General features: G+C 39.5%; 3 protein-coding genes across 10 annotated transcripts; 1 reads left to right on the top strand and 2 right to left on the bottom strand.

Moving 5' to 3' along the window:
* Positions 1 to 43,426: 43,426 nt before the first annotated feature.
* ALG5 (ALG5 dolichyl-phosphate beta-glucosyltransferase) lies at positions 43,427 to 71,607 on the bottom strand. Its single transcript, XM_052650213.1, has 11 exons — positions 71,488 to 71,607; positions 67,362 to 67,533; positions 66,949 to 66,995; positions 66,545 to 66,613; positions 65,911 to 66,003; positions 64,090 to 64,203; positions 58,811 to 58,870; positions 53,535 to 53,686; positions 46,470 to 46,555; positions 44,295 to 44,410; positions 43,427 to 43,468 (listed from the first exon to the last, which is right to left on the bottom strand). The coding sequence occupies exons 1-10, from the start codon at positions 71,551 to 71,553 to the stop codon at positions 44,295 to 44,297; spliced, it is 975 nt and encodes a 324-aa protein (XP_052506173.1). The 5' UTR covers positions 71,554 to 71,607; the 3' UTR covers positions 43,427 to 43,468.
* Positions 71,608 to 72,950: 1,343 nt separating this feature from the next.
* EXOSC8 (exosome component 8) lies at positions 72,951 to 80,753 on the top strand. The gene is made up of 11 exons (XM_052649904.1): positions 72,951 to 72,968; positions 74,262 to 74,298; positions 74,531 to 74,594; positions 75,587 to 75,660; positions 77,437 to 77,482; positions 78,190 to 78,295; positions 78,378 to 78,423; positions 79,187 to 79,283; positions 79,862 to 79,982; positions 80,190 to 80,296; positions 80,568 to 80,753. The coding sequence occupies exons 1-11, from the start codon at positions 72,952 to 72,954 to the stop codon at positions 80,681 to 80,683; spliced, it is 831 nt and encodes a 276-aa protein (XP_052505864.1). The 5' UTR covers position 72,951; the 3' UTR covers positions 80,684 to 80,753.
* On the bottom strand, positions 80,703 to 116,705 carry SUPT20H (SPT20 homolog, SAGA complex component). Of its 8 annotated transcripts, none has more exons than XM_052649895.1 (26): positions 116,613 to 116,705; positions 113,698 to 113,794; positions 110,454 to 110,489; positions 109,741 to 109,799; positions 109,224 to 109,290; positions 106,658 to 106,787; positions 105,546 to 105,649; positions 104,100 to 104,216; positions 103,930 to 103,983; positions 102,358 to 102,497; positions 100,743 to 100,899; positions 100,593 to 100,649; positions 98,737 to 98,808; positions 98,285 to 98,442; positions 96,445 to 96,471; positions 95,898 to 95,930; positions 95,219 to 95,336; positions 94,491 to 94,593; positions 94,161 to 94,319; positions 92,167 to 92,473; positions 91,547 to 91,701; positions 89,378 to 89,433; positions 87,340 to 87,468; positions 83,394 to 83,499; positions 81,948 to 82,051; positions 80,703 to 81,197 (listed from the first exon to the last, which is right to left on the bottom strand). In XM_052649895.1, exons 2-26 carry the CDS (start codon positions 113,698 to 113,700, stop codon positions 81,060 to 81,062), a joined length of 2,589 nt encoding a protein of 862 aa, XP_052505855.1. In that variant the 5' UTR covers positions 113,701 to 113,794; positions 116,613 to 116,705; the 3' UTR covers positions 80,703 to 81,059. The 8 variants fall into 8 exon arrangements, with proteins under 8 accessions (XP_052505855.1, XP_052505860.1, XP_052505857.1 ...); XM_052649900.1 differs by having other exon boundaries at positions 92,167 to 92,236; XM_052649897.1 differs by having other exon boundaries at positions 94,491 to 94,590.
* Positions 116,706 to 125,797: the final 9,092 nt, after the last annotated feature.

Here is a 125,797-nt window from a genome sequence, read left to right as displayed (position 1 = left end):
TTCAACCCAAACAACAGATCACAAAGGATTGTTTGCAGGAGCAGTTATGAGAATGCAAGTGTCATAGTCAACCAGGCATTAAGGAGACTTGCAAAAATACAAAATAATGACAACTTTTCACTATTGGGGGGTAAAAACTGATTTTTAAAAAATAAAAATGTTTATGTTATTAATAATATATAATGAGTTTGTCATTGTCTTTAATAAGTCAGTAAATGTTCTAAGCTTTTCAGTCTTAATTCCTAAAATGGTACCAAAAAAAAAAAAAAAAAAAAGAGCCACATCAACAAAGGTTCTTTGGAGTTCTCAATAATTCTTAAAAGTAGAAAGGGGTCATAAGACCAGAACGTTCTAGAAGTTACAGTCACACACACAACACGCACACTGTCACTTTTGTTATTCTCCCTCAAAATCAGCTGAACTTTTCTTTGCCTTCTCATCCCAAGGAGACATTCCTCTCCAGTTATTCAACAGTCCCATTTAAATTTCCTGAGGTAGCTCTGCATTTCCTCTTCTGTGAAAAAATAGCTGGCTTAAACAAAACCCTCTGCTTCTTCCAGAAACCAGCTCCCTTGTTTCCCTTGTAAAGTGGTTGCTGGTAGGATTTTGGAGAAAGCTGACTCATTTTAGCATCTTGGAATCAATCTAGTTCATCATCTCCAACAACTGCGTGTTTAATACTCATGAGACGTAATTTTCCCCTCTGTCTCCCTGGAGTGGCACCTTTCTGGGTTCAATTACAGACACGTCTTTGGACAGAGGGGCTGTCACAACGCCTGCTCTTACGACGATCAGCAGGCAGCTCTGTGAAGAGGGGTTATTGGTGGCTCAGACGGTAAAGAACCTGCCTGCCAGTGCAGGAGACCCGGGCTCAATCCCTGGGTCAGGAAGATCCCCGGAGAAGAAAGCGGCAACCCGCTCCAGTGTTCTTGCCTGGGAAATCCCATGGACAGAGGAACCTGGTGGGCTACAGTCCACGGGGTCTCAAAAGAGTAGGGCATGACTTAGCAACTAAACAACAATAACAAAACTCTGTGAGGAGGATGGCATTCTGATTACACAAAAATGGGTGACATTCAGTAAACGTGAAGCAGCACGTGCATTGCTTTATTCCTTATGTAGACTTCAGTTAGCCCTGGATACAGAGAGGGGATAAACTAGGGTGAAAGGAGAGTTAAAGACTCCGTAGCTGTTCTTTCTCTCCTGGCAGTTTGACTTACACTCAGTTTTATTTGGAAAGGTTGATTTTGTGGCTTAACAATCATGAATTTATAAAGTATAGTTAAGTCACTGTGTTCGAGCTCTGTTTACTTAATTGAGACAGGCTGCCTTAAAGCAATCGTTGAAGAGGATGAAGGGCTCTGAGGAGGAAAAGCAACATGACACAAAATAACCTGACCCTCAAAAGAGCTCTGAATTCTGCTTAGTTTTACATCGAATTTTTTATTAGTAAATCGTGGCATAACTCTTGAAGCTTAGGCCATCAGTAGAAAACAGCTGCTAATAAAGATGTTCAGTAGAGTTAAACTAAAACACCCTTTAGAAAAACTTTTGCTCCAGGAAACAAATCACAGTTCTGCAAACCCAGGTTTGCTGCTATTGTTTTAACTGCTCCGATCTACTAATGGCCTGGGAAATCAACTTATTGGAACAAATTGCTTTTGTAAAAAAAAAAAAAAAAGACCCTATTGCAGTGCAGCTAAGAAAAAAAAGAATAGGTATTATTTCATGTAAAAGCTTCATCCAGAGGTATGTGTTCTGTGTGCGTGTGTGTGTGCATGTACGCACAAGTATCGAGGGTCACTCTGCAAAATTTGTTTGGTATTGTGAGTTACAGTATAAAAATGTTTGAAAAGCATTACTCCTAAATGATACATTTCCCCAAGCCACGTCTGTTTGAGCTTTACCCTGATGAGTGACTTTCGGGGTCCACTGTCCCTCCTCGTCCCCTGGGGAAATTCCAACTAGTCAAGAATCTAGGGTCTGGGAACCCTGGCTCTGCAGTCTGATTTCACTGCCACATTTCAAATCTTTATGAGTCTCACCATGGCTCCAAAACTATGGTTTTATTGCCACAAGACACAGCTCCTGTTCCATCACACAGAGCCCTTGCCTTAGGGGGTAGGCTCCAAAGAGTCAACTTTAGAATCTCTGAGTAACAAATGCCAAATTCATAATAGTGACCTCTGGATAGGGAAGGAAAAGAATACAAAAACCAAAAGGTTATAGTTAAGGAATTAAACTTAATATCTTGCAAAAAACTGTAACGGAAAAGAATCTGGAAAAGAATATATAAAAATAGTTGTTGGTTAGTCACTAAGCTGGGTCTGACTTTGTGACCTCATGGATCGTAGCCTGCTAGGCTCTTCCAGCCATGGGATTTCCCAGGCAAGAATACAGGAGTGGGCTGCTATTTCCTTCTCCAGGAGATCTTCCAGACATAGGGATCGAACCTTCGTCTCCTAAACTGGCAGGCAGATTCTTTACTGCTGAGCCATTGGGGAAGCCCATATGTGTACACACACACACACACACACACACACACATGCTGCTGCTGCTGCTGCTAAGTCGCTTCAGTCATGTCCGACTCTGTGTGACCCCACAGACGGCAGCCCACCAGGCTCCCCTGTCCCTGGGATTCTCCAGGCAAGAACACTGGAGTGGGTTGCCATTTCCTTCTCCGATACATATACACATATATGTGTATAACCGAATCCCTCTGCTATATACCTGAAACTAACACAACATTGTGAATCAAACTTTAACAAAAATTTTTAACAAAAACACAAAGTAAACTGAAAATACATAAATTTAGGTTCTGTTTAAGAAAAGTTAAGGTCTAATAAAGCTGACTGGTGGGTCCACAGATGTTCAAAATATGATGCTCTACACTTGTTTGATGTATATATTTTTAATAGGAAAACTAAGTGCAAAAAAACATATCGAACTTGGGCTCTCAGTAACACTAAGGCTTCAGGTTCCTGTCAATGTTAATAGTTCTGATTTGTCCAGGGGTGCAGTTTAGGGTTCCTGAAGGTTATCCCATTCTCATTCCTGTAATACTGTCGCCACTAGCAGAACAAAGGGGCCTCACTTATCTTCAGCTGGTCATCACTGACATCCACCGTGCAGGCCACCCCCACCCTGCCCAAGTCTGTCCAGGAGTGTCAATCTGACTCAAAACGGCTTTCTACTGTCAGATAATTTAGGTTTGCAAAGACTATATGCTCTAACCTAGAGCAAGCTCTAACCTCCTGAAAATACCACTGGTGAGACTCATAATAATTTTAGTAATTAACACACAGCATCCCGGGGAGCCAATAAAAAACTATCACGCAAATAGGAGGTGGGAGGGGCGTTACTAAAGCTTGTCCATACTCCATTCCTATAAAGTACAAAGAAGAATGAAAAGGAATAAACGGTGAAGATGAATGTATGTGCAGCACTGATATACAAAAATAACCAGATGACTTCTACAAAATATAACAAGAGCTACAGAGAGAGGCAATAAGTGACGTAGGAGGAGGAACCCTTGGCCCAACTCAGGGGGTTCTGGAAGGTTCCAAAGATGGTCTCTGAGCTGCACCAGGAAGGCTTTAAGTCACAGTTAAAAGATAACCTAGCTAGGCAGGTGAGGACAACTTCCTAATAAGCTTTTCGTGGTTTAACTCTCACTTCTGTAAGGAAGCTGTAACGCTGCCATAGCCTGACTGTGTGATCTTGAACGAGTCTTGCGTTCTCTCCGGGGCCCCTCATTTCCTCATCTGTGGATCAAGCAGGGCTCAGCCTCATGGGGAGGGTCTGTCTGGGCACTGGGTCCACGATCCCATGTGGTGTCACAAGGGATTACACAACAACCGCATGTAATCCCCCACATGGACTGGTTTTCTCCCACTTTAAAGTGAAACCAAACGATTTGTTTCTGCTAAAGGAATGGAAACACCACATTTCCACAACACATTTCCAACAGCATGAAGAATATACTTCTTTGTCCACTGCACTTGCTTTACTGAGTGAAACAAGCCTTCCTCGATGCTAATGGGCCACTTGCCTCTACCCCTCTCTTCTGCCAAGCAATGAAGTATTTTGTAGCCATTATGCCAAGATATTACTACCATGTTCATTTCAAACAGTATTTTGCACCTTTAAATATTTGTTCAAATTCTGTTTCAGGGGAGCGTAAGGATGAGTGAAAAGGGGAAACAGTTACTGTTCTCTCAGCTGTTGGTGCTACGCTGCTACCACTGGGGAGTCTGAAAGTAAAGCTTCTCACCCATGAAGACATATCACATTGGACCGGGGCAAAACAGCTTCTCTCCATGGCTGTCAAACCGATCCTTTTTATGACAAGTGTCATCTACCAATTATAGCACAGTGCCCACTTTTCTCTCCAGCTTTCTGTTTCTTCCCAGCATTATTTTTATCAGCCCCAGGGAATAAGAGTGAAAACACAGGCATGGTGTGATTGGGTCTACCACCATTTTTGGCGCCTGCATCCAGGCGTTCATGAGGCCAGACATCCACAAACGCCATCTGTTGACCATCAGAGCTTTCCTTCTGTGGGTGGAAGGGAAAAAGCAGCAGGGCCATGCCTTCTCCGGTTCACTCATGGTCCACTTCATGCACTTACAGCACAAACCAGTACTGGATGCTCTTTTTCTGGCAACTGAGTTTTACAATAAACCCGAACTGAGTGAGCCAAACAACTTCTCATTTCCAAGTTTTTTAAATAAACAGAACCACTTAAAAGGAAACAGCACTATGGATAGCCAATAAACACAGGAAAAGATGCTCAACATCACTAATTATTAGAGGAATGCAAATCAAAACTACAATGAGGTATCACCTCACACCAGTCAGAATGGACATCATCATAAAATCTAAAAAGGCTGGAGAGGATGTGGAGGAAAGGGAACTAAATCTCCTACGCTGTTGGTGGGAATGTAAACAGATACAGCCATTATGGAGAACAGAATGTAGATTTCTTCAAAAAAACTAGGAATATATCTACCATATGACCCAGAAACTCCACTACTGGGAACACACTCTGAGAAAGCCACAATTCTAAGAGACACATGTACCCGCAATGTTCACTGCAGCACTCTTTACAGTAGCCAGGACATGGAAGCAACCTAGATGTATATCTACAGATAAACAGATAAAAAAGATGTGGTGTGTGGAATAATGAGTAATGGAATATTACTCAGCCATAAAAAAGAATCAGTCTGAGTCAGCTCTAGTGAGGTGGGTGAACCTAGAGCCTGTCATACAGAGTGAAGTAAGTCAGAAAGTGAAAAACAAATTTCACATATTAATTAACGCATACATACGAAATCTAGAAAAACGGTATTGATGAACCTATTTGTAGGGAAGGAATGGAGACACAGATGTAGAAAACAGACCTGTGGACACAGTGGGGGAAGGAGAGAATGGGATGAATGGAGAAAGTAGCATCAGTATAGAAACACTACCCATGTGTGAGACAGACAGCTGGTGAGAAGCCGCTGTGTAACACAGGCAGCCCAGTCTGGTGCTCTGAGATGACACAGAGGGGTGGAGTCAGGGAAGGAGAGGAAGGCTTAAGAGGGAGCAAACAGGTTTCCCTGGTGGCTAAGACGGTAAAGAATTAGCCTGCAATGCAGGGTTTCAATTCCTGGGTCGGGAAGACCCCCTGGAGAAGGGAATGGCAACCCACTCCAGTATTCTTGCCTGGAGAATCCCAATGGACAGAGGAGCCTGGCGTGAAGTCCAAAGGGTCACAAAGAGCCGGGCATGAATGAGCAACTAACATTTTCACATGGCTGACTCTGTTTTTGTACAGTAGAAATCAACACAACATTGTAAAGCAATTTTCCTCCAATTAAAAAATAAATTTTAAAAAAGGCAGGATTGGGGGAAAGAAAGCAGAACTAACCATGTGCACTCACCATGATTTAACTGTACATTATTCTACACTCAGATCTAATTTGGGTGGATAAAAGTGTGAGAGAAATGAGACTTTAAGTTGTTGGTTTAAACTGAACTTCTGTTACCAGTTACTCAATCTTATTTCTACTTACTTGGTCTCACTGGAAGATCCAACTGGTGAATTCAATCCTGAAGAAAATAAAAATCAAAAATTACCACTTAAGATGAATTCCTTGGTTGTCTGCTCTGGAGCACATGAAACCACTGAACAGTCCCTCAAGGGCATTGCCTCTTGGTCAACCTAGACAAGAAAAGTCTACATCACCAACCAGGCTGTACACTCCTGTGTCCACGCTGCATGGGCCACTCCAGAAACATCCAGGACAGAACACTGTAACTTCATTATTTGTTTTGTTTTTTAATTTCTCAACCTCATCAATTTTTAGGGGTTTTGAAGAAGCCTCTTTTTATCTTCTAAAAATTGAGGTATAATTGCTTTACAATTCTTGTGTTCATTTCTGCTGTACAATGAAGCGAGTCAGCTAAATGTATGCATATATCCCCTCTCTCTTGGACCTCCCTCCCATCCCCACCATCCTACCCATCCAGGTCATCACAGAATGAGCAACCTTGTCAATTCTGACCCTCTAATCCATAGCCAGCATGAAGTACACCTTGGTATCCCCTCCAAAAAACAGTTTACTATAGAAATTTAGAATCTGAACACACTTTCCAAAAGAACATTTAACCCCCTTGAAGGAATAGACTGTTTTCTTGACTACTTCTATATCACGTTTTCGTATATCAGTAATTAATATGGCTTTGAAAGGGTAAAAAGAGACCCCAAAGAACATCTATCTAGAAAATAGTTGGCTGTTATTATTACTATTGGAACATATATATCATGTCGTATTATTGAAGAGAAACCAGACTTAAAACACACACATACACAAATACACAGATGTATTCAGATCGGTCCTCACTTAAACTAGCCTGTCATCCCTACATGTTCCAAATGAATGGCAGTCACAAGTTTGTCTCGTAAGGTATAAGTAACTACCTCATACACATACCAGTTTAATGTCATTGGATAAACATGCCAATTGGTGGATAAACATGGAAACGGTGTCATGATTTCACACTCTGGGAAAGAGGTTTTTCTAACCATTTTCAGAGACTTCCTACAAATCTGTGAGAGGGAAGTTTCCATTCACCAGTCCCTTAGTGAGCATCCTGAGCCACGGGGAGAATCCCTCCTGCCTAGAGTGTCAAGTTGACAGACATGCATCGTTATAACAAGGGCTCCCATGGTGGGATTTCAGGGCACCTCTGAAGGCCTTTCCTGGTGGCTCAGCAGTAAAGAATCTGCCTGCCAATGCAGGAGATAAGGATTTGATCTCTAGGTTGAGAAGATCCCCTGGAAAAGGCAATGGCAACCCACTCCAGTATTGTTGCCAGGGAAATCCCATGGACAGGGGAGCCTGATGGGCTACAGTCCACGGGGTTGGAAAGAGTCAGACATGACTTAGCGACTAAACAATAACAATAATGGACCTCTGAGGAGCCTCCAGTTGGCGCAGTGGTAAACAATCCACCTACCAATGCAGGAGATACAGGTTCGACCCCTGGGTCAGGAAGATCCCCTGGAGAAGACAATAGCAACCCATTCCAGTATTTTTGCCTAAGTTTGATGAATGGAAAAGCCTGGCAGGCTACAGTCCATGGGGTCTCGATAGAATCAGACATGATTGAGCGACTAAACAATAACAACAATGGGTCTCAACTATCGGCTCTTACTGGGAGATATATGGATTTTTCTAGGCAGACAATCCACAGGTAGTTTTCTTCAAATTCTTAAAAGAACTTGTGACCACCAAAAGATTTTCTTAAAAAAAAAAAAAAAGACCCACTGAATTAGAAGAAAGAGAAGGACAAAGTATGAGAGAGAAGGGGAAAAAACTGAAGAAACTAAAGAGAACAGCTGACTGTTCAAACTGAATTAGGTGCTGGTGGCGGAGGCCTGGGGGACAGTCTTTAAAAAGACTAGAGGAAGAGGATTCTAAGAAGATGGCAGAGTATGAAGCACCAGGAAACTGTCTCCTCACCCAGACAACTATTACACTAGCAGAATCTGTCTCGTAATTATTTCGGAACTCTGGTCAACTGAAGGCTTGCAACTTCAGGTGAAGTCAGTTGAAAGCTATGGTTTTTCCAGTAGTCCCGTATGGATGCAAGAGTTGGACTATAAAGAAGGCTGAGCCCTGAAGAACTGATGCTTTCAAACTGTAGTGCTGGAGAAGACTCTCGAGTCCCTTGGACAGAAAGGAGACCAAACCAGTTAATACTAAAGAAAATCAACACTGAATAGTTACTGGAAAGGACTAATGCTGAAAATGAAGCTCCAATACTTTGGCCACAAGATGCAAAGAACCAGCTCATTGGGAAAGACCCTGAAGCTGGGAAACATTGAGGGCAAGAGGAGAAGGGGACGACAGAGGATGAGATGGTTGGATGACATCATCAACTTAAGGGACATGAGTTTGAGCAAACTCCAGGAGATAGTTAAGGACAGGGAAGCCTGGCGTGCTGCAGTCCATGGGGAACCAAGAGTTGGACAGACTGAGTGACTGAACAACAACAACAACTCACAGGACCAAACAGGGTTGCAACAAAGTAGACTTTGTGTTACTCAGAGACTAGTCTTAATTTAGACCCAATTCTAACATGCTTTACTGTATGTATTAGAATGCTTTGACTAAAATTTCATATAGGCACAAATGTATATTGCATATTACTGAGAGTGCAATTCTTTATTTCCTCTCTTCTATATTTGTAACTCTTGGTGTGTTTATAAAACATTCCACATTCTTAAGTAAAACAGAATCCAGGTCAACTATTTCAACGTGGATGATTTATTACTTACAAATTGAAGACCCTTAGAAATCTATTTTTACTTAACTGTTTATAAACTGGTGAATAACTATTGCCCTTAAAAAAAAGTCAAACTTTCTGTACCTTAGCAACCTCAAAAAGAATAAACAAGACCTTACACAACACAAGGCATCTTAAAGGAGCCCTTACTCCAAGCAATCCTGATCTATGAAAATTTGGGTTTGATGCAAATATAAATTTGGGAGATTCCTTTTCTTACAAAATGAATCATACTACATGTAAAATTATGATGCAATGGACAAAAATCTGATTCATATACAGCTTTTTCAGGAAAAATATCCTTTCAGTCAATAAATACTTATCAAGTTGTCTATGTTGCAGTTCCTTGAATCAACTGTTAAACTTTACTTTTGTAAGGGTATCTGATAGCAACAATCTAGACACCTTAGTAAAATTAAGAGATCTCACATTACATTGCTACTTTTAAAATACAAGTCTAACTTTAAAAATGTACTCTGGCCATCTCATCATCGAAACACTTTGGTTAGGCACTAAAGAACACCATTGTTAGCAAACTGCAGAACAAATCAAATTAGCTTTGGGGACGCTCTGTCTTCTAAACACTTCGCCCATCAAAACACCAAACATCTTTAAAACTTTAAGAATTTTACAACTGTGCCAGCTTTTGGGGTAAGAAATATGGTATTATTTTACTGATGCAGTTAATAAACTACTTTTTAAAAATGTTCCCAGTGTGTCCTTCAGAAAACTCTGTTATTCTAACTATCAGATGATATCCATGTAGAATAGCTTAGTTCAAATTCAGAAAACAGATACTTCCCTTTCTCTAAATAGATGTTTTGAAATTGTTTTTGTAGGTAAGGTAAATATTTCTACCTTCTCATTGTTATAAAGTCAATCCAGGACACCCCGGATAGCGTTCATTTTTTAACCCTGATGAGTGTTTAGGAATAGAAATCCAACACATGCATCCTCTTTTTCTCCCTCCCTCCCTCTCTCTTTCTTTTATCGTTTCTCAATAAAAGCAGTTTGGTCCAAATATAGGGAATGTGGTGTGGTGAAACAGCAGGAACAATGCATGACAGCCACACTGCGCACAGCACAGAAACATGGTTTTCCAAAACTTTCCCTATTTTTCATTCAGAAGGTTGCATATGTCAACACAGAAGTAATGCGGCGCAAGGAGCTTAATCGAAAAAAGATTTTTAAGTTCATTTCCAAAACTCCAGCCTGTAATTACGGTAAACACACAAGTCACCTTCCCCTTTTCCTCTTCCCACTCTGTTCCTCTGAGAAACGCAAATCGCAAATCACCGAATAAATGGCCCTTTGCCCTGTACGACCAAAAGCAACTTACTACCCTCCCTTGTGCTTAGGTGCATTGCTAGAAGTGGGGATTATTTCCAAAAAGCCCTCTAAAATATATGCTGTGAAGCCATCCTGAAATAATTCTCAACATTTTCTTTCTCTCTTCCTTCCTTCCTTCCTATGAGGTACAGCTGACTTACGATACTATATTAGTTTCAGGTGTGCAATAATGATCCAATATTTTTATAGATTATACACTATACAAAATTGTTATAATTACCAGTGACCACATTCCCTGTGCTGTATATTATATCCATGTGATTTATTTATTTTATGAATGGTAGGTAGTTTGTACACATTTTCATTCATTCTTTGAATCAGTCAATGCATCTTTATTGAGTCTCTACTGTGTGATGGGTGCTGTGCTGTGCTAAAACCATATAACACCTTCCCAGATTTAAAGTCTTCATTACCTAAGGAATTAAAAGAATCTACGTCAGGAAACCATCCCATTAAACTATTTCAAAATATTTAGAGTCTTAAAAATACAAGGAGGAGAAGGGGATATTTTTGGCTTTGCCAAATGGTTTATGGGAAGGTTTTGCTTTATTTTTATTTTAAACATAGGTGGCAAAAGAGTGATTTTATCATAGAGAGTCTAAAACTCTGGGTCAGCCCAGAAGCAATCAATTTGCTTCAGTTAACCAGGGCCAGGGAGACCCACCATCTGTAACTGGCACCCCCGGGGCAGTTTCCCTATCCCAAGACCTGTGGATGGACTGTGAGGCGTGAACTTGAACTGCTCCAACGTGTTACATTTTCCTCCAGGTGGAATCTCTGAAAAGGTAGATATGATGTAACCGAGGAAACACCACCACTTGGAGTCCTAACATTTCTGCGCTGTCAATTTCTCTACTCCTTCCACTCCATCGGGTGTCTGTAAACTGCTACTGCCCCACCTTGCAAGCAAGGGCTTCTTTAAATTTACAGCTTGGATCCTCGCCATTGAGGAAGAATTCCAGAAACTAAAAACAAAACAAAAAATGGAATCTGTGCTGGAGTCAAAGTGAGCTCATCCATTGTAACGAGCTCTGTTCATTTTCAAGCTAGAAAAACTCACACCCAGAAGAATGAGAAGGTGCAAGGCAGTGTTGGGAGAGATTCTGTCAACGATAATGACAGTATCACTGAAATATATACAACATGGCATTATTGGGTGATTAGGCTTAACTGTACCACTGACTTGAAAGATTAAACTGGAGGGAAGTTTACCTCCTGTTGGGGTCACCTAGGCCAGACAGACATAAGGAAGGTGCCTTACAAGATGACAGGCGATGGGCCATTAACCAAGAGGATAGCTGTAAATAATGAAGTCAATCACTGTGCAGAGCAAAAATTCTCCATCTGTAGATTCAGTCACTGAATCTAGACTAACAAGTAGATTTTCATGTGCCAAGGAGTCATGAAACGCAGCAGGAGCCGAGGGGAACCGCCCCAGCGAAAAGAGGCAATCCCCTGGCAAGTGTAAGAACAGCAGGAAAGACATTCTCAACCTGACAAGTGATGACAAGACCCACAAACTAGCTAAGCTAGGTTCCTAATAGAAGCCTTAGATGTCAGGTTGGTTCTGCAAAAGGACACATTTTGACATAATCAACCAAAACTTCTCATCAAACAGCCTGCTTTTATTTAACTGAGCCTCTGAGCTTTAAACGGATATCAAAACTACTGATAAAAATTCGTCTTTTTCAAATAAAGCGTGTCATACTATATCGAGGACAACGTATCTGTTTTCTCAGTCAGTTAAACTGTTACTTTGCAGATAATATCTCAAGGATGCTTAACCTTAAAATAATCAAGCACTGAGGCCACAACTGAGAGAGATTACTATTTGCATACTTGAGCAGCAAAGCAAACAGAGTAACAAGCAAGATGTACTTTCAAGCAAAGAATATGTGAAGCATTTGCCAAGCAAGATCTCAAAAAGAATACAGAACAACTCAGTGTAGTCCAGTCTTCTAGAAATTCTGGCACTTTATTTGGCTAGAAATTTGTAGTCATAAGATTAGAACATAAGTCAAAATTATTAACATGTTCTCACTTGTTCATTAAGTTAACAGACTTCTTGTTGAAAACCTAATTTTATTTGAAATACCAAGTGTTGATAAGAATGTGATTAACACGTTAACTGGCTGTACCCTAATACAAAATAAAAAGTTAAAAAAGAAACGTGATTAACAAAAGTTGATAGGAATAGGTTGATCAGCACTTTGGGAACAATTTGCTATCATCTTTGAAACTGAAAGTTGCATATCTTTAGACCTAGCAACTCTAAATCCTGGTATATGTCCTAGACTAGTTTTCAAACCTCAGATAGAAATGGTTAATAAAATCAGTTCACTGGATTTCTATCAGGATTCTAAAAAATATACTGGATTTTTTATCAGAACCATTGCTCAGAGTAGGGAAAAATATTATATCTAGAAGTTTGAAGTGATAGTTAGGTACACAGATACACAGAGAGAAAGAAGAGAGAGACAGAGCTATCTGTGTGTATTTCCTATTGAGTTATAGTGAAAACCATTTGGAAGGCACCACACCAAGTAACGGGCTTTCCAGGTGCTGCTAGTGGTAAAGAATCTGCCTGCAATGCAGGAGACATGAGATGCAAGTTCGATCCCTGGGTCAGGAAGATCCCCTGGCGGAGGGCATGGCAACCCACTCCAGTATTCTTGCCTGGAGAATCCCATGGACACGGGAGGCTGGCGAGCTACAATCCGTGGGGTTGCAAAGAACTGGAAACGACTGACGCGATTTAGCACGCACGCAGCACGCACGTCCTAAGTGACACTATTGCATACACTATAATATTTATAGTAGCACTATTCAAAATAGCACAAATCTGTAAACAATGCATCCATCAGCTAGGGAACGAACAGATAAACAATGGAATAATCTCACAGTGAAATATCATATAGTCATAAAAATATACTAACTATATTGACAAAGATTACTCTTCCATGTTAAATGGAAAAACAAATTAGATCCTAAAAGACTACACAGAGGATTAAATCACTTTTATAAAGCTGAAAAACAAATGAACAAAATTAAATATCATGGAGATACACACATGTTGTCAAATTGTATTTTAAACATCAAAGCAGTGAAAACACAAGATTCATGACACTCATACTTGAGGCAGCGGACCAGCAAAAGAATTTCCCATCTGCTCTGCCTTGCCCTGCCCTGTGTCTCCTCCTTTCTTCTTTCTTCCTTCCTTTTGATTTTAATTAAGATAGAGAGGGCATTTTGATTTTAAAAACATTTTATGTTCATGAAAAAGAAAAAGAAAAACAAACAACAACCTAAAAAAAACACAAAAAAAATTTCCTAAAAAGAAAACCCCCAAAATCCTTGCTCATTCACAGAGAAATGCTGATCACTTGCAAACATTTTTAAGAATTTAAAAATCTTTGTTCTAAATAAACATATTTTAAAATAGGATTAGTTCACAGATATGTCTTATATTTTGCCTATTTCAATGAATGAAATATTGTAAGCATTTTCATGTTGGTAAATATTTTGTTTTTAAAGTTTTGTGGTAGTCAGAGTAATACTAAGCTTTCAATTTTAATTCTAAGTTGCATGTTTATTTCACTTACAATACTTTCCTGTTCCATAGTTTGAAATAAAAGAGGAAAAAAACCAGATTTTGAGCACTCCCTGTACAGATTTTTACAGCTGGTTGTCAACAGTTTTAGAGTAATTGCTAAAACGAAAGCAAAATAAACCCAGAGGCATTTTATTTCTAGTCATACATAAACAAGTCAAGGCACTTTACAACTCTAATTATATAAGTTCCTCATTAAGGTATTATTCTTACAAAAGGTAAAACACGGACAAGGTTAAATTTCATTTGGTCATCAACTACAATTTCCAAATCCTCATGCCCTTCCTGGTATAACTACTATTACCCCTTTGGGCTTATTTTTTAATATTTTCCTCTGCATGTGCATATATAGACAGATCCTCACCAAAAAATACAGTATTCATTTTAAGTTTTAAAAACATTTAATCATTCTGCAACTTGCAGGTATTTTCTATGTTGTTGTTCTTGTTTAGTCACTAAGGCATGTTTGACTCTGCGACCCCATGGACTGCAGCCTGCTGGTCTCCTCTGTCCGTGGAATTTCCCAGACAAGAATACTGGAGTGGGTTGCCACCACCCTCTCCAGGGGATATTCCCAACCCAGGGATCGAAGCCACGTCTCCTGCACTGGCGGGTGGATTCTTTACCTTTGACCCACCAGGGAAGCCCATTTTCTATGTGAGCATTATGTAAATCTACTTCATTCTTTTAAAGTGCTGCATACAGTATTCCATATTACAACAAAGCCTTTTCCTGCTTAGGTTCAACCTCCCATTCAAAAGAATCTACCACAGTGTGGGAAATCTAAAATATATCCATGTTTATCCGCTCGAAAACTGGCATCAACTTAAAGAATGAGAGGATGTGAAGTGTTGTCTCACTGTGGTTTGACTGGCATTTCCCTAGCAACTAATGATGCTGAGCATCTTTTCACATGCTTGATGGCCATCTATATATCTTCTTTGAGGAAAAGCTTTCTCAAGGCCTTCTCCCATTTTAAAACTGCACTGTGAGTCTTTTTGTGTAGCACTGTAAGAATTCTCTATATAACCTGGATATACAGATACTGAGATACATGATTTGCAAATATCTCTCCCTTTCTGTATATTGTCTTCTTACTTTCATGATAATGCTCTTTGCCGCACAGAAGTTTGTTTTATTTTGATGACATCCGCTTCATTTACTTTTTCTTTTGTTACTTGTGCTTCTGGTGTCCTATCTAAGAACTTGTTGCCAAATTCAAGGTCATAATTATTTACCCCTACATTTTTTTCCTAAGAGTTTTGTGGTGTTAGCTTTTTAATTTAGGTTTTTGATCACTTTCAGTTAATTCTGTGTAATTTGGATCACTGATCGTTTTCAGTTAATTCTGTGTAGTGTGGGACAGGAGTCTAACTTCATTCTTATGCATGCATATACCCAGTTATCTCGGCACCATTTATTGAAGAGATTATTCTTTCCCCATGGAGTGGTCTGTTAACACCGTTGTCAAAAACTCAGCCAGCCACATGTCCACAGATGGTTGGTTTTATTTCAGGGCTTTCAATTTCTATTCCATTGTACTTTGGCCACCTCATGTGAAGAGTTGACTCACTGGAAAAGACTCTGATGCTGGGAGGGATTGGGAACAGGAGAAGAAGGGGACTACAGAGGATGAGATGGCTGGATGGCATCACGGACTCAATGGACACGAGTCTGAGTGAACTCTGGGAGTTGGTGATGGACAGGGAGGCCTGGTGTGCTGCGATTCATGGGGTCGCAAAGAGTCGGACACGACTGAGCAACTGAACTGAACTGAACTATCCTTATGCTAATGCCACACTATTTTGATTTCTGCAGCTTTGTAATAAGTTCGAAACTGAAGTGTGAGTCCTCCAACTTTGTTGTCCTCTTTCGAGATTGTTTTGTGTATCATTGATTTTTGTTGTTTATTGTCTCTTTTCTCCCACCATGACACAGGCTATATTAGGATGTGGATTTTTGTCCATTTTGTTCACAACTGTACCCCTGCTCCTAGAATAGGGCTTAGCATGTAGCAGGCGCTAGATGCTGCTGCTAAGTCTCTTCAGTTGTATCTGACTCCTTGCTACCCTATGGACTGTAGCCCACCAGGGCTCCTTTGCCCAGGGATTCTCCAGGCAAGGATACTGGAATGGGTTGCCATGCCCCTCTCCAGGGGATCTTCCCCACCCAGGAATCAAACCCAGGTTTTCCTCATTGCAGGCAGATTCTTTGCCCCTGAGCCACCAGGGAAGCCCATAGCAGGCGCTTAATATGTGCTAAATGGATGACTGGGGTCTTGAGAAGACAGAGTGATCCACAGCTCAGAGAAAATGGTGCGGGTGCAAGGAGAAGAGGAGGAGAGAGGAAGAAAATATGGTTGAACAAGTCCTGTCAGACTTGAAACGGCAGGAAGGTGGGTGGTTGAAGCTTGGGATCCAGTGACAAGGAACCCTTTCAAAACCATATTGCCGGGGTCGCAAGGAGCTGCAGCCATTGTGGTGTGTGTGTCAGTCTTTAGTAACTCAAATGTCCTAAAGCTAAAAATCATTTTGTTACTATCACATTAACATTTTATATTTTTCAAAAACAAAACATCAGATAAGATGAAGTAGAATAACCATGAATTGCTCTCTCTGAACTGAGAGGAAAAAGAGCTTTTGCATCTTATCTCAGCTGTCTCCATAGCTTTTAGTGTACATAAATAATTATTTTTGATAAGTTAATGTAATTTTACAATCATATCAGAAAACATACACCGCAATGCAAAAGGACCATACTGACCTTTAAAAAAAATTCCGAACAAAATCTTTCGTAAACACATTTATCACATTTAGTTAAATTAAATAAGTGGGCAGTGACATCAGCAAGTCTGAACACTATTGTGACTAATGGGACAGAAGCCAGTGAAGAAAAAGCAGAGCTGGAATACGCAGTGCAGTTTAAGATAAATGCTTTGGCAATCTTCTTTGATGCTCATTGCTCCCTTTCTCTGTGTAAAATTTTTTAAATGTAAATAATTAAGGAAGTATGAAGAGCCACCACGACTGTTGAATATATATTATGTAAATTGCCACTGAATAATTGCATCTTTCCTACCTAACAGCAAATACTGCTGCTATGAGATGAAGCAACATACTGCCATTCTAAAAAATTAAGCCATACAGCCCCATCTGTTTCCAGGTTCCAAGACAGCATACCTACCAGTTAATAAAGAACCTATTAACCAGAGGATGCGAACATGCCTCTTATTTAACTTTTTCAAAATCAACAAGGTGTTGTTGATATAATTTGACAGTGTGTCTGATTTATGAAGGGAGTGAGATACACACCTCTTTATCTGATAATGATTTAAAACAATATGTGAAGTATATAAACTGTCACTAAAATGGCACAGCTCTGGGATTTGCCAGGTGCTAATTGCTCTATTCAAAGCCTCAGAGAAAGTGTACAATTGCCCTGGGCAGTCATCCCAGGTTTAATTATGTTCCGGGAGCTTTATTCTCTGGACAGAGGTAACAGTCTGGAGAGAGCTTTGCATCCACTTGGTCTTCAACTTAGCGACTAAAAGACCACAGGCAATTCACTGCCTCATTTGCAAAACCCACTCTAGGAGGCAATACTGCTGTTCATCCCTCAAATTCAGCCCACGTGACTTCCCTGAAAGAATTCTCTTCTCAGTTGCTTGTACACATTAGTATTTTCACTTGGGATTGTAATGTATTTGTTCATCTGTCTCTATTAAAGAAGTCTTTAAAGGACAGCAACTATCTTCTTGCTCTTTGTAGTTCCAATCCCTTGCATAAAATCTGCATTGAATACACACTTTATTATTATTTGTGTTAAACGACTGTGTCACCTAGTGCTGGTGCCTGGGAAATAGTAGCTGCTTAATAAATATTAATTACCGGAAATTTTGTTTACTAAAAATTCCATTTGTTTTCTTCTTTTTATCACATCCTGCTGTTAGAACTTAACTCAGGCTCTTACTATCCTAGACTAGTAGTTCTCAAGGAGGGGGTGGGGGAATTTTGCCACCACAGGACCTCTGGAAATATCTGGAGGCATTTTTGGTTGTCATGACCAGACAGGAGGTAGGTAGGGGCCAAGGGTGATCTAAACATCCTATAAGCAGAGGACAGGACCCCATAAACAAAGAATTATCCAAGCTCAAAAGGCAGTAGAGAGAAGGTCGAGAAATGCTGACCTAGACTTTCATTTCTTGACATTGACTCCTGATCATTCTACTTATTCCTACCCCTTTCTCTCCTCTATTCCTCCAAAAATATTCTTTTTTTTCCTAATTGAAGCATAACTGACATATAACATTATATTAGTTTTGGGGGTGCAATATAATGATTTTGTATTTGTCCATACTGCAAAATAATCAACACAGTAAGTCCAGTTACCATATAGTCACATAATTTTTTTCATGCGATGAAAACTTCAACTCTCTTAGCAACTTGCAAATATGTAGTAAAATACAGTATGATCATGTGTCACCATGCGATACATCACATCCCATGACATTTATTTTGTAACTTATACCTTTTGATCTCCTTCACCTATTTTGCCCCTCGCCCCACTTCTGGCAACCATCAGTCTGTTCTCTGTATCTATGAGCTTGCCTTTTTGTTTTGGGGTTGTTTTTTTTTCCTTTTATTCTCCATATAAGTGAGACTAAAACGATCGTCCCTATCCTGTTCAAAAGGTCTTACATATTTTAAAAATCTTTATTGTTCAATTAAGAGTTGTTGCTGGATTTTCAATAACTTGGTTTAAAATAATTGTCAACATATAATTACATCAAAAGCAGAACTAGAACCAAGTTTTTGAAATTCTTATTTCTAATGCACCTGCTTGACAGCTCTCTCGCCTCAGCTGAAAGCTTTTGAGAACACTGAGGGGGAAAAAAACAGACTCCAGAGGGTGGCAGCTAGTTTTTCTTCAGTGATCCAAATTTCTAGAGCTACAAAGACCAAATGGCCCTTCAAATTTCATTTGCAGGACAAACGCTGTGTCACTGAATGTCAGTCACACCTCAAACCGTTATCCCGCACACTTGCTAGATACTAATTACAGTTCATTTAAAATTAAGATCTAAGACTAGTGGGTTTTAGAAACAAAGAATTTTAAAAATATCTGATTTCTGTTACTTCTATGACTGTATGTTATGAAACTCCACAGAATTTTAAATATGAAAAGTATATACACAAATAAGTTACATATATGTAGTTCTTTAGACTCTTTCCATTAAAAATCACATTCCATGAAAATCATATATCTGATTAGGAATTCATATCCAGAATATATAAAGAACGCAACAATAAAAAACCAAACAACTCAATTCAAAGTGGGAAATGCACTCAAAAAGACCTTTCTCCAAAGAAAATATAGAAGTGGCCAATAAGGCGCTATTAATGAGCACCATGATAAGATGTTCAACATCATTTGTCATTAAGGAAATTCAAATCTAAAAAGCAATGAGATAGCGCTTCATACCCTTTAGGATTGACATTACCACCAAAACAGAAACTAACAGGCATTGGCAAGACTGTGGAAAAAATAGAAACTTTGTGCACTGTTGACGGGAATGGAAAATGGCTCAGCTGCTACAGAAAACAGTTTGGCAGCTCCTCAAAAATTAAATGTAGAATTACCATATGACCCAGTAATTGCAATCCAGGTACATACACCAAGGAACTGAAAACAGGTACTCAGACACTTACTGGTACTCAAACTATTGCTCACAGCAGCATTATTAACAGTATTCAAAAGGTGGAAAGAACCTAAGTGTCCATCAACAGACGAATGGATAAACTGTAGTGTGTGTGTGTGTGTGTGTGTGTGTGTGTGTGTGTGTGATGGAACATTATTTGACCTTTAAAAAGAAGGGAATTGTGACATGCACAACCACATGAATGAAACTTACAGACGTTATGCTAATAAAATGAGCCAGGCACAAACAGTAAATTCTGTGATTCCACTTACACCAGGCAGATAAAATAGGCAAGCTCACAGAAGTTACAAGGACTGAGAGGAAGGGGAAAGGGGAGTTTCTGTTTAATGGGAAGAGTGCTAAACAAATTCCAATTTGGAAGGATGGCAAAGTCCTGGAGATGGAGGGTGGTGGCGACGGCACAATGTGGAAGTACTTAACGCCACTGAACTGCATAGTTAGAAATGGTTAGAATGGTAAATTTTATGTATATTTTATCACAAGAAAAATCTTATTCAAAATGTTATGATAATTTGCTTCATCGCTACCTTCAAGGGATTTTACAAACAAAGTCCAAAATTAGACGGTTTCTTAAAACTCTAATTTTGAGATGAAAAATAACATGCCATTGGTATGTAGAAGCCTTAAAAGAAACTAGAGTTCCTGGTAACATAAAATGCTGGAAAATATTCATACACAGCCCAGGCCCAACTATGGAGGTTCCTCACCTTTCAACAGCCACACTCACTGCAGGACAGCTGTAGTTTTGTGCAGTCCTGGCATTCTGCCTGCCTTTCAAATCCTTTCTTCCACTTAATGCTGAATCATATAAACATATCAATTTTCTCTGACAGTGGCAGTTGGGCCGGGGGAGAGGGAAGTACTGTTTTAAAAATAACATTTCCTTCTATGCTACGAACAAGAGGAAAATATGGAACTATCTCTTGAGAGATTATTTTTTAAAACAAGATCTACCTTCTCAAAACCAACCAAGGGCAAGTTTACATACCATTAATTGATATTGTGTGTGTGTGTGCTAAGTCACTTCCATCGTGTCTGACTCTGCGACCCTATGGATTGCAGTCCGTCAGACTCCTCTGTCCATGAGATTCTCCAAGCAAGAAAGCTGGAGTGGGTTCCTATGCCCTCTTCCAAGGGATCTTCCTGACCCAGGGATTGAACCCATGTCTCTTATGTCTCCTGCATTGGTAGGTCGGTTCTTTACAGCTAGAGACACCTGGGAATCCCCTAATTGGTATTACTGAGCTTTATTTTCTTGGAATCAGTTATTCTCGTAGTGAAAACTATAAAACTTCTTCACTCATAATAATACAAGCATTCACATATTCAACAACTGTGAGCATTTTGAAAGAAAGCAGAAATATGAATTCCTTTTCATGCACTATCATATCTGATATTTAAAGTTGTATTAAAACCTACTAATATTCCAGAATCTCTATGACTTCAAATCTATGGGGAGGTTCACACGATTTGAAATTCATTCTTCCATAAATTGACTTTATAATCCTTCCTGAAATAGAACTATACTAGAATCTACTGCATGGGAAGATTATTGGGTTAAACAAATTTATCTCATACTACACACCTAAGTGGGCTTCCCTGGTGGCTCAATGGTAAAGAATCTACCTGTCATGTGGGTTTGATCCCTGTGTTGGGAAGGTCCGCTGGAAAAGGAAATGGCTACCCATTCCAGCATTCTTGCCTGGAGAATACCGTGGACAGAGGACCCTGGTGGACTACAGTCCTTGGGGTCACAAAAGAGCCTGACGTGACTTGGTGACTAAATCACAACAAACAACACACCTAAGAACAAGAATATTTGAAGTTAACTTAAATATATGTATTTTTAATCATCACCAGGTATAGTGTGGCTCAGAGGAAGTGACATAATGATTGCTTGAGTGTCATGTGATAAAAGCCCACAAATACATCGAAACCTCATAATGCATAAAGCATACATACAATCTCACTTTAAAATAGAACTTCAACAGCAGCTTGGTTTCTTTTGATATTAATACTGAATTTCACACAAAACAAAGGTCCTAACAAAAAGTGATATATCTCGCTTAAACCAAGATGTGGTTATACCTACCAGGCAGCCTTGCAGTCATGATATGAAGTACTAAGGTAAGGTGATGTCATTTGAATCTAAGCTTAATAAGCCTTTGAGAAGTCTTGATCTATGTTCACTTAAATCCCTGAGACACAGCTCTCTTGGTATTCAAAGTCTGATTTTTCAGCTAGAATGTCAATGTTGGTTAGACATCATTTCCTAAATTTCAGACTCAGAATTATTTTGGAATTAGAATTGTGGGAGATTTAAAATTATATATTTTTTAAAGGGACAAGATACATTTGTATTGATGCTCATTGTCATTTCCTTTGGAGATTGAATTATTATTCCATGACCTATTTGGTATTTTATTGATGCCAAATAAAATAAAAGGGAAGTGGAATAGGCATTAGAGCATCAAAGAGGCATGAAAGTGAGTAAAAGAAAACCTCATTCACAATGGAGTCAGGAAGTCTGAGCAGCTTACTTTATACATATTAGCAAGAAGCTTAGTTTATATATGCCAGCAGGAAGAAAGAAGATTTTCTCTTGGCCCAGCAACAAACCAATGAGAAACTGCTGTAACTCAGCCAATGAGAAGTTGCCACAACCCCAAACTCTTGCTCTCCTCCAATGGGCTGTTTCATTCAAAACAGCCCCTCCCAACTTCCTCATTTCTTCTATAAAAGAATGCTCCCTCTCTTTAGGTCTCCAGACTTGCCTACAGTTTTCTATAGTTAGTTTGTCCTTAATTGCAATTCTTCTGCTATTCCTGAACAAACTTGATTTTCCTGGCTAAGTTACTTACCTTTTTGTTTTAAAGGTTAACAGAAGGAATCTAAAGAACATACCTAAAGGCTAGGTCACTTTTAAGGTAGAGTTAGAATGCTATCTGTTTTTCTAGGTAGTATTCTGAACATTAAGAGCAAGATCAAACACTTTTAAGAGCAAGCAATTCTCAACATTTATAAGAGAATGTCAACACTACTTTGGGAAGATGATGGCATAAGTTTCTAGCATTCCAACCTATATCCTTTACACTGTCCACATATGGTTGGAAATAAAGTACACCATCCCACAAGTGTAATACCTTATTATTCAAGTTTGAAAGGGCCCACAATTTAACCAGTGGTTCCATGAACAAGAGGCTACATGATGTAAGCAACTGAAAACACAGGAATTAGTGGGAGAACCCTTGAATCTGAATGCTAGCTCCACCGCTAGCTAACTGAGACCTTTAAATAATTAACCACTTTGATCTCATTTTTCTCCTCTGTAAAACTGAAATAAGCCTTACCTTTCATACCAAGAGGATGTGTGAACAAAAGCAATTTGAAAACTGCAAACTATATAAGGACACTCTTTTTATTATTATATTAACAGTTATACCTCTGCTCATTTTTTCTGCATACCTCATTGTAGAAATAAAAGGTGTCCAAAAGATGGGGGGAAAGGAAAGAAAAACAATCTAAAAAATGGATCTGAGACAAGGAAATGGAAAAAAGTTGAAAGGAAGATAAATGTTCACATAAAAAAAATACTATCTCTACTATCTCATATCAGGATTTCATTACGAATTAAATTTACGGCATTTGGACTTCTTCGGTAATCCAGTGGTTAAGACTTCGTGCTCCCAATGAAGAGGGCCCAGGTTTGATCCCCTAATCAGGGAACTAGATCCTACATGCTGCAACTAAAGATCCCACATGCAGTGACTAAGACCCAACACAGCCCCCACCCAAAAAATTATGACATCATTTCCTTCCTAAACAGCTTCAACTGCTACTATTCACCCAGCGAAGTTGGTGTCTAGAAATTCTTGAGCCCATAATATATACTTTTTATATAATTCCAGGATCAGATGGAGGGGGAAGGCGAGAAGACAGACGAACCCTTACAAAGACAGTGAAATCTGCACAAAATCTGACTATCCAGTAATTGCTTTTTTACAAAACATAACTGAGAAGCAGCAACAAGCAAAAAAGAGGCCTGCCTGCCAAAACAAATGTGTCATCAAGCCTGCACAAAAAAAGATCATGCAGGATCTATTCGCCACTATTCTCGACCCGGTTTAAATGAGCATGTTTCTAGGACTCGCAAGCTTACAGTGAATCAGAACTGCAAATGGACAAGAGGAGGTGCCACCAGCAGGGAGGACAGCAAAGTGACATCAAAGCTGGCAGTGTGACCCCGAGGAAAGGGACCAAAGCAAACAATCGGAAACTAAACAAAAAACAAAGCAAAAAAATCTATCAAGAAACAGACACCAGATCTCTAAAAGCCCAAGCGTTTGGGGTCAGTGCATCTGGGAATGACCAGCCCCTCCTCTGAGCTGCAGAGCTGCTTATGTGCAGTTTCCAAGAGGGGTTCCTCAGGATTCTGGAGACTGGAAGGAGCCTCAGGCACAGCAACAAGGGGGTTGGGGGAGTGGAAGGAGCTGGACACCGGGGGAAGGAGGGAGGCATGCAGGATTCTCTGTCCCCCCCGGTCCCCGCCCCCGGTGGATGCCACCTTCCACCAGAGCAGGGCTGCTTCACTCGCCTTTACTTCCTGAGGCTTCCATGATGAAAGGGCCTGCTGACTCAAAAACGAGTTAAAAAAAATTAATACATGACTACCACTAACTCTCTGGTGGCTCAGAAGGTAAAGAATCTGCCTGCAATGCAAGAGACCTAGGTTTGATCTCTGGGTTGGGAAGATCCCCTGGAGAAGGGAATGGCAACCGGCTCCGGTATTCGGTATTCTTGCCTGGAGAATCCCACGGACAGAGGAGCCTGGCAGGTACAGTCCGCAGGGGCGCAAAGAGTCGGACACGACTGAACCGCTTTCACACACACACACCGCTAATTCCAGAATCCCCTGAGCAGTATATCCGAATGCAGAAATGGGACCTATTCCAGGTGCTGGAGAGAGGAAGTGACAAGCAGAACACAGAGGATTTTTAGGGCAGTGAGACTGTTCAGTAGGGTAGGACAGTGGTGGAGGCAGGTCATTACACTTTTGTCTAAACACACAGAATACACAACACTAAGCGTGAAGCCGGATGTAAACTATGGTCTTGGTGTGATAATGTACCCGCTCCAGTGCAGGATATCAGCAGCGTGGAGGCTGTGCAAGCAGATATAGATGGTAAATCTCTGCAATTTTCACTCAGTTTTGCTGTGAACCTAAAACTGCTCCTGGGCTACCTTGATAGCTCAGTTAGTAAAGAATTCACCTGCAATGCAGGTGACCCTGGTTCAATTCCTGGGTTGGGAAGATCCCTGGAGAAGGAAATAGCAACTCACTCCAGTATTCTTGCCTGGGAAATCCCATGGACAGAGGAGCTTGGTGGGCTACAGTCCATGGCATCGAAAGAATCAGACACGAGTTAGCAACTAAATATAAAACTGCTCTAAAAATAATGTTAAAAAAAAGAGAGAGAGAGAATTAGACCCTCTTAGGTCACTTAACGGAGAAGGCAATGGCAGTCCACTCCAGTACTCTTGCCTGAAAAATCCCATGGACGGAGGAGCCTGGTGGGCTGCAGTCCATGGGGAGGCTAGGAGTTGGACACGACTGAGCGACTTCACTTTCACTTTGATGCATTGGAGAAGGAAATGGCAACCCACTCCAGTGTTCTTGCCTGGAGAATCCCAGGGACAGGGGAGCCTGGTGGGCTGCCGTCTATGGGGTCGCACAGAGTCGGACACGACTGAAGTGACGCAGCAGCAGCAGCAGCAGGTCTCTTAAAGCACTGTTTTTCTTCCTGCTGGGAGCACCACTTTGTAACCACTAGTCCAGACTAGGAACCAGGAGCCACCCTTGACCCTGAATGGTCCTACAGAAATTCTATCCCTTCCTCTTGCTGGATCCACAGGTCACCAGATCCTGCGCTGGGCCCTGCCACGCCTTACTGAGTATGTCCCATCCTAGACGTCCTCAGTGAGTCCGAATCACTCCAGGCAGCTGTCATGGACTGTGCCTCTTCACCCCAGCAACCCACCCCCCTGACAGCCTCCTCCCCATGGGGCTCTCATGGGATGTCCTTCCCAGTCCTGAGTGACACCCTGCTGTGAGTCTGCAGCCAAAAGGCCAGGAACTGTTTACAGCAGTGGGGATTAAAACTGCTTTGTTTGTGCTTTAAAATTTCTTGTTCAGTCGCTCAGTCGTGCCTGACTCTGCAACCCCATGGACTGCAGCATGGCTGAAGGACAGGCTATCTCCTCCTGAAGTGTGCTGAAACTCATGTCCATTGAGTTGGTGATGCCATCCAATCATCTCATCCTCTGTTGACCTCTTCTCCTCCTGCCCTTAATCTTTCCCAGCATCAGTCCTTTTCAATGAGTTGGCTCTTAAAAAGAGTTTTTATCCAAATTTCTCCTCTCAGTACGTATTTACTTACTTTATATAAAAACATAAATAAACACAGTAAACACTACTGTGGGGTGGGGTATGATTTGATGCTTTTGGCATTCTGTTTCAAATCAGGCTCGTCACAATCTGGCCTCCCCAACTACGTTCCAGCCTCAACAATCCTCGTGCCCTTTGCCCTTGACTCCCTCCCCTCTCCCCAGGAGGCCTGTATGCAGCCACCTTCTGCTCCTCACTAAAGATGGAGCTGGAAGATTTCCTGGAAACGATCTCTGAGGCCGGGGCACTAGCATGGATCAGCCTCCACAGCACCCCTGGGCTTCCCCCTCACCTGGCACTGACCTTCACTCCTGACACCTTATTTGCTACTTGTTTTCCCCAGAGATGCCAAGCTCCTTCTAAAGGGCACAGGCTGTGGTCTGGACAGCTTCACACCAGGTCTGTACTACAATAAATGTTGCACGAGTGAAGGTAAATTCCAGTCTTTTCACTAATAGTAACTATTTTATTATTAGGCCATATGCTATTAGTCTAACTGCTGAAAGTGAAAGTGAAGTCGCTCAGTGTCTGACTCTTTGTGACCCCATAGACTGTAGCCTACCAGGCTCCTCCATCCATGGGATTTTTCAGGCAAGAGTACTGGAGTGGGTTGCTATTTCCTTCTCCAACTGCTGACCTGATGCCTATTGCTTTGTTGATGTGATACAATAAATTCTTCCAAAAGGCAGAGTTATAGAATGCATTCCCTCCTTCCTGTTCTAGTTAATCATCTGTCTACTTAAGGTGACATTACAGAGAACATCAACCTGTACTTGAATACTCACAAAGTGTTCAGTGTCTGTGAAGATCATTTCAAGTGTTTTTAATAATGATGCGTGGGAAATTTAAAACATTTTATTGATGTGTGTGTATTATGGGAGGTTGAGTTTCCTGGCCACAGGCTGCCTGAAAGATGAGATTAAAAACCAATAGAGGAGAATCGCTAATGAGGTGTGTTCTGCATTGAAGTTTGGGGAAAGGCAGATTTTTAATGGCCCAAGGCATTCATGGTGTATCAACCAACTCAGCAGCTTCACCGGGTCCTAATGTGGACGAATTCACATGCACCATGCCTCTACAACTGGTCTTCACCTTCCTTCAAACCCCTTTGAGTATGTGATTCTCCTGTTCAAACATTAAAGTACCTCTCTTTTGACCAAAGTTTAAAATGGCATTGTTTTCTTGTACCTAGAGATTAAAATCCAAATGCTTTCTTCCCTTACTCTACAAAACACCGACATATCTTAGGGGAAAAGAAAAGAACGAGGTCAAAGGAAGAACTAAATTCATCAAATAGTGATGAGGAACCAGACATGGTGCCAGGCGCTGAGTATCTCAAGATAAAAACGTGGTACCTTTCCTCTACAATTACAGTCTTCAGAGGGAGAGACAGAAATCTAAACAGGCTGTTATCAGACAGGTGACAGGTGCATTTTTATAACTGTTATTAAAAGGGCTGAGGAAGGTTTCCTATAGAAGGGGCCATGCAAACTCCCTCTTGAGACAGCAGAGGATAACGGGGGAAATCAGAGCGGTAAAGTGTCCTTTTCCTGAAAGACACGGGGTGCAATTCCAGGCCCAGGGATGCCCTCAGCATCCTTAGATTTTCACAGGGACTTGCTGACAGCATCACTTCCCCATGATGCCTTCTATTTCATCTCTGCTTACAGTCCATTGTTGCTGTTCAGTTGCTCAGTCATGTCCGACTCTTTGTGACCCCGTGGACTGCAGCACGCCAGGTTTCCCTGTTCTTCACCATCTCCTGGAGCTTGCTGAAACTCATGTCCATGGAGTCGGTGATGCCATCCAACCATCTCGTCCTCTGTCATCCCCTTCTCCTCCTGCCTTCAATCTTTCCCAGCATCAGAGTCTTTTCCAACAAGTCAGTTCATCGCATCAGGTGGCCAAACGATTGGAGTTTCAGCTTCAGCATCAGTCCTTCCAATGAATCTTCAGGATTGATTTCCTTTAGGATGGACTGGTTTGATCTCCTTGCAGTCCAAGGGACTCCCAAGAGTCTTCTCCAACACCACAGTTCAAAACCATCAATTCTTTGGCACTCAGCCTTCTTTATTTATATGGGGCTTTGGACTGTAAGGACCACAGTATGGTCCTAATTATCCTTGTCAAGAATGACTCAAAATTCACACACAGTTAAAATGGAATTTTAGCCAGAAAAAAAAGGAGAGAAATCAGAATACAAAAATTAGATGACAATTTCTGGTATAAAAAATCTTAGGTAAACATTTTGATATTTGCTTTCCTGACCTCTCTCTGTCTTAATTAGGCTAAGAAATCCTGGAGACCAGAGTTTTACTTTATTATGCTCCTTTATGTGGTTACCTTTTTATATGGTCCCGAGGGCATGGTTCGGGGCCTCACAGGCAGCATAGGTACAACAGGCATAGAGTAAATAACATTGAACAAATGACCAAATGTGTCAGTCCCCCTTTCCAGAGCAACTTTTACAGCCACAAAATCACATTTTAAGAAGACCCCGAAACATAATCAATACAGTATTAAAAAAAATTTTTTTTAATGACTGTTTGCAGTCAATTTAGTTCAATTATTACACAAAGAAGGTAACACTCCTTTGAAATAACACCCAGGCACCAATCTGTCACTGTTTGCAAGCATCCAACACCTAACAACTGCCTTGGGAAACACATAATAAATAATAAATCCTAAGGAAAGCATATATGTACACAAGGGTTTGTCTTTGACAAACATCACATCCAACTTTTGCTCCTAAAAATGAAATCCAACTACCCCTAGGAAATAGAAATGGATTCTTCCCTGGTAGCTTAGCTGGTAAAGAATCCGCTTGCAATGCAGAAGACCCCAGTTTGAATCCTGGGTGGGGAAGATCCCCTGGAGAAGGGAAAAGGTATCCACTCCAGTATTCTGGCCTGGAGAATTCCATGGACTGTGTAGTCCATGGGGGTCACAAAGAGTTGGACACAACTAAACGACTTTCACTTCACTTCACTAGGAGATAGGGCAAGAATGATATAAAGGTATCAACAAGGGAAAGAAAAGCACTTGGGGCCGCATATCTTTTTAACTTAACATATTTTCTCATTTTTCACATTCACTGGCTTCTAATAATCACTCATACCATTAATAATAATCACTCACATCTTTAACCCCTGGTGGTCCCACTTTACGAACAAGTCATATTCATTTCTGTGTGGTCATCGGAAAACTAGAATTCCTTTTCCCAGAGAAACGATGTCCTGAGAGATGATAAATTCACTGGCCGGCCCACCAAGAGGCTCTCCACTCCTGGTACAATTCAGTTAAGTCACTCAGTTGTGTCTGACTCTTTGCGACCCCAGGGACTGCAGCACACCAGGCTTCCCTGTCTATCACCCAATTCCGCAGCTTGCTCAAACTCATGTCCATCAAGTCGGTGATGCCATCCAACTATCTCATCCCCTGTTGTCCCCTTCTCCTCCTGTCTTCAATCCTGCCCAGCATCAGGGTCTTTTCCAATGAGTCAGTTCTTTGCATCAGGTGGCCAAAGTACTGGAGTTTCAGCTTCAGCATCAGTCCTTCCAATGAATATTCACCTGTACTCCTGGTACAGGTGGCCTCTAATATTGCTAAAACTAACCCCAATAGGTGATGCCCACCTTTGGCATCTGCCGACCTGCTTTCTGCCGCACCCTTTCAAGCTCAGGTGCCTCCAACCCTTGCAACTGTCCTAATGCACCAACTTTTAAATGACCTACTCTTTCTCCTTCCTCTTCCTACAGAACTCCAATTCTGTCAAGTGTGAGTCTTAGTAAATAAAAAGGCAAGATGAATGAATGGATTTATAATGAAGTGTGATTAATAGGAGATATTAAATATTCTACCAAGAGATGGAGAATTCTGATGGAATTTGTCATCTTTTTCTGAGTTGTTTTCTGAAATGTGGTACTACCAAGTCAATTAAATTAGATACAAGTACTCAGAAAGCAGGGCTTCCCTGGTGGCTCAGCAGTGAAGAATCTGCCAGCCAGCCAGCCAATACAGGAGACAGGGGTTGGATCCCTGGGTCAGGAAGATCCCCTGAAGAAGGAAATGGCAACCCACTCCAGTATTCTTGCCTGGGAAAACCTATGGACAGAGGAGTCTGGCAGGCTATAGTCCATGGGGTCACAAAGAGTGGGACATGACTTAGCAACTAAACAACTCAGAAAGCAACCGGTACCACTTTAGATGAACTCTGCTATCCATCACCTTCTCCTTAAGAAAAAAAATCTGCAAATCTGCTCTAAACCTTCCAAAGCCCGTAAGTGCTTGGGACAAAATCCTTCCAGGCTTTTGATAAACTGCTTCAAATACCTATTTCACAATGGACTGCAGTTTCTAAAAACAAACACACACACACATTAACTAGAGCAAATCTACAATCGATCAGCTTCCAAGCAGTTTAACAGATTAAAAAATGAAAAATATTCGGCTACATGGAAGAAGATGTCTCATGGGTTAAGAAGGGTTTGTGGAGGTAGGAGCCCCGCACTGCCCACCCGGCTGGGGAGGTGCTCTCAGAATCGATCAGGTGAAGCCATTGTTCCTTCAGAGTGTCGACACCTCCACCACTTCCAAACCCTCTCATTTGCTTCAGGACGAATCCCCAAGGCCATCAACACATCTGGGTGGCCCCTAGAGCACATGTGAACTCTTATGCGTCTAGTGCGAAGGAAACTAGATGGCCATCCCCGATAACCCCAGTGTTTGTAAACAGAGACAGCTTTGCATAACTGCAGCCCTAAACCCACTGCGTGATTGAGGAACACGTTTCCTATGTACAGTTCCTCAAAGGTAAATGTGACAAAGGGGGAAAAAGGAAGTCATCGGATATGAAATATTAAATTTCCCTAAGAGAAATTTCATATATAGAAATAATCCCCACCAGTGTTATCAGATAATCAGAAGGGAGAGAGAGAATGATTTTGATAGCTAGTATTTAGCCCCCACCAAAAAAGAAAATAAAAGCTGTATTTTTGGAAAACTCAGGACTTTGGAGAACTCCTTTACACTGATTTCATAGATTAAAGTTTTGTCTTTGAGTTAAAACTGGTTTAGGGAATGAAGCGTGAGAACCAACAGCTCTTCGGTGGTTAGGCCTTCTGACATGATACAGCTCTGCACATATACATTTATCATCTGTATCTTAATATTCATGCATTTTCACTTTAAATTTTGCATTTAAACTTTATTTCAGAGTCTCTTGAGTTTAGAAAACTGGTTTTGAGTTCATTAGACTTCCCAATTAAAAGTGTATAATCAACTATATTATATAGACATGATATTTATATACAAATTATATTTTTTACATTATGTTAACTCTATTAATTCTGAACCACTAAACAGAACATGATGCATGCTAAGACAGGGTATACTATCTTTTGGTAACGTAATAAGTAATACACAGAAGGGGGACTAAGGTCTTCTGACAAGACAGACGAGACCACTTCTACATCCAACCTGACCAAAACAGAAGCTCATCTCAGCAGCAGTCAGCTCCTTTTGTGAGCAGAGTTTGAAACACATACACTAAAAACAGTTTTTCTGTGGCTACTGCTGGCGGGGGAAGGGGGTCGACATATTGTGTTAGCAATTTTCTATGGAATTGAATTAGGGTTTCATTGTGGTAGCCGTATCACATTAAAAATCTGGGTTTTTCTTTGCTAAATGGTTTCCATTATGTATGTAGTGAATCTGATATGGAAAATTGCTAATGCAATAAGAGTATCATAGAAGCTTTCCTGACTCTAACGCTCAACTACAATATTCAGGAGAAAGAGGCTCCACTGGGCAGGGGTGGGGGGTGGGGTCACTTTCCACAGCCTCTCCACGGGTCCTCAGTCCTCAGCTCCAGCTCAACACTGGCTTTGTGAAAGATGGACCATTAACACCTATCATTTAGAGGAAACTCCTTTACAGATTTTATTTCAGACCGTGAATTCAGTGAAAGACGTGCCATTGAATTAATATTTATTGACAAAGCACTAGACAGGGCACTGTAGTTGGCATGAAACAAATGGAAAAGATAGATAAAACAAGGTCTCTTCCTTCATAGAGTTTTGACAGGACTGAAGAGAAGAAGGAAATTAGCAAATGAGGAATTCACCAAGAGGCAAGATACAAAGGTGCAAAATGCCAAGGGCCATTAGGTGTCAAAGGAGGACACACCTGGACAGGACTGTAAAAGATGAGGAAGGTGCTGGCAGGTCTGTGGGTCTGGTGAGAAGTGGGGAGGCAGGGGCATTCTAGGCCTTGGCGTGAGGACACGTGCAGAGGAGAGGCAATCCAGGGCAATGAGCAGGGGAAATCACAATTTTTTAGTTTAACTGCAGCATAAAATATGGAAGGAGTAAGAAGATAAGCCTGGAAATTGGTCTGGGGTCAGCTCAAGGCCAACAGAGGGAGTAGTGGGTGCTGTTCAGATGGTTTGGGGTGGCAAGTGTCAGGCTGTGGGCCATTGGCAAGAACACTCAGCTTCTATGGGTCTGATGGTTTCTAATGCTAACAAACATCTTGAAATCTTAACTCTAGTTAGCCCATGTTTCTTGAGAGACATAATTTTATAGGAATATTTATTTTTAAAGGTTAGTTTATATCCAAAAGATATTTATTTTTTCCTTGTTGTTATGCCCCTACTCTTGTCATGAACAGTTCACCAGGTCAATGTTCTAACGTGCTCATACTATTAAATTCACTCACAAATTTACTGTTTGCTTTTTTCCCCCTTTTAGAATAACTTTTCAACTCACTGGCAACAGTAACCAAGGAAATATAAATCCAACCGCCTAGAATTACAACTATTTGAAGAGACTCATGCTTTCGATGTACTGTTAAACATTTATAGTTTCATTCCAGACTATTCCCCGCTTCTGAATTTCTCACTAAATGTTAGACGTGATGGGCAGAAAATCTGCACTATGCCTCGTTAGAGCTTTAAAATTCAAGGTAGTATGTTTTCCAAATTTAAGAAAAACCACTTCTTCATTTTCGTAACTTTTAGCTTTCCTTGTATCGGAGTACATTTTGTGTATAAATATTATTTCCAACATACTTAAGCCAAACATGATGAAATTGCTGTTTTATTTATTGCAGAGGGGATGTCAGATATAAACTAGTTAGTTGCCTAAGTGCTATGGTGATCACCAACTCTTCAAATACGGCAAAGGATATTGTGCTCTCATTGAAAAGAATGAAACTGTTTGTAAAACTGAAATTGACTATTTTAATCTTTATGAAATAGTTTCTGGACAGATTTTTTCCCTCCAACTGACCACATGATTAGAAAGGATAAACAGATTTACCAGTTGTTTATTACTTCTAGAATCCTTAGCAATGTTTCATTAACAACAAAAACCTTTCTGTCTCATCCCATGGTCTTGGGCAATCAGAGAGTAGTAGCTGACATTTGTGAATATTTTCTGATTACTCATTAAGTGGAAATATATTAAAAAAGAAGAAAATTTTAAAAGAAGCAAAGTCAAATAGCTCATGCTGACTTTAATAAATAACAAAGATGTGAGAATTGCAAAATATTTAGAAGTTTAGCCTAAAATTTGTTTGTATCTTTGATTTTTAGCAAACACTGTACTGATAAAAATGAGTTTGCTCAGATCAAGGGTATGTTGGCATTCTCTTAAAACATAGCTTGAAACCACAGAGCCCAAGCAAAAAAACAGCTCTGACAAAGATGGCCAGTCAAGCATAAAAATGGGAGTTGGTTGTGTCAGAACAGATTAACAGGCTGAAGGCTGTCCGCTAAAGACAGTTGTCTTGCCATCAATGAAGGCAATCATTGCCACTAAAAGTTACTATTCTGATATGTTATTTGCAACTTCTATCATAATATATTTTAAACGCTCCTTATTTATAAATGATTACATCATTTTCTTATCTGCAGCGTCCTTCTTGGATAACCACAACTTGAAAGCAGTCCAAAACCTTGCTCATGGTTTCCTACAAACATAAGGGCACTTACTAATTGAACTGTCTATCTGGAGTTAGGGGAATGTGTTTGGGTTTTACTTTTACTTCCTTTTTAAATATAGATCACTATTTCTACAATGTAAACATCCAATGGCATTCCCTCACAGCGACAGGAATCCCAAGGCAGAAGATACGCTGTAGGATTAATTTATCAGTCACCCAGAAGGGTGCCTCAAATGCCTGGCTCAGTTATGGCCAAGGAGCTAGCATTATTAAGTGCCTTATGACTTTACAGCTATCCTCTATCATTCCTGTTCAGCAACGCTTCCAAAAGATCATCCGAGAAATCTGGCAAGCCACGGAAAATGGTACTCGTAAACTGGATCCGTTCAAAGCCATCCACAGTGACCTGTGGGTGTGTATCCGACTGTGACTGGGTAAAGAATTTACGTGCAATTTCATTCCCAAACTCGATTTTACCTCATTTGTAGGTTATTTCTCACGAGTACCCAGTTCCCGCCCAGAAACAAGTCAACAGAGTATTTCTAAACCATCATTTCAAATTTCCAGCGTCAAGGGTGGGAGGAGGAAGGAATAGTAACGGGAAGACTTGTCAGCGATTAGCCATCCATAAAAACGCACCTCCCCCCCCCCTTTCCCAGCACAATGCTGGCGTCACTTCGTCTCCTGTATCTGTTCCCCACCTCGCCCCCCTCCCCTCTGCGGAGACTTGGCACCGAATGGCAGGCGAAGGAAAAAGACAAACACCCCGGCTCCCAACACAATCCAAGCGTTAGCCTAGAGACACTTGAACAACATTCCTAACTTTTTTTTTTCCTGCTCATTTCGCCTGCCTCAAAGGTAAGCAGAGTAAAAACGGTATGAGGCAGGGGGCCAGGGAAGGCCAGCTGAGTCACATTCGCTGCCCTGCATGCACCCCGATTTCTCCAGTGTCCTCCCCAAGCCCTCCGGCCACAGCAAACGGTTACTTAGCTGCGAGTCTGGGTCTCCACGGAGCCTGTCCTCGGTGCGGACCCAGCCCCGGGCCGGGGGCGGGAAGGGGTGTGGGGGACGGACGGCTAGCGCGCACCCCTGCCCCCTCCCCGGGCCACAGCCCCGCACGCCGGCGGGCCGAGCCTTCGCTGACAGGTCCCAGGCTGCCGGCGGCCCGCGCGGCCGTCTCCCCGGAGCCGTCCCCTCCCGCTCCACCTCAGACAGGCCCCACCAAGGAGGTACAGGGACGGGGAGCACAAAGAGCCCCCGCCACACGCCAGACCCTTCCCTGTGGAAGAAAAACTTCGCTGCACACGCGTCCAGACACGCACACGCCCGGCGCGCGCCGGGGAGGGCATCTCTTACCTGTCCCCGCGCTGCTACTCATCGCCCCCCCCTAATCCACCCACCCACGGAGGTCTGGCCGCCCCCCGCCCCGAGGTGGGTCCCCCGGCCGCCCGCTCGGAGCGGCTGCACTCACTGCCTGACTGCGCGCGCCCAGCGCCTGCAGGGCCCGGCGGCGGCGGCGGCGGCGGGGACCGAGACAGCGGCTGCGGCGGCGGCGGCGGCGGCGGCGGCCCCAGCCGGCGTCAGTCAGACTGGAGCCGCGAAGCCTCATCGCCCGTATTAGTGCGCCGACCTGGAAAGCCGCCAGGAGTCCTGCTCGCGGGTCCGCCCCCGCCCGCCGCCGCCGCGCGCCCGGAGCCGCTCGGGGAGCCCGCCAGGAGGGGGGAGCGCGGCCGGCCCCGCGGCCACGTGCGCGGAAGCCCGCGGCGGGGGCGCCTCGGGGACGCCCCGGCGCGGGGTCTCCCGGGCCCCCGGGCGGCGTCCGCGTCCTCCCGTGAGACCCGACTCCCCTCGTCCGCGGCTCGGCCCCCTCGGCTGGGCGGCGGGGGCACCTCGCGTCTCTCTCCCCGAACGTCCTGCCTCTCCACCTAGAGCCCGAGGCCGGAGGACCGTTTCCAGAACTCGAGGTGTGGGACCGACAAATCGGTTTGGAAACCGCCACCCCCAACAAGTGGCTCTTCCCGACGTGTTTCTGAGTCCCGAGGGTGGCTGTTCCTTGCTGTTTGTCTCTTACTTGCTTTGCAAGAGTAAAGGGGGTCATTACCCCCAACCGACAGCGCCAGAGTAACTGGTTTGCCCCTGCATAAGCGGATGAAAATCGACTCACTCAGAGTGGTGAGTGGTGGTTAAAACTAGGCATGTAATTTTGTGGGTTGTCGTTTCCTTACCCGTATTTATTTGCTTAACAGCCTAGCCTATAATATATACTGTTATCTAATCTAATAAAGGTACAACCTTATGGGCACTGAGCAACGTTAATGGGTTAATGGACAACCTTCCTTGCTCACGGCCCGGCTATCCCTCCCGGATAGCCTGTCTTTGGAGGTCGCTGTCGGCCCCTCGAACCCGCTCAGAACATGTGTAAGAAATGCCACCAGCTTACTGATGGCCTTTGACCCCCATCAGCCAGCGGTTCTTCATAGAAAAGGCATTTACTGCAGGGATGAAAGAATACTAGAAAAGAAAAGAGAATAAAGCCACAAGGGACAGCATTCAGTTTGCTCCTGTATGTAGGAAAATCAGTCCTCCAGAAGGTCCTGATAACCTGTGAAGCGCAAGGCCGTGGATTGAACTGCCTTTTCTTGTCCTCAGAGCACTGCCCTTTCTTCCTGTGGCAGATGCCACGCTTGCATTATCACACTGTTGTCCACTGAGCAACGACCCTGTGTAAAACAGCATTTGCGTTAACACTTGAATCATCTTTATACACCTGTGCTCCAGGCTAGGTGTTAAGTTTGAGATTGCTCTGGGTGTGAAAGTCCAGGAAACCTTTGGACTGCTACCATTCGCACTTCCTGGGCATTTTATTGCAGGTAAAATAATTAGATCCTCAGAATTGATACCCTGTAGCTTGTTTTTTTTTTTTTAATGTTGTTAAGAAATGACCCAGCCACTGTTTCCTTCCCTTAGGTGCATTAGACAATGCAGAGGACTCAACGCAGAGCAAGAAATGATAACCTCTGCAGTGCTGGCTCCGGCTTCCAGCAGTCTTTATAGGTTCTCCGAGTTCTCTGTGCTCTTGGCAGGCCTTGCTTCTGCAGATTCTTTGAGTGTGTGTAGTCTGTGTTTTCTGTATATTCTCTTTTACATGCCAAGAAATTTTGGCATCCAGAAGTTAGCCTATCACTTATTCCATGCCTATCATGCCTAAGAGAGCAGGTTAATAATCCTTTAGACCCCCTGAACAATCAGATCTGATTTCCAAGGAGAAAATCTGACTCTGGCAAGGAAGGGTCAGAGTTGACATCCCATTTTTCAGAAGCTGAATATTCTTGCAACAGGAAATCTAAACCCTATTTTTCCCCTCTTGATTTTTTGATTGGCTGCAATCGTCTTGCTGGTTAGAGCAGGTGACACAGGAGGCGCAGATTCGATCCCTGGTTTGGGAAGATCCCCTGGAGGAGAGCATGGCAGCCCACTCCAGTATTCTTGCCTGGAAAATTCCACAGACAGGAGCTGGATGGGCTACAGTCCATGGGATCAGAAGGAGTCGGATGTGACTGGGTGAGCACGCACACACGTTACAACTTCCACCAAAAAACTACACTACAGGATTCGTGGGTTATTCAGTCATGGGTTGTGATTTGGTAGAAATGCCAGTAAGATTTTGGTTCGAAACCTGAAAACCATGGCAAAATGAAGCCCCCCTCCCTTTTCTGAATTACAAGAACTTGGCAGAATGTGAGCTTCTGCAGCCCATAAACCGGTGGTAGGAAGGGCAGCCCCCTCACCCATGAGGTTCATTCTTTTCACTTGTCTTATGCCCAGCACAGTGCAAGGTTGTAACAAAGTCTGCAGTAAACCATAGATGCAAAGATCCTGCTTTGTACATCTGTTGTACCAATGCCTGCCTCTGGTCTTCTTTGTGAAAATCTAATAATAATTGCGTGTTTGTGTGTGTTGAGGGGTGAAGTTAGGGGTGATTCATGGTCATTTTGGGGAAGCAGAGGGCACGTTGAAGGACTTGGAGAGAGAGTCATACAGTTCACAAAACTTACCTTTACAGTGAGGATAAGGCTTATTCTTATGTAGAAGTTAATTATTTAATGGTATATTTTGCATACACTCCAAACCAGTTACAATGACTTTCATTTAAATATCATCTATTTATTTCAGTATCATTTTTGTGGGTTGTGGGAGGTGGGGCTTGATTTTGTGGCATCTGATCCCTCCAGAACTCTACGGGGTCCCATTCTTTCTGAATAGCAGGAGTTTAAGATGAAGATAAATTTAGTTTTGATTTGGGAACTTTGTGACTATGTTCTGAAATAGAAGGCAATATCCTAAGGCATCACAGAATTATGGTTGAGTTTTGCTACTAAGCACGGGTGTCTTAACCAACTGAAATTTCTCACAGCACAGGCCTAGAAGTCCAAGATCAAGGTGTCGGCAGATTCGGTGGTGAGAACCCTTTTTCCTTGTTTGCACATGGTTGTCTTTGCGTTATAGCCTCAAGCGCCCAAGAGAGCAAGCTCTCCTCTCTTTCTCTTTTGTAAGGACACTGTCATGGGGGCTTTCCATGTGACCTGAGGTTCCCTCGTGACCTTATCTAAACCTAATCATCCCCAAAGGCCCCACCTCCTAATACCATCCCTTTAACCAAACCCTTCAAGTCAAGTTTTTGCCTTTAACTCAAATTGATGAGGAAAAGCCTCTCTCTTTCTATTTTAAAGGACAGGCTGAGCCCACTAGACCAGCAAGTTGCCTGGTTGGAAGATGCAAGATTCTCTTTGGTGTTTATTAACAGGTTGACTTTTTGCCATGCTCTGTGACATTTTCTTTTTTATAAGAGCTTGATAAAGTTTATACTGTTTGACCCACACACTGCTCTTTATTTTTAATTTATAGATGACTTCTGACGGAATGAATCCTAGGAGAGATAGAAGAGATATTCAAAACTCTTTAAGTGAGAATAAAAGAACATCTCTGAAAGCATTTTCTGTACAAATATGTTTCATGTTCATATAGAATTTAAGATTAATAAAGGATCTTAATCGTGTCTGTGCTTCTATCATACTGCATATTGTTTGGTGAGCCTTAGTCTACTTTTAAGACCTCTATTGAAAATAGTTAAGCATAGAAGAAAACAGATTCATTACTTCTGGCTTTCCTCTTTAAGAGAGAAGTTTGGGTGGAGGGAAAAAAAAAGTCATATTACCTTAGAACAAAGGTCATAAACAATAAAATATGAGATATTATTCTGCATCTGTTATTGTTTAGTCACTAAGTCGTGTCTGAATCTTTGCGACCCCATGAACTGTAGTGCACCAGGCTCCTCTGTCCATAGGTTTTTTCAGGCAAGAATACTGGAGTGGGTTGCCATTTCTTTTGAGGGGATCTTCTCCACCCAGGGATAGAACCTGCATCTCCTGCATTGGTAGGCGGATTCTTCACCACTGAGCCATTCTGCATTTTCCAAGTACAAAAATATTCTTTCTGATGTGTGCATATGTATTATCTTACATTTCCATAAAACTTTTCTTTTTAAAGCTTAGGCTTGCATTATTTCATTTAATTCAGAAGTAACCCTATAGGGAGGCAGCTCATGTACTGTCTCTGTCTTATCACTTCATAGATGAGAAAATTGTGATGCACACAGCTTTCATCACTGGAAAAATGTCTCGTGATTAACCTAAACAGTATCCATCCAAATCTGTTGTCTATCCAGAGGGAAGAACGATGTGCAAGAAACCACTTTTTGAATGAAATTTCAATTTCTGACATATATTTCCTGTAAGAAATGTAAATAAGGTTCAGTTTTTTGGAAGTATGTTTTCTGAAATGGTCATTTTAAAAAAGTGAATGTGATGTAATTGCAGCTAAAACTCAGCTGTTGTGCACTGATTTAATCATCTGCAATGGTGAACGCACAGGTATTTGAGAAATTTAAAAAACTCTATGGGACTTGACTAAACAGGATTTTAAATTTTACAATCATCTCGAGTCATTTCTTTATATAATCTTGATTCTCTCCTCTCTTTAATGGAAAGAGAATAGTAATCACAGTGGAAAATATTAATGGGTCAAATGCTTACCCTACCTTCTTCAGTATGAGAACCTGTCACCTTCTGCTAATACTTTTTATCTTAAAAAAGACAGATTGGGCTGTAATTGCACACTTAGCTTACTGATTCTCCAGCAGTGGGTCATAGCTCCCCAGCTGTGATGTCAGAAGATTGCCTAGGGGATTGCAACGCCTGTAACCTCTGTTTTTGCCCCTCATCTATACTAAACTGTCTTATAAATTCTGCTATATATATTTAGAACCACATCAGACTTTTATAGTGTTTGCTTCCACCATCAAACGTAATATAAAACTCTTGAAGAGAAGGAAAGTCTTTTGTATTCATCAGTATTCTTCTTACCATGTATTTTCTTCCTTCCTAGGGTTCCAAGTTTCCTTCCTTTGCTATTTTCTTTCTGTTTAGCCATTGTTTTAGGGTAGGTCTGTGGGTGTCCAATTCTCTTAAGCATCTGAGATTGTCTTGAAGGTTATTTTTTTTTTTTCTGAGTATGAGATTCTGCATTGACAGTTTCTTATTTTTAGTACTTTAAAAATAGCGTGCCACATCCTTCTGACCAGCATAGTTTCTGATGGTAAATCCAGTCATTCTGGTTGTTTCCCTATTATAGGGATGCTGTCTTCTTCTTTTTTTTTTTTGGTGGCTTTCGAGATTTGTTCTGTCTTTAGTTTTACAAAGTTTAATTATGATGTGTCTTGGTATATATTTCTTTGGGTTTATCCTGTAAGGAATCTGATTCTATGATTCTATGCCTTTTGCCAAGTTTGAGGAGTTTTCAGTTAGTATTTTGTTTTTGATAATACTAATGTTAGATCTTATTAGTTTCACTGAGCTGTTTTTTATTATTATTTTCTCTCTCTTGATCAGACTGAATAATTTCTATTGTGCTATCTTGAGTTTACTGATTCTTTTCTTTGCCACTCCCATTCTACTGTTGAGCTTATCCACCAAGCTTTTTATTCAGTTCTAAAATTTCTGTTTGGTTCTTCTCAATCTCTTCTTTTTCTTTGCTGAGTTTGTTTCTCTGCTGAAGCTTTCTAATTGTTTCATTAATTTCAAGCATGTTTGTAATTACGTGGAAGCATTTTTATCATGGCTGCTGTAGAATCCTCAGAGAATCCTAACATCTCTGTGTCAGCATCTCGTCTTTTTTCATTCAAGTTGAGGTTTTTCTGGTTCCTGCTTTGACGAGTGATTTTCTTTTGAAACATGGACATTTTTTATGAAGTTGTGAGACTCCAGATCTAATTCAGACCGTTTGTTTTAGCTGACGCTACTCTGGTTGAGAAGGAGAAGCACCATCTTGTTATACTGCTGGGGGAGGTGTACATATGGGCTCCCCACTTGGCCCCCACTGACACTCAAAGGAAGGGGGACGGTTTATTACACTTGGGTAGGGGTAGGAGTTCTGGCTCACTACGTGGTCTTCATTGTCACCGAGGTGGGGTGGCTTTATTGCTGCTCGGCCACGGGAGGAAGCGCCTCCTCTGACCCCATCCCAGGAGGGAGGGAGCGCAAGTCCAGGCACCCCCGGTGAAGACCCAGGGTTGGCTGTTGGGGGCGAAAGTCCTGCTCGCTGCTGGGCCTTCTGTGACATTACCCAGGTCAGGGTGTCCAGGTGCCTGATTCCAGCCTTATGAGGGTGTGCATCTAGGCTCCTCACTCAGCCTTTGCTGTCGTCAGCAGGTGTGAGGCTACCATTCTTTTCTGTAGTGTTTGGTTGTAGAACAGCAGTTATTGTCTAAAGGATCAAATCTGTAAGGTATTGCTTTTTGAAATCATCAAAATACTAATGAGTTTTAATTCAAAATCAGAGAATTGTAAATGAGTCCTATATAGGATGGACATGTTAAAATCATTAGTTTGTAGATTTGGTGCTTTTGAGTTTGCACAAAAACAAAGTAACCCATTAGACTACTTCAGGGGATTTAGCTGTTGATAAAATGGATAACTTCATTCATGTAATTCTTTTCTTCAGCAAATGAATTGTAATGGTGGCATTATCTAACCATTTGGGAAACCTTTACTGAACAATCACAATTTAGGATGCTGTGGAGACACACAAATAAAATAAAAGGCAAGGCTATTGTAACTGAATGAAAAAAAATGGAAAACAGAACTGAGGAATCAACTATGAATAGTGGAAATACACATGACACAGATACAGCATTATAGATGGCAAGAAACATGTTATCATTCAGACAGAATCTTGAGTCAAACTCCATGTACACATACATATTCTGTAAGAACAAATCAGAAGGTTGAAAGTAAATGATAATGTTGTTTGATTATAATGAGACTCTACTTCAGTTTTAATCACACCCATATATGTTTCCGGACTGACTGACTGACTGACTGACTGACTGAAGTCGCTCAGTCGTGTCCGACTCTTTGCAACCCCATAGACTGTAGCCTACCAGGCTCCTGTTTTATTTTAGTAGAAGCAGGACACTAGCTATGTGTGATCACAGGCCAATCACTGGTCTAAGCCTGCTTCATTTCTGAAATGTGGGTAACCATACCTATATATGATATATGTTTTCTCTTACAGAGTGCCTCCGAGTCTGTACCACACTGTTAGCTTAGGTGAACCTGTGCTTCATATCAAGCATATCAGAAGCCTGCAACAGTGCTCAAGGGTGAGCTGCATAAAAAAGTACTGACACTTTTCCTGAAATTTCCACTATGCTTCAAACACATTTTTATCACTAGCTTGCAAACAGCAATAAATTATTTTATTGTTTTATTATAGTTTCATTAAGGATCTTATTTTTGGCTCAAGGCTTGTAACTTTAAATTCTTATAAATGCTCAAGGTCATTCTGTTTGTTTTCTCTCATTTCTACTTGCATAAGCCTTGTTCTGTTCAAGTGACTTGTTCTGTTCTTGTTCAAGTGACTCATTCAAGTGACTTGTTCTGTTCTTGTTCTGTTTAAGTGACTTAAAGGTTCTCGAAACCTGGTAGTGAATAATTTGTTTATTCATTTGAGCAATAATTAAGTGTTTATGCTAAGCACTGTACTGGGAATACTGGTTTTTTTAAAAAATTTATTTTATCTATTTTTTGGCTATGCTGAGTGACATGCGGGATCTAAGTTCCTCGACCAGGCCACTGCAATGAAAGTATGGATTCTTAACCCCTGGACCGGCTGGGAAGTCCATGAGAATACGAATTTGAATAAGAAATGGTTTCTGTTTTAAGAGAGCTTATAGTCTAATGCAGATGTGACAGTATCACTGTTGTTGAAACTACTGGAGTCATTTTTAGCTTATTTACTTTTCCACATAACTTATAATGTTGTATTTAATGTGCTTCTGAAGCTTTCTACACGTCCCCAGATATCATACCTTCAGAAACTGAAGTAGCACGGTCATGAAAGAGCGTAGGCCCCGGATCCGGGCTTTGTGGGCTGGAATCATGCTCCTCTGTCTCCTAGCCCTGTGAGCTGGGCAGGTGACTGCTCTGTGCCTCAGTTTCGTCTCCTGTTGTAAAAGTTAGGTGAGTGATTATGTACTAAGTGCTTACAACAGTGGTCGGCAGAGAGTCAACACTCAATAAATGGTAGGTACTATCATTACTTTCTCTAAAACATCAGAAACAATCAAATTCTGAGTTTCAGGGGATCATTATAATGGCTGTTTTTTAGTCGTTAGCTTCTCAAAAACACATTAGGCTTCTGATGTTAAGTAAATATTTACTAATATCATAACACTTTCTTTTTAATAGAGAATTTCTAATTTTTATTACAAAAACTCAAGAGGGAAAGGCTGACAGGAGGTAAGAAAGTATGATATATTTAAGAGAAATTAGGAAGGAGATAAATAAGACTAATGTATAAGAATGTGGATACCTTTGTGAACAAGCCTATATCCTTTCTTTAAAATAAATTTCCTATACTTTTTAATAGGATGAACTATGAGTTTAATATAAATTTATATACATTTAAATATTTATTTTTAAATCCCTGAACACTGTTACATGATTACTGTTTATATTTAAATTCATGAGAATTGTATAGGCATTTTAGAATAACAGTGCTTATGTCTTCTGTTTATACTTCTCAGAATCATGATAATTGACCTACTAATAAATAAAATTGCTAAAGCAAAAGGAAATCTGACTTTTGCTATAAATACCTTAAAAATTTTTGTCAAAAAGAGGTATAAAGATTTTTACTTCTGACAGTAAATTCTTCAAAATTATTAAAAGGCAGACAATACACAGGTTTATTCCACCTTTAAAATTTTAATTTCAAATGAAATAATGTGACACTGATACATAAGAACACAATCAAAGATGGCAGATAACCTAATTCACTTTTCTGGTTTGTTCAAGCCTCCAGGCACCAGTCAAATACCGAAGTCGTATAAAAAGTAGATCCTTTCCCATCTGTAGCCAGCTCCAAAAGGGAACTAATTTAGAACCTGTAATTTAAAAATAATTAAAAATAAAAATATTTTCAGAGGAAAATATAACAGTTAAAACTGTATTTTAGAAGTCAATCTACACCATCTTTGTGAGCTTCTAGTCACCATAATTTGTATTATCTGTATGTAAACCACAATTTGTACATGTAAAAATGATTTTTTGGGGTAAGTCTTCATGTTGTATGCACTGCTTTTCAGTTTCATGCACTACAGAAAACTGGGCACACCTCTGTACATAATACAAGTATAGATTAATAATCTGGGATAAGAAAGCCAAGACAGAAATCCAAATTTTACTCTATTTCTACTAAAGATTCTAAATCAGATAAAAGAAATACATCTTAGCTAGGCCGCCTTCTTATCCAGTGGTTGTCAAATGGCAATATGTCAAGCCCAGTTGACTCCATGAGATTTGCCTCCTTGGGCATGTTTTAAAGCTTAGATGCCTTTGTTTTACCCCTTGGAATTGTTTTTTTTAAGTAAGTCAGCAGTAGGGCCTCCCTCCCCTCCAGTTTCAGTTAACTGGGGTGCTGGGTGGTAAAGTGACCTGGTCAGGACCATAGGACAGTCACTGACAGTTTCCAGATTTAAGGCCAAATGCTCTGGCTTTCTCTTTTTCTTCCTCTCCCTGGCCCCAACCTTACTGAAGTATAATTGACAAATAAAACTGAAATGTATTTAAGGTGCACAGTGTGATGATCTGATACCCGGATACACTGTGAAATGATTACCACAATCAAGTTAACGCATCCACTGTAATTTTATTTAAATCGTGGACAAGACAGTTAAACATGTTTAAAACCAAAGTGAATGGTTTCTCTAAAAACAATAAAAACAAAACACCTTGATGTGAAATAAAACTTGGGAGGATCTAAACTGAGAATTTCAGATGGCCCCTGCTCAAGCAGGGAGTCTTGAGCAGAGGGTCTGGGGATGATGAACACAAAACCTGCTCACTGAGTGAAATGGTTAATGTGATTTAATACTCAGCTACCTGAGAAATGCAAAGTGAGCAAATGATCTAAACTGAAATGTAGTTGCACTTTCCCCCACTTCAGCTTCCCATAGAGTCTATGCTGGGCACAGAGCAACACAGAAACTTCGATGGAGCTGAGCACAACGGGTCAGAGCATTCCCTCACCTGCTTCCCTTCCCAGGTGGTCTGCGCTGCTAGCATGGCGATGAGTCAAACCGCTGTAAACTCAGTTTGATTCAGCAAGACTCCCAGAGGCGTGCACAGTTTGTATGGTTTCTAGACTGGTTCTTAAGCTTTTTCTGTCCCTAAATATCTCAGGTTGCTTAACATCACACTGACTTTTCAAGAGGAGGCCATGCTCACCTGGAGGAGAGGTAACTAAAAGTCTCCAGTAATGTTCCTCCCACACAGTGAATTAATTTGGGATCATTCTAAGGTAAGCAAAGGAGAACACTAGAATATATTTTGAATTCTAAACAGTGAGATCTGTTTAAGCACTTCGGAATAGAAATTATCAGGAATTATGATAGATTTCACATTATTTTAAACCTTAGAGATCTTCACATTTTTGGATGTATATACAGACACTAGCTAAAAACCAGCTGTGAATGGATTATGGATATTTGGAGTAAAAGCAGCTATAATTCTTCATTTAGCTTTGCAAAGTGGTTTGTAGGTATTCTAAACTCACTGAGCAATGATAATACAATACTAAAAAAAAAGGTATTATAAAAAGTAAAGTTTACTTCAAGATTATTCACCTTGCTTGTAGCCCGAAGTCATCACGATCCTGTCTACTGTACAAGTCTTTACTGAATTTCTCAGGCAAGCTAGTAGGTCTCATGAAGACCCTAAGAAGAGACTAAAAAAATCCAGAAGGCAATAAGCCAGCTGGAGGCAGGTAGCGGGGATCAGTAGGCAATACTGTCTATGAAACTGCCTCTCTGAGTCAGGACAGCTGAGTGGGCCCTGAAGGGGGGCGAGGGGTGACAGGAAAGCCAGCTGACGTCACTGGGCAACTGTATGGTCTGAGGTCTTCCCCCGACTTAAGATCAGCTGTAACAGAAACAATATGCTCACCTTCAATTTCAGTCCAGTTGACAGCAATTTCTGCTATTGGGATTTTAAAGAACTGTGCAATGTAAAGCAGTTCTACATCAAACGCCCTGAAATTAAAAATATATGGCTATTTATTTTTAAAAAGACAAACAAAGTGTAACTAAATCTCTACATTGGCATGTTTTAAAGAAGCTTACACAGCAGATTATAAAAGCTTATACTGTAAAAGTGAAGGTCAGATAAATGTAAGGTCAAATAAAAGTCAAGGAGTGGAGGAGTTTCAAGGCAAATAAAAATGTTGTGTGTCACTGTGTAACATTTAAATGAGAAATATGGCGTCTCTCACAATGCAGACACGTGCAGAGGTAAAAATGTTCTCTTGGTGTCCCAGAGAAAATTTAATCCAAGAGAAATTTTTAAGACTGATGGTTTTCACATCCAGCTTTAGCTAGCTCAAGATACAGAACTGATAGCATTTTAACCTGATAAAGAGAGCTGATAAAACACCCATTGAGAAGCACTAGGACAGAATGTCCTCAATCACTTTAGAGCTGCTTGATTATGTTCTTCTACCATCCAAAAACCAAGGTTTCGTTTCGAAGTACAGGGTCCCGGTGGCCTACCTTCCGCCTTCCCCTTCCCAGCGCTGTCCTGGGCTGCACAGTAGAGGCGGCTGACGAAAGTGAAAAGCCAGTTTCGGCTGGTGTGAAAGGCCAGGGGGGTATGTATAACTACATGCGTACAGACAAATCATCTCCAGTTTCAATTCCCAGCTCAGCCTGCCTTCTACCTGTGAAAGGTTCTTTCTTAAAGATCTTCTGCAGTCAGTCCTTTGATTTAGGTCAAATCTGCTTCCCTTAACATTTCTGAACCCTGATATGCTGGATTCTTACATTATTCTCCACCAGCTGCTTCCTTTCACCAGCGTTAGTACCACACCCTGCGCTGCACTTCTCCATGCTTCTGCCTGTCTCTAAAGGCACTGAAGTCTTTCACTGTTTTGCTTTCATTCTTGAGACATTAACACCCCCTTCTCACTCCACTTTCTTGACTGCACAGAACATACTTCAAACTTTCCAAGCTTGGTTTAAAAATATTAGCACAAATAGCAAACACCTCTAATCCACTTCCATTTGATTTCCCTGATCCCAAGCAATCTGAATTTGGAGTTTTGTTGTCTTGGGTACAATACTACCAATGTCCATTATGCAGCTAGTTTAAATCCCAAGTGTTTGGATAATTCAATATGAAGACTTTTTTTTTTAAACATGTAATGCCTTTTCTTATCCTAATAAAATATTTACTTAAGATGATAAAACCATCTACAAAAGTGTTCTTTGTGTTTCTAAAAGGACTGTGTAAAACTTCTGTTAGAAAGAATTGTGATATTCATGACAGAAGGGAACAATTTGAATATTAAGCCTTGTGCTTAATCCTTCACTCAACACAAAACCCAAAAATTACCTAATGGGCTTCTGGGTTAGTTCTAATGATATTTAATAATCTCTCCAAGCATATCAGTACAGAATCACTGACTCATCAAAGGCACAACACAAGAATGATGAATGAAAAGGAGTGGGGTAAAAAAGCAGCTGAATAACTGAATTTATATTAAAAAAACTGAAAGGGCTATTCATCTTCTGAACTATTATTTTTATTATAGCCTTCACCCCTTAAACATTTCAGATGTGAGGTGTTTATTAAACAAGACACATTACCATATTATAAATAAAAGGCCAATCTGGTACCAAAGCAAATATTATAATTAAAATACCAAGTCCTTCTAGCTGGATAATAAAGAGAAGAGTCATTCTCCAACTAAGTGACTTCTTGAGCTTTTTAAGTGTGGAGAGGGCAAAGCCGCTGTGTTTTCTTTTGTGACTTAGTTCCTGATATATCTGTTCCCTTATGAATGAAGGGAGAATGAAGAGTGTGCTGACTCTGTTAAACGGCAGATATACACATACCCTTCTGCTCCCTCCTGAAAGACCACTAAAATTAAAATGACAATGAAAGGATAGTAAGACAAGAACAAAAGATGATAAGAGTAGCAAAAAAAAAAAAAAAGAAATCTGAATGTTGGAAAGCAGCTGGACAAGTAACCAGGCAGAGTGAACAGTGGCAGAGGGGGAAACGCAGAGCAGCTCATGGTCACAGAGGCCCCTAAGGTTCAGGCATCAGGGGCCTCGAGGGACCTCTGTTAAGTGGAGGTGCAGTGGGCTGCAAACTGGAGGACTCACTGAAAATCTGTATAGGATTCTCCTTTCTTCCAATTGGTTCTGTAAATGCTGGTAGCCAGGCTCATGTGTCCTAGGCAGGAGATTGAAGGATCTCACTTTAGTGAAAATGACCAGCCCCCAAACATAGTGACAGCTGGGAGTTACCCATACAAAGTGGCCCCACTCGTTTAGTCCACAGTGACATCTACCAGTTGGTCAGAGTTCTTTGACCATGCACACAGCTGCTGATGAGCTTTACAGGGTCATACTAAAGATACCTGAAGGTAAACTTTAATGATGGAAATAAACATAAAAAAAACTGGAGCAAAAGAAACAGGCAAGGAAAGAAGAAAATCTCGAAGTGTTAAATGAGACATTAAGAGACATAGTGGAAGATACTATAGTCGTAAAACAGAGAAAAATGAATACTGAAATACAAGAGTTGTAGGAAATTGCAGTTTTGATAGCAGAGATAAAAATTCAAAAGGAAGGTTAGATGGCAAAATCGAGGAAACCTCAATAGAAAAATAGGAAGGAGAAAAGAAAATAAAATTAGAGGATCAACAGGGAAGTTCAACATGTGTTTTACAAATGAGAAGAGAGAGGAAATTGTTGAAGAAAGGATTAAAGGACATTTCTGAGAAACAAAGGACATGGGTTTCCAGAGTTAGAGGCCTACTGAGTTCTCAACAAAATGCATGGAAAAGAGCCATATTAAGTCGCTGAATCATGACATTTCAAAACACTCTGGAGGAAAATAAGGCTTCCAAAGGAGGGGGGTGGAAATAATATGCCACAGAAGAGAATCAAGATTAGATTATCGACAGAACTGGACTTTTCCAGAGAAACACTGAGTGCCAAAGAAAACAGGGCAACGCTTTCCAAATCCTGAGGAAAGTGATTTCCAACCTGTAACCCTCTCCAGCTAACCGGTAAACGAGCGTGAGGGTGGAGTAAAGGCATGCCTCCACATGCGGGCTCTTGCAGTGCCTGTTTCACACTTTCAGGAAGTTCCATAGAGGATGTGCTCTACTAAAACAGGGGGGAAGCCAGGGAGAACGAGATGGAGGACAGGAGCTGCAGCAGGCCAGGAAACAACTAGAAAGGAAGAGCCGACGAGATGTCTCAGAAAAAGGTGGAGCTGAGGCAGAATCTGATGCCTCTGGGAACTCACGCTCCTGTCAGAGTGAGCATGAGGAACTGTCAGATCCACAGTCAAGAAATGCCAACAAAAAGCTCCAGGCAGTTATTACCTTCAGGAAAAACAAAAAGTACTACAATTACATGGGCCTATAATCTCATTGCATGCTACAGATCAAATCTGAATTCTCCTTACCCAGCTAGAATGATCAACACTGACCTGAGCAAAATTATTTTAAAACTTCAGTAACGTAAGTGTGGAGGGTAAACAGGAGTTTAAGAGAATACTTAAACATTCATTTCCTACTTTGGAAAGTAACATCTAAAAATGAAAAACTGAGACACAGCTATGTAGACACTGCTCTGAGTATGCAGCAAACACCACAAGCAAGCAGTAAAGAAATGACAGTGGCTACAGTGAGGGAGCAGGAATGGGGGCGGCGGGTGGGGGAGTCAGAGGCGGTGGGGCGAGAGACAACAGGCTTCTTATAAACCCCATGGAATGGTTTCAAATTATAAACATGAATAACACTGATTAAAAATAAAAGTATTATCTACTAGAATAAGGTACAGTTCAAAGAATCCATTTTAAAAATTACTCGTAAACGGGGTTAAATTATACCTTAACATTCAATGGGAAGACTTTAGGTGAGGCAGAGTTCAGAGGATGGAGATTATATATATTTATATTTAACAATGTTACTCATACTCAAGCAATTCTGAATCAAAGAGATGGCTGTAGTCTTTCAACTTGGGCAATACAGTGTGCATTATACCCTGATGTTTTCTACAACCTAGAAACTCTACTTGACTTGAATTTCATGAAAGTTACGAGAAAAATTTCAGTGGCTCTTTAGAATAAGTCCTCTTAAGAAAACTGTCTAAGGTGACAACTACATGGAAATGAGTAGATGCACAATTTGATTTCTAAAACTTACACTACATAAGAAAAAACCCACATCAGCTCTAAAGTGTTTCTTGATTGAAGTGTAAGATCAGAGATGTTTAAATAAAAACAGTGAGACATTACTGCCTATCAGGCTGATACATGCTTATTTGATGGTTCTCCTTTATGGGTACAGAAGAAACATTATTGGATCCTAAAGAGAGATGTGAGAGGTTAAAATTTTAAGTCAATCAAATCTCAAATAAGTAGTTAGAAAGGTGTGCACATGAACATAAAATTTACAGAAGAAAGAAAAACAAAACACATTCTTTAACTTAAAAAAACACATAAAACCTGGGAAAGGTGCTGGGCAACAGGGCAGCCATTGTCCACATGTGGCTGGTCTGAACCGACAGGTACCATACTCTCAAGACATAGTACAGAGAAAAGACTGTAAAATAGTTCAATATCTTTTTCATACTGAATGCATGCCAAAATGAATATGCTTATATTGTGTTAAAGATAGTATTAAATTTCATCTTTCTACTTCTTAATGTGGCTACTACGAAGTTTAAAATTACACATATGGCTTGCATTTGTGTCTTCTACTGTATTTCTGTTGGACAGTGCTGCCTTAGAACAATCCTGACAAGGAAATTTCATGATTTTAAAGTTATCAAGCCTAAAACCGTACTGCTCTCCATTTTTCAGTCCTTCCTTTCAAACTACAAAGAACCTAGCTCTTTGACCCTAGATTTGGACATAACTGCGAAATGAAAAATACCTACTGCAGAGGTGTGTTTCTGGAGTGGCTTCTTAGAGTCTCTGATTTTAGAGTCCATTAACTATCAGTATATTTTCTTCAACAACATAACCGAAACGTGCATTTAAATTTAAAGGCCAAATATAAGTACTTAAAATTTAACCTAGGGAAAAGGATTTAAAAACATGTTGATCGGGGACTTCCCTGGTGGTCCAGTGGCTAAGACTCAGAGCTCCCAATGCAGAGGGGCCTGGGTTCAATCCCTGGTCAAGAAACTAGATCCCACATGCTGTGATTAAGACCCGGCACAGTCAAATAAATAAACATTGAAAAAAAAAATGTTGATCATTTTAATTCTGAAATTCCAGTTTCTTTAAAGTTATTTGGGAAGATTAGATGACATCTATTTCTAGGGGGTAACAAATATTTGCAAACACATGCATGAAAGTTATACAGACTACATGAATGAATATCTACTGGAATAATTACGCAGACTCCTGCCACAGACAGAATTCACACAGAACCCAGAACTAGCACTGAGTATTAATTCTTACAACAATATTTACTGAGTAGCTATGATGGGTCAGGCACTCTCTTAGCCAATGAACTATACCATATGTTAATATTTTATATTCTGTCATAAATGTTATGACATTTAATCATCTCAAATCCATTTACTTTTTGTTTTTAAAGTGTGCAACCGACTAGGATTTTCTGCTCTTGTGGAGCTTATGTTTTAATAGAGTAAAAGAAACATTACACAAATAAAATACTACAGATGTGACAGGTGCTACAAGAAAGGTTTATGGTGCTCCAACAGCATACAGTAGGGGCATCTGGTCTACTACAGAGAGTGAGGGCAGGTTGTCCTAAGGAAGATCTGAAGGATAAGCCGATGCTGACAGAGAGGCAGTGAGTGGTGAGAAGGGAAGAAACTGCATGTGGAGACTCAGGTGGGCAAAATCATAAAATCAATATTGATGCTGATATCATTATCACTCTCAAGGCCCAGGGAAGGCACTCAAAGGCAATGGGAAGCAAAGAGGTACGTCTGATCATTTCTAATTTCTGAAGAGATCCCCCTGGCTGCAGCATAGGAACTGATGTCCTATGGAGTTTTTACTTCTGAAACTGGAGTTTCAGAATTAAAATGATCAAACTGATGGTGGTGAAGAGGAAGAGAAATGAAGGGACAGTTAGAATGACTCCAGGTTTCAGGCTTCTGTGTCACACTGTTAGTCCCTCAACAGGCTGAGAGCTGATGCGAGGTCTGGGATGAAGAGAGGCTGAGAGAACAGTATATTTTAAGATAGAGTGCTCTGAAGTATTGAATGTCGCTGATGGATGCATCAAGATGGTAAGTAATCACATTAAACAAGACAACTGGATTTAATGATAGGAGGGTAACGAGATGTTTAGATGGGAGGACGGGTGAGGAGTGGCAAGTAGGAAGATGGAGACAATGAATACAGACCATTTTTCCAGGAAAAAGTTGGCTGTGGAAGGAAAGAGGGCTAGGGCTGGAGGGGTGCTGGTGGCTGGTGTCAATGGAGACCATGCTTTTTTAATGGCGAGGGAAATTTAAACTTGAAAAAACAGATGAGAAAAACATGGTTGAGAGAAAGGGCTAAACACACAAGAGAGAGAGAAAGTAAGTGAACAGGACTGGGTTCTTAGAAGGTGGAAGGGGATGCAAAGATCCAAGAACTGGCTTCAGGCAGGAGAGGGAACTCATTCCCATAAAAGAAAAAAGAGAAACTGGATACCCTTTTCTGCTTTGATATTTCTGAATTTTTCATTGAAGGAAAAAAGGAAGCTTAAGGAAATAGGATGTTTTCAGGCCTCTTGATTGATACTGTCCATAATTAAGGTGAATATATAACTTCATACCCTATATTTGGTTTGAGATTTTAAAAATAAGAACCAAACCAGTATAGGCACAGATTAAGTTTACAGATATAAGTATGAATTTTGTTTAAACCTGGAGGTTCATTATGAGAATACAAGGTGGCTTCCCATTACCTGGAGTAACTGCTGCATAAGAAGACATACCAGATACACACCAGTTAGGAACCTACCATCGTTCAATGTGGAGAGATGAAAACGTCCGTGACGCTGCTTCTCGAGTTAATAATTTGAACCCACACTGTGTGTCCCTGATTCCTTTGACACAAAGGAACCACACCAGAAAGTGGAACCCATACATGAGAAGAGTACGGAAGTAAGAACGCTGCAACAAAGACAAAATATAAATGACATTTCCATTTATCTATAAAGGAGACGTTGAAAACAATCTGGCTGCAGAGAACTGCAATTTAATATTTAACTGACTGGGCAGCTCTCACACATGAACACCATCATCCCATTAGCTGCCCTGGTGAAGTCTATTCTAGACACCGAGGATGCCTACCGCTTGGAGCTGGGCGGGGGCTAGAGAAGTAGTTACTTCCTTCCTGGAGGTTTAGTCAGACAAGAAGAATCACAGTGACTGTGAGAGCCGAGGCTTCAGTTGGCCAGAAACCTGCACAGCAGCTGCGGGGGCTGCTATGAGCAAGAGGAACATCTCCACCGTCTTTCATGCCTCTGTGCCCCAAACATATTTTGGTTTCAGAAAAGGTGAGTTACCAGATTATCTTGTAAAAATGAAACATGATTTCAGCCTGAAGTTTGATACCTGGCTAATGAGAATACAACAGCAGGGGTCAGCAAGAGTGTCACAGAAGCCACAGACCATCAAGGAGTTTGAAACAAATACCCAGTCTCCCTAATTAAGTATGGCAGATATTTCTGATAAAATATACTTTAACAGGCTAAATTCTTTTTTGGAAATTAAATTTAAATAGTCTTATCTGCTGCTAAGTCACTTCAGTCGTGTCTGACTCTGTGCAACCCCATAGATGGCAGCCCACCAGGCTCCCCTGTCCCTGGGATTCTCCAGGCAAGAACACTGGAGTGGGTTGCCATTTCCTTCTCCAATATGTGAAAAGTGAAAGTGAAGTCACTCAGTCATGTCCGACCCTCAGCGACCCCATGGACTGCAGCCTTCCAGGCTCCTCCATCCATGGGATTTTCCAGGCAAAAGTACTGGAGTGGGCTGCCATTGCCTTCTATTCCTTATTGTTAGCCGTCATTAATTTTATTATTAGTAGTAACACAACATGTATATTTTATTCATAAAACAATGAAAACTTAAAAGCATAAGAAAAACAGATCAGTAATTATGGCAGTCAAGACTTTCGTATTTAGGATTAAAAAAAGATAAGATCTCTTAAAAATTTTCTATAATTGTGGTAGTAGAAACCAATGGAATGATATATTACATATGCACATAAGAAACCCAGTAAAAGTCTATGCAGAATAATATCTCATGTTAGTAAATCAAGGTCCTTCCCTCCTTTTGGCTTTTCTTTTTCATTACTGTAATCTTTAGGATCGTTCTTCATTCACATGACTTTTTCTATCACCAAGGAACAAAATCATGACTCAACAGTCATATAAGATGACGGAAGAGAAAAGCCACTGCACTGAGCAGGCCTGTATTTGAATCCTGGCTCCATTAATAATTAGGCTGACCTTGAGCATGTTCCTTCCACTCTCTAAATCCCACTTCCCTCATTTAGAATGAAAATGCCTGCCTCACAAAGGTAAGGATTAAATGGTATAATATTAAAGTCTTTAGCCTGGTGTTTGGTACAGGAAGTAACAGACACTTAACAAATGCTTTTAATAAGGGAAGGAAAGCTTCCCTTTGAAAGCTCACTTTAACCTCCTGACCAAATTTCACTTGTGTATTAAATAGGACAAGAAGGGAAGGAAAAATAAAATATCAAACTTATCTAGATGGTACTGAAACAAAGTCTTTGGAAAGCTCTAACACTTCTCACTGATCACCTAGAATCATGAGTTCTGTTTTGATGTAAGTGTGTCTTACCTCACTAAGCAGATAGGGCAGAAACCTCATCTTAACATACTCTGGGGATCTCACAACAGCTTGCTCACTGCCTTCCATTTAAAATAGTTCCAATAAATACTGGTTGGCTGATTAAACCTCCAAAAGAGCATTTATGCTTAGGAAAGGAACAAACAGAAATCGAAAGATAGAAAAATAAAAATTAAAAGGTAGAAAAACAATACCTATAAACTAGTTCTCGAATGATTTTTAATGTGATTGAGATGAGCTTACTAGTAACCAAATAAAAATATTCATGACTGCTTTTGCTTGGATGTTAATAGAAGATTTTTGTTTGTTTTAGGATAATGGCTATCTGAAAAAAAACAAAACAACAAACAAACATGTCACATTCACATGAGGACTTTAACCTATTTGGTTTCTGACATATTGAAAAGTGTAACAATATAAACAACAGGATCTTTAATTTTTAAAACTTGAAAAAGTCTCTTAAAGTTTAGAAGACATATCAAAACAGACCTATTTAGTTAAATGAAGGTAACAAAGTCATAGGAGAGCATTATATGAACTTCTGAAGTAGATACTTTAAAATATTTACTATTTTAATATTAACAATAATTTCTAATATTTATGAAACATAAACAAGGAATTCAGGTGAAATTTAAAGCTGACTGGTAATTTTATTATCTTAAAAAGAGGAATTAAAGAAGTCTCAAGATTTAAGCGAAGACTCTTCAAAAATATAACCTAAAGAGATCAAACAAGCAGTAATGGATTCTATTTTGAATCCTTTAAAAATGATAAATTTGAGAATATCCAAACAATATAAACACAACTGTTTTAACTGTTACACAGAATATATGGGCATATGAACACATTTAAGGATGCTTAAATGACCCCACTGGTGCTGTATCATGCATGTCTGTCTTCCAAGAGGGCAAGAGACCAGACGGTAGGATTAACTGAGAATATGCATAAAGGTGTTTAGGAAAGGTAAGTCTGAAAACTACACACTTTAGCTACCAAAGTTGCTGTTTACTGTGTTAATTAATACTCCTGTAATTTCTCACTGTCCACAGATCGATCATCATGGAGGATCTGCATCGCCTATAGCACGTTAAAAGAACCCGAGTGTCCAAGAAGTGGATGTCCACGCCGCAGTTTCCTGGACATGTGGCCAGTGGATGTGTTGCCCCTTGGAGATGACCTTCTCTATGACAGACATAGTTCTATGAGAATCACCTGACTTGAACTACAAGCCTACTCAGCAGGAGTTATACATAGTGGCTCCAGTGGATAACTGCTGATCAGTTTACCCTTTCTCTCTGGAGCAGCTGCCAGTTCTATAGAGCCCCAAAGCACTATGTCAGTCACTAAGTTTTAGAGATGGAGGCATGGGTGGACAGATGACAGGAAAAAGAGATCCTGGGGTAGATCCCTTGATGACTGGTTAAAAGCCTCACCAAGTAAAAGAAGGTCCAGATCATAGCACAGTCTCATTCTAAATACTATTTTGAAAAAATTCAAAGAGTTTTCAACTAATGGAAGTTCTAAGTGAAAAGAATTTACATTGTTAAAAACAAAACCAAAAACCACAATTCCCTTCTATTGCCAACAAACAATAACAGGTCCCAAGCATTTCTTTTCTAGATTACTTCAACTGCTTCCTATTTCTCCAATCTTTTTCCTTTCCAAGTTTATTACAATTTTTTTCCCATTTATATATTTTTTTAAAAAAGGAAAAAATTTACTCACAAAACCCTTAATCTGTTTTCATGTTTTTGTTTGAACAGATTTTTTACACAAACAGTATACTGCATTTATAGTATCATACTATTTTCCATACCACCTAACATTTTAGTATTTCCCTACATTATTATACAGTCTCCATTGTGAAGTGAAGTGAAAGTCACTTAGTCATGTCTGACTCTGTGACCCCATGGACTACACAGTCCATGGAATTCTCCAGGCCAGAATATTGGAGTGGGTAGCCTTTCCTTTCTCCAGGGGATCTTCCCAACCTAGGGTTTGAACCCAGGTCTCCCGCATTGCAGGTGGATTCATTACCAGCTGAGCCACAAAGGAAGCCCACTAGCATCTATTTTATTGCTGTATGCCATTTCATCCAGGGGAAATATGTACAGTTTCTAGCGTTGGGATATAGTATTTTATAGTTTCTAGTATTTCACAATTAAAAATCATGTTCTAAACATCTTGCACGTACACTTTTCCTTTCCTTATCTCTTGTGTATCAGTGAACTGATGAAGTTGGACTAGCTAGCCTCTAAATTCTCTCAGCACTAAACTTCTAGGAGTTTGATATTCTCCTGTGGTTAATAGATTAACCTCTTCCAAATACCAGTAAGATTTCATAGGGTTACAGAGTTACATTTGGACTAGATGCTGAAGAAGATATAATAATTTATTTCTTAAATTAAAAAAAAAAGGAGAGTTCAAGTTTTCACATTAGAGCAAAATCCTTAAGGGATTTAATGGTTCTGCTATCAGTATATCTTGGGGAAAAAATTATAATTTTTTCATGTCCTATTTCAGAATCACTGAGGGGAAGGGTCAATCTTATATTCCATTGGTTCTCAAAGTCTGGTTGCATAGGGTGACCTGGGAAACTTAAAAATGCAGACTCTTGATCCCATGGCTAGAATCTGATTTAGTGTCTGAGACTGGCCTAGGAATGTGCGTTAAAGAAAAACACAAACAAAGAAAACAAGCCCCAGATGATTTTGACCTTCCTCTGAAAACTACAGCTTTATGCTCAATCTACGTGACCACTCTAGCAGATGAACATAAAAGAATATCATGGACAATTACTGAGCCTGATACATTAGGTCTACATTTTTACATGAAAAGAATTAAAATAACACTGCATAGAATGATTCCTTGTTATATTTTTTCCTTGCAGTCACTCCAGCTTCTTAGCCTAATCTGTAAATCACCACCTCAAGAAGTTGGTGTCTTCACTGATTCTTTCATATACTGAAAGGGGCAGCACAACTTTACTCATGTGAAGTTATGTTGCTTTTCTAAGGGAAACAGGTTTTAAAAATTTAAGCTTTGAATAAAATTCCAAATATAGTACTTCAGTGTGCTGACATGATTAAAACTACAGGCAAGTTGATTGGTTCAAAAAGGCATCATTTGGAGAAATCTGCCTTATACGGTAACTGAATGGGGATGCCCTTTGTGTCTTCGAAACAGAGCTGCTTGCACCCTAAACCAAAGCGAAGGCTATGGTCTCCCTCTACACTAATGAAAAGGAAAAAAAAGCAAAAATCGATTCCTGCATGTGCCAATATTTCCTTTTGAAAGGAACCTCATGTTTATGAGATTAATTATGAAAGTATAAGCTTATTTCATGCTAATGTATATGTAAAACAGAAAGAAAGAAAGAAAAAAGGATGCATGCATCTTTGATGAAAGCCTCACCTGAGCAATTGATTCTTTTTCCAAATGAGCTCGAGATCCACAAGCGATAGCCATTTGATCCTGAAAAAAGAAGCAATGAAATCAGTATCACTATTAAAAACATTTGCTTTCAATGTAAATATCTTATTTTTTAGAAACTTTTTTTTAAGTAGTGTTTAATATCTTTAAAGGTTTACTGAGGAGTTCAGAATCTTAAAGAAGTCTAATTGTATTTACTGAGATAACAGTTTTCCCTGCTAAATATAAGAGGCATGGATTATTTCAGAATTCATATATTTAAGCAATTTTTCTAACTGAAAATACTTTGTCAATATAATTATAATAAAAATTAGTAGTATTAGAAAGAAAAGGGTTATCTGTAGATAGTGTGATTTTATATGTAATCACTGCATTATGGAAAACCTAAGAATGTCAACTGAAAACTGATTACAAATAAGAGAATGTATATAAGAGAATGTAAAAGATGAGTGGGCACAAGATGAATATATATATATATATATATAATATTTTAGTCTTATATGTAGATACGATGATCAGATAATCATAATGGAAGCAAAAACAATAATAACATGAATAAAAAGGAAAAATTTATAATCTTTACAAGAAATGTAGCAAGATCTAAATAAAGGAAACATACAAATGCAACCAAAGGAAAGAAAAATATCCAATCAAAGAGGGCAGACCATGACCATGGATGAGAGGATGTGATTACAGCATAAAAAGGCAACTCCCTAACATTTAAATTTAAAACCATACCAACAGAAATATAAGAATATTTTTTCACTGATTTAGAGAAGCTAATTTGGAAGTTAATATTGAAAAATAAAGAACCAAGAAGAGCCAAGAATATTCTAAGAGTGAGAAAGGACTAGTCCAGAGGATTTAAAGTTAAATTATAAAGCTAAAAATAATTAAAACCAAAGTTGTTGTTGTTTAGTCACTAAGTGTGTCTGACTCTTTCACAACCTCATGGACTGTAGTCCCCACAGGTCCCTTTGTCCATGGGATCTCCCAGGCAAGAATGCTGGAGTGCCATTTCCTTCTTCAGATTTTCCCAACCCAGGGATTGAACCCTTGTCTTCTGCACTGCGGGGGATTCTTTACCACTGAGCCACCAGGGAAGCTAGAAAAACTAAGGTGCTATGCTGTGCTTAGTCGCTTATGCATGTCCGACTGCGACCCCATGGACTGTAGCCTGCCAGGCTCCTCTGTCCATGGGATTCTCCAGGCAAGAATACTGGAGTGGGCTGCCATACCCTTCTCCAGGGGATCTTTCCAACCCAGGGATTGAACCCAGGTTTCCCACATTGCAGGCAGATTCTTTACTGTCTGAGCCACCAGAAAACCCAAGAATACTGGAGTGGGTAGCTTTCTCCTTCTCCAGGGAACATCCTGACCCAGGAATCAAGCAGGGTCTCCTGCATTGCAGGCAGATTCTTTACCAGCTGAGCTACCAGGGAAGCCCGAAAAACTAAGGTGTGTGTGTTAGTCACTCAGTTGTGTCTGACGCTTTGTGACTCCAGGGACTGCAGACCACCAGGCTCTTCTGTCCACGGAATTTCTCAGGCAGGAATACTGGAGTGGGTTGCCATTTCCTTCTCCAAATGATCCCAAGGAAGGCACAAATACACAAACCCCAGAAGAATTTATCAACTTGACAAGAAAATCTTAAAGATTATTGTGTGGCAAAACAAGAAAAATCCAACCACATTAAAAATTAAAAGACAAATAAACTGGGGCAAAACACAGCAATAATTTATATTATAGATAAAAGGTTAATTTCCAAAATATATAAAGTGCTCCTACAAATTATTAAGAAAAGTACTCAATGACTGATTTGGAAAGAGGTGAAGGTTATAAACACAAATTCACAAAAATAGGAAGTGGAAATACCTTTTAAATCACTGAAGAGATTCCTACCGCAATCATACCAAGAGCAATGTAAATTAAATCTATTAATTTTTTACCTTATTGTACACACACATTCTATATAGACAGCAATTTGAAAACTGTTATCCCAATTACAAATATACACATAATTTGATGCAGCAATTTTACAGCTAGAGATTCTTCCCATAATAAACTTGCATATGTGTAAAATGACATCTATATAAAGTTGAACACTTCAGTATTGTTTGAAGAAGCAAACCTGTACATCAATCCAAAGGGACTGGTTACGGAGCTGTGACAGAATAAGGATTCTGATGTACACAGACGGCTTAATCTCCCAGATATGTTGTAAAATGCAAACAACAGGAATAATGCATAGTGTGTATTTAAAAAATAAAGAATACAACATACATCTTCTAGGTGGACATGCGGAAATGGATGACAGTAACTTCTGAGAGTGACTGGGTAACTGAGAAATGCAGAGCTGGGTTCACTGCATACCTTCTTATACTATTTGAACTTTGAACCATTAATCGAAATAAACTAAAAAAGTGTTCATTGTAAAGAAATTGGTAAGCATATAAATTTACATGCATACGGAAAAAAAGTTATTATAAAAACTCATGCATAATCTCACTACCTAAAAGCAGCCACTGCTAACATTTTGTATTATTTCCTTGTTTTTTGTTTTTGCTTTTGCTCTCCTTTCTCAAGTACTATTTACCCCAGTCTGGGGGAAAATACCCAAAAAACTGGCTTAAGAAATTACTCCCTGCATGCTAGTTCCAGTTGATTCTACTTTGAATAGCTAAACTACTCAACAGTTCAGTTCAGTTCAGTCGCTCAGTCGTGTCCAACTCTTTGCGACCCCATGAACTGCAGCATGCCAGGGCTCCCTGTCCATCACCAACTCCCGGAGTTCACTCAAACCCATGTCCATTGAGTCAGTGATGTCATCCAACCATCTCATCCTCTGTCTGTCCCCTTCTCCTCCTGCCCTCAATCTTTCCCAGCATCAGGGTCTTTTCCAGTGAGTCAGCTCTTCACATCAGGTGGCCAAACTACTAAACAAGTGATCATCATATACTTTGCTCAAAAAATTATTTTATAAAATCAAACATATTTTTATTGAGGTAGGACACTACTGGAGAAGGCAATGGCACCCCACTCCGGTACTCTTGCCTGGAAAATCCCATGGACGGAGGAGCCTGGTAGGCTGCAGTCCATGGGGTCGCTAAGAGTTGGACACGACTGAGCGACTTCACTTCCACGCATTGGAGAAGGAAATGGCAACCCACTCCAGAGTTCTTGCCTGGAGAATCCCAGGGATGGGGAAGCCTGATGGGCTGCTGTCTATGGGGTCGCACAGAGTCGGACACGACTGAAGTGATTTAGCAGCAGCAGCAGCAGCAGAACACTACAGGTTAGGAAACTAAAGAGCTGGGAGAAAAGCTTTACATTAAAAAAAAAAAGATAAACTATTTGGAATTGTAGATCCCTATTTCATTTGTTTGTCATGTAAAGCTCTACTTGAATTATATACATTTAGTTCACAACCTTAAAAGAATAATCATCTTCAGAGAAGGGACCGCAGGAAACTTTTTAAAGTTCACCAGGTAGGAATAATTAGCCTAGAATACGTGACCTGGTTACTCTAAGAGGATACACAAGAAAGAAGTACAGCTGACCCTTGAACAACACAGGGTTGACCCGGGCCTATGGAGGGAGGTGGGGTGTAGGCACTCCTACTCCCCTTTTGTTGGTCAAGGGTCAGCTGGAGCAGCACATTTCTTATTGTTGCCATTAAAAATAAAACCAGCCAAGAAGAAAGAGAACAGTGGAAGCCACTGAAGAACATGCTGGCTATCCTGTCAAACCAATGCTGTAAAAGACATTTCAGTTAACTTCTGCCATCTAGTGAGTCGGTTGTGCACTCATTAGAGAACTCCCGTTCCTGCTTCATTATTTTCAGAACTATTCTAGTCAGCTTTCATTAGGGTTTAAGGAGATACATGTGAGGCATGCTTATGGGTTTTGTGGCTCAAACGGATTGAAAAGGGAGTAACAATTACATTAAAGATAGAACAACAGCCTGTATCCTGAGAAACTGAAATTGAACATGCTGATGTGTAATAAATTCAGAGCCACATTTCCATTTCTTAACAAAGCCAAAGAAATACAGAAACAGAGGTGACACCTCTTAAGAGGTACAGAGGCACCAGTATAAGGATGGGAGTCAAGGTCCAGTGGCAGTATCTACTAGGTAACAGCACCATGTCGTAACTGGATCCTCACCAACTTTGGTAGAAAATGACCAGGATGATAAGAAAAATAAATCTGCTATTTAAAAACTGAAATAACTATTGATAGGCCAAAGTCGAGAAGACACATGGAAAACAGATAAAGTTCTATGCAGCTTTGTTGGGTTACCTGGGTTCCTTGCTGTTGTGAGATTTTTGTCATTCCTGTACAAGGGTGCACGGCTCTGAGGAATGGATCCACACCCAGCTTGAAGCCCTGACAATGGGGAGCCCTAGAAACTTCTGCTAAATCCCGGGATACAGTGTGTCAGTGAATGCTGTCCATAGGCACTAACTCATCCTCAAAGTCTGAATCTTTCTAGATCAGGAGTATTTCGTAAAAAGCTCAGAATATAGTAAAGTTATCTTCTTTCTCTAAATGGCTTTTAAAGGCTAGAAATGGCACCAGGATTTTCTTTCTTTCCTCAACCTTTACTTTTTTTTTTTTTTCTTTTAAAACAAATGTTGATACTGCCTTTATTCACAATTGCCAAATGCTGGAAAACTGTCCAAATGTCCTCCAGCAGCTGAATGGATAAACAAGCTGTGGTACACCCACACAATGGAATACCACTTAGCAGTTAAAAGGCACAAATCACTGATACCCAGCAACTGGGATGAATCTCAGATGCATTAGGCTGAGTGAAAGTCAACCTCCACTTTTTGAAATTGTGGCACAAACAGACACGTAATCTTTTTCGAGTGGTTGTTGCTTGTGTTTTGTTTTTGTTTCATAAAAATAAGATTCTGTGATCCAGTTTCATTCCATATCTCTACCTAGAAGTGTCAGTCTGTGCTTTTACATAAAAGATTTAGCTGAATATGCATGATAAATATTAAAACTCTGGTGGGAGTAAAGCAATTTAAAATTGAGAGAAATGGACAGAATATTAAATAAGTAATTGTGAAGTGAATCTCAGAAAATCAGTGAATGTTAGTAATTAGCTTTTGTGGGACTGCATATAGGAATTTCACACCCCCACCAAAAAAAAATTCCCCAACTGTTTAACTTAAAAACACCATTTTGATTTTACTTTAGACCCCCTCTGTTCTTTATTGAATATCATTTAAACTATACCCTATACTCACTGGCCAAGGCTGTAGATCATTCAGTCCTTTTTCTAATTTTTCAATATCTGGAAACTTGGTGGCTCCGTCAGCATCTGCCATAAGGATCTTTTTACCTCGAGAACTGAATACACCCTGTATGTCAAAATTTCAATTAAAAGAAAGTTGCTTAAAATCAAAGTTAAATTTGGTGACATAGCAATTTGTTCTGCTTTACTTAAAATATCCCAGAAAGAAATATTAGGTATGACATGGCAGGAGGCCAAAGTCCCCTGAAAACAATTGATAAGATCATTCCAGAAGTATCCAGTGTCTACTTCATGATTCTAAAAACTTTGTGAGGTCATACTACTAATACCTTGGAAAATATCGAGATGAGAAAATAGATTTGGATAAAGATACGCTGCATCAGTAAGAATAAAAATGTAAAATACCTACTATAAATATTATACCTGTATTATGTAAGTCCAGTGGCACTTACCAGGGACCAGGGCCTCCTTAGAGGAGTATATGGAGGAGATATTTGTGGAGATATTGAACAAATAAAACACAGACAGCTTTGCTGTGAAATGCATCATAACATGACAGAGCTTTGGTATTTTTTACTACGGGATCTAAAATACTTAGAATTAATTGTTCAATAAAGAAATGTAGAATGCCACTAAAATTTAGAGTGTGTGGATATATTCAAATATTACTTTAGGCATCTGACACTTAGCAAACTTATGCCACTCAATTGTGAACTGATCAATCTTTGGGCAGAATACAGTCCCACCAGTGCATATTTCACACAGAAACTATGCATCAACTCTTCTTTTTTTTTTTTTTTTACTTTTATCACTGTTTTTATTTACAACTTTATTGGCAAAAAAGAAAAGGGAGTAGTTTCAAACAGTTTAACACAGGGCATTGCAGTTGATCTGTCAGATTAATGAAGTTTCATTTTAAATGTTATGCATCAACTCTTAATTTCATGGTGCATTTGAGTGAACACATTGTTTCTTAAGTGTAAATATACTGTCACTTAACAGTGTGCCTACAGATAAGACACACATATACAAATCTAGGGGGCTTCCTCAGTAGCTCAGCTGGAAGAACTGCCTGTAATGCAGGAGATCCCAGTTTGGTCCCTGGGTTGGGAAGATCCCCTGGAGAAGGGCATGGCAACCCACTCCAGTATTCTTGCCTGAAGAATTCCATGGACAGGGGAGGCTGGTGGGCTATAATCCATGGGTTTGCAAAGAGCTGGAACATGGCTAAGTGACTAAGCACAGCACAGCACATACAAATCTCGACAGAAATTTGATCTCTATTCTACACCATTAAGCCACTTATTAGTAAATGTGATGTCTTTTTATCATACTCATTAGAATATGGGTGAAAAAGCAGAAATAAAAAGCTGTATTTAACATCTGAACATCATATATTAAGTTTTCGAAAAGAGAAACGCTACAAGGCACAAAGTCTGTAGCTATACGTTTGGGATTAAAAAAATAATAATAATAAAGGAGTGACTCAGTGATACACGATAGGGGGTTTCTTGAATGTGGGCGACCCTTCTGATTCTACCACTGAGGGCCTCCACCTCACTGCTAGATCAAGATGAATACTTCCTTCCGAATCACCCAGCACATCATAGCTATGGCATGATATTTTCTTTTTATTATGATCACATTATATATACATATATATAAGAAGTTATTAAAAGCAATTTACCAGCCTTATTTGAAAGGGTGGTATTTAACCACCAAGTTGCAGAATATGTATGTGCTGTAATCGACAAAAGAGGCTATTCAAAATACCTTCGTATTTCAGATAAAAATGTTGAAATTAGGTTATTACCATCCTAATCGCTCCGCCCTTTCCACGGTTCTTCACCAGCGTTATCACTCGCACTTTGTCACTTCCGTATTTCTGGCAGTATTTAAAAGCTACCTGTCAAATTACATAAAAGTCAGAATTAAAATGAATTTGAATTCCAGGACAGTAACAGAAATTGGGTTTCTGATTTTGGCTTAAACACTTGATATTCTAGTTGCTGCCTCTTTGTGACCGGATGACACCCACAGCGGGTTCTGGTGGCCTAGAGAAGCTGCTGAATTTCTGGGGCCAAGATCCGAGCCTGACTGCTGAGGTCACAGCTCCCTTTCCTGCAGAGGAGACAACAGAACAGGCAGTGGCTGTCTCTTTTTTTCTCGACTCCTCTGCCTAAGCTACAGAGCTTCTAGAGAAAATAAAAATAAAGGCCACATGCTCCTTGACTGTTACACATTTGTGACTGGGTTCCCAGAACTGCTTAAAGACCTGTTTACTTGTCAGCAGCCAACCTTACTCCCCAGAGAAGCTGTCTGTATCCTACACCATTTCCCCCAGATCTTCTCCTCGAATTCCTCACTCTCAGCAAAGAATCCCACCAGACTTGTCCTCTTCTGAGTTTTCAACCTCTTTCTCTCTGCTGGCTCCTCAGCAGACTTACCTTTGAAGTCTGGTCTTTGCTGCCATCGTCAACTATTATCACCTCATAAGTGAAGGTGGGATCTTGTTTCTGCAAAAAGCAAAAATAAAATACCACTATTCGGCATGGCCAACATTAAGAATTCTAATCAAGTTGTAAGGAAGCTAAAAAAGCAACTAGTGTTTTTTTTACTGTTTATGTGTATAAATATGAATATAAATTTAAGTGTACAAAGCACGGTTACAGAATGTAACTGTACAAAGTGTATAATGTGTAAAAAGGCCAAGGCAACAGGCTGAGCACAGAGGCCAGGGCCGTGACAGCCCGAGAATGGCTGGCACCGCCTCTCATCAAGGATCCAGCCTGGGGTCCACAGCTTGGTGACCCGTTCTAGGATTAATTAGACGTCAGAGAAAACATGATACCTGTCTGTCTTCCAGATAACCCAGAGCTTCTTCCATCATTACAGGCACTTAAAGAAAATAATAATAATAAATATATATATACATACATACACATATATAAATTGCTTTTGAAAATTATTTCGTCCCAGCACACAGTTTATGTATCAAAGAAGCCTGACTAACTAAGCCCTCCCGGGCTGTCCCCCGCAGAGGCTATTTCTATCTGGAACATCTGTCTTCTGCTCCCCTCTCGCTTATCACTTCTCTTCAACACTTCAGCCTCAGACTGGATGCTCCTTTCTCGTCTAATCCACAACCACCAACCGTGCACACACTCTACAGCCCACAAGTATCAAGGCTCTGGCCAAGTCCAGACTTTCAATTTCCTTTTCTTCCCAAACTACCCCTTACCAGAAGAATCAAGGAGGGCTTACACCGTTTTTCTTCATTGTAGGAAGGCACGACCACAGAAAGCTGTTTGGTAGGTGAGTCCTGAATGCTGGGTAAGGCTTCCCTCTGGCCCCTGGCATTTAAGAAGAACTTCTCTTCTTCATGTCGCTGAAGGTGTGGCATCTCTGTAGCAGTTATAAATGCAACAAAGGAAATCTAAAAGCAGATATGTTAATAAGAGATTATACTGTGGTGACCTTTTAAAACATGTGTTATGTTAGAAGAGGGGCTTCCCCTGGTGGCTTGGATGAGTAAAGAATCCGCCTGCAACGCACGAGACCTGAGTTTGACCCCTGGGTCGGGAAGATCCCCTGGAGGAGGGCATGGCAACCCACTCCAGTATTCTTGCCTGGAGAATCCCACGGACAGAGGAGCCTGGTGGGCCACAGTCCATGGGGTCGCAAAGAGTCGGACACGACTGAGTGACTAACAGTTACATTAGAATTCATCATTTACGTGAGGTGAAACATTTACTGTTTTTAGTCCAGTAACAATGGTCTGGAGGTGACTTCAAAACTCCAACCCTTCACCTCTTCTTGTAAACTGATTACTATTGCCCTTTCTTCCCTTACTAAGGTACTAATGCCCCAGGGGGCTCTCCATGTCCTGTCATGCCCCAGGCTTCTGTCATCTCAGATCTAAGAAGGAACAGTCACTACAGAGGTGACACCTACCCCGAGATACCCTGAACTCCAATCCCTTGCCCCACTCCCCCCAGAGCCTCCGTGGCAAAGGGACAGCCTGTGGGCGAGGGCAGACCTCACTCAGGACCAGGCTGACCAGGGTTGCAAGGAAAGCGTTTGCCAGCCCCAGAATAAGGACAAAAAAGCTGAAGAATATATACTCATCCCAGATTTCAGTTCAGAACACAGAATTTTTTGGAGTCAAGTATCAAATTTGGAGCCTGTAGGCACTATGAACTGCTAACATTATATAGCCCTCTTCCAGATTCACTAGGGAGCTGGCTTTGGAAATAACCATTCTTTGAAGCACTGTTTCTACTGATATACTTTCTGCTTTCAAAACAATCAACCTACCAACTTTTGGAATGCAATTCATTTGTAATTCAATGGCCATTTATAACATCCCACTGGAAACGTACTGAAATTGAATGTGCTTCTGATTAGCATGAGTATGAAGGCAGTGTTTAGTCAAGGCTATGGTTTTTCCAGTAGTCATGTATGGATGCGAGAGTTGGACTGTGAAGAAAGCTGAGTGCTGAAGAATTAATGCGTTTGAACTGTGGTGTTGGAGAAGACTTTTGAAGGTCCCTTGGACTGCAAGGAGATCCAACCAGTCCATTCTGAAGGAGATCAGCCCTGGGTATTCTTTGGAAGGAATGATGCTAAAGCTGAAACTCCAGTACTTTGGCCACCTCATGCGAAGAGTTGACTCACTGGAAAAGACTCTGATGCTGGGAGGGATTGGGGGCAGGAGGAGAAGGGGACGACAGAGGATGAGATGGCTGGATGGCATCACCGACTTAATGGACGTGAGTCTGAGTGAACTCCGGGAGTTGGTGATGGACAGGGAGCCCTGGCGTGCTGCAATTCATGGGGTCGCAAAGAGTCGGACACAACTGAGCGACTGAACTGAACTGAACTGAAGGCAGTGTGCCGCCTAGTGGTTAAAGAGTTCCTGCTCTTTACTCCAAGTGACCAGACTGTGGTTACTAAATTCAATTTCCTACTAAAAGTAACCAGTGCTCCTAAGAGAAATGGCTGATTCAAGTGGGGTAGCAGTCAGGCTAGGAAGCTACAAACATTAATGACAAAGTAGCCAGCTTGACTGGGTCGGACTTGACAAGGAAGAATTGAAGCTTCAAAAAGAATAACTAGTGCAGTGTATCAAAACACAGGGAAAACTGTATATCATAGGTTCGTAATGATACTGAAAATAAAAAATTAATTAATCACCTTTTTAAGAAGCCAGGGAACCATCTCATTATTTTCAAAACTTGCCTTTTATCTTTACCTTTTAAAATATGAAAAGTATTTCAGGGAAACTGAATAGCTGCGGATGAATTTTTTTCATTACAAAATTCGAGGTAACACGTGAAGCAACGATACAATTACAATATTCCACTCTGCAACCCCCAGTGAAACAGTGGATTTAGGCAGTGATCATCAATGACTGCTAAAACCATTAGGTTAATGACAAACTTAATGATTGGTGGGTCAAGCTAGTAACTCCTGAAGCTGTGAATCCCACTAGACACCACAGAAAATCAGTCATCACATGCTTCTTGATATGACAAAAAAGGAGTAATCAGCACCATTCACACACTTCTCTTGATTAAAACTCAAATATGGATTTCATCAAATTGCAGCTGTAACCAGCAGTTCATAGGAAATTCAGGGGACAGAGCACAATGTTAAAAGTTACCTAAGGGATGCAGTTAGTAAAATCCAGATTGTGAGAAATTCTACAGAACAAATGACTGCTTAAGAAACATCAGAAAAAAAAAAAAAGAGGAGAAATTGTTTAAGACACTTGAGACAAACTGATGTAGTGTTAAGTGTGTGTGGATACTGAATGAAACTAATCAGTTATACAAATACAAACCAGTTACACTAATACAAAGGCATCTGAACCAACAGTATTTTAAATCACTTAACAACGTTAAACTTAAAACTGCGATAACCTTATTGTGATTATGTTTTTAGAAGGGGGTCCTAACTTTAGAGAAAAATGCTTAACATTTACAGATTAAATGTGATGTCTTGGATTTGCTTCAAAATTAATTCAGAAAAGAAGTGGTAAAGAGACAGTGCAGAGATTATATATGAAACAAGACTGATGTGTTCTGTGCTCCTGCTCTGGCATCTAAAAAAATGAAGTTCCACTAGTTGGGTGACATTTGCCTCCATGAATCCATGTTTCCAACATCAACTTCCTCACCAGTCAAGGAAAACTAATGATAACATTTCTGTCAGTTGCTGTTTTAAAGATTAAAAGAGATAATCCTGGTTGAAAGCTGAATACACTATCCAACATAATGGAAGTATTCAATAGACGGAAGCTCTTATAACCACTTTGAGCTACTAGGATCAAAAACTTTTAGTACAACCTCATGAAGTGCACATTTAACAGAGTCAACACAAGACAGATTCAACCTAGGATTCTGTCAAACTCTGCCCCACCAAAACCCTGAAAAAAAAAACCAAACAAATCTCCATATCCTACTAAGAGAAAAACAGACCTCGTCACTCACGCAGACACAAACACTAAACATGTCAGGATACATTGCTTGTTCTCTAGCTAAACTACCTCTAAGCTGTAAATTCTGAGAAGCTGGCCCAGTGGCCTCCCTGGCAATGCTACTTAGGCTGCTAACCTCAACGTCAAGGAAGTGGAAATCTCTCTCTTTACTAACTAAATGGCGGGCCATTCCCAAATTATATGGGAGAAAGTTCACTCGGCTAATTTTCTACTACTTATGGATCAAGAAGTGTTACACTGTTTCTGTGTTTCCACAGAAGTGTCAAAGAAAATCTGAGTTTGAATACCGCTGTACAGTTTCGTGCAGATGCAGTGTGGGTGTCAATTTAAACTTAGGGTGCTGAATTCTGGCACATAACGACCCCCAACCATACGGTAACACCAGGCCTGGACCAGCTTGGTCTTCCTGGTCCGCTGATTTATCTGCTCTGCTAATAGCTGGCTTTGGTCAGTGCGGTCACCACTTTCCATTTGCTTAACTATACCAGGAAACAGAGTGTCTAGGAAGCACACACTTTCTGGGGAGGTGCTCAGGATCTCCCCGGGTAGGGCCAGAACTGCAGACCCGGGAGGAAGTCTTGGAGAGGTCAGGGCTGAGAGGGCGGATGGGCAGAAGGTCCGGGAACCAGGGGACTAAAAGAAGACGGGGTGGGCATTTCCCAGTGAACGCAAGTGCTAGGTTCTGGGCACGCAGGGGGAAGGAGCTCCAAAATAAAAATAAAGAACTGAAGGAAAGGGGGTGTGAAATTCTGAGATCTAGGCTTGGGGAAGCGTGGTGGAAGGACACGTCAAAGAGCGGACAGCTAGGAGGAGAGCATGCCTGGCGGGCCGCGCCTTCAGGAGCGCAGTGAGCCCAGGTCCGCGTCTGTCCCCAACCCCTCTCCTCACCAGAATCAGGGCCGCGGCGGCCAGCGCCACGCCGAGCACCGCCAGCTGCAGCAAGAGCGGAGCCATCCTCCATGCCGGGCCGCCAGCCGCCCTATCCCGCGTTTACACACACGCGGAAATGCGGCCGCGCAGCCCCGCCTCCTGCCCGCAGAGAGGCCACGCCAGCTGGGCGCCCGCCGCCCACAGCGCCACCTCGCGGCCAGACCCGGTCACGCCCGGGGACCCGCGCTGCCCACAGCGCCACCGCGTGACGAGACGAAGACTATGTTGTGTGCGAGCGGCTCTGTTCAAACGCAGTAGGTCCTGGTTGTCAGAATCAGCAAGGAGAAATAAACGGATGTCCACTTAAATTGAATTTCAGATAGCAACGGATCGGTTTTCAACAGCATTATTAAAATATAACACACACTCAAAGTTCGCCCATTTAAGAGCTTTTTGTTATATTAACTTTGAAAAACATACAATTTCCCATTTTAACCAGTTTATGTGCCTACTACAGGGACATTGATTGCATTCACAGCTTCCTGCAACCATCACTACCGTCTATTCCTAAAACTTTCCCAGTTCTCCCCCAGCTTCTGGTAACAACTAATAACATGAACAATTTTGCGTGTACTCTTTGTTCACCTGACATTCAAATTGAATTGGATGCCCTGCGTTTTATCAGCAACCCTTTCTAGGAAGGAGGTGGAGTGGAGGTTTTGAGCCACGACACAGTCTACAACGAAAGTTGTTTCTTTGGAGCCCAGTCTTGGCAGCTGCGTAATGTAACCTGATGTGGATAACCAGCGCACAGAATTTTTAAATTTTCGGTGCCCTAGCAGGAGGCTTTTACCTGGAAGAAGGCAAGCCCAGGGCTCAGCCTGAGGAGGGGGAAAGAACGCGGAAACATTGGAATAATGCTCCACGCTCAACACTTAATTCTTTGCTATAACGTCGGTTTTCTCTGAAACTTTTGAATGGTGGGCTTCCCTGGTGGTTCAGCGATAAAGAATCCGCCTTCAATGCAGAAGACGCAGGAGACATGGGTTCCACTCCTGGTTTGGGAAGATCTTCGCAGTTTAGTATTCTTGCCTGGAGAATTCCAAGGACAGAAGAGGCTGGTGGGTTATAGTCCATCGGGTCGCGAAAAGTCTGATTCTACAGAAGAGACTAAGCACGCACGCTTGAACTATCAAACTGTTTCTAAACCAACACTCATAACTTTCGTAAAAGCCGATTCGCCAAAACCGTCAAGGTCAAGAAAACCTAAAGGGGCGACTGGCTAGGGGTGGTCGAAGCGAAGCCAGGCGGGAAACCACCCTCACCTCTTCTACCTCTACTCTGGTCCATACAACCCTGCCTTCTACATATCAGGTAGCAGAATCAGTGTTGAAAGTGCTGAAGCGAAACAGCAGCGCGGGCCGGAGGGGCGGTGATACGCAGGCGCGGGCGCGGGCGCAGGCGCAGATCCGCGGGCGGAAGATGGCGGCTGGGTTCAAGTGAGTGCGGTAGGCTGGCGGGCGCGAGTTTGTAGCCTGGCGGTCGGCGGCTACTCTACCCTTGGGATTTTCTCATCGGGAGGCCACCCCACCTGGTTCCCATTTGTTTCCACCGCAGAAGCAGACGTTGGGCGGGAGAACTGAAGGTGGTCGTAGTGAAGGGAAAGGGCGCATCTTCTCCCCAGTGATAGGAAGTACTGTGTTGAGCCGGTACCCGCCGCGAGTGCTAGGCTTGGTGTGTAGTGGACTTTGCTGCCCAGGAGAGACACTTGTAATCTTGTAAAAAGCGTTGCTTCAAAACCTCAGGGCGCCCTGCTTTCCCTGCCCAGTAGTTTATGTGTAAAAGCATTCTGCCTCGTTAGAAAGGTTTTCCTTAAGCGTTTTCGGTGCTGCTCTCTGGGGAAGGCTATAGCTTTTCGTTCTGAGTCCAGTTTTAAATGGATTAAATAAATAGGATTCCAAAGGAAACCAGTTATATTGAAACGACCATGTATTTGTATAAACTCCGGGTTTTTGACACAGTGAAATATCTGTTTTGAAATTAACTTTCTTAGATAAGGCCTAGTGGGAAGTCTAAAGTAACTCCTGAAATTCGAAGTAACGATACGTCTTACACTTACCATAAAGTCAAGTCGCTCAGTCGTGTCCGACTCTTTGCGGGTCCAATGGACTGTAGCCTATCAGGCTCCTCCATCCATGGGATTTTCCAGGCAAGAGCGCTGGAGTGGATTGCCATTTCCTTCTCCAGGGGATCTTCCCGACCCAGGAATCAAACCTAGGTCTCCCTCATTGCGGGCAGACGCTTTACCGACCTGAGGCAACTATAAAGTAAAAACGAAAACATTTACTCTGTGGTTGTTAAAGTCGCAGGTACGGCTAATATTATAGTGGTTTATTGCCTACGCTCGTAATCGAAGAATATGCTAAATTTAAGTCGGGGTAGTGAAAATAAATGCGTAATTTTTTTTTTTTTTCCTACTAACGAAGTATTCCTGCTTCAAAGTATGAGTGATGCACACCTGGATTCATTCTCTTTTTAAAGAGGCCTAGGGTTTTGGTCTCGATCCTTATACTTGTTTAAAGCAGAATTAAAATCAGTCTTCGAGTGTGATTGTTATTGCAAAAGTAGCTACTTTTTATAATTAGCAACATGTGGCAACATAAACTAGAATTCATAACAGAAACTTAGTTACAAATTTTGGAATTTCTGCTCCATCACCCCACTATTAAGATTGTTGTGTTTCTGGATTTATATTGATTTATAATTTATCTCATTTTTCTCATGTCTTTCAGAACTGTGGAACCTCTGGAGTATTACAGGAGATTTCTGGTAAGTAAAGGTGATTATGTGATGCCTTTTGATAATGGTATCATATGCTTTTTTCATAAATACAAGTATTAATCATGTTATTCACCTAATGTTCTAAGTATACTTCGGTTTTTAAAAGACAATTTTAAAGTAATACAGATTAATTTATTTGAATTAATGAGGTTCAGTGTGTTTTCCCTGGTCTGTGTAAGATATACATGTAGATGTAATCTACTTTCATATATTTACTTAGAAAGAGAATTGCCGTCCTGATGGAAGAGAACTTGGTGAATTCAGAACCACAACTGTCAACGTAGGTGAGAGTACTTTGAGTTCTAAAAGAATGCTGAAGTTGCTTCAGTTCTGAAAATAGAATTTTTTTTCTTAATAGCAACTTTTTATTTGTAGAGTTTTTTTTAACTTACTCTCCTGTCACTAGTGGGCTTCCCAAATGTCTCGGTGCATAAAGAATCTACCTGCAATGCAGGAGACAGGTTTGATCCTTGGGTGGGGAAGATCCCCAGGGGAAGGATATAGCAACCCACTCCAGTATTCTTGCCTGGAAAATCCCATAGACAGAGGAACCTGGCAGGCTACAGTTCATGGGGTCACAAAAGAGTCACATACGACTGAGCAGCTAAGCACATCCTTTCAGTTTTTATGTTCATATTAAATTTTAAAGTAACTCTGAAGTGTTTTCCCCCTTCAAAAGTTCTAAGGTTTGGTTTCCTTCTCTATATCTTACATTATTAAATCTTCTGTTGCAAACATGGAATTTTCCAATTTTACCCATATGACATTCCCAGGTTTTAGCCTCTGAGTCATTTAAACGGTGTTTCAGACAAATTCTACCAGGTCTTAGGGAGTACAGTGATTTTTGTCAAGAGATTTTAATTTTTATAACAGCCCTGTGATTAAATGACAAACGATTCACTCAAAAACAAGAAAATGAATAATTCCTAAAACAATTTGGTTGACCCTTGAACAGTGAGGGGGTTAGAAGCACTGACCTTCACAGAGTTGAAAATCCAAGTATAATCTTACCGTTATAGACTGGCACTCCGTATCCAAGGTTCAGCATCCTTAGATTCAACCAACTGTGGATCACGTAGTACTGTGGAAGTATGTATTGAAAATAATCTTTGTATAAGTGGACCGGTATAGTTATAGCCCATGTTGTTTAAGGGTCAACTGTAATTTTACAAAGACTCAAGCAAGGAGTAAATTTTCACGGACATCTTAGATATTTAGAGATAAAAATCATACATAAAAGAAGAAAACTTTTTCATTTTTTAAAAATACTTTTCAGGTTCGATTGGTACCGCAGATGGTTCTTCTTTAGTGAAGCTGGGAAATACTACAGTAATTTGTGGAATTAAAGCGGTAGGTTTAATATACTTATTACCAAGATTTGAGTTACTAAGTTAGCTTCATATACTTATTAGATTATAATATACATCTATAATCCTACTGTTGATTGGGCAGTCAGGTGTTTTAGTATTTGTTTTCATTTCCCAAGTTTTAACCTTTGAGTTTTAGATAATACAACCCAAGTTTAATGACTTAATTATAATTTGTGAACATTTGCAAATCTGCTGAAACAATTTTTTAAAAAATCCTCACTGCCTTTAATTTTTAAAGAATTTGGCTGTAATTTGAGAAATTTTAAGATATTTTTGGTGACATATTTTTATCCAGTGATGGCATTTAATCTCTGCAAATGTGTAGAAAATTGCTCAAAAGTTTGAGGGAGTAATAGCTACCATTTACTGAGTACTTGCTGTTTCTAGCACCTTATGTTGGGTACTTTCAGAATTGCCCAGTTTAATCATGAGAAACGCTGGGCTGGAAGAAGCACAAGCTGGAATCAAGATTGCCAGGAGAAATATCAATAACCTCAGATATGCAGATGACACCACCCTTATGGCAGAAAGTGGAGAGGAACTAAAAAGCCTCTTGATGAAAGTGAAAGAGGAGAGTGAAAAAGTTGGCTTAAAGCTCAACATTCAGAAAACAAAGATCATGGCATCTGGCCCCATCACTTCATGGGACATAGATGGGGAAACAGTGGAAACAGTGTCAGACTTTATTTTTTGGGTCTCCAAAATCACTGCAGATGGTGATTGCAGCCATGAAATTAAAAGACACTTACTCCTTGGAAGGAAAGTTATGACAAACCTAAATAGCATATTAAAAAAGCAGAGACATTACTTTGCCAACAAAGGTCCATCTAGTCAAAGCTATGGTTTTTCCAGTGGTCACGTATGGATGTGAGTTGGACTGTGAAGAAAGCTGAGAGCTGAAGAATTGATGCTTTTGAACTGTGGTGTTGGAGAAGACTCTTGAGAGTCCCTTGGACTGCAAGGAGATCCACCCAGTCCATCCTAAAGGAGATTAGTCCTGGGTATTCATTGGAAGGACTGATGCTGAAGCTGAAACTTCCAATACTTTGGCCACCTCAAGCGAAGAGTTGACTTATTGGAAAAGACCCTGATGCTGGGAGGGATTAGGGGCAGGAGGAGAAGGGGACAACAGGGGATGAGATGGCTGGATGGCATCACCGACTTGATGGACATCAGTTTGGGTAAACTCTGGGAGGTGGTGATGGACAGGGCGGCCTGGCATGCTGCAGTTCGTGGGGTTGCAGAGGCAGACACGACTGAGCAACTAACTGCACTGAATCCTCTGAGGAGTCACTGGAAATTTTTCTCTCCAAATACTTGAGTATAAGCTGACTCCAAAGTCTCTGCTTTGACTACACTGAGCTCTGAGTTAGTCTAAGTTGAGATTCTTCCTCAATAAAAGTGGGGTGACATTTCATAAGACTTGCCAGTTTAGGGGCTTAATATTGTCTCATCTGAGGTTGGGGTTTAAATTCAGATTCTTGGCTACTGAGTAAGAAGAGAGGTGGGGCAGAAACCTCCGGTCATTTTGCTGAGGTGCACTAGTCAGCTTTGCCATACTGCCTTCTTGCCTTGCAGAGCTAGTGCGAGTGGTGCTGATGTCTCCAGAGCCCCTGACCCACCTTCCCAGGCACAGTGGATGCTCATGATGTTGCTAACTAGCTAAGATGGTCTTTGGTAGAGCCTTCCTTGACTGATTGCTGCCTTCACAATTCTCTAGTAGCTTCTTTCATAGGAAACGTTTGTATGCTTCTAGGAATTTGGAGCACCACCAACAGATGCCCCTGATAAAGGATATGTTGGTAAGTTAAATGGTTTTGTAATTGTTTAATAAATAATATTATAGTTAAATCTTAGTGGGTGAATTGAAAATTATTCAGAAGCTTCAGACAGTCCTGAAAAGTTTGATGTATGTTAGAAGATAGTGTAAATTAAGTTAAATAATCCTGTTAAATATTGAAATTGTTAAAAGAAGATAGTATAACAGCAAGGTACAGAATTTTTTAAATACCTTTGTCAAACTTGTTTGACCAGTTTATACAGGTGTCATCAGCCATCAACCTTTGACTCTTAGGCAAAGGGCTGTAATTGCAAACTTCTATTTCCATAAACACTTCCTTTATACCACTGATTTTCTTTTTCTTAATTTGGACCATCCTTTCTTTACAGTGGGAACCAACATTTTAAAAATGCAGAACAGCTGGTATGATTAGTGAGGCTATATACTGTTACAGATTGGGGTACTTTGAAAGAAACCTAAAAACTTTTGTGAATAATTTACAATTGAAGGAAGTCTTAAATGCTTGGGGTGCTGTGTAGTGCTGTATTATTTTTGTGCAGACAAAGTCAGAAAATATAAATTTTATCTAAGCCTAAGATTTTCACGAAAAATGGAAAAGAATGTAATTGATGTGTTATATAATGCTTTCCACTTGCCTTTGTAGTGGATAACGCCTTTAAAACTAAACCAGAGGTGAAATTTGGTTCACAGCTGCAGTGTTTCTTTCAGTTCCTAACGTGGATCTATCACCTCTGTGTTCGTGGAGATTTCGGTCTGGCCCTCCTGGAGAAGAGGCCCAAGTGGCCAGCCAGTTCATTGCAGATGTCATTGAAAAGTAAGATTATCATGATGAAGTCTGTCATTCATTTTAGAGTTTTTGAACATTTGCTTACTGTGGTCTTTGTCTTTAAATCAAGTTCACAGATAATTCAGAAAGAAGACTTATGCATCTCTTCAGGAAAGGTAAGAGGGAGTAAAGAAGCTGTGAGTTTTTATTAATTCTGAAGTGTTTTTTGGGGTGGGGAAAATTTAAAAAACACACTAGCCTTAAATACAGATATCTTGTTTCTAGATGGAGTTGAAAAAAAAAATCACTCCTACTCTGTAACTATCTAGATAAACTGTAGTTCACCAAAAAAAACCCAGTAAATTTTGATTACATCTTCTTTTAAGCTGATGTAATCTTTTTGCAACTAATAATGCAGTCATTTAAAATTTTTTTCCAACAGAAAGTTAATATCTGATCAGCTAACATGTGTTTAAGGTGAATCCACATTATAAATTTCAAGTCTGTTTGAAAACTTTGAACTACATTGACAAGTACCTAGAGGCTTTTCATGTTTGATTATATTGATTTATTAAGCAGTGTAAGACCTAAAAATTTCATGTATTAAGGTTTCTGGGGTAAAATACATTTTGAGTCTCATTTGGGCTTTTCAGAAGCAATTCCCTCATCTGCTAACTTAGCAGTAAGAATGGAAATTCCTCCTACATCTGTAGCTCCCTTGAGGGGAAATGGAGATGTTTACTTGTCAGTTTTTACCCAACTTTTAGAAGCCAGCTTTTACCCAACTTGCTCAGTTTTTTACTTTATAAAGGTGAATTTTTTCTTAAGTTTTTGCCTCAAAAGTTGATTGTTTAACCAAGGATGTGGTTTGTGAGTAGAAACAAAATACCACTTTATACCCATCAGAAAGCTTTAATTTCTTTGTCAACTCTGTTTTAGCTTGCTTGGGTTTTGTACTGTGATCTCATTTGCCTCAACCACGATGGAAACATTTTGGATGCTTGTACCTTTGCTCTGTTAGCAGCTTTAAAAAATGGTAAGCAACTTTAATAAAAGGGAATATTCCTACTAACGTGCTAGTGTTCGTTTTGGTAAAATTTCCTAAAGGTTTTTGTGAAGATTTACCTATCCACATGTTTCTAAATTAAAGAAAAACAATGTTTATATCCACCATATCTGCTTTAATTGTTCTGTTTTTTTAAGTAATACGTCTGCTACTGTACAGCATATGGAACTCTGCTTAGTATTAATGTGGAAGCCTGGCTGGGAGGGGGACTTGGGGGAGAATGGATACATGTGTATGTATGGCCGAGTCCCTTCCCTTTCACCTGAAACTGTGCCAACATTGTTTGTTAACTGGCTATGTGTGCATGAGTGCTAAGTCTCTTCAGTCGTGTCTGACTCTGTGCAGCCCACCAGGCTCCTCTGGGATTCTCCGGGCAAGAATACTGGAGAGGGTTGCCATGCCCTCCTATACCCCAATACAAAATAAAGTTTAAAACAAAAAAATACTTCTGGACAAGTTTAAACAGAGGGAAAAGTAAATTAACCAAGCATAGAATGCCCTGTTTAACTGGAGTGAGAAACTGACTTTACATATTTGCCTTTTTGTAGTACAGTTGCCTGAAGTTACTATAAATGAAGAAACTGCTTTAGCAGAAGTTAATTTAAAGAAGAAAAGTTATTTGAATATTAGAACTCATCCAGTTGCAACTTCCTTTGCTGTGTTTGATGAGTAAGTTAATCAAAAGGTTGTGTATTTAACTGAAGGGCAAAGATTCTTACAAGTAGAATTTTCAGTTTGCTGTTAGCTTTTCTGGTTTCTACTGGTTCTGTCTAGCTCCCACCTAAGCTAAAATGCAGGTAGTAAGTTTAATTTACTTTTCTAAAATAAAATGTGTCTCATGGGTTGATAATGTATGCCTTTTTATTTTTCAAATAGCACTCTGCTTATAGTTGATCCCACTGAAGAGGAGGAACATCTGGCAACGGGAACCCTAACAGTTGTAATGGACGAGGAAGGCAAGCTCTGTTGTCTTCACAAACCAGGCACGCACTTTCCTTCCGTCTCAGTACTGAACATGTAGATGAAAACGTAGAGCTTCTTTACATTAGGGAGGGCCAAATGGAATGTGGGAGGTTTTATTTACTTAAGATGCCTTGCATCTTATATGTCAGTGGTTCTTAAACTTCAGGAGGTCTTGTTAACACATACCGACAAATCTTGAGACCATATCACTGGTTTATATTATTCAAATTTTGTTTTATAACTTGACATGATGTAGGTCATGTAAGAGTAAGTGTTGGCACAATTTTTCAGGTGGAAGTGGTCTGACTGGAGCTAAACTTCAAGACTGTATGAGCCGAGCAGTTACAAGACACAAAGAAGTAAAAAAACTGATGGATGAAGTATTTAAGAGTATGAAACCCAAATAAGCAACCACATTTTCAAAACAGATTTGTAAAAACTGTATTTGTTATACTGTGCACAAACCTTTTATACTAAATAAATACCAAACTACATTCTTTTGAAAGATGTTTCTAGTATTTCTCAGGTCACTTCTGTATTATGTACAGTGAAACCATTTTTAAGAAACAGTGACTTAGGCAAACCAACCCTAATGGTTTGTTAAACCATCTCCCTGTTTTTATTTAAAAATTATTTGTTTTTATTTAAAAATCAAACTTCTGTATAAAGTTTGTATGTCTAGTAATGTAAAATACTGACATTTTAAAAAACAAGTAGAAACTCCGAATCCTTTTGATTCAATGCTCTTTAACTTTTTAAAAAGAAAGAAAAACTATTCAAGACTCAGAACTTGGGAGTGGTTGGCGTGCCTCTCTTCATCTTACTTTTTGACTGGCTGCCTGTATGCCGATGACGATGTAGCTGAGCTGTTTGTGCTGCTGCTGCTGCCACAGCCATTTGATGCTGCAAGAATCGTAACTGCTGCAAACAGAGGGGAAAAAAAATCTAGTTAGGTTAAACGTAGGTAGGTATGGAAAGATGATTTTCCTGAGAGTGATGAGAACAACAAAACTGAAAGGGAGAGAGCACTAAGATAACAAAAAGGGACTATACCACATCGAGACAATGCACAGTCAAACAGCACCAGTGGTACAGAAGCCTGCTGAGGGCTTTAAAGACAGGGCTTTTTAAACTTTAGAAGAAGCTCTGTTACTTTGCCTGGCCAGTCTATATTGCAGTAACTCAGCAACTTCAGTTACCATTGTGTTGTATGATAATTTATAGCAGTATAAAACCACCCTGCAAATTAAAGATAGTCAAGTATACTATTCTGACTTCCTAAGAATGGAATAACACTTTTCTAAAACAGGACAATTTACAAATAGGAACACTGGTATACTTGCCTTTTTCTGCAGTATAGTATTAAGAAGTTAACCATTGGCACTTACAACTATTTCAAAATATAAAGTAATCTAAAAATGTATGTTAATGTGCCATCAGCACTTCATGAAAGATTTTAAATTAGGCAGAGAATATGACTTAAATGTACAAAATATATGCAGTGCTCCAAGTTGACTCGCTAAAGTTGTCAGATTTTTAAATAAATTTGCTATTTACCAATTACTGTATAATCTCAAAAGACAGTAACATAAAACTGAAGTAAGGTATTTTGAAGTACTTTTGGAGCAAAGTATCTTTAAAAATGTAAGCAGAGTGAAGTTGCTGGATTACTTGGATCTGTTGCTGCTGCTGTTGAAAGGCAGAGGAGAGCTGGAGTCTCTGCTGAGGAAGGCTTTGCTCAGGTCTGTTCTCGGCAGAGCCAAGCTGAGACAACACTACAGAGAGGAGAAGGGGAAAGCAGGCCAGTCAGAAAGTTTGAAGGCTCCCAGGGTTAGAAAAGGACAACACAGAAAATGAAATAGAAAAGTATCAGTATGATTAATCTTAAGTATCAAATCACAGACATTTCAGAATAAATTTAGTACAGTATCCTGTTAGTTGAGGGGAACCACTGCCTGCAGGACTTCCTGGACATGAAGAGGGGAGAGCATGTGGCCAGAGCACTGTGCCCTCTCTCTTCCTGCATCTCGGTGCCGTTTCCCTGAGAAGGCTTTCTAGCAAAATGCTGACTATGCCATGTTTAAAAGACAACCAGTCAAGTAGGAAATGGAGTGGGAGAAACCCAAACTACCGTAAGGACAAAACTGGTAGACAAATGCCAAAAGACGGTACAATGACTATCAGACCGCACTATTAGCAACAAAGGTGGTGAACCTTTTAGAGCTGAGTGGGATCAGGGGTTAAGTTTACCTCTGTACAGATGAGGAAACTGCAGGCCTCAATGGTCTGAGGGACTCACTACAAGATAATTTAGCGGCAAGTCTGGAGCTAAAGTTCTTTCCATTAAAATTATACTACTGCTATTTTAGGATATTTACAGTTTGTAGGGTAAAGGCTTATTAATAATAAATTTTCATTTGGAAATTCACTAGCTCTAAATTAGATCCTTATGTAGCTCTTCCAGACACTGGAAATTGTACTGAATTCATAGTAAGCCCAGTGATAATTCAAAGTATTCACAAGTTCACTCATTAGTCTTGACACATTATCTCAGTTTCCACAGACATGTGACTTACTGATTTTAATTAAATATGAACTTAGAACTGCTGTCTTAAATTGATGAAATAATCTTCACTAAAGATAAATCTTTGGTTCACCATTTATTACTAGAAATGGTGAGCAGTCATTTAGTATATCTCTTTTTTTTTTTTACAATTGTCTTAAGCTTTGCTACTTGACTATTAAGTCCTAATTCACGCACTATAAGCTACTAGAATGAGACAAAAAACTGCAATCTAGAAAAGTGCAGTCTAGATAACCATGATAAACTAGAGTCAACTGCTTGGAAGCATCCTACTAAGCTGGGTAATTGTACAAAATCTTGCTAACAAAATTTAGCATGAGGTAAACAACTGCTATTAATATATTTAGGTCAAAGCACTTCATCAAAATAATGAGAAATATCTCAGTGTCTCAATCAAATAGTTCACACATTAAATATAACTGAAACTTTCTCTTGTTTTTGCTTGCAAAAAGGAAAAAGTTTCAGTGGTGAGATCCCAAGAGATACTTTTAATAAATTCAAATTCAACATTATTTAGTTATGAAGATACCAACCAGCTGCCTGTGAATGCATAAAGCTTCCTACTCCGGCAAGGTTAATAACTGCAGCATGCTGAGCAGATAAGGCTTGTTCTTGACTGGTCAAACTTTGTTCAGAACCCTGAATTAAAAAAAAAAAAAAATGACATGTATACAAAGAAAAAACAATTTTGGGTTGGTGGGAAGGATTGGTATTTTTTCCTGTATTAAAAATCAACATTAGACTAGGTCTTATAAAAAGAGTAACAAGGAAAGCCTTCAGAGGTATTTAGAATTAGCAAGAATAACCAGTATTTCAAAAGCAAGAAACCTAATTTTCAGAATTGATTCTGTATTGGTTTGTTATTTCATGCTGTATTAATAATTACTAAGGCATCTAGAAAGCATCAGAACTATCTTTTTTGAGGTATTGCTGATTTGCAATACTGTGTTAGTTTCAGGTGTGCAGCAAAGTAACTCCTTAGTGGCTGCACCAATTTACATTCCCACCAACAGTGCACAAAGGCTCCCTTTTCTCCATACCCTCTCCAGCATTTATTATTTGTAGACTTTTTGATGATGAACATTCTGACCGATGTAAAGTGATACCTCATTGTGGTTTTGATTTGCATTTCTCTAATCATTAGCAATGTTGAGAGCATCTTTTCATGTGCCTGTTGGTCATCTGTACGTCTTCGTTGTAGATATGTCTATTTAGGTCTGCCCATTTTTTGACAGGGCTGCTTGTTTTTTGATATTGCTTCTATAAAGCTTCATCAAAACATTTTTTAAAAAGCTCAAAACACTTTGCAGCACAATATTACAGTTTCTAGTGAGCACATTAGATCAAGAAAAGGAAACAGACAGACATAGATTATAAAGGAAAAAAAAACCCATTCTTAATTTGCAAATGGCAGGACTATTACAGGAAAAAAAAAAATCCCTAAGGAATCTACAAAAAAAACAGTAAGTAAGGTCAGTAAGATCACAGAACACAAGATCAACACCAATTGTGCATACTAGTGATAAACAGGTAGAAAATGAAAAACAGTACCATTAATAATTCCTACCCCCCCAAAATGGATAAAGGACAAAAACAAAACTTAGGTGTAAGTCTATAATACACAAATAGGACTTGCATGCTGAAAACTAGCTGATTTTAGCCTAGAAACATACCATAATTATGGACTAGAAAACTCGCATAAACATGGTAAACCTTTCCCAAAATGACCTATAGGTTCAAACTCAATTCCTTTAAAAATCCCAGCAAGGTTTTTTTGTAGATATAGACAAGGTGATTCTAAAATTTACAAGGAAAAGCAAAGGATCTAGAATAGCTAAACAATTTTGAAAAAGAAGAACACAAGAGGATTTTCCCTTTGATTTTAAGATTTACTATGACCTCTGGACAAAGGTCCAAAAGTAATTCAACTGAGAAGGATGGCTTTTATAACAAATGGCACTGGAGCAAATGGCCAACAGTTTCCCCTCATAAACGATCCCGGACCAACGTCTCATACCTTCTACAAAATTAACTGAAAATGGATCATAGATTTAAAATGGAAAGTATAAAAAATTCTTTTGGGCAGAGAAGCTGGAGAGGAGTTCTTAACACTTCATCCCTAAAGCAAAATTCACTAAAAAAAGAGTAACTCAGACTTCCATCAAAAGTGGGAGCAACCCAAATGTCCATCAATGGATGAATGGATAAACAATGTGATATATAAATCAAGCAAATACTACTCAGTCTTAGAAAGGAACTTCAGACACACACTACAACATGGATGAACCTTTTGGATATTATGCTAAATGAAATAGGTCAGCTGCAAACAGACAAATACTGTAAAATTTCACCTATATGAGGTGCCTGGAGTAGTCAAACCCACAGGAACAAAAAGTACACTAGGAGGAGGGGGAAATAGGGAATTCCTTAATGGGTACACAGTTTTAGTTTTGCAAGATGAGAGAGTTCTGGAGATTAGTTGCACAACAATAAGAATATATCTAACACTAGCAAAGTGCACACTTAGAAATGGGTAGGATGGTGAATTTTGTATTACATGTATTTTACCACAATTTTGTAAAGAAAAGTACAAATCACGAATTTTTTATCAAGCTAAGTAATCCTTCATGTGTTAATAAAACCAGTTTTTTTTTCTTCTTTTGACTTAGTTCTCTTTTTTTAAAAGAACTTTTTATTTTGTATTGGGGTATAGCCAATGAACAATGCTGCGGGGACTCAGCCATACATATACATGTGTCCAAAAAATAAATAGTTTTAAGTACACCATTCCTGAGAAATCTAATGGAGGATGAGCATTATCCAACCAAGACTTGACTGGGCAATCTTTGGCAGAAGGCCGGATGGTGAACATTTCATATATTTAATAGTGAGCTAATCTGACCTGCCTCTTGAGAAACCTGTGTGCAGGTCAGAAAGCAACAGTTAGAACTGGACATGGACAACAGACTGGTTCCAAAAAGGAAAAGGAGTACATCAAGGCTGTATCTTGTCACCCTGCTTATTCAACTTATATGCAGAGTACATCATGAGAAACGCTGGGCTGGAAGAAGCACAAGCTGGAATCAAGATTGCCAGGAGAAATCTCAATAACCTCAGATATGCAGATGACACCACCCTTATGGCAGAAACTGAAGAACTAAAAAGTCTCTTGATGAAAGTGAAAGAGGAGAGTGAAGAAGTTGGCTTAAAGCTCAGCATTCAGAAAACGAAGATCATGGCATCCGGTCCCATCACTTCATGGCAAATAGATGGGGAAACAGTGGAAACAGTGGTTGACTTTATTTTTCTGGGCTCCAAAATCACTGCAGATGGTGACTGCAGCCATGAAATTGAAAGACGCTTACTCCTTGGAAGGAAAGTTATGACCAACCGAGACAGCATATTCAAAAGCAGAGACATTACTTTACCAACAAAGGTCCGTCTAGTCAAGGCTACGGTTTTTCCAGTGGTCATGTATGGATGTGAGAGGTGGACTATAAAGAAAGCTGAGCACTGAATAATTGATGCTTTTGAACTGTGGTGTTGGAGAAGACTCTTGAGAGTTCCTTGGACTGCAAGGAGATCCAACCAGTCCATCCTAAAGGAGATCAATCCTGGGTGTTCATTGGAGGGACTCATGTTGAAGCTGAAGCTCCAGTCCTTTGGCCACCTGATGCAGAGAGCTGACTCATTTGAAAAGGCCCTGATGCTGGGAAAGACTGAGGGCCAGAGGAGAAGGGGACAGAGGATGAGATGGCTGGATGGCATCTCCGACACAATGGACATGGGTTTGGGTGGACTCTGGCAGTTGGTGATAGACAGGGAGGCCTGGCGTGCTGCAGTTCATGGGGTTGCAAAGAGGCAGACATGACTGAGCAACTGAACTGAACTGAAAGGAAATGTTGGAGGTAGGACTCAGGAATCAGTATTTTTTTAGCTTCCCAGATGATTCCAAAGTGCAGCAAATGTTCAGAAAACCCTGAACATTTTAAAAGTAAAGTTCCTTTTACTACTTTACTGCAGTTCTTATTCAATTTCTCTTTGGCAATATACAGAGTATTTGTTTTTGTCTATTTTCTGTTTTAAGCTTCACAATAAAAAGAATTTCTCTATTCAAATGGAAACAAAATACTAAAAACAGAAAGATGATGAGGTAGAAAGAAAGTATATGGCCTACTGGCCTATAGAGGCAGAAAGACCTGGACCTGAATCCCTGCTCTGCCACTCTCTGTATGGTTGTGAGCAAGTTGGTCACTTGAATCTATTTATGACTATGCAAGATGGAAGTGACATCATCTGTTCAGTATGGCTGTTGTGAGAATTAGAAATAGGCCTTGATTACTGATAGCTACTACTGTTAATAAAGAAAGGACAGCATATGAAAAGTTTGTTCAGTCTAAAAACACTTGAAATAGGCATGGAATATACCAAAAAAAGATATAATTCTATGATATCATATGGAAGGTAGAAAGGACATACCTGCTCCCCAGGCTGTTGAGGACTAGAAGTTGTGGGTTGCTGGGGCTGAGGCTGCTGTGGTGTAAACTGGGAGAGCTGCTGCTGCTGCTGTTGCTGCAGGGTGTTAAAAATGAGCGAGCCGCCTGGAAGCTATTAAGAATTTGAGCAAGAAATAATTAGGCAATTTCAGATTATTTAAATTTCCTTATTCTACAAATGTTTCTGGGGCATTCCCTATGCATCAGGTATTCTTCCAGGGATGAGGAAAACGAAGTCAACAAAACTGAAAACAAAACAAACTCCCTGCTCTTTAAAAAAAAAGGGGGGGGACAATCTCTTTAAACACAATTTTCAAGTGCTATTACTCTGGCTCTCAAATACGTAAGTAATCTCCAACATAAATCTTTCTGCTTCAAGTTAATACTTAGCTGTCTAAATAAACATACTGCTTTTGCTTAACTGTTTATACATTAACACAAAACAGCACTAAATGCATTTGCAAGTATAAAAAAAAAGCTAGTGATAATGAGGGATTTATGTTAAAAAAGCTCATTTCCCTAAATCTGGTCTAGCTTTGCCCAAATCCAGAGGTTTTTATATAACATAGCCAGGAAGTCCAAAGCTGAAAAGAAAATGCATTAGATGTGCATATTTAGTTTGAAGATATTACAAGCTCTGTCATTATGAATCTAAATTAATAATAAAAAAGCGTTTTTACAAGAAGCATCCAGAAAATTCCACATTAAACACTAAAACTATGCATTCCAAATGCATCAGAAAACAAATGTTTTTCCACTTTATTCTATAGGGGTTTAAGTTAAAAACACTTTGAAGTTTTGGGGCAAAGTCCAAGCAAATACCAAGTGAGAAACTCTTAGATCTGTACAGTCAAAAAAGAGGTGTCTAGGTCAAAAGCTCTACACTCAGCATAGTTCATTGTTAGGTAAATCTGGACAAAGCACAGGTCAAGTGTTTCCTTCTCAATTAGTTAGATAATAAAAATGTAGCAGAATGTAATTTGTAAGGTGGTTTCTGCCCTTATCATCAGTGCTATTAAGGAATGCCACTACTCTTAACACTGAGCTTGATCCCTACAGAAATTCCTACAGCAAAATGCAGGAAAGTGGGCTAAACAAGCTAACCCAATGTGTCCATATTATAATTGGATTATTCTGCGATGCGTATGTAAATACTGACACTGTCTGCATACTGTATAGGAAGTAAGTTAAGTTTTAGTTCTAAATGTGTTTCCTAATTTATTATTTCTGAATATCAGGTTGGATGGATGTGATTATTATTTTCCAGTAATCCCTAGCTCTGCCATTCTGTGTCTCCAAATCTTTATTTTCATGTCTACCTTTTCTAACAATTCTCTGTAGACAATCTCATCCATTTCCAACCTACTAGGCTTAACACTGAATGCAATCCTTAAAGGACCAAGCACAGCCCAGAATACTCTAAGTTTACAACATGTACTAAATATTCTCTACCTACTTTTTCTCTTTATATATGTTAATACTGAGAAAACGAATAAGAAAAGTCTCATCACTCGACACAAACTGTAACCTAATGGACATTTACTGCATGACTATTTAATAGTGATTGAATAGTCACCTGCCTGGCACTGTGCTATTGAGTCATATTCTCCTCAGGAAAAGAACACACATATCTAATCTAAAAAGCTTCTATTCATATATAAAATCTATTGTAAGCAAAAGGCAATACTTATGCATATACATAAAAAGTCTGTTACAGAACAATTACTTTCTAAGTATATTTGCTGCTACTACTGTAGGCAAGTTATTCTTCTTGGCAGCTGTGAACTCTCCCCTCTGGAACTAGTTCTTAATTTGGCAGGGCTGTCAGAGCCAATGGAAGTGTGGTACATGGGTACAATTTTTTCCCGCTTACCCACTTAATCATACTTTTAAATGCTTCTCAACAACCTCAGAACTTCAAATGCTAAAATGTGCAAACATACATGGTTAAAAAACAAAAAGCACCATAAAAAACTTAAAAAAAAAAAAAAAAACTATCAAAAGCAGTGTTTCAGGTTTACCTGGAGTAGATTTAAGGGCCTGAGACTTGAAGTATTTTTTAAACCAAATGGAACACCTATTAAATAAAACTCATGGTTAAAACAGGAAATTAAAACTTTATTATACTTGGAGGTACTTTATACTTTAGCATATAAAAATACAACATTTTAAGTACTCTCTGCACAGATGTGCTTATTTCCTATACTTTAAAACCGGCCCCCCAATTTCATCACTATTTGTTGATAATGAGATCTTATTCAAACATGTGAAGCACAAGATGTACCTTATATTCTGTATTTCAGAAACTGAGACTTCTTTATAACTACTGAAACTACTGGCTGGAAAAGTAATCTAGCAGCATGCAGACACTACAGATATAATAAAACCATCACTACTGTGCAAATACATTTCACATATTGGTATCTACTTATATTTCTCAGTGCTAAACAGTATGTGATAACAATCCCATCTCTGAGAACTAGTGTGGTTTGTGCTATTTCCTAAAGTGCAAATGCTAATATTAATAATGCTGACGAACACCGAATTTTGTGTATAAGGATCAAGCTGAAAGTCATGAAACAATGCTTTGTTAATTCTGAACTTATTCCCCCAAATTTGTGACACAATACAGAGCAAATCCTAAAGCAGGCGTTGGCAATCTTTTCCAGTAGGCTTTGTGGGCCACAGACTCTGTCCCTTATTGTTTCTCGTATCTTTTTTTTTTTTAAACAAACCTTAAAAAGTGTAAAACTATTCTTAGCTTGAACTGTGTGTTACAGATTGTTGATGGCAGTCTTCAAGTATGTGTATATCTTCCTCAGTAAATATACCAATTTGAACTCTAGTTTAAAAGGTAACTAGTCCTCTAAGCAGGTAATTGTATTTAAAAAAGATAAAGGGTAGATAATACTCAAAAGACAATATGAAAGGCTTGTCTGAAAAATGGAAAAAGCGTAATCAGACAAAAATGTGACAATATGGATAGCCCCTCCAGGAATTCTCATTAAAAAAAAAAAAAAAAAGAGATAACTCCCTTTAAGGGTGGATGACATCTGGGTAATGCTTTATAGCTTACTAATGGCACTTCCATATCACTTCATTTATTTTCTTGTAAATAGCAACTTAAGTTAGCTACTTTTACTCCGGCTTTAGAACAGATGAAACTGAGGTTGAGGGGGAACAATTAAGTGACTTCTTCCAGGCCCTACAGTAAGCATTTGGAGCTACCAGTAATTAGAAGGATTACATGTAAATATAATATCCAAAATTTAACACTGATTCCATTTTCCAGGGCTCCTACCACTAAAGCATACTTATACACAGTAAAATAAGAATATCAGCTAGAATTAGAAAACTACAGCAATATATTAAACACATTTAAATTATATTCTTTGGATTCTCTTTCCCCTACTCATAGCAAGTTTCTCCTAACTCATAGTAAGTTTTTCTTACTATGCTGAGTTTGTTTTTCTGTTAATCTTTTTTTTCTGAGTAAGAAATGACACTGTTTTACGATACATTCTCTTAAAGAACTTTAAAAGTAGCACATGTTGTTAAAAACATTTTCCCAGTACCTGTAATTACATTACTGCAACTACCACAATAAACTACTACTAATGATGGGACAGCAGTTATTTTTGAGTGTTTATCACATCTCAGGCATAGACACCTCATCTGTATTTATTCATTTAATCTTCACAACTGTGAGGTAAAGTATTGTTATTATCCTTATTTTATTTATAAGGAAAATGAGGCCCAAAGGTAACTTTGCTATGATTATGCAGTTATGGTAAGTTGAACAAGAAGGATTCAATCCAGGCAGTCCGGCTTCAGAACTGAGGCTTTTAAATATCATGCTATATTGCTTTTCTTGCTTACACATGTTTTCAAAATATGGTTCTTTTACCTGGAGCAGGACTACACTGGTAACCATCAAAGTTACTTTTATAATGTTTGGAAGTCAAAGATAAAATCTGCAGAGACTTACAGGCTTACCAAGTTTCTTCAGAGAATTTGATAGCCAGATGGTTTTTAATTCAAATATCAGAATTTTAAAAGCTTTTGAAAGGAAATATTTTCAACATAATATTTCATTAAAAAAGGATGTTAAATGTTTATCACTTAAATGACGTTTTAACATAAGCATGGAGTGTAATTTTGTTAGAGATTATTATTTCCAATATTCTGACCTGCTTGAGAGGCTGTCTGCATTGCACCCGGCAATGCATTTGGTAGCAGACCCCCTGAGGGTAGAAGGCCACTCAGGTTTATTCCTGCAGGAGTTATGGCACCAGTGTTACAGCCCAGCATAGGGTTTGAACCACTCATCAAAGCTTGAGCTCCACTGCAGGAGAATAAGACAAAACATTAGGCAGGCTAGTGCTGTGAAAGAAAAATCAGCTACATAAATCCTTGGATTAAAAAACAAACTGCTTCACAAACACAGATATTTCTGTCTTAAATATCAACAGCGAGGTTTGCAAAAATTAAGTACTATGTATCTACCAAGGCTTAAAATATAATCTGGTAGAGTAACGAACTCATCAATGGATTAAAAGATGGTAACAAAGGATAAACAGGAAAAATCTAAGCTGCTGTCAATGTGAAATCAGTAAGTAGTACCACCTTAGTGCCTATAATAGATGTATTACTATCTAAAATTCAAACATACTTTCTGAGATAAATTCTAGTCACGCAGAAACCATTTTTTTTCAGTTTCAACAATATACAATTTGTTTTTAATTTCACAAATAATTTTAGATTGAGATTATCTTAAAAAAAAAAAATCAGGGCTTTGATGCAAACTTACCAAACAGAGCCCACTACATTGATGAAGTTAAGTCCAGCAGAGTTTGCCATGACCTGGGTGGCTGTGGTTCCTGTAGTTATAGATGTTACCATGGTGGAAAGAGGAATGGTCGTTACAGGCATTGCCTGGCTCAGAGACTTTTGCTGCTGAGCAAACTGAGTTAACAAAGTGGGCTGAGGGGTGAAGCCTGAATCTTGGGGAGTAGGGGTAGCTGAAGGGGTAATAGGAGTTGAGCTCTGAGCATCAGGAGGGTGTGGGGTCGATGAAGGGGTTGGTGTAGGAGTAGATGGCTTAGGAGTTCCAGATCCTGCTCATTGAGAAAAATAAAAATTGCTAGTTTGTTATAAATGGCCAGTCCTTTTTCAAATAAGGTTAATGGAATCTTATTTAGCACTGACAGTCTGTTCCAGTTTTTTTTTTTAAAGCAGTTAACTGCAAGTGTTAATTTCTACACATGATACATGAGTGTTGCTACACTCAATTACAATTAAGGATGCAGTATATCACCTACAAATGCCATCAGAGATGCTATTACAGTAACAGTAAAAATATACATTTGTATTCTATCACAAAACCCATTTAAAAGTTAGTTTCCTACCATGCTATCTTTGGCCTAAAAACTTTAAAAGGAATTCAAATTAATTTTTGTTATTTACGATTTCACTAATTTAGGACATCACTTAGAAATATTGCTTATTTTCTGTTAACAGTCTGAGATAAAACTCTGAACATATTTAATAAATTACATACAGTTAACCATCGTATTTGGCACCTAAATATACATATTTAATTCCTAACACAGCAAGTTTACCCTGACAGACAAATTTTACAAAACACAGTAATAAAGCAAGTATTTGATAGATAATACTGCATCTTTAACAGTAACTGTGTACTTCGGTTTAAATGTAGAATGTATAGAAAATCTGTTGTGAATGAAGTATGCACAGTTTATCAACTTTAAAAAAATAAAAAAAAAAATAAAAAAACAAAAACCAGAAAAATAAAACCAAAAGCTCTTGAGGTGTTTTCTTTTTTAGCTTTCATGTCCTGCAGAAAGAAAGGAAAGAAATGTGAATGTCCAGAAGCTGTCACTCAACCCTTACTTAAAGTAACAACTGTGTGCAGTAGATTAACATAATAATCAATACCCACAACATAAGAAGTGTGAATAAGACTTTCAGGAAATTTATAAATTTTTTCTTTGTGCAAAACAAGAAGGCAGAAAAATTACACCTTTTGAGCTATCAAGATGAAGATGTTTACATCTAATGCAAAGACCACCCTGTCACTGTGCAGTGTACTAAAACTTTCAGCACATATTAGTCATTTATTAAAAAAATCTAAAAAACTGGAATGCTTTTTTTATTTGCAAGTTGGTACCTAAATATCTCAGATATTTGTTAATTTGAAGAAATTCAAACTAATGCCTAAATTCTTGAGCAATTATTCTTGATGTTTAAAAAAAAGTATTCAGTAGTAAAAATTACATTATCTTCAGAATGCTTTATGATCATCCCACATTTTCGTAACTGACAGCAATTAAGGAGAGTGTACGGGTATTATTAAAAAACTACCTTTCAGTTTACTTCTTACATTTACAAAGGTAGGACAGCAGCAACAACTCACATGACATTTTTTTCCCATATCAGCTGCATAGTTTACATAAAATGTAAAATGTCCTAAGGTACACTGGTATAAAAAATAATTTGGAATCTTACTGCTACATTTAGCTATCAGATTATTTTTTTCAGGAGATGTGTAGGTTGCAAATCTATAAGAAAGGTATACACAAGCTGCATACATAAATACAGAAAAACAAATACAATTACAATAAACACATAATACATACAGCCAACAAGAGATCTGCCTGAAGCTTCTTAAAACTTGTACATTTTGGGTAGACAGTACATTCAGATTTCACTATTTCACTGGAAGAACTATCTTAAGAAACACTAATGCAAAAGCTTATGAAGAATTTTTAAGTTACAACTTACTTTGTGATGAACTGGCAGGTGACAGGGCAGCTGGAGAAAGCATGCTAACTTGATTAAGATCCACGGATGACTTCCGAGAAAGACTTGGTGGCTTAGAAGCAGGAGGAGGAGTTGGAGATTTAAGAAAGCTGCTGGCCTGCTGTGGTGTAAAATAGTTACCTAGGGGAAAAAATATAGAAGTTATTTGCTAGGTTTACAATTTAAGATTTGATGAATTATGCTACTTCTTAGATTTACAATTAAAAATTCTGAGCAAATCAAAATATGAGTAAATGGATTATGATCATCTGTTTCTTACTCTAGATTACACAAAATTAAGGAATGCAATACCTGAGGAACTATTTCCTGAGGTTGAGGGAAGTTTGATGGGTGGAGGTCGATGTTTCACTCCCTTCCCCAGTACTGAAGACTGAACTGACACGGTCTCAGGCTGCTGAGAGACAATGATATTAAGCATACTCAATAAAATGAAGTCAAATCAGAAATTCACAACACTGTAACTTCTGGATGAAAACAGAGTTTAAAAAGATTAGGTATTACACGTTTCAAAAGACTGCAACTTCACAAAGGGAGAACTATTTCCAAGTGAAAAGGTAAAGAAAGAGTTTGAAGGAGAAGAGCAGAGTAAGATGACAGCAAAGCTTCACCCTTAAATCTTCCCCAGAAAAATGATAGCTGTAGAGGTAGCACATACTTCTACAGCTGTTAAGACATATATATACATGCAGGTGACCAGTATACATAGATGTTCATTGCACTTTTTGTTTTATACCTCTGTGTATGTTTGAAAATTTCCATTATATAAAGTTAAATAATGAAAAGAAAATTAAAGTTAAAAGTAAATACAAAACTATGGACATGAGTTTAAACACATTCCAGGAGATGGTAAAGGACAGGGAAGCCTGGTGTGTTGTAGTCCATGGGGTGGGTTGTAGATAGACATGACTTAGCGACTAGATGGCAACAATCCCTCAAAAACTAGTTCTTAATATTTCTCAGATCCTTGAGAACAATCAGGCAGGAAAAAGTAATAGCACAAAAAAGTTAACCAAACACACTTCTGTTTCTTTCCCTGGAGAAAGCTGACTCAAGCTGGCTGAGCCACTGGAGCTGTGTGACATCTTCACTGGACATTTGGCTTCATTCTGGACCAATTCCTGGTACTGATTGACTACTCTGAAATATTAGCGGGAAAACAAGTAATGATTAGCTAACTCTATTTTAAACATAAATTTATTACATAGGAAATGAATAACTTAATGAAAAAAGTTCTATGAAAAATAACACAAAAATGAAAATTTAGACAATTTATCTTTGATAAAAGCACAGTCTTTTAATATTTTCAGTAACAAGCTAAAGCTGAAAACATTTTGCTAATTAACGATTTAAAGATCCTTTCAGTATCTTGTCTCTAAAATAAAATTACAGGTCTCTAAAATAAAATCCACCAATAAGCAGCCAAAAGAATTACACTGACTCTGACTTATATTCTGATTAAAGTACTACCGAAAACTCATTTTCCTTAACTACTATAGATACATCTAAGTTTTATTTAAAATAAAGCTATATTTTAAACATTATCCTTTTGTTACTTTCTTAATTCTATTTAAAAATCCTAGGAGTAGCTAAGATATAATTAAAATCAAAGCTTTGACTCCTAACAGAGTACTCTCTATCCTACAAGAATAAAGTTTATCATACCCATCCAATCAAAAATAAAGATGCAAATATTTTTACCTCTCAGCATCAGTCTTTGATCCAATAATGAACCTAAATTGTTTTTAAGAAAAGAGAAAAGTATTAAATAGACTTGTTTTAAGGAGCCCCGAGATTACTTTTGAAGTCTTTTAGTAATTTTAAATATAGAATTAAAATCTATCAAGATATGAAAAAAAATATTGAAAACACATTAAAAAATATTAAATGATGACCAAGTCTTGCATGCATTACAATATAATTCTGTGAATAAATTGGCTGATTTAATTTAAGGGAGATTTATTTGGGGCTGAAAGTTGCTAAGTGCTACACACCCTTACAAGTGTCTGTCCTACAGCAAAATTCACTGAACTACCTTGTGCAAGGCCTGTGGCCTTCCTCTCGCTTTAAACTTTTGATTTTGGAAGTCATTATTAATGTTTACATAGCAGGACCTTAGAGTACATTTTGACAAAGAAGCGTTTATCACCAATTCAAATAAAGTCTTTACCAACTCTTTTAAAAGGATTTGACATTTATATGATTTCTTAACAGATTAAAATAGTGAGTTTGTTTATTTTTTAATTACCAATTTGAATGATCATCTGTGGAGAAGCTGAAATATAAAATGTAAAAAAAAAAAAAAGAAAAAACTTGTTAATGCAGCTCAAACTTTAACTTCATAGCTATTAAATCAAGTAATTTATGAATATGGGAGAATGACTGGAAGGTAACAAGCCATGGAGCATTTCTGCAGCAATGTCCTGAAGTAAAAGGCAAAAAATTCAATTCTCTAATTGTCAAACAAATATAATCAGTTGGCTTTCTGAACCAATTTTTTTAAAATGAGAGATCATATGTCATTCCACTGTGTTTCAGAAAAGTTAGTAACTAATTAAAATGACCAGCATGTGTTTCTAAAGGGAAGACTTTAAAGAAATATGGCTAATCAAAATATCTGGTCTTTCTACTAAGTATAAATAAAATAGTAGCTGAGGATCCCCTGACTGCTACTGTTTTCTCCTAGTGACTTTTACTTAGGTATTGGTGAGGTTATTCTTTAAAATCCATCTTTCTGCTATAATTTCAACTTGTATTTTGTTATGATTTAACATAGAGCTGGCTCTTGCTTTTTTTTCTGCTAAGGTTCTCTTTTTCCTTCCTTTCAAAACAGCATCAACTTGACTAAGAGAACTAATAATAAAACATTAAAACAAAACTAAATACTGGGTACCTTGTAGTAAACATATGTGACCCGTAAGTTTAGGAAATTCAACTACAGTTGGCCCTTTATATCTGCGGATTCTGTATTCTCAGATTCAACCACCATGGAGTGAAAATATTTGGGGGGGGTGGGAGGGAAATATTCCAGAAAGTTCTGAAAAGTAAAACTTGAAGTTGCTATGGGCTGGCAACTATTTACACAACATTTAAGTTGCATTTACTACTTATTTACGTGGCATTTACATTGTATTAGGTACTATAACCTAGAGTATATGGGAGGATGTGCATAAGTTGCAAATATGTACTATTTCGATGTAAGAGACATGACCATTTGCAGATTTTGGTACCCAAGGGGTCAAGGGACCAGTGCCCTGCAGATAATGAGGAACAACTTTATACTTATTGCTTTCTATTGTTTTTGGCCACACCGCACAGCATGCAGGATCCAGGTTCCATCACCAGGGATCAAATCTCTGGCCCTGCAGTGGTAGCGTGGAGTCCTATCCACTGGACTGCAGGGAAGTCCCACGTAAATATATTTCTAGAGCCAGTAACTGCATGAAGCACCGAGTCTGTGTCCTTACAGGCAATGCTAGAATATCAAGCATTTTAAACAGCTTTTACAGTTACAGTAACCTTGCTTCCCACTTAAACGATTTATTGCCAGAAGCACTTTATGCTCACAAAGGTTAAAGTCATAAGTGAAAGTGAAAGTGTTAGTCACTCCATCGTCTCTCTTTGCAACCCGATGCACTGTAGCCCGCCACGCTCCTCTGTCCATGGAATTCTCTAGGCAGGAAAACTGGCATGGGTTGCTATTCCCTTCTCCAGGGAATCTTCCCTACTCAGGTTGAACCCAGGTCTCCTGCATTGCAGGTGGGTTCTTTACTGTCCGAGTTACCAGGGAAGTCCCCCAAAGTCATAAGTGGCAGCATATAAATATACCAAAAGAACAGCACAGGCATGGATTTTATAGCAAATATAAAAATAATTAAGCATAGTTTTTAAAAAATAAATTACTATTTTAAAGAACTCTTGGAACAATATGGTAACTACAATTTAAGTTTACTGAGGTCTGCTGCCAAATCTGACTGAAGGTAACTAACAAAAAAGGAAAATTTTTATTCATCAAAAGCTCGTCAGTAGTCACTGAATAAACTCTTGACGGTTTACTTGGTCAAATACATGTATTTAACAGAACTCACTGGGACGGTGACATCGGACTGTCACTCTCCTCATCTTCTTTACATGGCTGGATTTTACCATAGTAAAGTGGATCACCAAGTGACTGCAAAATGGTCAGCTTTGTTTTCTGATACTGATTACCAGCTTCACATTCAAATATATAATCATCTTTTACATCCTGAAAAAAAGCACCCCAAATAAATACTCTCTTCCGAAAATACATAATCAGAATTAACAAAAGCCAGGAAAAAATGACACACTAACTTATATCTAGCAATTAAGACACACAGTCTGTAGACCTATTTAAAACTGTCTAAGAGGGCCTCCCTGGTGGCTCAGTGGCTAAAAATCCACCTGCCATTCTTTAAAAACAGAAGGAGATCCCAAAGAAAAGGCTATTGTACGTTTAATAAATTCAGATCCCAGATTAGAAACGGCATCAAAAGAAATGGAGCCTGCAGTGGTTACTTACATGGGCTGGCCAGACTGTTGGTTGTGAGTCATCAGACTTGATAGATTTTTCTACTTTGGCATATTTTTCCACCTAAGCAACCAAACCAAGAGACATCAGATATAATGAAACCAGTATTATGACGATAGAAAAAACCTAAGTAACTTAATACAATACGCTTTTTAGCACAAGAATTCTTGAATCACTAATAACACCAACTATTTATGCTTAAGTCGTTTAAAATTCTCCTGATATAGATTCAATTAGACCAACTAGTTTTACAATAAAACAAAATTAGGACCTCTTTTGCCATTAAACAAATGTAACGAACACAAATGCCTCTTCCTTTTACTCCGTAAGTAGGTATCCTATTTGTCTTTTAGGAAAACTGGGATGTCAGAGGTGATTAGGACCAGGATCTTTTCTTTTGGCTGGGTCTTTACTGGAATTGTCACGTAACAGTGTGGACAAAACCAGAAAGACACTAGGGAAGTTATATTAAAATTGGTAAAATTTTTGTAAATCTCCATTTTCTCGTCAAACTCAAACCATATTTTCCATGTATTTTCTACCAGACTCCGTGAACTGAAACTTCTCATCTTTCTGGTAACCACGATTTTTAAGAGTAATAGACTCACTTGGGCATCTGGTAAAAATTCAGATTCCCATGTCCCTCCCCTGGAGACCTGACTCAGTAAGTTGGACTGAAGCGGGGCTTTAACTGGTATCCTAGATGTTTCAACTGATCAGTCAGACTGAGAAACTTTGTATTAAGGCTTTTCTACTCAAAGCAATGTCTGTGGAACCCAGTACCATGCAACCTAAAAGCTTGTCAAGTAATGCAGGAGATCAGGCCCTAGCCCAGACTTGCTAAATTGGAATCTGCATTTTAATAAGCAGCCCATGTGATTCTTATGTACATAAAGGTTTGGGAAGCGCTGCTTTATATACCCAGACTGCCCTCTGAAGTCAATTCCTCCCTTTGGTATTTGCACCAAAAATCTCTTCTCAGGCCATGTTTCTTGAGGGGTGAATAGACAGATACACACTGAAAGATAATGTGGCTTAGTTTCTTGAGTTGTATACACAGTCTACTTCTAATGCTTTTGGCTTTGTGCTTTTGAAACTTTTTTTTAAATCACAGATAATAAGATTTACACATGTGCTAGCCTAGAAAGTATGCACAGAACAAACATCTGTTAAAATAACCAACCACTTCTAGAGTTTAATGAATAATAAAAACAGGAGAAATAGGAAAATAAAAGAAATATGGGCCCTCCTATTAAAAGATCTCTTTCCTATCTTTGCTCATTTATAGTTCATGTACATTACGGACCAGCAAAGAATACTACTCAAGGATGAGAACCTTGGCCACTGCTCCAATATTGTTAATTTTTAAATTTAACCAATGAGAAGTATTACCAGGAAATTATGATGAAATATTATGGAAAAAAAAAAGAGGCATTTTATGCATATTATGTAATATGTACCATTTTCTTACACATTTGGAAATACCTTGCTTATTTTTCCTGCTCTAAATACAAATCTATATTAAGAAGTTACATACTTAGACAAGTAATATGAAAGAACAGCTTCTGAAGATGAGCAGTTGACTTAAGAAGTGTTTTTGCATAAACATGGAGAATGAACTAGTGGTTAAAACTAGGGAAAAGGGGGGAGTTATTATGGGATTATATAAAATCATGTGTGAGAAAATGTTGAAAACTTATAAAGCACTAGATAATTTAAAGAATCTTTCATTCAATAAATTAAAAGAGAAAAGTAGCAGTAATAAGAATCTTCATTTTCCCTAAGTATAAGAGTGAGATTTAGGAATCTTATATATGAAAATAAGTGCAATTTATGAACTGACTTACATCCACCTCAGAAGGTACAGCCAAATTACAGGGACTCCGTTTCCACATATCTACACACTAAAAAAAATTAAAAACAGTATAAATAAGTATACTTAAAATGCAAAATAAGGCATTTGGTATAATAAGCTTCATTTAAAAACATATACTTACATTTCCTGCTTTAGAAATTTTGAGGTCATAATGCTGACCTGCTTTTCTTTCCTTTCTTTTTTGTAAGAAATCAAGTAATTTTAGCTGAGGAGGAGGTGGACCATGAGACATATCCTGTTGCCGATTCAGAGAGGACCTGGAATATCTCTTGAAACATCTGGAACATTAAGAGATTAGAAGTATTGATACACCAAACTAATAAAAGAAACTCGGAATAAATACGGTTTTAAAAATGTGTAATTAAATCAAAAATATTTGTAGAACACTGTCACTTGCCAAGCAATGTTCCAGGCACTGGTGAAATAAAAATGAACACGACGAACACAATTCCTGCTCCCACGGAGCTGACAGTCAAGAAGGGAAGACACATATACATTCACAAAGGAACAGGTCAGATCACTCCAGATAACAACAGTAGAGTACGAGTAAAAACCAGGGTTCTGGGAGGAATAAGTGATACGGAGGGCAACACTAGGGGAGGGCAGGAAGGACGCTGAGGAAAATGTGTAAGCCAAGACATGGCAAGAAGAAACAAACTGTGGAGAGATCAGGGAATGAAGCAGAGAATTTTAAATATTTGAAGCAGAGAATTTTAAAAGTTTCTGAGGCAGGAACAAAGCTGGCTTGTTTTCAAAAACGAAAAATACAGGTGGGACTAGAGCACCAGCAGGAAATGAGGTCAAAGAGCAAGGCAAGGGCCTTGTAGATGAATGATAACATAAAGTACAATGGGATGGTTTTAGAGGAATTTAAGCAAGTGGTGGCATGATCTGCTTTGAGGTTTTTAAAACATTACTTTGGTTTGCCTACATGGCAAACAGACCAAAAGGGAGCAAAGGTGAAGCAGTCAGACCAGGTAGGAAGGTATTTATCACAGAAGTCAAGATGAAGATGACAGTGGCTTGGTTTAAGGTACTGGCAGTGGGTGTGGAGAGATGTGGAAAGAGGTTCTAGGACACTTTATGGGACTGCTGACAGATTCTCTATGTACTTAGTTCACTATTTCCAAAGCGGTACCTTTTCCTCAGCATATATTACTTCAACAGTAAAACAGAATTTAGAAAATGGGTAGGTTTTTTCAGCCCCTTGAAACTTGAAGAAGATCCAAAGTGGACAACTGAAACAATTACTCAAAGAGAACTTAATGATGAGCCAACTATAACTGCAATCTAAATTAATATGCATTCTTTTACTTTATTGAGATGGCTAAAATATTCAAAGACAAGTTACCATGCTATAAAAAGGCATTTAGTTATAAATTGACTTCTGAAACTATTATCACTTTTCCCCAGATCTGTAAAAGAAATTATAAATTGATTTTTTTAAAGGTAACATTAACAAAAATTACACTGGTATTAGGAAGGGCTAAATTATTCTTTATTCTCATGCTCATCTCTGCTCAGAATTTCTTTTTGGTGAACAGACTTTGAATTTATAGGTGGTTTGTTCTTCAAAAGAATGCACAGAATGCATCACTTCAAAATAAAGCAGAGTATTAAAAAAAATCCTAATTCTTACATTTTTACTCTATAGAGGGAAAAGATACCATAAATGTCAAAATTCAGAGCTCTCTCTCTAGCTCTCTCTTGGTTTATCCTTCCAAAAAGGTGATTACCGTTTCATTGGGCGTGTGTTCATCTTTTGCCTGTTATAGAGCAGTCTGTTTGCAGTGCAGGTGACAGCTATGGAAGGATCAAGACAGAGTGGCTCCGCTGTAGCCAGAATCAATTGGCTCTCAAGCAAAAGTTTGTCTTCCTGAAATAGGTAAGAGTAAATATCAATACTAGCTTTAAGATTTTCAAATCATACATATCACTTAATCTAGAAATATTCCTGAGAGTATTTCTGCTAAGGAATAGAGTAAAATGTAGTATTTCAAGTACCAACTTAAGTGTGTAAACGTTACAAACTGAACAGCATGACACCACTAATGGAATTTCAGTAATTTGGACAAAGTGGTCAAGCTGTCAGAATGCCAATCTGTTAGCCCAACAAATATTTACTAAGCGCCTATAATATGTGAGGCACTGTTCTAGATGACAGGGAGTTTTTGTTTAGACTATAGGTTTTTCACATCTAAGAAATACAGCTGCCTAGATTCATTAATATTTTCAGGTTGATGACATTTTCAAATGAAAATGATATTTTTCTGAAGAATTTTCCTTGAAAAGGTACAATAAAGGATAGAGCCTCTCCTTTTATTTACCAATTGCCAGAGTTAGAAATCAATACCCTTGGAACCTCCAGATGACCAATGATTTCGTTTTTGAATATTCTTTTAAGAGCTTTTAACCTTATAAATGAAAAGATTACAGCCCAGACTATAACACAATGCTTGACAGTTACTGATGAACTAAATCTTATTTTATAATCCTATTTCACAGCTACAATGATTTTCACTACTGACATTTTCTTTAGTAACTATTCCTCTTTACAGTAACAGAGAAATAAGTGAATACCCTTGTGAATGGGCACCTCACTGAATCAGCACTGGAGGACTAACTGGCTATTCTCTGAGTAAGAGAGGTCGGTCCCTAGGGCTCTACCCAGTGCAGATGGCAAAAAGACAGGTTAAGTGTGCTTTAGAACCCAAGATGACAGAGTATCAGCATCTATTTGTATCCACTGTGCAAACAAAACATTCTATTTCCTGCTGCTAAGTCGCTTCAGTCGTGTCCGACTCTGTGCGACCCCATAGATGGCAGCCCACCAGGCTCCCCTATCCCTGGGATTCTCCAGGCAAGAACACTGGAGTGGGTTGCCATTTCCTTCTCCAATGCATGAAAGTGAAAAGTGCAAGTGAAGTCGCTCAGTCATGTCCGACTCTTAGCGACCCCATGGACTGCAGCCTATCAGGCTCCTCCATCCATGGGATTTTCCAGGCAAAAGTACTGGAGTGGGTTGCCACTGCCTTTTCTGATTCTACTTGAGAGAGGATAAAAAACTAAGTTTCACACTGGGTAGATTAGGTCAACCTCACCCTAGTTTACCATGTCCTAGAGCAACTGGAACTGAACTGGTTTAGTTTCTTGCAGGATTAATACATCTTTGTAGAGCTCATAATGAACCATATACTTTACCCATAAATCAAATTATGAGCAGGCAATATCTTTTGCTTAACTTAGTAAGCACTGCTTCATCCTATATATTACCTGTTTTGGATTAAAAAAACAACAGAATAACTAACCTGGGTCCACTTATGGTTATCACTTGTTATTGAATGTACATCACAGATTAAAGTCTAAAAGAAATAACAATTGAAAAATATTAATATATAGGCATACAAACATATGAAAACATCAAATAGGTAAAACTCAAAATGAAATCTGAAATGTTTCTTAATGAAACATTCCTTACCTGCATTGTTGGACGTAACAGAATGTGCCTACTTTGGTAACCAGGAGATTTCATGTTACTGGACTGCCTATAGTCACGAATTTCTGCTATGACGCATCCACAATGAAAAATATTAACCTGTTTTGAGTGAAAATATTTAAGTAAATGCCATTTTTTCAAAAGCCTAAGTATGTAGGTTTATATTAAGTGTTTCAGGTTCTTAGCATTCTCATGCAATGTTTCTGACTATTCACATACTCAAAATTCCTTGGTGAATTAACCACTACATAAACTCTTTGAAAAGGAACTGTTTTATGTTCATCACTGTGACTCAGGAAGCAGCCTAACACTGTTTCCTAGTCACAGACTGACATTTGGCATTTATTTACTATTAATGTTACAGATCACTGGAACTGCTGTTCTTGACACTCACTGGGTCACTGCTGTACTCCACTAACACTGTCACTGCTATCAATTTGTTAATAAACCATGCCAGAATTGCAACTTACAGATACAACTGCTGTATCTGCTCTGCTAAAACTTCCAGGAGACAGGTTTCACTAATAAGAGGAAGAAAGCTAACATTAATTCAAACAGTAATCTCCTGCTAATGATATTATTTTCTAGTTCGAAGTCCAAAGAAAGGAACTGGATCACTCAAGTCTTGCAAATTATCACTTGCTACCGTTGCTTATGGTCTTTTGTGTTTCTTTCATCATTCAGAACTTGAGTGAGTACTGTGACTTCCATGTTATCAGTCATTTTTCTGCTCATGCTTTTTAACCAATATTTACTGAGCTACTACAATGTGAACTGTTACGCACTATCCAAATATCCAAGAAGCTTCACATATAAAGTGGTGAGATAACTTGCTCTCAGTGTGGAAAGACAGGCAATAAACATGTAAACAAAAATGAGATAACTTGAGAGAGTGAATGCTACAGAGGAAATAAAATAGGGAGTGACTAATTCAGACTGTGTGCTCAGGTAGAACTCTCTGGTGGAGTAATTTTCAGCTGAGACTTGAATCACAGCAAAGGGCCAGACACCTGGGAGAGATCACTTCAGACAGAAGAGCAGATGAATAAGACAGGAATAAGCTTGGTGTGTTTTAATCTAGAAAAATGGCATGGATGGCTGGAGAGTAGTGAGTGGGGATGAGAACCAGGAGGTGAATACAAAGACAGGGGTTTTGTACAGTGAGAGGACACTGGAGAACTCCAAGCAGGGAACTTTGTTGTTGTTTTCTGTTTTTGTTTTGGAAGCTTAATCAACTACACCTATACATTTCAGTATATAGCCTAAAGGATAAATATCCCACAATATATCAATTTTCATACAGGCATATATATATTAGGTCTCACTTCCCTTTCCAAGAACTAACGAGAATAAAACAAAATATTCTTTATCACAAAACAACATGTATCTGGCAAGTCTAAGGACATTTTATGGAGAAAAATTTTGTACCTGAGATTTTTCTAGGAGATCAACCAAAATTGGAGGTAATTCTTCTGCATCCAAGTATTCAAGCAATTCTCCCTCTTCATAAGGCAGTCGAATGGTCTCAGAATCTTAATTTTAAAACATAAAAGTTTCTGCAAGTGATCAGGCTCACCAAAAAGCTTAGGTAATAATTTAAGTAACTTTTCATAAAAATAAAGAGAATAAAACTAAAAGCTCTCCTGAAGTCCTTAAGTCTAAAAAATAAATCACCTCATAAAAATCTTGATAAACTGTATATAAACAGTTTTAGACTGGAAGAGAGAAAAATACCTAACATCCTATGGAGAAACATCTGGCACAACAATCACAAAACAAATCCCAGCCAGCAGTACAATAATCAGAGTGTGATAAAATTCTGACTGTCAACTAAAACTTCCTTGCAGACTCCTTAATCTAATCTGGAAGTCAGACTGATAATCTGGTATAGCTTCTGAAAAATGACTACTTACAGGCCAAACTTCTCTTGATGTTATGTTTTACAATTAACGACCAATACAAGAAAAAAAATCCTTAAAAATCTTTAACTGGATAAGTTCCGTACAGAACTTATACTATCATCACTGAATCAAAATTTAAATGCTTCTTTGGTGAAATCTCAGAGTGTTAATACTTTAAAATTCTATTCTGACATTCACATTAATCAGAATAAGATGTTGAAGACTATTCAAAAAGTAGTGAGTCTGCTTAACTTTGAAAGTTTCACACTCAAAATATATTCAAAGCATAGAAGAAAAACAGATTAAAACATCTTACACTATCTTAAATACATTAACAGCAACAGAATGGAAGTAAATTTTGATACATTTTAAAATTACATCTTTTATGGTTTAATTTCAAAGACCTTTCTCAATCAGAATATTTCTCAAATTCAGCAAGGCTAATCACAGGAGAGTTAACTTCTCATATTGTAACAAAACATCATAAAGAAGAAAACTTGAAATCAAAGTTTTCTGTTGTCAAGGCATCACTGATGTAAAGGACAGATCATTCAGCAGGATGAGAAGCTCCTTCTAAAAGACAACACATGCTGCCCAACAGACGCAGTTTCGTGGCTGCTGCCCTCTGGAGGGTCTTACCTGATCCATTTTTTCCCCTGAGCATCAGAGAATATCCCTCATTTCCCGGGTATAGGTTGACCACTAAACATGACAATGTCTCTTGCATAACAAGCTTCTCTAATAAGTTCACATTTCTTCTTAATTTCTGCTTTAGAAAGAGGCAGAGCTCGTGAAAATAATCCAGCATAATTTCAAATAATGCAATCACTTAACGAAACTAGACCTGAGTTAGTTAATCTTTGATGCTTCTTCCACATCTATATAAAAATTAATGTTGATCTATTACTGTTTTATGCAAATGAATATCACCAAGAAAAAGTGATCCATAAAATAAAACCACCTAAATACAAATATATGTACCTGAATACCCAAGTAGCAGATATTAAAAATATTTAGAAAAGAAAACCACTAAATGTAAATTTCTTTTAAAGAGGCTATAATGTATAGTTAGTTTCTATTAAGTTTAAATGTACATAAACAATATGAGGCATTCTCTTTGGTTGTACTGTTACAGAGCACATTTCTTAAACATTTTATGGCCTAAATTAGATCCAAATAAGCTCAACAGCTCTAATTAGCTGAAATGTTAAATTCAAAGATATCCAACTGGTTAAGAGGATGAAAGTGATTTAAGTAATTTTCTGTAAATTGAATTGAACAGCTCCTAGAAACCACTTTGCTAAAAAAAACAAAACAAAACCAAAAAACAGAAAACTATCAGGAAACATATATACATCAAAATCCATTCTTTAGAAATTCATACAATTTAAAGTGAAACCCACTTATGGATATAATAATTTCTTTCATCAAATCTTATTTGTGAAAGGTATCAGTTAATAGAATATTTTTCATGACCTCAAAAAATAAGCCTGTTTAGAGTACCTTATTTTCAACATGTATATATAGTCATATGCAAAAATTATGAATTCTTACTCTATAGTCAACATAGAAACAAAAAACTGTATTTTGAAAATAAATAAATATTTAAAAAGCAAAGCAACTTTTAACCACTGTGATGGAAAGCTGGAAAATATCTTTATTCTTAAAGGACCACATAGCACTTTAGCCTGTTGGCCATAAGGTCTGCATTGCAACTATTCAACTATGCTACTATCTCAAAATCAGCCATTGACAAGACATAAAAAAAGGGGTGTTGCTGGATTCCAGTAAAAGTTCATTTACAAAAACATGCCGTGAGCCAGATCCGGCTGGTAGACAGTGGCTGTCAACACCAATCTGGAATCTTTCATGTACCTCTCCTACCTTAGTTCTATGTATGCTCACTGTACAGACTGTGGTGATAACTGATGGGGGTATAATGTGAAAATTAATAAAAGGAAACCTCAACTAAAACTGGAGTGGGGAAGGCCTGCAGAGGGAACTCTCCTGCTCCTCCACTCATCATCCATTACCCCACCAGGAAGAGAATCACCTTGCACTCCTCAACAGGAAATGCAACTATTTTCCTTCCCCAACTGGGGGAAGACTTTCTCCTTACCCAGCAACAGGCTCTGTGAGTGGGAAAGGACTTCAGCCCAGCCAATGGAAAACACCTGTAGCCCAGCCAACAAAAAGCCAGCATCTCCTCAAGTTTTACTTTCCTCCAGTGGACTCAGTTTTTCCTTGCTGATGACTTTCTTTCCTTGCCCTGCCCTCCTTAACAATATACCTCTTCCATGTTGTGTAACTCCTCAGAGTATCTCTGTCTGATGAGATACTGTTCAATTCATGAGTCGTTTAATAAGGCCAATTCGATCTTCAAATTTACTCAGTTTTTTTTTTAAACAATGCATGTCAAAACTTACAAAATGTGTTACATACTTCAAACATACACAAATTATTGTAGGTCAATTATTCCCCAATAAAATGTATGGAAAACATGCCATAAAACTTGTGGTTTCACAATCATGTTTTTCCTAAATATTTTAAAACAGATATTATTAGAATTCCACTAATTTTTTGCCTAAGAGGTATTTATTTTTAAATTAAAGACACACAACAGAAGCTCACTAGAGCCTTCAAGGCCCTTACAACCCAAGGGTCCAAAAAATATCAAGAAATCAATTTCTATTATATTTCTACTGCCCATATGTTCATGCTCAATAAAAATAAATTTAACTTGGCCATGAACTAATTTTTGTGACCAAATTCACCTTTTATTATCGTCGATCTAAATTTCCTACATGTCCTGCAATAGTTTTAACTTTCCAGTGCAAATTACCATGAGGAGATAGGTAACTTTTCTCCTGATCTTTGGTCCACAGATAACTTCTCAGGAAGAAAAAGAAGCAAAAGACAATATACATGGTGGTTTTGCTTCTTCTAACTTCCTAATGAGACAGTCTGCTACTCAGTAAACATGTTGAGTTTGCTCACCTCTCCTACCCAAGTAGGCTATCTGCCTGGTACCAGATTAGCCAGAGCTCTGGTTTAGCTGCAGAACCAGGTAGTCTGGTTAGAAAGTAGTATATTTGTTCACTAACAAAAATACAAACCGCTACCTGCTTCAAATCTAATTCCTTCAAACTTCCCTTCTTCCACTTCATTTCAAAAGCCATAATAATATAAAAAAAATTATACTTACCTTAACCTCAGGCTCTTTTTCACATTCTTCAATATATAAGTCATAAAGTTTTTGAAATATTGATTTTCTAAAATAAAATAAAGACAACACACAAAGTACTGTGAATACAATACTCATAAAATAAAGATTTTGAATTTTCCTGTCATTTCCCCCACAATTTCCCAAAAACTGGGTGGTGAAGAGAGGCTGGACCTGGCAGCTAACATCAATTTAGAAATTACTAATACAGTTGACCCCTGCACAACATGGAGGTTAATCCTCATGTAACTTATAGCTGGCCCTCTGTATCTGTGGTTCCTCTGCATCCACAGATTCAACCATGAAGTACAGTAGTGTTTACTGTAAACATCTGCAAATAAATGGACCTGCACAGTTCAAACCCACACTGTTTACGGGTCAACTGTATCTGCAAAGTACCCAAGATACAACATTTCTAGCTCAGTGTCTAGTAAGAAATAAATGGAGGCTATCATCACATTTCAGCATATCTATGATACCATCAATTAAGTATTCATACCTTCCACTAGATAGGTATTTCCTTTTAGGAGGTCTCTGCCGGGCACTTTCAATGACATACTAAAAAAGAAAAGTTTAAGAAAACAGCTGGCCTTTTGCTTACTGCATGAACAACTGCATTAAATATATTTAAATCATGTGTAAGGCTAAAGACTATTCAGTCATTAGAGTCTTGCATGCATATTAAATCATACCTTTTAGGGAAACCTACTAAACTTCTAAATATACGTAATAAACAAGTGAAATTTAAACTGCAGTAAAATTTAGCTCAATATTTACTTGCATTTATAAGCAAAATCATACCATTTCACCACTGTGATTTCACAGTCAATAATATTTTCAATGTTTATAGTTGTTTAGAATATATATAGCATACCCAATTACAAAGACTCTATATATTTGAGCTACTTCCCCTTTAATTAAGCAAATAGAAAATTTGTTAAAACAGAAAACAGTTTCAGAAACTCTATGTCCTTGTTCAAATATTTAACTCACAATACTGTTCAGTTTTTATTTCACAGCATTACTATCTGAGCAATCCAAGTAACAGATGATTCAAACATCATCTGGTATTCTTCTATATATATTTACAGACAGTATACTCATCCTAATATTAATGTATGCCCTGGACAGTCACATACAAAAATCTCTTAAAACTGAGTTTTGTCAATTAAAGACAACACTATTTCAATATGTAACTTAGTCATGCCTCACCTCTGCACGATCCAAAGCTAGTTCTAAAGCTTGTTGCTGTAAAAAGTAAATGGTGTATTTTATTATATTAGTTATTTTCACACAAAAATAACTTAATATACATATAACATTTTCTAGTTAAGTGTTTAAATGTGTTTTATTTTTTAAAATAGGTCTAACATTTTCCTTTCTTTCCCTCCTCCACTCACCCCACTGCATGCTCAAGACATGCAGGAAAAAATATGGTCATCTCAGACACCTGATTCTGACCACAAATTAGTTAAGAAATGTTAGAATGATTTTCTCTGGTCATGCTTGTACAGCTGATATAGGGCTGAAGGTTAGATATGGTAACTAACTATTACCATTTTATAAACTTCAGCATTTTAAGAGCATCATTTAGGAAAATATACTGGCCATCAGGTATGCAATTAAAGTGAAGCAAAAACTGAAATCCCTTAAGCTGCTAGGAATCCTAAAGACTGAGGGGGCTATTATGTTGGTGCCTAATATCAACTTAGACATTCTTAACATTATGAACAGAAACTAGGCCAGTGCCTAGTAGAAACAGAATAAATGATGGTTACCCTTACCGATTTTTAATGAATTTAAAATGAATGTCCAACTGTTTGCGACCCCATGGACTGTAGCCTACCAGGCTCCTCCATCCATGGGATTTTCCAGAAAAGAATACTGGAGTGGGTTGTCATTTCCTTCTCCAGGGGAACTTCCCGACCCAGGGATCGAACCTGTGTCTCCCGCATTGTAGGCAGACGCTTTTTTTTTTACTGTCTGAGCCACAAGGAAAGCCCTAATGAATTTAAGATACCATCAGTTACATGCCTGAATTAACTTCCCTGGTGGCTCAGATGGTAAAGTGTCTTGCTTACAATGCGGGAGACCTGGGTTTGATCCCTGGGTCGGAAAGATCCTCTGGAGAAGGAAATGGCAACCCACTCCAGTACTCCTGCCTAGAAAATCCCATGGACGAAGAAGCGTGGTGGACTACAGTCCATGGGGTCGCAAAGAGTCGGACACGACTGAGCGACTTCACTTCACTTCAGGGAACAAGAGTATGCTGCCAATAATAAGTTTAAGATGTCACTGACTGTATCATAGATACATTATCAATTCAGTAATTAAAATGTAAAAGCAAAAAGCAGATGTACCTTAGAACTGATGAAAATACAGTATTATTATTACATGTAGTTTGAGATCTACTAGTAGATCCCCATCCTTCTTTGATTTCTTAGAGACCTGTCTTATAGGGCAAGAGAGATTAATAAGAAGGGTAAACTCTGTCTTCTTTATTTGTATAGTATCTTTTGTAATGATATCCAAGAATAAAAAATACTAGATTTAAAAAAATTTAAGCCAATATACCACCAATAATTTCTTTCTAGTTTTGTGGTTTGGGTATCACACAGAGATATACCATTTTTCACTCACAATGACAATCACTTTTAATTTCACTGAGAGGCAAAGAAAATTTTCATTTTTTAAGAACCTATATTTTTCTGTTATTTTGGACTCTCCAACAATTCAATCTACCAAGTTCCATGGAGTAAAAACTCCTGCTGCTGCTGCTGCTAAGTGGCTTCAGTTGTGTCCGACTCTGTGCGACCCCATAGACGGCAGCCCACCAGGCTCCCCCGTCCCTGGGATTCTCCAGACAAGAACACTGGAGTGGGTTGCCATTTCCTTCTCCAATGCATAAAAGTAAAAAGTGAAAGGGGAAGTCGCTCAGTCGTGTCCGACTCTTAGCGACCCCATGGACTGCAGCCTGCCAAGCTCCTCCGTCCATGGGATTTTCCAGGCAAGAGTACTGGAGTGGGGTGCCATTGCCTTCTCCGGTAAAAACTCCTAGTACCCATCAAAATCCCAAGAGGGCAGGAGTAAGACTATATATTGCCAGGTTTCAGAAATCATGAAGGTTGAAGTGACCCTGTCATCCTAGTTATAAGGATGGAGAATTAATATTACAAAGACAGCCAGCCTTTTAGAAGAGCAATAGAACCTGTACATTATCAAGCATCTAAATGGAGTAGGTAAAAGAAAGTCTGAAATATGTCATACTTCAAAAGGTTGATAAATTTATATATGTCAAATTTAATTTATTTAAAAAATTTCATGGGCAGAATTCAGTGAAACTGTTCCCCAGGGACTCAAAATTAGATTCTTGAGCATAAACTATTTTCCAATATATACTCTTGACAAAAACACAAGGTTCTTTTATTTTGGCCATAAAACCTTAGAGAGTAAGTTTATAACTTATCAAAAAATTATAAAACACAATCAAATGTATATTCCAAGACCATTTCAAACAGCCACTATTCTCAAATATTTAATCTTGATATCAAAACTATAAAGGTTCTAGTGAGATATACCTGCATATATAAATGCTAGTATCATTTATTCACTACTGCATTCAAATACTTAAGACAATATCAAAGCAAAATATAAGGTAAGAACCTCATTGTGATAGCTCCACTTTTCTCTAAAAAGGCAAGAGTACATAGGGAAGATCCCAACACAAGACACATGTTTTCTGAAGTTTATTCTGTCAAATGCTGTTTATAACATTAGAAAGTGATCTTTTTCTTCTGTTTTTAATTTTTTAATGTTTAAATGCCCAGCCCTACATATGTTTAGTGACTGTAAGTGGTAAGCAGAAATGTGCCATTAGAAGGCTAATCCTAATGCTGCTTAAATTTTTTTTTTTTTGCTTAAATATTAATTGCAGTAAGCAGGTTATACTTCTTGTTAATTTTTTTAAAAAATCTGTACTAACAAGAACTTCAAAATATGAGAAACCTGTACCCCCAAAACTATTTATACTTATACCCAAGGTTCTTGCCAGTGATTTGGACTATGGTAACGTAACTAGAGGACTTCCCTGGTGGCTCAGATTGTAAAGAATCTGCCTGCAATGCAGGAGACCAGGATTCGATCTGTGGGTTGGTAAGATCCCCTGGAGAAGGGAATGACTACCCACTCCATTATTCTTGCCTGGAAAATGCTATGGAACAAATTTTTTTTTACTACTTCACAAAAATAAGGACAGACAGATTATCTGTGCAACCTGGATATGATTATAATACTGAATTGAAAGATGAGCTTCATATTTTAAGATTTTGCATGCAATTGCTAAGTAATTTCCCAGTTAGAGTAACAAGGGTAGCTAATAAGAATATCTGTTTCATATTGATTTTTTTTGAGGGAAGAGAATTTTCTAAGAATATTAACATACTGATTTGTAGCTCACCATTGTGATATAAAACAGGAGTCCAAAAAGGAGAAAATTTATGTGCGTTGATGAAGCTGGATGAAAACCATATCCTTGGAAATCAATCTTAAGAGTACTGAAAAACAAAAATGACAAAACCCCTAAATTAACATAAATCAACATATATGAGATTACTTAGTAATTAACAAGGAGAACTAAAGTATATATATTTGTAAGACACTTTAACCAGTCACAAATTCACACACTGACAGTCTATTCTCTCATTCTGAAAAATACAGTTTTAACTAGGTAGAGCAAAAAAAAGGTTGCAAGTTAAAATCATTACTCAATTTCTTAAAAATATTTAACATCCAGGAGAGAATGTTTGTTTAATTTCTCCTATCTTCACAGTCACTGCTCTGTTACTCAGGATTTTAACAGCCTGCCCTTTAGCCTTCCTCACTGCACAGTTCATTTTACAAATCAAAACATTTCATCACACCTGCAGATAAAAGTCCTCTTTAACATTCTCCCAAATGCCCCAGGCTACACTGTCCAATGTAGCTCCAGTCCTTCCAGCTTGTCCCCTCCTCAAGCAAACAAGACACACTCTAGAAGAACCTCATTCCTCTAATACACAAGCTCTCATCCTGGCTGCACAACAGAGTAACCCTGGAAACTTTTAACAAGTGGGATACCCATGCTCCTCCAGAAATTCTCATTAATTGGTCTGGATGAGGGCCCGGGGGTCAGCATTTTTGACTCTCCCTAAGCAATTCAAAAATGCTGCCAATGTTGAAGTCTACTGCTAGATCTTCTCTGCCTCTCAGAGATGTCTCTCACAGATGTTTGCTCTGAAAGTGACAGCTAAATAAAGCTTATGTGTAATCTAATTCTTTACTTAACTCCTTGTAATCACCCCGTGTGTCTATACACAACTGAGCACACCTTTAAGCAACAGAAAACAGTATTTTCCATGTAAAATTGTTTTGGTTTGTTTTCAGTGAACCCAAAGCTTAAGTTCTGCCAGTTCAGTCTTGAAAAAGTAGAAGGTAGAAGACAGGAAAAAATTCACAAACCCACCAAAAATGACAAGCACCATACAGGTTCCAGGAATATCATTTCACAAATGAATAAGACGTTAATCCTATTCTACAAAAGTTCATGCGAGATTTAACATGAATTTAAGGTGAAATTTTTCTGACCACTGAATCTAAAGATGAAGATACACTGCTGCTGCTGCGTCACTTCAGTCGTGTCCGACTCTGTGCGACCCCATAGACGGCAGCCCACCAGGCTCCCTCGTCCCTGGGATTCTCCAGGCAAGAGTACTGGAGTGGGTTGCCATTTCCTTCTCCAATGCATCAAAGTGAAAAGTGAAAGGGAAGTCCCTCAGTCGTGTCCGACTCTTAGCGACCCCGTGGACTGCAGCCTGCCAGGCTCCTCCGTCCATGGGATCTTCCAGGCAAGAGTACCGGAGTGGGGTGCCATCGCCTTCTCAGGAAGATACGCCACAGGCAAAATGTGATGACTTTAAAATCAGATCTCTTGTCACTAAACTGGGGGATGGAGGAGAGGTGGGTTTAGTGACTTTAAATATTTAAGTACTACAAAACCCCATCAGTTCAGTGCAGTCGCTCAGTCGTGTCCGACTCTTTGCGACCCCATGAATCGCAGTGTGCCAGGCCTCCCTGTCCATCACCAACTCCCGGAGTTCACTCAGACTCACGTCCATCGAGTCAGTGATGCCATCCAGCCATCTCATCCTTTGTCGTTCCCTTCTCCTCCTGCCCCCAATCCCTCCCAGCATCAGAGTCTTTTCCAATGAATCAACTCTTCGCATGAGGTGGCCAAAGTACTGGAGTTTCAGCTTTAGCATCATTTCTTCCAAAGAAATGCCAGGGCTGATCTCCTTCAGAATGGACTGGTTGGATCTCCTTGCAGTCCAAGGGACTCACAAAACCCCATAACCACTTACAACTCCAAACACTCTGACCGTAATACAGAATCTACTAGAACTGTGAGATACCACTGTAATTATCATCGTAGCCATTTTACAGAATAAGGCTCTCAGAACTAGTGATTTTCTCAGGATCACACAACTAGACCGGAATTCAGACTCCTCTTTTTAATCCTGAGATTTTTACTATTAAATCTTAACAACCTTCAGACCACTCAACCCAGCACTCGTTTTTGAATTCTTAAAAGCATTTAAAATAAGGACTTGATTCTGCTCAGACTAATACTTTGTCTTAATTTTGATCTATTTCTACATCATGGTTATCAACCATTTTTCACTGTACTCAATCTAACTCGGAAAACCGCGCTAATCACTTTCTACCCCGAGTCCTATCAGAGACTATTTACGATACGCGCGGCCCCTCCCCGGTGGTGGTTATCGGAGATGGCTTCCAGGGGCGGCTATTCGCCAAGTTTATTTCTGAACTCCCAGGACCCACGGCGGGGATCGGTCATCAGTCCAATTCTAAATACCGCTATCAATCCCACTGACTTCCCTGATGGACGTTGAGTCTCCTGCATCTGCTCGAGCTTTGTTAACAACTTAGACTTTACATGAAAAACGCCCCAACTCCACAGCCCAGCTGACAGCCTTATTCAATATGGACACCAAAAACCCCGCCCCCGCCCCCCTCCCCACAAAAAGCGCTACGCTAAATTCTAGCGAATTTCCGGAAATACCTGTAACTGCAAACCAAATGTCAACACTAAAATAAAAGACGCGAGAGGAGAAGAAGGCGACCGCCCAGGGGGCTGCTGGCTCGGCCCGGCCCGCCGCGTCTCCAAGAACACTGTCTACCTCGCGCGGGCGCCGGGCCCCGGAAGCGGCGAAAAGCCACTCGGGAAGCCGTTCGTTCCCCTCTGACCCCGCCCCTAGTCTCGCGCGCCTACCCAACCCGTCGCGGGCGCGCCCCTGCCCTCCGGCCGCGGCCCACCTGTGCAGGCGGCCGACTCTCGACGGCGCCCTCCGCTCGGCCCGAGCGCGACGCGCCGACCTCGGCCCACGCTAGCTGCTGCGCGCTATCTCCGCACGCCCCGCCCCCGTTCTGGCCCGCGCGGCTCAGCAGCCCCGCCGACCGCCTGTTCCGGCGCGCACACTTCCGACTGGCGCGCTGGGCGGTGCGGGCGGCAGGCCGCGGGCGGAAGTGGTGGAGGTGGGGAGGCTGGGCCTCGGCCAGCGGGCTCGACGCTGGGATACTCCCGCCTGGGTCCGCCCCCGCGAGCCCCGTAGTGACTCGAGCCCAGTGACCAGGCTGGGTCCACGGGCGCCTTCGCCGACCCGGCGTCGAGGTCCGTAAAAGGCGATGTAGCCTGTGACTATTTGTGAGGTGGGAAGCCCGGTTGAAATACTACAGTGAAAGAAGCTTGTAACGAACTTTCCTTGTTGCTCAGTCCATCCTAGGGAACCACACCATTGCTGCCTATACTGGTGCCGGCCTTGCAGTCTATGATGGTGTACCAGTCAAGTGCCAAAGAATGTAATGTTAAAAAACAAAGCACAGCACTGAAGAGTTCTAAAACTTCAGAAGCGGAATAATTAGCGCATATTGCAGTGTCTGATTGTAATTAGGCACTTTTGAACAACTTCAGCTGTTGGGTTATAAACTTTAAAAATTATTATTGAAGTGAAACTCGAAAAACGTAAAATGAAACATCTTTAAATACACAATTCGGTGTATGTAGTATAATCGCAATGCTGTGAAACCACTAACAATGTCTAGTTGCAAACCATTTTCTTCACTCCTGTTAAGAATTACATTCTATTCTCGCTCCTGGCAGGAACAACTACTTTCAGACTCTAAAGAAAGAAAGTGAAGTTGCTCAGTCGTGCCAAACTCTTTGAGGCTCCGTGGACTGAAGCCCAGACTCTAAGGGTTTACCCAATCCGAGTATTTCACGTAAATGAATTTATATGATCATTTTGTGCTGTCTGCTTTCACATAAAGGTGATTTCCAGGTTCATCCACCTTATATCAGCAAATATTAGTATTTCATTATTTTTTATAGTTAATACTCCATCTTATTTGCATGTATATACCACAATTTACCCATCCATCCAGCGATGGACGTTTGGGTTCTTTACACCTTTGAGCTATTGTGAATAGTGCTGCTATGAATATGTGTGTGGACGTATTTGTTTTAACCCTGGTTTCAACGCTTTGGGGTATATACTGTTGAAGAAAATCAGAATCTGACAGTAATTCAATCAGCGAATAAAAACGAAACAGTTCAGTTCAGTTCACTCGCTCAGTCGTGTCCGACTCTTTGCGACCCCATGAATCGCAGCACGCCAGGCCTCCCTGTCCATCACCACCTCCTGGACTTCACTCAGACTCATGTCCATCGAGTTAGTGATACCATCCAGCCATCTCATCCTCTGTCGTCCCCTTCTTCTCCTGCCCCCAATCTCTCCCAGCATCAGAGTCTTTTCCAATGACTCAACTCTTCGCATGAGGTGGCCAAAGTACTGGAGTTTCAGCTTCAGCATCATTCCCTCCAAAGAAATGCCAGGGCTGATCTTCAGAGTGGACTGGTTGGATCTCCTTGCAGTCCAAGGGACTCTCAAGAGTCTTCTCCAACACCACACTTCAAAAGCATGAATTCTTCCACATTCAGCTTTCTTCACAGTCCAACTCTCACATCCATACGTGACCACTGGAAAAACCATAGCCTTGACTAGATGGACCTTTGTTGGCAAAGTAATGTCTCTGCTTTTGAATATGCTATCTAGTTTGGTCATAACTTTCCTTCCAAGGAGTAAGCGTCTTTTAATTTCATGGCTGCAATCACCATCTGCAGTGATTTTGGAGCCCCAAAATATAAAGTCTGACACTGTTTCCACATCTATTTGCCGTGAAGTGATGGGACCAGATGCCATGATCTTTGTTTTCTGAATGTTGAGCTTTAAGCCAACTTTTTCATTCTCCTCTTTCACTTTCATCAAGAGGCTTTTTAGTTCCTTTTCACTTTCTGCCATAAGGGTGGTGTCATCTGCATATCTCAGGTTATTGATATTTCTCCCGGCAATCTTGATTCTTGTGTTTCTTCTAGCCCAGCATTTCTCATGATGTACTCTGCATAGAAGTTAAATAAGCAGAGTGACAATATACAGCCTTGACGTACTCCTTTTCGTATTTGAAACCAGTCTGTTGTTCCATGTCCAGTTCTAACTGTTGCTTCCTGACCTGCATATAGGTTTCTCAAGAGGCAGGTCAGGTGGTCTAGTATTCCCATCTCTTTCAGAATTTTCACAGTTTCTTGTGATCCACACAGTCAAAGGCTTTGGCATAGTCAATAAAGCAGAAGTTGATGTCTTTCTGGAACTCTCTTGCTTTTTCCATGATCCAGCAAATGTTTGCAATCTGATCTCTGGTTCCTCTGCCTTCTCTAAATCTTGCCTGAACATCTGGAAGTTCACAGCTCACATACTGCTGAAGCCTGGCTTGGAGAATTTTGAGTATCACTTTGCTAGCGTGTGAGATGAGTGCAATTGTGTGGTAGTTTGAGCATTCTTTGGCATTGCCTTTCTTTGAGATTGGAATGAAAACTGACCTTTTCCAGTCCTGTGGCCACTGCTGAGTTTTCCAAATTTGCTGGCATATTGAGTGCAGCACTTTGACAGCATCATCTTTCAGGATTTGAAAGAGCTCAACTGGAATTCCATCACCTCCACTAGCTTTGTAGTGATGCTTTCTAAGGCCCACTTGACTTCACATTCCAGGATGTCTGGCTCTAGATGAGTGATCACACGATCGTGATTATCTTGGTCGTGAAGATCTTTTTTGTACAGTTCTTCTGTGTATTCTTGCCACCTCTTCTTAATATCTTCGGCTTCTGTTAGGTCCATACCATTTCAAAACAAAACCAAGCAGATTTTATTAGGAATTATTGCAATAGAGAAAAGAGACCTTAGTATAGAACTGGAGTCAGTTAAACAAATACATCATAAACAAGTGAGACCCTATAGCCAGCGGGTGGAAATTTCCTAAAATGAAACACCATATATAAGGGCTAAATTCTGGCCAAACCATTTTAACAGGTTTCTTAATTGAAGGCAGAGCAGGTTGATGTAATATTGAAGGTAGGGGATGAAGAATTTGATGAGATATTGAGGATGATAAGATATCCCAGTAGGGGTTCTCTCTAAACTGACATGACTGGATTCTTATGACAACTAGTTGATGCAGGCCCCACAAGACCAGTACTAAAATAGAGGCTGAGAGGGCTTAGAGGACCCTGACTGAAGTCAAGGAAACACTCCTTGTCAATATCCAGGAATGGAACTGCTGGGTCATGTGGTAATTCCATGCTTAAATATTTGCAGAATCAATAAACTGTTTTCCACAGTGGAGGAGATGTTTTATATACTGATAGCAATGTATGACAGTTTCAATTTCTCCACATCCTCACTAACAGTTTTGTCTTGTTTTGTTTTTGGTAGCCATCCTTGGGTCTTCCCAGGTGGCTCAGTGTTAAAGACTCTGCCTGCCAATGCAGGAGATGCAGGAGACTTGGGTTGTTGGATCCCTGGGTCAGGAAGGTCCCTGGAGGAGGAAATGGCAACCAACTCCAGTATTGCCTGGAATTTCCATGGACAGAAGAGCCTGACCGGCTGTAGTCTATGCAGTTGCAAAGAGTTGGACACCACTGAGCACACATGCATAACCAACCAGCCTAGTGGGTATGAAATTGTGGTCTCATTGTGGTCTTGAATGGTTTGCCTTGGAAATGAACAGAGAGCATTCTGTCATTTTTGAGATTGCATCCGAGTACTGCACTTTGGACTCTTTCGTTGACTGTGATGGCTACTCCATTTCTTCTAAGGGATTCTTGCCCACAGTGATAGATATAATGGTCATCTGAGTTAAATTCACCCATTCCAGTCCATTTTAGTTTGCTGACTCCTAAAATGTTGATGTTCACTCTTGCCATCTCCTGTTTGACCACTTCCAATTTGCCTTGATTCATGGACCTAACATTCCAGGTTCCTATTCAATATTGCTCTTCATAGCATTGGACTTTACCTCCATCACCAGTCACATCCACAACTGGCTGGTGTTTTTGCTTTGGCTGCATCTCTTCATTTTTTCTGGAGTCATTTCTCCACTGATCTCCAGTAGCATATTGGGCACCTATCCTGGGGAGTTCACCTTTCAGTGTCCTATCTTTTTACCTTTTCATACTGTTTATGGGGTTCTCAAGGCAAGAATACTGAATGAAAGCTTCCTGATGGGAGAGACTGATTGAGGGGGAAACTGAATCTTGTTCTGATGGGTGGGGCCATGTTCAGTAAATCTTTAATCCAGTTTTCTGTTGATGGGCAGGGCTGTGTTCCCTCCTTGTTACTTGACCTCAGGCCAAACTATGGTGGAGGCAATGAAGATAATGGCAACCTCCTTCAAAAGGTCCCATGCACACATGCTACACTCAGTGCCCCCAACCCTGCAGCAGGCCGCGCCGACCCACGCCTCCGCTGGAGACTCCTGGACACTCATGGGCAAGTCTGGGTCAGTCTCGTGTGGGGTCACTGCTCCTATAGCCTGGGTCCTGGTGTGCACGAGGTTCAGTTCATGATCTAAGCCACAGTCAACTCCCAGTCTTGTTTTTGCTGACTGTATAGAGCTTATCCATCTTTGGCTGCAAAGAATATAATCAATCTGATTTTGGTATTGACCATCTGGTGATGTCCATGTGTAGAGTCTTCTCTTGTGTTTCTGGAAGAGGGTGTTTGCTATGACCAGTGCGTTCTCTTGGCAAAACTCTATTGGCCTTTGCCCTGCTTCATTCTGTACTCCAAGGCCAAATTTGCCTGTTACTCCAGGTATCTCTTGATTTCCTACTTTTGCATCCCAGCCCCCTGTAATGAAAAGGACATCTTTTTGGGGGTGTTAGTTCTAGAAGTTCTTGTAGGTCTTCATAGAACTGTTCAACTTCAGCTTCTTCAGCATTACTGGTCAGGGCATAGATTCAGAAGGTTTTGATTATCACACCAGATAATCACAATGGTGGGATCACTCACCTAGAGCCAGACATACTTGAATGCAAAGTCAAGTGGGCCTTAGGAAGCATCACTACGAACAAAGCTAGTAGAGGTGATGGAATTCCAGTTGAGCTCTTTCAAATCCTGAAAGATGATGCTGTCAAAGTGCTGCCAATATGCCAGCAAATTTGGAAAACTCAGCAGTGGCCACAGGACTGGAAAAGGTCAGTTTTCATTCCAATCCCAAAGAAAGGCAATGCCAAAGAATGCTCAAACTACCGCACAATTTCACTCATCTCACACGCTAGCAAAGTGATACTCAAAATTCTCCAAGCCAGGCTTCAGCAGTATGTGAACCATGAACTTCCAGATGTTCAAGCTGAATTTAGAAAAGGTGGAGGAACAAGAGATCAAATTGCCATCAATTTTTTGATGTTGAATCATGGAAAAAGCAAGAGAGTTCCAGAAAGACATCAACTTCTGCTTTATTGACTATGCCAAAGCCTTTGATTGTGTGGATCACAAGAAACTGTGGGAAATTCTGAAAGAGATGAGAATACCAGATTACCTGACCTGTCTCCTGAGAAACCTGTATGCAGGTCAAGAAGCAACAGTTAGAACTGGACATGGAACAACAGACTGGTTCCAAATAGGGAAAGGAGTACATCAAGGCTGTATATGGTCACTGTGCTTATTTAACTTCTATGCAGAGCACATCAGGAGAAAGGCTGGGCTGGATGAAGCACAAGCTGGAATCAAGATTGCCAGGAGAAATGTCAATAACCTCAAATATGCAGACAACACCACCCTTATGGCAGAAAGCGAAGAACTAAAGAGACTCTTGATGAAAGTGAAAGAGGAGAGTGAAAAAGTTGGCTTAAAACTCAGCATTCAGAAAACAAAGATCATGGCATCTGGTCCCATCACTTCATGGCAAATAGATAGGGAAACAATGGAAAGTGTGACAGACTTTATTTTTTGGATTCCAAAATCACTGCAGATGGTGACTGCAGCCATGAAATTAAAAGACACTTGCTCCTTGGAAGAAAAGTTATGACCAACCTAGACAGCATATTAAAAAGCAGAGAGATTACTTTGTCAACAAAGGTCCATCTAGTCAAAGCTATCATTTGTCCAGTAGTCATGTATGAATGTGAGAGTTGGACTATAAAGAAAGCTGAATATGGAAGAATTGATGCTTTTGAACTGTGGTATTGGAGAAGACTCTTGAGGCTCCCTTGGACTGCAAGGAGATCCAACCAGTCCATCCTAAAGGAAATCAGTCCTGAATATTCATTGGAAGGACTGATGCTGAAGCTGAAACTCTAATACTTTGGCCACCTGATGCAAAGAACTGACTCATTGGAAAAGGCCCTGATGCTGGGAAAGATTGAAGGTGGGAGGAGAAGGGGATGACAGAGTATGAGATGGTGGATGGCATCACTGACTCGGTGGACATGAGTTTGAGTAAACTCTGGGAGTTGGTGATGACAGGGAGGCCTGGTGTGCTGCAGTCCATGGGGTCACAAAGAGTTGGACACGACTGAGAGACTGAATTGAACTGAACTGTGGTGTTGACTGGCAGTTCTCTGATGGCCAGTAATATTGATTGAGAATCTTTTCATGTTCTAATTGGCCATTTGTCTATATTCTTTGCAGAAATGTCTATTCAAGTCATTTGCCCATGATTAAACTGGGTTGTTTGTCTTTTTGTTGTCTAAATTATGAGTTCCTTATATATTCTAGATACTAGACCCTTATCAGATATATGATTTACAAGTATTTTCTCTAGTTCTGTAGACTGTCTTTTTACTTTTCTGATTTTTTTTGATATGCAAACTTAAATTTTTGATGAAGTCTAATTTATGTGGTTTTTTTTTTCTGTTGTGAATTGTGATTTTGGTGTCATTTTTAAGAATCTATTACCAAATCCAAGGTCATAAGGATTGTTGAAAACCATGTCTGTATTTTGTTTTCACAAAGCAGAAAGTGAGTTTATCCCAAGGATTTCAACCTGCAAGCCAAGAAACTCCAGGCTATGAGAGTTCACAGACTAAATGGTGTATATAGGGTATATGCAGAAGTAATTTGACTTTTTCAGCTGATCTTTATTTGGATCAGGGTAGTTTTGTCAGGGGAACAAGGAAGTCTAAAGATAGCATGAGCAGACTTGGTCTTTGAGAATGACTGGCATGCTCTGCTGATTTCTGAGAAGGGTGTAAATTCTTGCAAATTACATTAGATAATGTTTTGTTTTTCTTTAATGCACCTTTGTTGTCCTCCATTTTGTCCCCAGTATAAGTGACATCACTTCAGTTTCGGTTCTACAGGATTTACCCCTATTTTTTTCCAAGAGTTTTATAGTTTTAGCTCTTATATTAAGTTATTAATCCATTTTGAGTTTATTTCTGTATCTGTTCTGTGGTAGGCATTCCATTTCATTCTTTTGCATGTTGTCCCTGAACCATTTGTTGAAGAGAATGTTCTTATCCTCAATGAATGAACTTGACATCCTTGTCAAAAATCAGTTTGCCGTAGAAGTATGTGTTTGTTTCTGGACTGTTAATTCTACTCCATCGTTCTATATGTCTGTCCTATGCCAGTACCACACTGTAGCTTTGTACTAAGTTTTGAAATTGGGAAGTGTAAGTGCTCCAGTTTTGTTCTTTTCCAATATTGTTTTGGCTATTCAGGCCTTTTGCAATTTTATATGAGTTTGAGATCAGCTTTTTCATTTGTGCAAAAAAAAAAAAAAGCAACTGGGATTTTGATAGGGATTGAATTAGGCATCAAAGTAGTAGGTCTCCTTGACAAGTGTTGTTATCTTAAAACATTAAGTCCTCAAATCTTTGAACATGATGTCTTTCCATTTATTTAGATCCTTTTTAATTTTCTTTTTGCAATTTTATAGTTTCCAGGGTACAAGTCTTTCATCTCTTTAGATAATTTATTCCTAGATATTTCTTTTCATTTTTGAATGCTATCTTAGTCTGCTCAGGGTCACTATAGCAAAATGCCACAGACTGGGTGCCTTAAACAACAGAAATTTCTTTCTCACGGTTCTGCTTGGGAAGGCCACATATCAAGATGCTGACAGACTTGGTTTCTGGTGAGAGTCCTCTTCCTGGCTTGTGGAAAGCTGTCTTCTTCTCACGTGATGGTGAAGGAGAGCAAGGGATCCTTGGTAACTCTTCTTGTAAGGATACTAGGCCCTCTCTCCAAAAACAATCCCACTGCAGAATAGGGCTTCAACATCTGAACTTTGGGAGACACAGGTTAGTCTATAGTTGTTTTGGCACTCAGTCATGTCTGACTCTTCGTGATCCCATGGGCTGCAGCACGCCAGGCTTCCCTCTCCTTCATCATCTCCCAGAGTTTGCTGAAACTCATGTCCATTGAGTTGATGATGCCATCCAACCATCTCATCCTCTGTTGCCCTCCTTCTCCTGCCCTCAATATTTTCCAGTGAGTTGGCTCTTCGCATCAGGTCACCAAACTATAGTAAATTCAGTTATAAATAAAATCATTATTGAATTTTCTTTTCAGATTATTCATTGTTGATGTATTAAAAAAGAATGGATTTTTGAATATTGATCTTGCACTCTGAAAACTTGCCACATTTGTTTATTAGTGCCAACAGTTGTATGTGGTGTGTGTGTATGTGTTCTTTAATATTTCTAATATATGGAATCATGTCATCTGTTAAAAATTGAGCAAGTTTTACTTATTCCTTACAATTGGGGTGCCTTTTATTTCCTTGCCTTGCCTAATTGCTCTGGCTAGTCATCCCTTCATTTTAAAGAATTGGTTTGTGCAATTGTAGAGGCTGCAGGTGTGAAATCTATAAGGGAAGCTGGTAGGATGAAAATACCAGATCTCTTTGTTGTTTTAACAAGAGCTGCCCTCAGGGGAAACTAGTTAACGAGAGCCTGATCTGCTGGAGTTTTATCCCCTGTAGAAAGGAATGGCAACCCACTCCAGTATTCTTGCCTGGAAAATCCCATGGACAGAGGAGCCTGGCGGGCTGCAGTCATGGGGTCAAAAAAGATTCAGACGTGACTCAGTGACTAAACAAGAAGCTGACCTGAGAGAAAGGAAATACCTGAATCCAATCTATGGTAGCTGTCTTCTCTCACCTAC

This window comes from Budorcas taxicolor, chromosome 12 (genome assembly GCF_023091745.1).
Source record: "Budorcas taxicolor isolate Tak-1 chromosome 12, Takin1.1, whole genome shotgun sequence".
Lineage (NCBI taxonomy): Eukaryota > Metazoa > Chordata > Mammalia > Artiodactyla > Bovidae > Budorcas > Budorcas taxicolor.
The sequence above is the reverse complement of the archived record's forward strand: the minus strand, read 5'-3'. Positions and strand labels throughout refer to the sequence as shown.

Bases quoted from the DNA above. Each gene is read 5' to 3' on its own strand.
- SUPT20H (XM_052649895.1), bottom strand. The intron at 104,217-105,545 runs GTACAAAATTTT...CACTCAAAACAG, and splicing joins ATCTCCTAGAAAAATCTCAG to GTTAATATTTTTCATTGTGG. The intron at 95,931-96,444 runs GTAATTAAAAAA...AAAACAATTTAG, and splicing joins ACAGATGATCATTCAAATTG to GTTCATTATTGGATCAAAGA.
- EXOSC8 (XM_052649904.1), top strand. The intron at 74,595-75,586 runs GTGAGAGTACTT...AATACTTTTCAG, and splicing joins AACCACAACTGTCAACGTAG to GTTCGATTGGTACCGCAGAT. The intron at 80,297-80,567 runs GCACGCACTTTC...ACAATTTTTCAG, and splicing joins CTGTTGTCTTCACAAACCAG to GTGGAAGTGGTCTGACTGGA.
- ALG5 (XM_052650213.1), bottom strand. From the start codon at position 71,553: ATGGCTCCGCTCTTGCTGCAGCTGGCGGTGCTCGGCGTGGCGCTGGCC. The intron at 66,996-67,361 runs GTAAGCCCTCCT...ATTTTCTTTAAG, and splicing joins CTACAATGAAGAAAAACGGT to TGCCTGTAATGATGGAAGAA. The intron at 46,556-53,534 runs GTAGGTTCCTAA...TTTTAATTTCAG, and splicing joins TCTCTCCACATTGAACGATG to GGCGTTTGATGTAGAACTGC.